This window comes from Fusarium poae (genome assembly GCF_019609905.1).
Source record: "Fusarium poae strain DAOMC 252244 chromosome Unknown contig_7, whole genome shotgun sequence".
NCBI classification, from domain to species: domain Eukaryota; kingdom Fungi; phylum Ascomycota; class Sordariomycetes; order Hypocreales; family Nectriaceae; genus Fusarium; species Fusarium poae.
In genome coordinates, this window is record NW_025408664.1 from 1 (window position 1) to 138,932 (window position 138,932).

General features: G+C 48.3%; 34 protein-coding genes across 34 annotated transcripts; 20 read left to right on the forward strand and 14 right to left on the reverse strand.

Moving 5' to 3' along the window:
- Positions 1–10: 10 nt before the first annotated feature.
- Positions 11–1,228, forward strand: FPOAC1_014063 (uncharacterized protein; the record flags this gene model as incomplete). The annotated part of the gene is made up of 5 exons (XM_044858387.1): positions 11–146; positions 192–476; positions 526–534; positions 582–805; positions 854–1,228. Coding segments are annotated over 5 exons (1,029 nt in total), but the record flags the coding sequence as incomplete, so codon positions are not given.
- A 166-nt stretch (positions 1,229–1,394) lies between these two features.
- Positions 1,395–2,348, reverse strand: FPOAC1_014064 (uncharacterized protein; the record flags this gene model as incomplete). Its single annotated transcript, XM_044858388.1, has 2 exons — positions 1,395–2,117; positions 2,175–2,348. The coding sequence occupies 2 exons, from the start codon at positions 2,346–2,348 to the stop codon at positions 1,395–1,397; spliced, it is 897 nt and encodes a 298-aa protein (XP_044700598.1).
- Positions 2,349–3,331: 983 nt separating this feature from the next.
- FPOAC1_014065 (uncharacterized protein) lies at positions 3,332–4,517 on the reverse strand (the record flags this gene model as incomplete). Its single annotated transcript, XM_044858389.1, has 3 exons — positions 3,332–3,719; positions 3,776–3,979; positions 4,033–4,517. 3 exons carry the CDS (start codon positions 4,515–4,517, stop codon positions 3,332–3,334), a joined length of 1,077 nt encoding a protein of 358 aa, XP_044700599.1.
- Positions 4,518–5,532: 1,015 nt separating this feature from the next.
- FPOAC1_014066 (uncharacterized protein) lies at positions 5,533–8,130 on the reverse strand (the record flags this gene model as incomplete). Its single annotated transcript, XM_044858390.1, has 4 exons — positions 5,533–6,502; positions 7,078–7,842; positions 7,897–7,975; positions 8,031–8,130. 4 exons carry the CDS (start codon positions 8,128–8,130, stop codon positions 5,533–5,535), a joined length of 1,914 nt encoding a protein of 637 aa, XP_044700600.1.
- A 765-nt stretch (positions 8,131–8,895) lies between these two features.
- Positions 8,896–9,329, reverse strand: FPOAC1_014067 (uncharacterized protein; the record flags this gene model as incomplete). Its single annotated transcript, XM_044858391.1, has 2 exons — positions 8,896–9,249; positions 9,300–9,329. The coding sequence occupies 2 exons, from the start codon at positions 9,327–9,329 to the stop codon at positions 8,896–8,898; spliced, it is 384 nt and encodes a 127-aa protein (XP_044700601.1).
- A 383-nt stretch (positions 9,330–9,712) lies between these two features.
- On the forward strand, positions 9,713–10,670 carry FPOAC1_014068 (uncharacterized protein; the record flags this gene model as incomplete). The annotated part of the gene is made up of 2 exons (XM_044858392.1): positions 9,713–9,858; positions 9,920–10,670. The coding sequence occupies 2 exons, from the start codon at positions 9,713–9,715 to the stop codon at positions 10,668–10,670; spliced, it is 897 nt and encodes a 298-aa protein (XP_044700602.1).
- A 6,203-nt stretch (positions 10,671–16,873) lies between these two features.
- FPOAC1_014069 (uncharacterized protein) lies at positions 16,874–18,181 on the reverse strand (the record flags this gene model as incomplete). The annotated part of the gene is made up of 1 exon (XM_044858393.1): positions 16,874–18,181. The coding sequence occupies one exon, from the start codon at positions 18,179–18,181 to the stop codon at positions 16,874–16,876; it is 1,308 nt and encodes a 435-aa protein (XP_044700603.1).
- Positions 18,182–19,783: 1,602 nt separating this feature from the next.
- FPOAC1_014070 (uncharacterized protein) lies at positions 19,784–20,845 on the forward strand (the record flags this gene model as incomplete). Its single annotated transcript, XM_044858394.1, has 3 exons — positions 19,784–20,361; positions 20,417–20,717; positions 20,783–20,845. The coding sequence occupies 3 exons, from the start codon at positions 19,784–19,786 to the stop codon at positions 20,843–20,845; spliced, it is 942 nt and encodes a 313-aa protein (XP_044700604.1).
- A 1,478-nt stretch (positions 20,846–22,323) lies between these two features.
- On the forward strand, positions 22,324–22,889 carry FPOAC1_014071 (uncharacterized protein; the record flags this gene model as incomplete). The annotated part of the gene is made up of 2 exons (XM_044858395.1): positions 22,324–22,422; positions 22,479–22,889. The coding sequence occupies 2 exons, from the start codon at positions 22,324–22,326 to the stop codon at positions 22,887–22,889; spliced, it is 510 nt and encodes a 169-aa protein (XP_044700605.1).
- A 5,751-nt stretch (positions 22,890–28,640) lies between these two features.
- Positions 28,641–28,952, forward strand: FPOAC1_014072 (uncharacterized protein; the record flags this gene model as incomplete). Its single annotated transcript, XM_044858396.1, has 1 exon — positions 28,641–28,952. One exon carries the CDS (start codon positions 28,641–28,643, stop codon positions 28,950–28,952), a length of 312 nt encoding a protein of 103 aa, XP_044700606.1.
- Positions 28,953–31,158: 2,206 nt separating this feature from the next.
- Positions 31,159–32,399, forward strand: FPOAC1_014073 (uncharacterized protein; the record flags this gene model as incomplete). Its single annotated transcript, XM_044858397.1, has 4 exons — positions 31,159–31,233; positions 31,285–31,476; positions 31,531–31,610; positions 31,676–32,399. 4 exons carry the CDS (start codon positions 31,159–31,161, stop codon positions 32,397–32,399), a joined length of 1,071 nt encoding a protein of 356 aa, XP_044700607.1.
- Positions 32,400–37,857: 5,458 nt separating this feature from the next.
- FPOAC1_014074 (uncharacterized protein) lies at positions 37,858–38,334 on the reverse strand (the record flags this gene model as incomplete). Its single annotated transcript, XM_044858398.1, has 2 exons — positions 37,858–38,202; positions 38,296–38,334. 2 exons carry the CDS (start codon positions 38,332–38,334, stop codon positions 37,858–37,860), a joined length of 384 nt encoding a protein of 127 aa, XP_044700608.1.
- Positions 38,335–38,534: 200 nt separating this feature from the next.
- On the forward strand, positions 38,535–41,013 carry FPOAC1_014075 (uncharacterized protein; the record flags this gene model as incomplete). Its single annotated transcript, XM_044858399.1, has 7 exons — positions 38,535–38,701; positions 38,756–38,925; positions 38,979–39,355; positions 39,425–39,505; positions 39,580–40,253; positions 40,315–40,521; positions 40,572–41,013. The coding sequence occupies 7 exons, from the start codon at positions 38,535–38,537 to the stop codon at positions 41,011–41,013; spliced, it is 2,118 nt and encodes a 705-aa protein (XP_044700609.1).
- Positions 41,014–43,990: 2,977 nt separating this feature from the next.
- Positions 43,991–44,218, forward strand: FPOAC1_014076 (uncharacterized protein; the record flags this gene model as incomplete). Its single annotated transcript, XM_044858400.1, has 1 exon — positions 43,991–44,218. One exon carries the CDS (start codon positions 43,991–43,993, stop codon positions 44,216–44,218), a length of 228 nt encoding a protein of 75 aa, XP_044700610.1.
- Positions 44,219–45,786: 1,568 nt separating this feature from the next.
- On the reverse strand, positions 45,787–49,615 carry FPOAC1_014077 (uncharacterized protein; the record flags this gene model as incomplete). Its single annotated transcript, XM_044858401.1, has 4 exons — positions 45,787–45,992; positions 46,471–46,792; positions 47,198–47,621; positions 47,847–49,615. 4 exons carry the CDS (start codon positions 49,613–49,615, stop codon positions 45,787–45,789), a joined length of 2,721 nt encoding a protein of 906 aa, XP_044700611.1.
- Positions 49,616–51,561: 1,946 nt separating this feature from the next.
- FPOAC1_014078 (uncharacterized protein) lies at positions 51,562–58,592 on the reverse strand (the record flags this gene model as incomplete). Its single annotated transcript, XM_044858402.1, has 5 exons — positions 51,562–52,000; positions 52,186–53,324; positions 53,949–54,626; positions 54,677–55,341; positions 55,388–58,592. 5 exons carry the CDS (start codon positions 58,590–58,592, stop codon positions 51,562–51,564), a joined length of 6,126 nt encoding a protein of 2,041 aa, XP_044700612.1.
- A 769-nt stretch (positions 58,593–59,361) lies between these two features.
- Positions 59,362–61,137, reverse strand: FPOAC1_014079 (uncharacterized protein; the record flags this gene model as incomplete). Its single annotated transcript, XM_044858403.1, has 1 exon — positions 59,362–61,137. The coding sequence occupies one exon, from the start codon at positions 61,135–61,137 to the stop codon at positions 59,362–59,364; it is 1,776 nt and encodes a 591-aa protein (XP_044700613.1).
- Positions 61,138–68,446: 7,309 nt separating this feature from the next.
- Positions 68,447–68,746, forward strand: FPOAC1_014080 (uncharacterized protein; the record flags this gene model as incomplete). Its single annotated transcript, XM_044858404.1, has 1 exon — positions 68,447–68,746. The coding sequence occupies one exon, from the start codon at positions 68,447–68,449 to the stop codon at positions 68,744–68,746; it is 300 nt and encodes a 99-aa protein (XP_044700614.1).
- Positions 68,747–70,488: 1,742 nt separating this feature from the next.
- Positions 70,489–72,356, reverse strand: FPOAC1_014081 (uncharacterized protein; the record flags this gene model as incomplete). The annotated part of the gene is made up of 5 exons (XM_044858405.1): positions 70,489–70,718; positions 70,751–71,011; positions 71,088–72,065; positions 72,122–72,181; positions 72,230–72,356. 5 exons carry the CDS (start codon positions 72,354–72,356, stop codon positions 70,489–70,491), a joined length of 1,656 nt encoding a protein of 551 aa, XP_044700615.1.
- Positions 72,357–77,999: 5,643 nt separating this feature from the next.
- Positions 78,000–80,096, forward strand: FPOAC1_014082 (uncharacterized protein; the record flags this gene model as incomplete). Its single annotated transcript, XM_044858406.1, has 4 exons — positions 78,000–78,073; positions 78,123–78,200; positions 78,248–78,864; positions 78,916–80,096. The coding sequence occupies 4 exons, from the start codon at positions 78,000–78,002 to the stop codon at positions 80,094–80,096; spliced, it is 1,950 nt and encodes a 649-aa protein (XP_044700616.1).
- A 5,021-nt stretch (positions 80,097–85,117) lies between these two features.
- On the reverse strand, positions 85,118–85,836 carry FPOAC1_014083 (uncharacterized protein; the record flags this gene model as incomplete). The annotated part of the gene is made up of 2 exons (XM_044858407.1): positions 85,118–85,471; positions 85,528–85,836. The coding sequence occupies 2 exons, from the start codon at positions 85,834–85,836 to the stop codon at positions 85,118–85,120; spliced, it is 663 nt and encodes a 220-aa protein (XP_044700617.1).
- Positions 85,837–87,046: 1,210 nt separating this feature from the next.
- FPOAC1_014084 (uncharacterized protein) lies at positions 87,047–89,031 on the forward strand (the record flags this gene model as incomplete). Its single annotated transcript, XM_044858408.1, has 2 exons — positions 87,047–87,588; positions 87,642–89,031. 2 exons carry the CDS (start codon positions 87,047–87,049, stop codon positions 89,029–89,031), a joined length of 1,932 nt encoding a protein of 643 aa, XP_044700618.1.
- Positions 89,032–89,820: 789 nt separating this feature from the next.
- FPOAC1_014085 (uncharacterized protein) lies at positions 89,821–90,201 on the forward strand (the record flags this gene model as incomplete). Its single annotated transcript, XM_044858409.1, has 1 exon — positions 89,821–90,201. The coding sequence occupies one exon, from the start codon at positions 89,821–89,823 to the stop codon at positions 90,199–90,201; it is 381 nt and encodes a 126-aa protein (XP_044700619.1).
- A 433-nt stretch (positions 90,202–90,634) lies between these two features.
- Positions 90,635–91,249, forward strand: FPOAC1_014086 (uncharacterized protein; the record flags this gene model as incomplete). Its single annotated transcript, XM_044858410.1, has 1 exon — positions 90,635–91,249. The coding sequence occupies one exon, from the start codon at positions 90,635–90,637 to the stop codon at positions 91,247–91,249; it is 615 nt and encodes a 204-aa protein (XP_044700620.1).
- A 2,817-nt stretch (positions 91,250–94,066) lies between these two features.
- FPOAC1_014087 (uncharacterized protein) lies at positions 94,067–95,837 on the reverse strand (the record flags this gene model as incomplete). The annotated part of the gene is made up of 6 exons (XM_044858411.1): positions 94,067–94,582; positions 94,648–94,786; positions 94,867–94,950; positions 95,007–95,132; positions 95,189–95,316; positions 95,370–95,837. The coding sequence occupies 6 exons, from the start codon at positions 95,835–95,837 to the stop codon at positions 94,067–94,069; spliced, it is 1,461 nt and encodes a 486-aa protein (XP_044700621.1).
- Positions 95,838–102,661: 6,824 nt separating this feature from the next.
- On the forward strand, positions 102,662–103,320 carry FPOAC1_014088 (uncharacterized protein; the record flags this gene model as incomplete). Its single annotated transcript, XM_044858412.1, has 2 exons — positions 102,662–102,807; positions 102,855–103,320. The coding sequence occupies 2 exons, from the start codon at positions 102,662–102,664 to the stop codon at positions 103,318–103,320; spliced, it is 612 nt and encodes a 203-aa protein (XP_044700622.1).
- A 12,486-nt stretch (positions 103,321–115,806) lies between these two features.
- On the forward strand, positions 115,807–116,484 carry FPOAC1_014089 (uncharacterized protein; the record flags this gene model as incomplete). Its single annotated transcript, XM_044858413.1, has 2 exons — positions 115,807–116,160; positions 116,374–116,484. 2 exons carry the CDS (start codon positions 115,807–115,809, stop codon positions 116,482–116,484), a joined length of 465 nt encoding a protein of 154 aa, XP_044700623.1.
- A 3,304-nt stretch (positions 116,485–119,788) lies between these two features.
- FPOAC1_014090 (uncharacterized protein) lies at positions 119,789–120,231 on the forward strand (the record flags this gene model as incomplete). The annotated part of the gene is made up of 2 exons (XM_044858414.1): positions 119,789–119,807; positions 119,882–120,231. 2 exons carry the CDS (start codon positions 119,789–119,791, stop codon positions 120,229–120,231), a joined length of 369 nt encoding a protein of 122 aa, XP_044700624.1.
- A 3,315-nt stretch (positions 120,232–123,546) lies between these two features.
- Positions 123,547–124,434, forward strand: FPOAC1_014091 (uncharacterized protein; the record flags this gene model as incomplete). The annotated part of the gene is made up of 1 exon (XM_044858415.1): positions 123,547–124,434. One exon carries the CDS (start codon positions 123,547–123,549, stop codon positions 124,432–124,434), a length of 888 nt encoding a protein of 295 aa, XP_044700625.1.
- Positions 124,435–128,090: 3,656 nt separating this feature from the next.
- Positions 128,091–128,441, forward strand: FPOAC1_014092 (uncharacterized protein; the record flags this gene model as incomplete). Its single annotated transcript, XM_044858416.1, has 1 exon — positions 128,091–128,441. One exon carries the CDS (start codon positions 128,091–128,093, stop codon positions 128,439–128,441), a length of 351 nt encoding a protein of 116 aa, XP_044700626.1.
- A 4,604-nt stretch (positions 128,442–133,045) lies between these two features.
- FPOAC1_014093 (uncharacterized protein) lies at positions 133,046–133,761 on the forward strand (the record flags this gene model as incomplete). The annotated part of the gene is made up of 2 exons (XM_044858417.1): positions 133,046–133,588; positions 133,639–133,761. The coding sequence occupies 2 exons, from the start codon at positions 133,046–133,048 to the stop codon at positions 133,759–133,761; spliced, it is 666 nt and encodes a 221-aa protein (XP_044700627.1).
- A 964-nt stretch (positions 133,762–134,725) lies between these two features.
- FPOAC1_014094 (uncharacterized protein) lies at positions 134,726–134,977 on the reverse strand (the record flags this gene model as incomplete). Its single annotated transcript, XM_044858418.1, has 1 exon — positions 134,726–134,977. One exon carries the CDS (start codon positions 134,975–134,977, stop codon positions 134,726–134,728), a length of 252 nt encoding a protein of 83 aa, XP_044700628.1.
- A 935-nt stretch (positions 134,978–135,912) lies between these two features.
- FPOAC1_014095 (uncharacterized protein) lies at positions 135,913–136,838 on the reverse strand (the record flags this gene model as incomplete). Its single annotated transcript, XM_044858419.1, has 2 exons — positions 135,913–136,268; positions 136,331–136,838. The coding sequence occupies 2 exons, from the start codon at positions 136,836–136,838 to the stop codon at positions 135,913–135,915; spliced, it is 864 nt and encodes a 287-aa protein (XP_044700629.1).
- A 187-nt stretch (positions 136,839–137,025) lies between these two features.
- FPOAC1_014096 (uncharacterized protein) lies at positions 137,026–137,517 on the forward strand (the record flags this gene model as incomplete). The annotated part of the gene is made up of 1 exon (XM_044858420.1): positions 137,026–137,517. The coding sequence occupies one exon, from the start codon at positions 137,026–137,028 to the stop codon at positions 137,515–137,517; it is 492 nt and encodes a 163-aa protein (XP_044700630.1).
- Positions 137,518–138,932: the final 1,415 nt, after the last annotated feature.

A 138,932-nucleotide genomic window follows, 5' to 3' on the forward strand; every position in this document is an offset into this window, starting at 1 on the left:
GGACAAGAAGTACATTCTTCGCGTTATCAACACCTCTGTAGACACAACTTGGATCTTTAGCATTGACAACCACAACTTCACCGTCATGTCGACAGACTTTGTCCCCATCCACCCATATGAAGTAGACCACATCGTCATCGGAATTGGTAAGTGACCCGAACCTGATAAAAAGTCATGAGTCTGACCATCAGGCCAACGTTACCACATTGTTCTTAATGCTACACCCACCAACACTACTATCCTTCCTGCATCACCTGATGGAAATTATTGGATCCGTACAGTAGGCGCGGATAGATGCAAGGGTTTCGAGCCTGGTAATGAGCCTGATGAGCGACAAGGTATACTTCGGTACAACGCCTCCAGTACCTTGGTACCTACGACATTCCGCCCAGCTTACAGCACAGCATGTCGTGACGAGAATTATACCATGCTTCAGCCGATCTTGCCCTGGAATGTTACACCCGTTGAGCTAGACAGTGAGTAAATTTGATTACTGGACATAGTAGCGCGTCTAACATGAAATAGATAAGAAAGGTCATTTTGACATAGGTCTCAAGACATACAAAGACAGACCAGAACAGGGCAATGCTTTTCAGTGGTGGGCGTTTGGAGAGACCCATTGTGGCTTAACTTTTCCAACCCGACTATTCTCAATCTCAACAATGATACATGGGATCCCAACTATGCTGTTGATCTTGTTGTTCCAGATTCCAAGAAGGATGAATGGATCTACATTGCCATCACTGCACCCCCAGCCCCGCTTGTCAACAGACCTGACAGGGTATTTGCACCTGTGGCTCATCCAGTAAGTCAACCCAAGATGATTTGAGAACTGCTGTTGACCATATGCCAGCTTCATCTCCACGGCCATGACTTTGCACTACTTGCACAAGGAACCAACTTTTCAGACCTCGACACAGGAAATGTTAAACTCAAGTGGGACAATCCGCCGCGACGTGATGTAGCACTCATCCCAGCAGGAGGCTATCTTGTTGTCGCGTTCAAGGCTGATAACCCTGGATCGTGGTTGTTCCATTGTCACATCGCATGGCATGCATCAAGTGGTCTGGCCATTCAGATTCTTGAACAGCAGGAAAGGCTCAAGTGGATGATGAATAATGATAGGATGAAGGAAGTGGAGAGAGTTTGCGAGAGGTGGAATGATTGGTTTGGAAATAAGAGTAATCTTTGGAACGCAGAACTCTTTCAAGATGATTCTGGAGTTTAGTTTGTAGGCAGTCCAATGCTAGAATTGAAGTTAGGTTATGTAGGTTGGTAAATATACACTAAAACCATGCTTTGCGTCTCCAGTATCATTCTCGTTTCATCATTCCTCATGACTCTCCAACTAATATCTCCTAAAACTCTCCGTTTTTGCTCATATGCGGCTAATCTTAGATAAGACGGAACCACTTAAAGTCATCGTCGGGTTGAACAGGCACGGTATGTCCAACTCCAGCAGCAGACACAGCAACAAACTTCGTTCCATCGCCGTAGATCATGGTGGTGTAGTTAGGTTGGGGAGTGTTTTGCTGGCTGCTGGTAAGAGAAACGCCATTAAGAGTGGACCACTCCTTGATCTGTTCCTGGAGGTTCTGAATGGTGACTAAGAAGTCGGCGGTACCGTGCCAAGTCTTGAAGCGAGGATAAGAGCCGCTGTAGCCAGGGTACATAGCCTTGACCTGGTTGGCCCACTCCTGTCCTGACTTGACAATCTTTCCGTCAGAGCATTTACGGTCTGAGCTGATGGGGCTGGATCCTGGAGATCCGGCCATGCATCCGGCGGCAACACCCGAGTAGCACGTGGCAGCAGCGAAACGGTCGGGGTATGTTGCGATGAGCACATTGGTCATCATGCATCCGGAGCTGGAACCAGTGACAAAAACTCTGTTGCGGTCGGCCTTGTACGTGTTGATGACATAGTCAACCATGCTGACGAGGACCTGGCTGTCACCCTGACCATCATGCTTGAGGGTCTTGGTGCTGGCGACATCCCAACAGTTAGAGTCCTTGGGCGAAGAAGGGTAGATGAGGATAACTCCGCGCTGGTCGGCAAGAGTTCTGTATCTGTTAGTCTGCTGGAAATAGCCCTGTCCATTTCCACCACAAGGGTGCAACTGAATTTCTTGTTAGCTCGAACGTTATAGCACCCTTACAATATTGTTGCTACGTACGGCGACAACAATTGCTGGGTTGGCAGGGAGGTTGCTCGGGATATAGGCTTGCATGGTCAGACGGGTGTCATAGGTTGGTCCAAAGTTGTTGATAGTCTGGAGCTGAGCCGCAACCAGGCCAGCACCCAGGACGAGCTGAGTCAACAGCTTGCGTGGGGAGAGAAAGTCAAGCATGACGAATACCCTGTTTTTGCTTCTGTTTGTTTGGAAGTGAAGTCGGTGCTTGTCAATCTCTTCTTGGAGTGTGCGATCTCAGCTTTATACTCCATGGCTGCTTTGACTATGGCTTCAAGTGAGGCGAGTTTCAAGTACCGAAATTAAATACCGCGAGATCCGGAGGAAGCATGTCCGCAAAGACCCCGCTTCCATTCTAACTGATAGTTTGATCAATTGTTCCAAGTATAAGTTTTTATTGACCGACAGTCCATAACGTTACATACGGATAAATAAAGTGGTACTGTAATATTATTTTTGTTTCATTTCGAGTAGGCCTAGGTTATAGATATATTACCCCGCAGTCTGGGAATAGTCATTTCATTTACGGATAAATCCAGAAGACGGAAGATCATCCTCCGCAGCCGACAGGATTAGAACAATTGACTTACGCCAGAATCAGTATCTTACCTGCTTTAATTGGCTTAAGTAGCAGACAGGGGAGGTTCTGTATCAAGCTATTGACGATGATATGAGGACTGAGTTTCACGTTTTATGTTGTAATTTTCCTGATATGTCCTCCTGTTGAACTAAAATGGCTGTTTTGAGAAATTGTAAACTGAACCCAGGTCAAGATCAGCCCACCAGGGGATTTTGAGATATACGTCATAACTTACTGACCAACTCGATGATAGTCAAAATCGATACGGTATTCGGATACCCTGTCAAGACTCCACATCATGTTACCAACTCTATGCAATCATGTTTCATTGTTTTGGGCTTCGCATTCACAACCTGTTCAAGACAATCAGTAGCAGCTTGACAGACTACACGCTATTATTATTTGGTGCTTTTGAGGCGTAAGTCCCGAAGTATACATTAAAAATCAACACAATACAGACTACACGCAACTGAACTAATAATCACAAGCGTAATTATTGACAACGTTTCAAGCAAAGTCCATCTATTAGCAATTCAAATGTACTATATATTAAATACTGTCGCTACTTCGTATCGCAGATCGCATCGACGGCCTGGTTAATCCAGTACTGGTTCATCTCACTCTCATTAGCCATTGTACTCCTTGCAAGCTCCTTTAGCTCCTCCATCCTTGTGTAGTCATCCAAACCAATTTCTTCCTTCAAGTACGGGTTGAAACGGATATACTTTGTATCCTTATGTTCCTCCCTCGCATTCAAATGCTTCATATGTCTCGAAAAGTCTTTGCCCTTGGCGTTGGTGTTTGTCGCAAAGTCCATCACCTTTGATGCGACGCCAACAACCTTGATCCATGATGGCTTGGCCTTGCCTGGACTTACATAGCCTGTGCCCAGACTGATAACACATGAGATCGGAGGTGCTGGTTCTGAAGGTTCCACGAGCTCGAAGCGGCTGTACCATAGTTGGTCGATGGGGTTGTTGTTCAGGAGACCGCCATCCCAGAATACAAGGTCAGGGTTGTCCTCAGGAAACTTGACTTCGGGGAAAAGGTAGGTGCGGCAGATGTAGCACGAGCAGCGATGCTGATGGTGAGCTTGTTACCGTGTTTGAGAAGAGCGTTGTTGGCTTTGGATTTGGTATAGATTGTGCTATCTTTATAAGATCGCATCAACATGGACTCGGCTCTGTTTTGAGCAGTGGTGCAGCAGAACCTATTCATGTCAGAAATATCCATAGAGCAATTTCTAGTCAAGTCAGTACTCACATTCGTGCACCTCCGTCATGCTGAAGAGGCGCATTTCCTTTGAGCTTCTTGTCGTTCTCATCTAGACCATACTTCTCGACGACCTCATCGATAGCTTTGCTCATAGACGCGGCATCAAAGCGACTGTCCTGAACCAAGGCTTTGCTGTTGTTGAAGATCCTCGAACCAGGTATCCAGCTAACATCCCTACCCCAGAACTTGGGGCTGAAGATGGTCTTGGCAATTCTGTCATACTCTTTGATAGTATCATCCACGGTCATGCGTAGTCGAAATAGCATGATACCCATGATACCACCAGTGCTTGTGCCGCCAGCAAGTTCGAAGTAATCGGCTGGGCGAGGAATCTCGGCCAGACGTTTCCGTTCTTGGACACGGCTCATGAGCTCTTTGAGGATTACGAGACCCATTATTCCTCGAACACCACCTCCATCGAGAGCGAGGAGGCGTTTGCCATTGGGGTGCCGTGTGAGAGCTTGGTAAACCATTGTAAAATAAATTGATGAGGGATTAATGAATTTCAAGATGAAAACGAAGATGAGTCTTTTCATATATACTTACCGTCCCAAATCCCACTTTCTAATTTCTTATCGATGCGACGTCACGACTGAGACTATCTCGAGACTATTGCGCCCTGCAGTTACTCTTTCCCATTTTAGGAATGCCGTCATGGCGATACCAGGGATGGGACGAGCTGAATTGGTCTTGGCCGGGCTGAATTATGCAAGTAGTGGCTATTTGCGGGTACACCCTTGCAGATCCGTCTTCAATCTAATGGGAAGAGAAACAATTTGCCGTTACAGCTTGAATTGTGCAAGGATGGTAAGACAAGTATATTCGACTTGGTCTCCATCGGCTTCGGGGTGTCCGTGCTACAGGACACGAATTTGAGACAATATCACCTCGTTGGGAATGGTATCTTCAGCCGCCTGGGAAGACTGCAGATAGGCATGTTGCATTCCCATCGTCAGCAAATATGACGATATGTGCAGAGTCAAAGCGCAGAGGGCCTCATATCATAAGCCAATTGATATGTCGGTGTATCAAACACTGTCAGACTGGGCCTTGATACGCAAGCCACTTGCGGTCATCTTTGCTTTTTCAAGTCATAGCGATAAGACAAAACGAGATATGATAGGAATTACGTTGAGGTTACAACATCTTTCGGAAATTTCTCGATGTCATCTAGCATTCAATGGAATCTGACTAGTGTGTTGAGTATGGGCGAAACTCCTCTCATCAATCAGTGTTTTCTATTGCTCAGCCTTCTCCCCATGTAGCCAAATCAATGGCACCATAGACTGCGCAGCTTTGGCGGCCAACTCACGAGCTTCAACTGATAAATCCTCGTTCCTTGATTCATCTTCAAATCTTCGTCGGGCAAATTCCTTCCGTGCAGTTTCCCAACGCGCTCGACCCTTGTATTTCTTCAAAGACCTATTCCAAGGCAAATCATTATCCCTCAAGGTGATAATTCTGTCCACTACTTGTATGTCCCTCTCGTCACGGGTGTCTGGATATCCCCAAAACTTCTTTGCCGGCGACGATAGTCCAAAGAGCCGCACAAGTCACGTCGTAACTCAGCACCTCACTGATAGGCGGCGCGGGGAATGGCCTGTAACCAGGAGAGGGAGTTTGCTCCAGAGCAGCGACACACGAGACTCCAATTCTGGAGAGATCGATTCCATTGGATGTGAGTCGAGCCAGGAGAGCGAAAAGGTTTTCGCATGCTCGTTGTTCTGGCCACAACCAACCAGCTCCACAACCACAAACATCGTTGAAAGTCTCTGACACTGAGATACCCAGAACTAATAAATCAGTCCACAATTTATCAGACTCCCAGATCCAACTTCTTTTCAGCGGAATTGTCATTGGTTCAGGAGGTGGTGGATTGGGACGCGCTTTGAAGGCTTTGACCAGATGAACCAGTTTCATCTGTTGCGCTTCATCAGAAAAGGGAATCCGTTTCGATGCATGAAGGATCGAAAACCATAGTTGCCACAACTGGGCTTCTGTTGATTTTTCTGGGTCAAAGTCTTCTTGAGGTTCTGTGTAATCCTCTTCAGGTCCCCAAAGTTCAAGCGCTTTCTCGGGACTGTGAAAACCTCGTTGTGTCCGAGCGCATGCCTCCTGCTCGAAATATTGTCGACCGAAATCAGCAGTCGAGTAGGCTTCATCTATTGGTCTCGCGATGATGTCTACTGTCTCTGCAATATCCAGCGTTCCATTTAGGTATTTGTCAAGGATCGCCGTGCTGCCAGAGAACCATCCTCTAATCTTGGCCAAATGATCAATCTTGGCTCCAAAATCGAGTTCGTCATTGTCTGCTACTGCTTTAGCAGACTCGTGCTTTTGCAATTCCATTTCTCTCCGCGATTGAGCCAACGCTGCGTATTTTGCCTTGTTTCGTTTTTGTTGCGATGGCCTGTTCTTTGGCATTTTCCGTGATTGAACAGGGTCGGTGTTGGCGAGACTGTAAGCAAGAGATGGGCGTGATCAGCATTAAGTAGGGTAGCTGGGTAGTCATGGAATGTGGAGCGAAGGATGTGGCTGAGCCTCATTATTCCCGGCCTAAGAGTCATTTACCGGTGGGCTGACAACTGTGGCGATGATTCGGAAGGATATGATCAGCAACGAGCTAATAAAACACTGGGCAAAATTGCCAAATTGTCATTCTGCAAATATCAGCGTACTATGCTTCTTGCGTCATGTAGTAAGGATGCATTTTGATGAAGTAGGAGTTACCACAAACGAATCTATTATTCAATACCCTATACAGAAACCACTTGAATATAAGAAATTTGATACCCTGTGTAACCCTGGCCATCCATGTAGCATCTTGAATAACTGTTACCTGCACCATTACCAAGCGCTGTTTGCATGTCCAAAACTGGGCAAAATGGTTGGTATCGAAGTTGCATTGGAGATATCGATATCCTTCCCCTTGGAGGACCTTGCATATTAAGGCTGGGGCACCTCTACCTTGTATCATCACAGCACCATAGGGGTTACCACTTCCGGGAAAGTAAGTAAACGAAGCAGCCAGACAGCGCTGCCTGGCCCATTGAGCGCTTTGACTTCGTTACTTTATGTATGGTATAAATCTGAGAGGCCGCATCGGAGGTGAACTTCATGTAAAAGCTAGTACTGCTGCCTTGGTTGGACTCCAAGGATGATAGGCCTAATCCGCCTGCTAGGGCAGGATCTGTGCTACCAACGGCAACTAATTTTACTGTCTCCAGTGGCGAGGCTGTTTCGGTCTTTGTAGTGGTCTCTGTGACAGTCTTTGTAGCAACAGTAACCTCGTCGATGATGAAATCGAGCGTCTTGGTGACTTCTTCAGTACTGTAGGTCTTGTAGACAGTTGTGGTCTTTACTGTCTGGGTGACCCAGGCGGTGTTAACCGTTGTGCGAACGGTGGTGGCGCGTGGGATCTTGACGCGAACGATATTGGATACGATGGTAACGCGAGGCGCGGTAACCGTCTTGGCAGTGACACCAATACGTGAGCAAGCTGACGAGTATTGAGCAGAGTTGGTGCATAGGTTGTCAAGGTATTCAGGGATGCGAGGTACCGAGCGTTTGCGCTTGATGGTCGGGGCAGGATCAGCGGCCTCAGTTGTGATCGTCGTCGTGGTCTGCTCTGTCACGGTCTTGGTTTGCTCCACAGTTCGCGTGACGACGATGTTATCCGTCACGGTCTGTATGACAGAGTTGACACTGGTGGCGGTGGCGGGCGAGGTGCTCGTAACCGTGATTGACTTGGTAACGGTCGGAGTCTTTCTGGTAATTGTCGACGTTTTGTAAATGGTACTTTACGCATGTCATCAGTGTTTGCAGTAACAAATTTGGGCTTAGCGATCTTACGACTTCTTGGGAGTCACTGTCGTAAGCAGAAATGACTTGCAGTCAATGGTTCGCTGTTTGATGTTGGGCTTCGCAATAGCTACCAAGGGAGAGTTTGTCAGTATATGAGATCAGTTCGACCATGGGAAACATACCAGTATAACAAGCATCTGGAGGACTATTACCCGGGTTCGGGTAAGCTGCGTCGACAGCTACGACAATCATGCCCAAGGTGAGTGTACTAAAGAACTTCATCTTTACAGATCTTTATTCCGTTAGAGAGACGATGGAAAATGCCAACATCAGATTTGGGATCGCGAAAGAAGTTATTTAATAGCATTTAGCTGGAGTCTCCCCTGACATCGTGATTGATGGATGAGCTGACAGTTTCGACACTATTGATGTAATAATTGGGTTTATTGAATTCGCTTCAGGGTCCTCAGCATCTAGAACATCTTCTTGGCCAATCATGAAAGGGTAATGGAGGAATTTCCACTAATGGCGCGCTACTGAACTGACCGCCACAGGGTACTCACGGGCCATACGTACCGCGAAGTCTGGACTCAATAATTGTATTTCGGATAGTTATTCATCAAGCTTGGTGTTCATTCACGGAAAACTTCTGATCAAATTTTTATCTTTCACAGATTGTAGAATTCTGAAGAAAGTCCAGAACTTTTGTAGAATGACCAAGAAGATTTCATGAGTAGAAAACATGTGAGAAGAATAGCTATTCAATTTATCCTAAATACTATCAAAGCTCCGAGTTATGCCTTCGAGTCGGGTTTCCTTTAATCTCAACTAGTATGTCTTGCGTAGCCAACGATCCAACGATGATATTCCTATAAAGGTATATAGAGAGTATATTCAAGAATTTGACCAAGTAGTAGACTCCATCCAAATCTGTCATTTTAACTGTAAGTATTCCGTTCCTTGCATAATTCAAGTTATCTCGACGTTGTTAATCTAAATTCTGAGTGCAAATACCTTCACATCAGGTGACTGCTTCTTCCATATACATCAGCCTAAGAACCATCTGACAGTCCAGTACTGGACGAGCCAGATACCAAAGAAGACGCAAACGGCCAAGAAAGCTAGGATGTAAATGGCAACCATTGTAGCGTCTTCCATATGAACGCGGATCATTCGCGGAATCTGCCATGTGTAGTAGTAGTCTTGCCTGGCTCGGCCACCGGTAGACATGTCTTGATAGGGCTGACGACGTGTAACAAGTTGAACAATGTAATTTCTGAAGGTCATTTCGTCGCCAACAGCGGAACAAGCTCGACGAGTACGGTGATAGACGTCAACGACCAAGAATGCGAGGATAGCAAGTACGAAGATGGCTGCGGACAAGGCAGACATAGCCATTTTCTAACTCTAACATTAGTAGAGGATTTAAAGATGGGGTAATAAAAGCATACCATAAGTCGAGACTGTTGACCAGTAGACATGATGAAATGTCAGGAATAGAAAAATGTCAGTTAAAAATGTGATTAAAAAGAGACAAAGTGAAATGAATAATTATAATTAAATCACAAGATAATTTATATTCTACAAACACAAAGCTTCTAATACTCACATAGGAACGTACTCAAACGGTAGAATCCTCTGATTCGTCAGTAAGAAAAGGGCATTTAGCATCAACCCAATCATCGTCGTTTCAATCTACAACTACATAAAGACTGTGTAACCACTCTTTCACGCGGACTGATAATTATGCCGATACATGCTGATTGGTCTAGTTATATAGGGCTCGCCAGGAATCATCAGGCTCTCGCTGACGTCTGCCGCGCAAAATTTCTAACCATCTTTCTTCTTCATCATCAATGCCACAATGGAACGACATCAACAAAGTCCACGAATTCCAGAATCGGTATGGAAAGTGCACGAGGACACGATACAGCGCGTATACATGACCGAGAAGCAGAACCTTGAAACACTCATGGAGGGTATGGCTGCTATACATAACTTTGACGCATCGTAAGTTAATGACTTATTGCAACCCTTTCATTCAAAAGGTCGCACAAGTAACAATCGAAAGGAAGAAACAGTATCGAGGAATATTCCAAAAGTGGGGATTCAATAAGAACAACTTATTAAACGACATTCCTGGAAATGACCGAAGGAGAGCAGCACAAGCGCTACCGAAACGCCTGGTTCAGGAGCCATTTCTAATTGTAATATGTTGTCAGCCTAGCCCTCCCGAGTTTAGGTGGTCTACCGAAGAAGAGAGACAACTATGGAGAATCAAAGTTGCCACAGATACTATAATCAAAGGTTCTTTCGGGTCTACTTCTTGTAAATGGACCTTAGACAACTTCTCTTTCTTTGCTTCGCCCATCGGATTATCCTTATCATATGAATGGCAATCACTCGAGTCCCTATGTACAGCCATTGCGGATATGTCGGGGTCTGGTGTTCAATCACATGGCAGGGGATCTATTGAACTTCTTCTCCAGCGGACAGAGGGCTTGAAGGAGACATTGAGCCCCGAATACTTTGTAGTTCAACTTGCTTACATATGGAGGATATGCCTCAACCTCACTAAGACACGGCTGCCTTTACCTCGCTATACTATACCCGACTCACAACACCCCATTTCGATTCACCCACTCGCTCCGAGTTTCCTTTACCGGCTGGATCAACAAATGCAAACCAATTTCCGCGAAGGGGATCCTGCACGTCAAGTTATATCTTCTCTCCTCGTCATCTTGCGGATTTCACCTCACAGATTTAAATCAGCTCTGAAACTCGCGTACCGCATGTCCATCAAGGTTTTGAGAATACATTAGGACCCAGTCACACGATGGTGGTCAAGATGTGGTCTCACTATAGCAGAGTCTGCGGACAGACAGTTGAGTTCAAATTCGAGAACGAAGATGATGTTATAACATACATCAATACTTACATAAAGAGCAACCCCGATCTCGACACACCACACACGCTTTGCCATGCGTCAGGACTGATAGAAATGCTGTCTTTGGAGTCCAGCCACCAATTCAAAAACTTCAGCAAGTACTTTGCCATGCCGCCCAAAGAAGAAGACTTAAGTCGACTGGAAGATTTTGCGATATACTTGAGAGAAAAGCTGTGGAGAAATTGCAGGTTCTCGGAGGATTGAAAGATACCCTAGCAGTCGACGTCTTGGTCTATGCAACCAAGCTGCTAGCCTTGAAACTTTACAAACGTTGGAGACCGGATTACAGCATTCGGCTTCTTGATGAAGCCATAGAACTTCTGCAACGCGGGGGCACCTCATACTTTTGTCGAAGGAAAGACTGCACCTCCTGGTTAGTCAAAGGAAATATAAGGATGTGGAACTTGAGAAAGTTCGCCTCTCCGCTATTAGGCATGCATTTCCAATGTCAAGGCGAATTAGATCAAGGGGAGCAGGGGCATAACGAAGGCAGAAAACGCAAGATACTTGAGACAGCAGGATATGGAAGCAAGGAAGGAGATGTATCACTATTTGGTCGAGCTTTGTCGAGAGGTACAACAAATAGACAGTCGGATATAGTGTTACTTTAACAGCAGTTTGACCTTCCGAGAATTTGCCATATAACCTAAGAGTCAAGTTACCTTCTCAGTATGAAGTTAGTTATTATTGTTTTGTTTAAATTAGGGGTCTAAAAGTGGTCTTGTCTTTGTGTTAAAGGAAGGATAAGTGGGTTGTATAGCAGGTCTGTCTAACAGTGCTTTTATATTTGTGTAAGATTAAGGTTGCTCTAAGAGCCCTATTTTTCATAACGAAGCTGTATCTATCGATTTCGCATTAGACTTCGAGGGATATCTATATTAAGTTTTATTTAGATTAAAGTTTATTATTCTAGAGCATCTTGTTTCTTTATAAACTAATAGAAAGTTTAAAAGATATTACTAGAGTATTATCTGTATTCTTTTATTAGCTAACTAGTATTAACTATTATTTATATTTCCTTTTAATAGAATCTTTTCCCTTTCTTATCTTTATTAATACAATAGGCTTAATAGGAGCTAATATTCTATTTTAACCTATTAAAAACCCTTATACCTTATTATATATATTATAAATTAAAACCCCACTAGTAATTATTATATCCTATTTATTATAATCCTAGAAAAGTAAAAGTATCCTTTTTATACTAAATAATCTTAAATATAAGAATAGATTCTAGGGTTAAGTTATATATAGAGTCCCTATTTTTATTATTATTAATATTAACGTACATGATAAGCGGGTGCAACAGACAAGCGAGTGCAACAAAAAATCCCGCAATTTACATCTTCTCAACTTAATCAATTAATTTTCAACCACCAAATATGCCAGACCCAAATATTGAGGCTAGGATTCTTCTTGCACTTCGTGCCCTTCAAAATGACCCAAAATTAAGTCTCCGACGCGCCGCAGGCATCTACCAGGTCCGTTATTGGACTTTATATCGCCGACAGAAGGGTATCCTTTCTACGCGTGATTCTATCCCAAAATCACGCAAACTATCTGATCTAGAAGAACAGATCATAGTTCAGTTCATTCTCGATCTGGATTCGCGAGGGTTTCCCCGCGACTGCGTTGTGTTGAGGAGATGGCTAACCGATTGCTCGCCGACCGCGAGACGCCGCCTGTCGGCAAGCGCTGGGCCTCTAACTTCGTCAAGCGACACAAAGACCTCAAGACGCATTTCCCCGTAAATATGACTACCAGAGAGCCAAATGTGAAGATCCGACCATTATTCGCAACTGGTTTAGGCTCGTAGCAAATGTAATTGCGAAGTATGGCATCCGACCTGATGAAATCTACAACTTTGACGAGACTGGCTTTATGATGGGCGTTATTGCGAGCGGAATGGTCGTCACAGGTGCTGAAAGGCGTGGAAGACCAAAATCAGTGCAGCCTGGAAACCGGGAATGGATTACAGTCATTCAGGCGATCAATGCCGAGGGCCAAGCGATCCCGCCGTTCATCATAGGTGCGGGCCAATATCACCTCGCCCACTGGTACCGAGAAAGCAACCTCCCGGGCGATTGGGCTATTGCGACGAGTCCTAATGGCTGGACAGATAACGAGATAGTCCTCGAGTGGCTAAAGCACTTCGACCGGTGTACTACCAAGCAATCAAAGAATCGCTATCGTCTCCTGATCCTCGACGGACACCAAAGTCACCACTCGGTCGACTTTGAGAGATATTGCAAGGCAAATAAAATCATCACGCTTTGTATACCGCCTCATTCGTCTCATCTGCTGCAGCCTCTTGATGTCGGGTGCTTTGGCCTGCTTAAGAAGGCTTACGGGCGAGAAATCGAGCATTTGATCAGATGCTCCGTAACCCACATTTCCAAAACCGAGTTCTTGCCGGCTTTTTACACCGCCTACCAGGCCACAATGACAGAGAAAATATTAAAGCAGCCTTTAGAGGAGCCGGACTTGCTCCTCTCGACCCAGAAAGTGTAATCTCGAAGCTCGATGTGCAGCTGCGGACTCCAACGCCTGTGGAGGAGGTAGTTAGCCCCTCGACCCCTTGGGTCTCAAAGACCCCAAAGACTATCCTTGAAGCCGACTCTCAGCTTGAATATCTTGAAAAGAGAATCAAAAGGCATAAAAGTAGCTCTCCAGAGTCAATTCTAGAAGCATTGAGGTCTTCTTCCAAGGGAACAAAGATAGTTATGCATAAGGTTGCCTTATTAGAGGCCAGGGTCCAAGATCTTGAACAGGCAAATAAGATACTAAGCCGGCGGCGGAGGGCAAAAAGAACCCGGCTACAGAAAGGAGGGGTGATGACAGTAGAGGAAGGAAGGCAAGTAATTGATCAAACGGATGTTGATGCGCAGGCGGTGGCTGGACCATCGAGAAGTGGTGGTCAAGGAGGGCCTCCGCGAATGAAGGAAAGGCGCTGTGGAGCGTGCGGCAAGACAGGACATAATGCAAGGACCTGTCAGATACTTGTCGCTATGTCTATGGAAGAATATAGCGATTAATTTTACTTAATTAATAGTCTGTTGTGTTTTTATTGCTATTTCTATCTGAGATGTTGTGATGTTGTGTTGCACTCGCTTGTCTGTTGCACCCGCTTATCATGTACGTTATTTTTATTTTATTTTTAAGCTCTCACTGATCAAAGAAGCAGAAAATAGACACGGCGGAGGCGGATGTTGTCCTTCGCAGATTGAGCAACTTTTTTGATGCTCTTCATCTCTGCGTCTGTGCTTTCTGGTTTGTCTATCCACTTTCATGCTTTCATGGATCCATGATGTGTTTCACTTGGATGAATTGCATGCGTGTGACCCCAGTGACCGAGGTCGAACGAAGCGAGGCGCTGAAGAACTGGCGCCAGACCATGTAGATCGTCCAAGCTAGACTGAAGCTAGGCAAGTTACCCGGAATGACAGCACGCGCACCAGCACAGGGGTATTATGGCAGCCAGAATCTGTGTCAACAAAGCAAAACCAAAGCAGCCCAGCTGCCGAACTAAGAATGGCCTTGGCGAAGAGCTACCGAGGCTGTCGCTGGTTCTATGCTAGGCCTGTCAGCGGTCGCTGGTGGCATACCGGTATACTTCGCCAGCCAAGATTCCGCTTCTCGACTCTTGGCAGCTTTGCGGCGCAATGATTAGCCCGCTATTTTTGTGGTGAAGGTAGTTCAGCATAACACGATTCATTACGCTCGGCGGCTTATCTTGGCCGGTAGGGGTAGAGTGGCACAGTATGTAGCCTGTTATAATTGGACAGGTGCTGGGGTGTCGCATGAAAACAGGGGATATTTCAAGATTACGCACCGGAATGGCAGTACCTTCAAGGGGACAGGATTTGGACAAAACACAACATGAATACACCAATGTGCATCAATGGACCGAATACAGGCAGGGTCTGACAGTTATGGGCTTCAGGAAACGGGTCACAATTTGGACGATGCAAGGCAAGGAACAGCATGAGCATGGGCTTGGGGAGACGAGGACGAAAAAGTAGGCAAGGTATGTAAGCATGGATTAGAGACTGGGCTGTCTACCCTCGCATACCCTACAACTATGAAAGCTATCCACTCCGCAACAAGATGTGTTCAGGTACGATCTCTTGAGGTAACAGACGAAGATGTATGCGGCACGCGTTACGAGACAGATGCCTCCCAAAACGGGCTTTATGGATCATTCTGTCTAATGTCCCTCTCCATTGTCCTGCATAAATTCACTGGTGGTAGTCGGGCTGTGCTCGTGCACTTTAGCTTTATAACTTCTACCACAACCTTGGTGTGACCATGCTTCCTGGACGGCTCACATCGGCTCATCCACCATCTCAGTATGTAATGTTGATGTGACGAAGAATTCTGTTAATCTTTAATTTTCCTTCTAATCTCGTTCCCGACAGCATAGACATTGCCGATATATCTACGATGGCATTGCTACATGCCATGGTCCAAGCTTCGCGAACTAGCCGGGCCGCTCCGATGATGGAACATGGCCAATCTTGGAGAAAGAAAGCCATGTCGCAAAGGCCTGACTGTGACTGTAACGGACCGTATAAATGGAATTTTCTGATCGACCCAGAGCGATATGACGAGGATAATGGAGAGGGTAGGGATAGGCTTATTTAGGTAGGTAGGAATTGTTTCAGGCGGTAACAACGTGATTCAAGTGGCTGCGCTCAGCCTGACTAGTGGGTATATCAACCACCATTAGCACATAGTATGTACCAAGGGGTAATGTAATGGAAACTGTAAGCTGGCTCAAGCCCTAGTTACTAATGTAGCATTATGCACAAGCAATCTTGACAATATCAATAGCTCCCGTGAGGGGTGAGTGTAATGATACAACGGAGGTTTGGCCGCGGTATGTAAAAGGGAGCGGAGGGTCGACCTTGATTAAAATCAGAAACCGCTTTCCATATATTGATAATACAGTCTTTCGCAGACCTTCTACAACTATTCTTTTCGTCATTTAAGCTTGCGCCACCAGACATTCGAACGACTCGTGCCATGATGAGTTACCCGCAGTCCTCCAGCCTTCCATTCACTCCGGACATGGAACCTCCATGCCCATGCCAAAGGGATCCGTCGTCCAATATCGATTTGAGAAGTGCAGCGGCGAGCTCCAGCGCTCCTCCTCAATGTATTGATAATGCTTATCAATAGCGATTCTCATTCCAAACCCATGGAGTCACTCAAGACTCTTGCCAGTCCCGGCAGCTTGATACACTCTTAAGATTATACTCGGAATTGAAGATGGAAGTCACAAAGCTAAAGGACGACAACCGCAAGCTCAACCGACGGGTCCGACTTTGCGAGAAGTACAAATATTTTCAAAGCAATCGTAATCGGCCGTGCTTGCACACGAGGAGACTGTCATTGGCTATCAAAAGAGGAGGAGGAGACGTCCAAAGACGGATGGATCACCTCACTTGTCTTCACAAGTTATTCCTTGCACACCTACCATCGAGCATGTTGTGCATGAAAGCGGAATTTACCAGACGGACTCTGAGGATGAGGTCAACTAGGGTTCTTTTGTCATTTCATCGTCAGTCCAATATTATTTGCATCGGAAAACGTCATGAAAAGAAGCATGATCATTTTCGAACAACAAAACCGCGAATTAATTGAAATAAGATGGCTTCTTCCTTTACGAAACGCTCAGTTCTGGTCGATCATCTGGTTTACAATTGACACAAGGGGCCACTACTGCATCGGGTATCATTCGTATTGACTTATGCATATTTAAGTGTAGTTAGAGGACAAGATAGGTAGCTGTCAAGGAAGATAGAGTGAAACTGCGGGCGCACTCCTCGTCCATCATGAGGTTTTACCACGTTAAACTGTAATCGGTTTAATTCAGCATGCCATCCTTACAAATCCCATGGAGATCCTAACCTACACATATTGCAAGGTCCTCTAACAGAAAGCAGGATTCTGTACCTTGACTGCTGTTCTTATGACATGATGATCGAGCTTGACCTATTTAGTACGCCACAGGGAACATTGTAGGAACCACTGGAAAGACCTCAAGCTCAATGGCCAAATACAGGCTTAGTTCTTCTATCCTGGTATGCTTCCGTCTTCTTTGAACTTGGAAAGGTCCAGCTGCTCCACGCCATGCCTATCCAAAGGAAAGCCTTGTTGTTTCAATTCCTGAATCAGCCATAGCATATAGCCAGGGACGTGATCAAGAAAGTACCTTACTGCCCAGCGTCCTGCCAAGGCTGGGCAGTGCAAAGAATGACTGTGTACAAAGTCGAAACAGTGCAGCAGTCCAGGATGGCGACGGAGGCAAAGCCGGATGTTCTCCTCGAAGACTGAAGAACGTAGGACCTTGTTTAAGCGAAGATATACTCCTGTCTGGATCGTCGCACCCCAGCTGTGGAACAGGCCGGCGAGGCGTGTATCTGTGTAATCGATTGACAACACCATCTGAAGGAGAGCGTCTAGGAAATCGCTAAAATTCCTGGCAGGGAGTGATACGGTATTGCCATTCATTTGTCCATCTCGGTAAAGCAATTTCAGAAGTCGCTCCAGCGCAACGACTTGCCGGCTAGTCTGTACTGAAGACACCCGCTCCGTGGCAATCGAAAATGCAAGCTCCAGCATCCCGCCGAGCTCTAATGATTTCAACAAATGCGATGAGGCTGAGTCCAGCATCCAGAGGATAGAAAGGAAGGCGTTGTCACTGCAAAACCTCCGCATCGCAGGTAGTGCATGGGCGCCAAGTTCCAGTAAAGCTGTCATCACCGGCCCTTTCCTGTGACAGACAGCTAACGCCAGTGGAGTACATCCGTATCCAATTTCAGAATTGACATCTAATGCATTCCGCTCCACCATGACTCTTAACAGGTATGTCATGCCTTCTCGTATAGCGGCTTGGAATGCTTCCAAGTCGGGAGGACGCAAGCCTCTCGAAGCACCTCGCCGGACTATGAGCACGGCTGTCAGTTCCTGGTGATTGAGGATGGCTTCCATAAGCGGTGTTCTCCTGGAGAGGTCTATACCCTCTTTGTCGTCGATATCAAGACCATGGTTGATAAGATAGGCGACAATATCGTCCAGCCCTCTCCGTGCTGCTAGATGAAGTGGCGAATAGAGAGTTGCGTCGATGCGGTGAAAGGATAGTGGATGCCATTTTTGAGCATCTTGACATTTTGTAAAGGCAGCTCCACCCTCCTTCGCCGCCTCAAGGATCCTCAGCGCATCGCGCCGGTCTCGGCAGTAGACGATAGAGTAAAAGACGGACGAGGATCTGTGGTTGATCACGTCGTTTCTGTAAAGTATGGGTTTGCAAATGTTGTAGAGCACGCGACACGACCGGGCTAGTGAGGCCTGGGCACCGAGAGAGCATAACTCGGTGATCATGCAAATAAGCTCCGACGGTAATAAGGAAATCATGTCAGATCAGCTACCCCGCGCCTCCTCGTAGCTGACCTACCGAAGATCTGTTTTTCTTCTTCTTCTTCTTCTTCTTCTTCTTTTCTTCTTTTCTTGTTCGGAAATTCTAGAAGCTGCACGTAACTGCTGCGAACTTTGGGAATGGAGACAGCCAACGCATGAAGATATCCATGTCACACCCGAGAACAAAGAGACTGCGATGTAGACAAAGGTTTCAATTACCAAACATTTATTCAAAATAGACACGTACGATTATGGTTGTACGATCAATCCCAGTATAGACCAGAAAACCCCAAACAGGACGTTAATCTTCAAGATTCGCTCGCTACATAGCATGTTTGTCGTCAGAATGTTGATATTCTCGTAACTTTCGAATTGAGCGTCTAAATGCCTTTTCTATCCTTTTGTCCGAATGACATTTAAAATACGTGAACGCAGCGAGGCCTTGGCCAAAATAAGTCTCGGCTGAGTGATTGCTAATGTCAGGTTGTTCAAGTTTTAAAACGTTCTTGTTATGCTAACCAAGCCCTAGCATCAGGAGTGTAGTACAGAGTGGTGCGAGTTCAGCGTCAGTAACTTGTTATTGTAGTTTTATTGAGAGTGCCCCAAAATGGACTAAACGTGGCGCATGCCCCGCGTACTGCCGACGATGGGATGATCCCTGCCCTTCGTACTCACTAACAGCATTTAGATGGGTATCAGTGATCCCAAGTGAATTTGAACTCCATGCATGACCGGAAGAAATGATGCGGATAGTTCGAGCTGGCTCTTATGAAAAGGGAGTAGTTGTAAGTCGATTATACTACGGATCTTTGAAGCCCGGACGCCGAAATAACTGGACTCTGTTATGTCTGATACCTGGCGGGGTCGATTTCGACTCTGGCTGTGTACATGGCATGCGCCACGCTTAGTCCGTTTTGGGGTACTTCCATTAAAACTAGAAACTACTGACGCTGGACCCGCACCACCCTGTATTAATTTAGTTGGATGTCATGTTTGTCATGACAGGCGTTGATAAACCAGAGCCAGAACTTGATGCACTGCCATAAAGTGCTACCTTGCCTGAACGTATAACTAAGCACCAATCAGAAATTCAAATCTACCCCATGTAAAACGGGGCAAGACAAATCAATTGAACAACAAACAACTGATTTCGGACTGTAGGACTACGTACCTAAGTCCCAAAACCGACATCCCATCAATACTGGAGTCCAATCTAAAGTTTTGTACTGCCCGTCCTTGTCTTACACTCCAAGTAAGAGCCTTTAACGGCCCACATAACATGCCGGAATCGATATCGGAGCATTCTAAATTTTGTCGACTCTTTCACCTATCGTAAGTGATCTTTCTTATTCTCATTCAAATTTCAACTGGCGGATGACGTCATCAATGTTTCCTTATTATATGAGTGTGCACCATGCCTGCGTCAGTTCCCTTCTTTAACTAACCTTCATGTCTTAGATCGCGGCTACTACAGTTTTATTACATACACTACCTGCCAGAAAACTCCCCACCACCATTTGACGCCAAGTACCTCATTTCTTCTTCCCGTCCAGTCCGACAACAACGATGACTGAGTCGCAAGCGCTAGATTTGCCAACATTTCTAGGGTTGGAAGAAAGAATAGAAGCCAATCCGTGGCCTAGTGCTTGTCAAGCCTTCAAAACAATCTCGATTTCGTACGATGACTCAGTAGGCGAGGATGCAGAAATAGATAGTGCTCATCTGTCGACGTCGTCTCTCCCGCAGTGCTATAGTCGCTTAGTCGAGTCGAAGAACGCAATTACGCAAGCAGAACACCAGTTGCGTTTGGCCGCTTTCGAACATCGGGTTGATGGGGTCATGCTAGCCATGGAATACAACGAGAAGCTAAACGGTGCTTATGAAAAATACCAGCGAGAATTGAAAGGCGCGGACGCCAAACACACCGACGACTACGACTGTCTTCAATCTGACACAGTCATCGATGAGATAATACAGGAAGGCTTTCTTTCAACGCCGTTTGACGATTATTCAGTCGAGGAAGTGGAATTCTTGAGAGAAAAGCTACCTGCGTCGATTGGTTTGGGCCAATTTTTCCTGAAACTGATTGCGGAATTCGGTTGGGGTGCGATGGTAGTTCCAGGTCTCTTCATTGAGCTGGACGAGTAAGTTACGAGTCGGAATTATACAATATGCCAATACTGACTACATCTTCTAAAGCTTGAAGGAGGATTGGACGGGGGAGCTTGATGAGATCATGGAATTGATCCACTATCATTACGGCACCAAAGCCTGGAGAAAAGAGCTGCTTGATATATCCCCCACGGTCTTTACATTGATAACGCAGGGAATTCCCGAGGGCCAAACGCTGAAGATCCTCACTGTGCCAGATGGGGGTGAGACCGGACTGGCAGACTCGCCGCTGAGCGAATGGTTTCGCTTCATTCCAATCACCAACGGAAGGCCATATAGGGCACCTGAGAGCCGATTCTTGCCACGAGAAGAGAGCATACTGCGACGAGTACCTTGCCCAGCCTCTACAATCCCTGAGTTGGAAGGCCAAAAATACTTCAAGTGTTTTCACAGCAATTTGACGACGGTCTCGCAACGCCTGAGACCCTCACCCCTAACCTACTCTTCTATTCTTAATTGTCGCGTACCCCTGGCCACTACCCATACATATACCTATACGCACACATGGTCTGGTGTGTATTGGTATTCGTCGGGGATGAGGTACCGATCACAACAGAATTGCCTGTGCGGATACAAGAGGTCCATACCCCCGTGTAACGGCTCTATGTTCGTTTATTCGCCAAAACTCCCAGCCTTGCTACTTCAATATGATAGTATTATATATTTTGAAAGCCAACTTATTTACATTTCAACGTTAATAAACAGACTCTGTCTCTGCGTCCGTGCCTGCATGTACAAAAATGCAGTCCTGGAAGTCGTCCTCGGGCTCTGGGAGCAACTTCACGTCAGCCGTCTCCCAGGATTGGCTGTTGTTATGATGCGCAGTCAATGCTGGGTGCACTTGTGTGTAAGAATTCAGTTGTTAATTGTTGTTCTTCTATTCAAGAATCATGAAGGTCTTTTACCCAAAGCCAGAACTGTGGGAACTAGAGCGGTGCGGATGGACCGATCTGGTCGACCAGTGCGAGATGGCGCGGGTGGTGGTGGCTCGGAGCCATCCGGCCCCGGCGATCATTTTCTCTTGAGCCTGCAACCTCTTCCGTCTATAAGCCTCCTCTAACGGCAAAGGTGGGCTTTAATGTTTGTGGTTTTGCTGGACGTAGCTGTAATGGTGGGAGGTTATATAGAAAGTGCCTAACTACAGTAATCCATTCACGATTTCCAGGCTGCACTGATTTTGGCCTTCCTTGCCTTTCTGAACCTGTGACAACCATTCCGGCCATAATGACGCCCATTATAAAGCCAGTCTCATCAAAGTTCCAGATATCATCTGATCCGATAATATAGCTCTATGAAATTCTTATAAGACTTCCAAAAAAGAAAAAACCTGCCTCTGAGATGAAAAGTGGGGTGTTGTTTTGTTCACTTGTCTCTCGCGTTCGCTTATCCTATACGCTAACCTATAACTAACTATTCGATAAATCATTTGTGCTGGGTACTGTGAATCTCTTTTACCCTATACAGTTCCGCAGGTGGTCACCGGCTAGCTCTGATGTCAGTTTTACTAATAACAGCGGCGATTTCGTTACTTGAGAATGGTAGAGGGGACACCATAACGCAACATCCAGAACGCGCCACCGTTGCATTGTAGGAAACGTTGGATGGTTCTGAGCCAAGGGCGGGGACTACTCTCTGAAACTTGAAATCCTATTTTAACTTTGACCAATATAGACGGTGCTACGTACAGCCGGGAAAGGTAAGTTCGGCTATGGCAGCCATTTTAGTCTCTTCAAAACCAAGAAGAGAAAAAAGGGTTTATAGGTCACGATTGATTCACATCGCTGTACGGCGGTAAAAGGAGAAGGAATTTTTAATCAAAAGAAAAAGGCGAGAAGAGGCGATGTATAAGACCAACGACAACCGGCTAAGCAGCAGACGAATTTATAACCAGTTTCAAAAAGTCGTGACATTGGATCAACCCTGATTCTCCTGCCATGGATCAGAATCAAACGCGGGCATCTGGGTTTATCGATACGTTGTGGGAGGAAGACGACTACTTGGAAGACATCATAGACCATCTTGCTTATATGGAGGTAGGGGATCTGCAAAGAGAACCAATCATGATTTCCCTATAATTGACATTGAGCAGGATGTGACTTTGCCAAGCATTCTCATGATCGAAAAGCAAGAACAAATCACGTGGGACCTACGGTCAAATCTCATCGACTTTGTCACCCGATCACATCAGCACTTTCGTCTTCCCTCGCACGTGCTATTTTTATCTATCAATCTCATTGACCGATACTGCTCAAGGAAGCAGGTCTTTGAAGAACACTACTGGTTGCTTGGGAGTGTCGCACTCTTTGTTGCCTCCAAATATGGTGATAAGACTGACCGAGGTAGAAATCTCATACCTCTGTCGGTTCGTGATATAAGGAAGCTGTGTCACGACATCTTTGATGAACATATGATAGCGCAAATGGAAGTCTCAATCTTGTACACTCTAGACTGGGTGATGGGCCACCCGACAACGGACCATTACCTGGACTTTTGCTCGTAGGAGAACCTAGGGGCGGCGAGCTAGCTAGTATGGCAGCATACCTGTCGGAGATCTCGCTTTATCATCCAGAGTTTGCCGGGATCAAGCCTTCTGTTATTGCTACATCATGCTGCATGCTTGCCAAAAGTATTCTTTTCGGAACTGTGTCGATAGGAACAAACACAGAAATCGTGGTCATGGAAACTTTGAATTCCCTTTGGAAACGCCTTCGTCAGCTCCACCAGCTATTTCAGACAAATACTCAACCCAGAGCCAACACTACGTAGCGCAAACTGTGTTTTATCGGCTGGCCGGTTAGGATCGCATGCAATGTGGAACAGATGAGGCGAAGGGAGGTCGCACGAGCCACTGCTTCTAGGAGCCTAGAAGCATTACCATGTCAGCGTCGTATGGATAGACTAGATATTATACCAGTGGTCTGAGCTCTGCCATTAGAGTGATGATTTGCGATTTATACGGTGTTGTTCCGATTGTGCGATTTTCTCAACGTATATAATAAGGCAATTGATATACGGGCATGACACTTTTACTACCCGGGCATGACTCTATCCGGGCATGACTTTTACGCGCTTTAATTGGCCAAACCCCATATTTGTTACTGCACCTTAACCCTTTCTCTAATACCCAGATATGTATTTGTTTTAGTATTGTCATAAACGCCGCCATCTGACCCCTCCGTCTTAGAGATGGCTATGGAACATTGCGAGAAAGTATAAGACGACCGACTACAATCGACAGGCCAAAGCATCCCATATGATCGCAGACGACCTATACAGGGACGAGTTGACCAGTGCCGTACGCGACATTCTTGACTCTAGACTGCATTGGGGAGGATTACCTAAGACACTGGGACAGCTTGGCTGATTACTTGTAGCTAGGTCGAGGTCGCATCTCTCATCTACCCCAAACTTGCACAGGGATCGTTTATGTTATACAATTGATAGTTGTTTGCGACCCAACTCGAAGACTGACTAGCACATAGAGCGACGTAATTCATACTGTTAGCCGCTGACAGAGGCAACTTCCCTCATGGAGTAGGTGTTGACATTCTTCCAACGGCAAGGGGCCAATAAGCGATCCGATTCGTATCAACCTTGCAGCCTAGGACTCCTACCGAGCTAGAATACGCTGCATGTGGAGTAATGAACACAGAAGCTCCCGGAGTCGGTAGAATAGCGTAGACAACTGCAATCCAGGAAACAATAATGTAGGCCACGAGGTTTATCCCATGTCGAGAAGCGGAGGACATGTTGGGAAAGGAGCACAGCATGGTAACGTGGCAAACAAGTTGTCCGGGGAGTCTTGACAATAAATGTACAGTGGGGTGCGGTTTCAGCGTCAGCAGTTTATTATCGTAGTTTTGATGGAAGTGCACCAAAACGGACTAAGCGTGGTGCATGTCATAGGCACTCAACCCTGCCACGTATTAGTCACAACAGAATCTGGATATTTCGGCGTCCAGCCTTCGAAGACCCGTATTATAATGGACTTACAACTGCTCGCTTCTGCATGCTGTTAGTAAGCACAAAGAGCAGGATCATACCAGCGTCGGCAGTGCACTGGGCTTGCGCCACGTTTAGTTCATTTTCGAGCACTCTCAATAGAGCTACAGCAATAAGTTACTGACGCTGGACTCGCACTATCTGGTGGGGATGCATCCAATAGAATGTCTTGTGGGGTCCCAGAGCTCGATGGCAAAGGTGCCGCATAGTTTGCACAGGTGGACGTCTTCGAACGTTCGCACCCAGATTAGACTCAATGATGATGGTGGAGTCCATGACCGTTGCCACGTCCTGATCAACGGACCACGTTCAACCAGCAGTTTTTCTAGTCGGGTCGCGGTCTCGGAATTATCGGCTGCGTGTCTACGCTGTTCGCGCAAAAGAGTCTAACACCACTTTCCGCCAATTCTTTCGCACACAAAAGAGACTCTGTTGGTCGCTCGGAGATACAATGCTGATTACGCGCAGGATAGGGGTGATAAAACAAAAAGGGGTTAACCCCAGAAGACTGTTGAGGCTTATACTTCAACAAGGGGCCATAAGCACTCTACCAGTGATTCTCGTTATTACCATACGATTAGTATCTCCGTTCGAACGGTAGGTTACAGTCCTGGTTGATATTAGACGCCGCTTGCCTAATCCAATAAAGGTCAGATAAGCCTTCGCACACGAACCATACTAGTTAGTGGCTATTGTGGCTTTTACAGTGTGTATGACCGGAAATGCCGGGAATATGTCCAAGTACTTGCCGTAATCTCCACGTCCAGAATAGACCTCAGTCAAAGCGAGATGTTGACTTTCGTTGTCGGCTGATTATCCATATTGACGTCACGAAGAGCCAGATCTTGCGCTCCGATCTGGCCTTTCTTTTGAAAGGCTTGTTCTGGATGCGTCCGCAAGTAATCAGATGATTTCTACCACTTGGGAGCCATAATTGGCCAGTGTTGATGACAGTATGCGATCTTGACAGGCATTACAAAGAGATAGGATCAGCTATCATGGTTCTTGCAGCGCTCCGTGCAACGTCGTAAGCCCGTGCGCCAAAGTTTATCTTGACTTTGTTGAATTAGGCAAGCAGCCTCTAAATTCGACCGGGACTGTATGCTGTCCTCCATGCGAACGTGACAGGTTTTGGGGCCAATACCAACCATTGCCGTTGCCTATGATCGGGGTATGGAAGGAACTTCGACAAGGGGCGATGGTTCGCTATTACCTAGAGAATTGTTCGCCATCAGCTCTGTGTCACCTGATTAATCAAAGCATACTAAAGCCCCGTCAACTGAAGTCCGCAGGCTCAATGCGTGAAAGACTTGGGTCTGATACACCTAGTCTCCAGGGTAGCTGTTAAAGCCAAACCTATGTTTGAGCATCCGCTAGCTGCTCTTCCAAGCTGTCCGCAGTGTAGCTTTCCGGGGTGTGTGGATCGTGGACTTTTGCAGCGTGTTCAAAGTATTTTGGGTTTCGGATCGTGTTAGAGTCATTGCTTGAGACCCTAACGTGACCGAGAAAACCTCTTTGTATGCGCGAGTTGTTGAACATTCCTTGTGTTTGTTCTCACTCCTAAAATGTCTTGTGAACTGTAAGCCTATAGAAGCAGGCAGGGACATCTTACGAAGGGTAAGAGATGCAGAGGGGTTTTAGAGAACATCACAGCTGTAGATGAGGCGTCGCAGAACATTTTCAATTGTGCAAGACAGGTAATAGGCAGATTAAATGTCACTCGTCCCTTCAGCGACGCAAGTGCGTCAACCCATTGATCATCACTGAGGCTAACCAGCGGCAGTGAAGGCGTGTAGATTCCAGCTTTACTCCACGATCGAATGCACTGAGCCATCGCTACTATCTCCCTCCTCAGCCGGCTTCTCAATGGTGCCGTCATACGCCCTGCACTGCTAAACGTCCTCTCGCTCTCCGCAGACGACGATGGGATGGTGAGCATATCAATCGCCATCAGAGACAGCCGCGGGTACCGATTCCTGTTGATTTTCCACCAGTCAATCGGTCTACTCCTGTAGTGGTGACTGTTGACAACATCCTCAGCACAGTACCGAGCATATTCGTCATCGGCAGTCGCTCCCGCTGTCGTGTGTTTCGTCTTCCGGGTGCTCTTGCGGCCACTGGACGCTGCCAAGGACGAACCCTGGGCGCATGGCGGCCCAGCTACACTCTAGCAAGTCTCCGCTCAATGTAATCCATTGAGGCCTCGTCAGACGTAGCGAAGACTTCGCAGTCAACATCGCGTTCCCTGTAACTCTCCCAGATCTCTCTGAGCTTGGCTTCGTACTCTAATCGCCAACTCTTAGCCTTACGAAAAGGCACTCGAGACCACAGTTGATCGAGAAGGCGCCACTTCTTCGCCGGGTTGAAGACAACAGCGCCGACATAAGCAGCGCTAGTCAGACGGTTATAATACTTGTGCAGCTTCTTCCATCCGAGCTTGATAAAGACCTTGAGCAATCTACGGGTTCTGCTATCGAGCCCGTCGTAGATGGAGACTTCGACGTCCTTCTTCTCCTTGCTCACTGGATCCTCAACTTCTTCAAAGATTGTACCTTCGATAGCACCTTCGAGGTGGTCAAGTAGGATCTCGAAGACAGGGAAGTATTCATCGAAACTACCACACGTCAACCTCGCGCCGGGAATACCGTCGCCCTGAAGTTGCTTGGTGGCGATTTCAAAAGGCTTCAGAAGCTTGACAAGTACCTCGATAACCTTCCGGTCGTACGCGCTTAAGCGGTATTGCAGAACTGCCGGTTTCGGTTTGTCACCAAGGCCCTCAGTTTCCCAACGGTTCTGAACGTCATTGAAGAAGGTATTGAGAGCCGAGCGGAGACGAAGTGCCCTCTCCATCATCCGCATGTCCGAGTTCCATCTGGTGGCATTGTTGAAGACCCAGTGTAGTGTTGATTCATGGCCAGATTCCTTGCGTTGAGACTGAAGAAACTGCTCGTACAGCTGTTGACTCGCTCGCAGCTGAATCCCGGTGTTGTGAAGCATTCCTGGGGCGCCGTTCTGGCTGTACTCCCTGAAAGTGGCTCCATTGATCTCCTCCGGAGCTGGGTGGGATGATAGGAGGTCCTCTTCTGGGATACCAACGGCAGTGTTCGCTTCAAAGTCTTCGTCCGTGCCGTCTTCCATCTCTACATCCAGGGCCTCGTCGATAGCTTGATCAACAAGCTCCTCATCGTCATCTTGATCGTCACCATCCGCAGCGATGATTGCCGCGAAGTTCTCCCGCTTCGAACCGTATAGCATTGCCCGCACGCAGAGGTTGAAGATATGCGCAGCGCAGCGAATCCGTCGCTCTTCAGGTGAGAAGCCGTGTTCAAAGGCAAGACTGTCCATGCAGGTGTCATTGTTGGCAGCATTGTCCAGCGTGAAGTAGCCAATCTTGTCCGGGTCGTTGATTTGCCAGAATGCGAGCGTATCAGCGACCTCATCAGCAAGTGAAGCACCATTGTGTCTGCCCGAGAGAGGTCGAAGGCCAAGGAGGATTCGGTGTTGGACAAAGTGGTTATCAATGAATTGAGCGTTGATCCCAAGAAACGAAGTGTACGACTTGGATGTCCAACCGTCGAAGGAGAAATGCATCTGGGATCGAGCGCTGCGCAATACTTCGGTTACCGGCCCAACGGCACCCCTATACTCGGATTCGAGCATGCGAAGCAGTCGGCACAGATCCACTTGAGCTTATTGCCCTGCCGCGAGGTGGAATGGTCCTCAACACGATACCCATATTGCTGCCACCACGCCCTCGTGTCCTGACCGCCAGTATAGCGCTCGAATCCGGGCCATTTGGCCCACTCTTGGCGGCCCCAAAGTGTCCAATCAACCTGAATAAAGTCGGCAGCCGTTCCGCGAGAACGGAGTGATGGTGTCGCTGGTAACGAGATTCCTGGAGAAGACACAGGCGGCGAAGACGAGTACTCGACGCACTCCATTGCGCCTGACCCAATCGATGGGGACGGCTTGAAGAGAATGGTTCGGGCATCGTGACGTTAGGTCGGTCGCGCGAATCGAGCCAGCTTGTAGAGGAGGGTTGGAGTCATCGAGGCTTCGCCGGTGCCCAACTTATTTATACCGCTTCCATGACAGCAAAACTCAGTGAGGCCAGCATAACGCGTATGTACGCGCGTTGTCGACGCGAAAACGAAAAAAAAATCCCAGGTCGCCATCTCCGTTACATTGGCTAAGTCTTGTACGAATGAAAGGGCATCCGCCAGCAATGAGAATAATGACCTCGCGCACCATGTCCGACTACCCACGCGAAGACGCCTCTTGGCTCAATCACTGGTGCTCGACGGTTCTCCAGGTGCTATATACACCTGCGCTAGCAACCAATGAAATCGAAGGTCTTGTCACTCAAGTTCAGTCTGGTATGGTCCCTGGTCATCTGGTTTCAAAGTGCCCCTATTGGCTCATGTCGTCGTGCACAGACCACCGAGGCACACAACTGGAACTTTCCTTCCGCGCTGGCCCGTCTCGTTCCATCCTGGCGTCGCCTCTGAATGGGCTCTTGAGCTCGTTTGAGCTGGCCGGAGCTCGTCGTGTTGCCACGTGAGGTGTAGCGGTGAGGGCGTAGTTTTAATGCTGTAAGTGGTCGCAGCTGCGGGAGGATTATGAAGTCGCTAGTACATCCACCTAGGGGCTGGCTGGGTTTGGCCGCAAGTTCCTGTGACCAAAGCGGGGAATAACTATGTTGGGTCTGGACAGTTAGTCGACCAATACAGGTTGAAGATGCAACAGACATGTGAGACTTCAAGGTCGAAATGGTCTTCTGAGCGTGAGAACACTGACGCCGATAGAAAGCTCTTGAGGGAGATGTCTAAATGGAGCAGTTTTTGTTTGCATTACTTCCAATCTACAGAAAACCAGCATGTGTTTAGATGGATGTTCATGGGGAGTAATTGCAAGACGGGCCTACCCTATACCAATGTGCTAGAAAGATACCAGGGTACTCACGTATTCTTCCACAGCTACGCAAGTCAAGTAACCCCTAAACAGCATTTCATGGCCACGAGGATTCGCTTTTCAACCTCGCCCACGCTTGACATAGTCCTCGTGGAAATTGGGAAATGGTCCCATTCAATAAATTACTTTTGATATTTTAGAAAGTAGTCGTTTGTGGGTTGCGGCCAAGCATGATTACTGCAGTTGCACGATACCTATTCTGACCTGTAAATCTCGGGGTTTAGATGTACCGGTATACACTAACACATCTTAGCACCTACACGGACCCTGGGCCTTCAAGACGACAAATCACGCTCGGTCGCGTCAGGTACCGCCAGGGGCCGGTTGACGGGTTCAAGAAGTGACGCTAAAACGAGCCGCGTCACTCGTTCGACCGAATCGATCGATTTTCGATCGAACGCTTGGGCCCGTTCGATTCGATAGCGAATAAAATGTGCCGTGTTCGATTCGTATGTCGAATGAGAAACACCACATTCGATTCGCATCGAATCGAACGCCAAGAAATTCGATTCGATATTCGTAAGACTTGGCATCGAATGAATCTATCGATTCGATTCCCGTTCGTAAGATGTCCATCCCTGATTCCGATCACTGACTGGTGATGCATCGTGATCAGTAAGGAGTCGATTGGCCATTTCTTCAATAATACGTATTGTTGAATAGTGTCAAAAGGAAGCTCATGGAAGTAGCTTGAAAAGGCTATTGTCATCAAAGATGACAGTTGCCACCTATTGCCACAGGCTTAGCAAGCAGCTTCTAGTTGATTCCACATAGCACAGAAAAGACATATAGAGCTTGCTTTACACCTCAAGTAGCAGCAGCAACAACAATAATTCACCTGAATATCTGACACTTATCGACTCAAGACCTCTTCTAAATCAGACAGCTTCCGCGAATTTGGTATAATATCGCGTCGTGATCGAATGCCACGTCGGCGCCGTTGTAATGTACGGGGATTGACTTCATATATCTTTGCAGCGCGTTGGGCACTTAGTTTTGGGTCATTTTGAAGGGCCTGAAGCGCAAGAAGGATTTTACCCTCTTGATTAGCCTCTGGCATGTTTTTGGGTTGAAAAGTAGTTCATCTGATAGTGATGATGCAAGGTGAGGGATTTACGCGACACTCGCTTATCAAATAGTTACATTACTTTGAAGTTATCTCGGTTGGTGCGCGAAAAGGGGTGGCGCGCGTAAAGTGGATACACGACCCTAGTTGGTAAAATCTAACAATAGTGGCTCACTCGCTTATCATATACGTTATATGACTCTGCATGAACCATCTAAGTATGTCTAGCTCAATTACCACTTTGCCAAGCCGGTTCGATTCCGCAGTCGTCTTAACCTCGGGCTGCCCCTCGCTGCTGAGGCCTTGCTGCCATGTGTTCTGTAGATCGCTAATCTTATTCATTGAGAGTGGGGCTCTGTTGGGTGGCCAGGATGCATAGCGGGGAAGTGTAAACAGTTTAGCATAGACACAGGCCCTCTGAGATCCGTTCTCCCGGGCGTAATGAACACTGCTACTACTTGTCTTTTGTCTCGATTAATCTTCAACATTTCCTTACCCAAAGTTCACTACTTGTCATTGCATCAATCTCATGATTTTTATTTATTCTTTCTAAACCTGGTGCCTTTAACGTCTAACTAATCTTGAGCCCTGCAACGGTCAATAAGCGAATGTCTGAAAAGAATTATGCTGTAGCTTGACAGCGATTTGCCTAATTTCTACATACTACTCGCACTTTGCACTGTTTTGCACGCACGCCTCAAAGGAACACTAATATTTGGCAAGAATAATCATGGCACTCACGGAATTGGTCGTGAACGAACCCACTACCCGTCCTTTCCAGTGTGACTGGCAGTCGTGCACAAAGGTTTGTTGCTCAAGGGTCCGCGTGCCGACCTTTCTTGCTGACCTCTGACAGAGTTTTAATCGAAAATCTGACTTGCAAAGACATTATCGCACACATACTAATGAACGGCCTTACGCTTGCTCTATTCCTGGATGCGGGAAGAGGTTCATTCAGCGAAGCGCGCTGACTGTTCACATTCGGACACATACAGGGGAGAAACCCCATTCATGTCAACACATTGATTGTGACAAACGGTTCTCTGATGTAAGTGCAATTCGTCGAGTGACTGGTAAGAAACTAACTAACTAACTAACGCAGTCTTCGAGTCTTGCACGGCACCGACGTATACACGCTGGCAAGCGTCCATACAAATGTGCCCACGATGGTTGCCCCAAAAGGTGGGTTGTGTCGGTTCCATTAAATGAACCACTTGCTAACGTGGAACTCAGCTTTTGCAGAAAAGCCACCATGGCCAAGTCCCCTCAACTCCCCAGCACTCCTCCATGACCTCGTCGCCTCACGACGTGGTTTCCATGGGCCAATTAGTCCACAACAGCTCGCTCCCTCATGCATCCTCATACGCCGACTTCGAGTCTCCGGTTCATGGTCATCATACGCCACCCCATTATGCTCACAGACATGGAATTCCCACCACTGTCCCTTACGAGTATCACGGACATACAGTGCCCGGTCAACAGGCTCACGATAAAATTGTTCATCGAGCCGCCGCCATATGGCGCCAGGCATACTATGTAACCGAGCAAGAGAACCCTGGCGCTGCTACAATAACAAGCTCCTTGCGTGCTCACTACCACTTATCACAACAAGTGGAACAACCTACTATGGAGATGCTTTATTCCGCCTCAGGAATTCCAACGTGGATCCAGAGCAGTCATAGCACCTTCTCTGCTACTTCAGTTCCGAGCCCCATGGTCCAGGATGGCTTCTATACTCACCAACCGACTACAAAGCCAGCATACCTAACAGCGGAAGCTCAGCTAGCCATGGTTCAGAACCACCAACCCGTTCAGCATCGCATCGCACAGCCTCAGAAACCTTTCGTATCGCAGCCACAACATTTGCTTTCCACGGCCGAACACTACCGTCCACCATCATCGCACCCCAGCAAGAGCAATAGTCTCATAACGATCCTCTGTGACGGTTGGGTTTCCCAAGGGATAAACTAGTCCGTACTAGGTTTATGTTGGTAGGATTGTAGGGTACCTATAACACCATACATGGCTATATGAATATTCACACCGATTTTCTTATATTCATATTATATTCAACTTATCTACCAAAACACATATTCATATAACATATTCATGCATATTCATATAAGGGTTCACGTGATGCCAAGCTAATTACTGCAGTGAAGTGAGAGGAATCTATTGGTGTAGTTATATAGCCCGAAAACTTCTCAAACGCTCCCGTTTGGCCTGTTCGCTATTAGATATCACCCTCTATAGCCTCTGGATCACACGGGAGGCCTATCCCACCCTCAGCTGACGGTCTAATATGTCCCTCTCGCAGCCAGTTGCCGATACACTCAATCTTCTCAATGTTCTCAATCAACAATCGTAACCTATCCCACCTAGCTGTGCGCCTAGCCCCTGAAAAGGTCCGCTCTGGCTCTGCTGATTCTGCTGGTACAGACAAGATATCGATAGCCATGCGGCTAAGCCGTGGATACGCTGTACGAACGTCCTCACTACACCACCATTGAAGGGGCGTAGTATCCTCTGCAAGTGCGATAGGAGCCTCTGAGATAAAGCTATCGAAATCATCCTTGCCCCGTGCTCTCGCCATCGTCTTATTTCGCACCTCTAAGCGCATCTTTGAGAGCATCGTATCCTTCTTTCGCTTTAATAATGCAGGCACAGCCAAAGACTGCTCTGAGAGATGTATCTCGACATCGTGATTGTATTCTTCTTTCCAGAGACAACGGGCGGCGGCAAACGCGCACTCGTGGCATTCCTCGGGCCAACATTCTTCAATATAGCTCTTGCGTTTAGAAGGATCGAGAAGGAGGGCCGCGGCATATACGGGGACATCCTCGGTCATAGTGTAATACTTATCGAGTATGAACCAGCACATATTGATAGAGTGAATTATACGATCATCGCGATTGCTCGGCTGCGAGTAGTGGGCCTAGTTAGCTGATTAGCATGCCGTATACGCTATAGATAGAGCAGGAAGATGTAAAACTTAGCCATATACCTTCCACTTTTCGCAGTGTCCTAGGAGAAGGTCCAGCAGCTCAAGTGACTGTGAGATTGATGCCATAGCGCCTTCAGCTTCCAACGTGGCCTCATAGAAAGGTTGAAGGAACTCTAGCGTTCTTTCTAGCATTTCCCAATCCCTACTGCTAAGAGTATTGCCTTCGAGATCATTATCATGTTCAGCGGTAAACTGGATGATCTGTGGCTTCTTCTTTAACGCAACAGTGATCACTCTATGCCATGAGGACCACCTCGTGATATTATCGATGCCTAGTTGCTTACCTACAGCATCGTACCACTGATCGTTGTGTAGAGCCGAGCTCCGTATATAGACTGCAAGAGCATGAAGCTTTGCTAGCGCTGGAATGCCTTGCCAGCCAGCGAAGCGCTCATCGACGTTGCTGGCTTGCTGATGCGTAGTTGTGGCTCGCTTGCCTCTCGCGTGTGTAAGTTTTCTCGTGGGCTGCTCCTGCCGCTCCTCCTGCCGTTGTTCTTGATGCGTCGTGGTGTCCGAATGTGCCACAATCTCCGCCGGATCCAGCTCATGTAATTGCTGCGAGAACTCCTCAAGCATAGTTGAACCGGGCTCATCGGCAGTAGCTTCTAGAGCCGCTCTAAGAGCCTCTTTTGAGCGAGCGAGAAGGAATGCTTGTAAGGCGAGATTGATAATATGGCCGATGCAGCGGATTCTGCGGCGTTTGTGAGGGTACTCAGCCTATACTATAACTCAGTATAGGCTACAGCTCTATTAGCGGCTAAGAGTAACTTACACCTGATTCCGCCTCCAAAATCTTTGATAGCTCCTCTAAACAGGTTTCGTTTGATGCAGCATTATCGCCTATATAGTAGCCGAGGCTTTGAGCAGTAATGTTGAACTTCCGTAGCGTACCGGCAACCAACTCAGCCTGCGTAGCACCAGAATGGCCGTATTTGCACTCTGGCAGTCCTAGTAATGCTTTCTGAAGCTTGAAGTCCTCATCGACCCACTGAACGCATACAGCGAGTACGCCATGGCGATGTGGCGATGTCCAGAGATCAGAAGATATGTGTATCTTCGACTGTGTTTGAATCCTCTCGGCAAGTTGTGAGCTGTATAACGAGTAGTTCGAGTTGATATAGCCCATAGCCTGCTTTCGATCGTTGATGAGAAGGTCCCCGATGGCTGGATTACATGCCAGAGCCAGATCTCGCAGTTCGGAGTGCTCAACTGCCGAAAAGGGCAGCCTGCGCCTCGCTAGAAGCCCCACAACTGCCTCAATATAGGCTTGCTTATTAAAACAGTTGCGGAGAGCAGCCTGCGAAGGACGAGAGACGATATACGAATCGATAGCGCCAGACAAAACACCCGAGGCAAATGTACTAGGAGTATCATTAGCAGCCTCGCTTGCTCTTATAAGGGCTCGGTGAGCCGTTTCTGCATGGTGTATAGCGTTGCCAGGCACTCGATTTGACCATGGAGGATTCTGACAGTGAAGACAAACGTAAGCACGGTGTCCCTTGGTCTTTCTGCGCTTCGGGCCAAGCTCAGCTTGGAGATGTTTCTTCGGGATAATCTATGTAGAAAAGGCATTGAAATTCCATGAAAGTTTCGATGCAAACGAGCCTATAGAAGCGTTGTTAGTCCCTGAGGCTGATATCTCAGAAGCCTGAGAAGCCATAGATGCTAATAAGCAGTACGTTGCTGCATGGTATGCGACAACTGGAGAGTTTTCTTTAAGATTTAATTAAGAGATTTTCGGGTAGAGAGATTGGTGCTGGCATGAAGTGTATTTGTAGTTTGTCACATCCAACAGACCAAAGGTGATACATTTGGTCAAACTGGAAGGAAAGTCTTCCAGCTGTTCAAACCGGCTGCTCAGACCGGCAAATAGAACAGCTTTGACTCGACCGTCTGGACCGGTTTGGAACTGACTCCAAAATCCTTCTCTAAACAGCTGATCAGCAAGTGCGTTAATGCTGCTTTGTCCTTGACACACTTCTCGTCTAGCATCTGTAATACGATTGTAGATATCCCAGCGCTCATCATATGTCAATCAAATCAACTTCGGGGCCAAAGTTGATTTGATTGACAGCCCTCGAGCTCAAAGTTGATTTGTTTGATTTGATTGATACCCTTTTCAATTCCGTGAGTGGAGACCCTACCCGAAGTCCCTCGTGTACACCAACACTCAGCTACCCACCCAACTACCTAACCTTACTCCGCCCTGCCTGACCCAGTTCTTGAGGCATTGAACATGTTCCAATGTATCTGCGCCCATCGAGAGCCTCTGAGAAGTCAACGTCAGCTTCGCTAGGCTGAATTGTCTCTCACAATCGCTCGCCATCGCTGGAATAGCAAAGACATCCAGGGCAAAGCTGCTCAGTGAAGGAAACGAAGCCCTGTGGTCTCTCCACCATTGGATAGCATCCTGCGTATCCTGTGGCTCGAGACGGAGGTACCTTTCGAGCTCGCCGACACTGCCACCCGTCGCAAACGCTTTCTTTGTCTTGCTATTAATCCACTGAGTGTACTGATCATCCTCTTGACCCATCGTCCTTGGCGCTGCGTCGTACTTCGTTGTTTCCTCGCACAGTCCCTGGTTCGCGTCGTACCAACGGGTGAAGTAATCCTTGATTCCAGCCTTGGCATCACGAACCCAAGCGAGTTGCTTCTCAGACACCCAAGTCGCCTCTAACCAGCTGATCCCGAACCTCGGGTGAAGAATGATTGCTGCCGCAAACAAGGGAGATTCTCCGAGCTTGTCATAATACTCATTCAGCTTCTTCCACCCGTTGTTGATTGATGCCCGAATGTAGGCTCGATGGTCCGCTGGTAATGTGCTCTTTGCGACGTTTCGGACGCTGATCGCTTCTCCGCCGTAGAATAATCAGCCCGAGAATGCGACGGTAAGGCAGATTCTACGAATCTCGGAGGTTGACTCCGCTATGGTAGCGCGTAAACCTCATCCTCCTCAAAGCGGGCAGGGGAGACGGCGAACGCGGCTTGGCCGACCGTTGGACTCTCGGAAATTTGCTGACGCCGTTACAATCCGCTCCGCAGCATCCACTTGAGTTTCTCCCGTCGTCTCCTCCGTAACCTCACTATAGAAGACCTTCCAGTCCTCAAAATGCTCCAACAGATATTCCATTCCTTAGGAAGGTCCCGTGCGACCTAATCCAGCTCTTCCTGCCCTTTGCACCTTTTCGAGCTAACAAATCCTCCTGGACGAAGCGACGGTTCTTCCAGGTAATCCTGGGCAGATTCTCAATGGTCGGGTTGGGAGGTAAAGCTCCAACGGCTGCTTCTTCCAACTGCTTGGCGACCGTTTTAGGCTGAGACAATCGTGAGAAGACGGAAGAAGGAGGTGTAGGACAAGGTGTCAATCTTGTTGGCGGAAAGCCAGCTGGCGACGGGGAGAGTGGCGAGTTCGACAACCACGTGTAGAAGGGATTATTTTGATGGCGCGACATGGTTGGAAAACGCGTTCCACATTGCATACGCGCGCTGGGGTCATGCGTTAGATCACGATAGCAGACACTTAGCTTTGCCGCTAATCACCCCGCTATTTGAGAGTAGACTCCTATCTGCAACTATCTAGTATAGGGTAGTGGCTCGAGAAGATGTGGATTTTCCCTCGAGATTAGACGATCACATGATACATATGTAATATGTCAATTATTTCAACTTTAGAAATGTGTGATTTGATTTGATTGAAAGGAAGAATTTGACGATTTGATTGATTTGATTGGGGTGATTGATTGATTGAGTTGACATATGAATTACTATGCCGCAACTGTCCTCCACCCGGCGATTCGGTGGGACTTCCTTCATAGGGCTTATCGAGAGAGGCCGGGTTGGATCGGAAAAGCTCAGCAACTCATTGACGGCCTCTGGCAGAGTACAAGCAATTGCCGGTCCAATTTGAACGAGGCAACTATGACCAGCTACGTCCAATCAAGAGGGCCAAGGAAGTAGAAGATTCGTTCTCTTCGTACCTGGACAGTTTCAAGTCAACGACCACGGCGCGGTTGGAGGGAAATGAGGGTGACGAGCTCGACCGGTGGCTACAGCTCACCGGTCCTGTTGAGAAAAGACTCTGGCCCATTTTTATATTGGTTTAACAAGAGGTTTGAATACCCACGTCTTACACGGATGGCTATAGACATCCTCTCTGTGCCTCTAATGGCGGCGGAGTGCGAGAGGGTATTCTCTTCCTGTGGGAACATGGTGTCGGCCAAACGCTGCCGGCTGCAGGCGGAAACAGTTGCCGTAACGCAAACCGTGAGGTCCTGGTTAAAGGCGGGTTTGCTGGACGATTATGACGGATTGCTCAAGGATGTGGTGGCAGAAGAATGAGCCTAGACTTAATCGCGCTCACTAGGTATGGCCGGGATGTTTCGTTCATTGAATCATTTCAATCACTATCATTTCATTCCTTGCCCTTCAATGATCATTATCATTGTGGTCCTGCTTAATCAGCAGCCATTTCATTTCATTATCCCCTTCATAGTGATTGATAGTGATTGATGCGCCACTCTGGTCCTGAGAGATATGCTGAACTCCGACCTCCGTTATTTTCTCTTGTACAGCTTCAGAATATGAGGGAAGATAGCTGGCGTTATCTCGAGCTTGACGCTCTTGTCGCTGCTTAGCTTGCCATTTGTCACACGTAGCGAGGTGCTCTTTCGGCCTCCCAACAGAGGTCGCTGCAAACTCCTTCTGGCAGTGACGGCACCTGTATCGCTTGCTTTTCTTGCAGTTAGACCGGCCAAGGTCGATAAACTGTCGCTAAACGAAGGCCGCGTCAGCTTTAATAGGCGGCATCTTTTGACGCTACCCTCATTGAGGAGAGAATGGCAGAGATTTTGTACAGCTCCGTACTTGTAAGATATGGCCCACAAATGACCTCGTTGGGAACATTGTGGGTCGTGCCGTACGTACGCAGTACACGTACGTACAACACGGTTGTATCGTTTGATGTTTGGCGAAGTGGGGCGGCACGGATGAATATTCGGGGCGCGTCTCGGCTGTCGGCCAAACCCCACTAGCCGGGCATGGCTGCTGTTAAAAGCGGCTAAAACCGAGTAGGAATACAACCAACCAACCAACCAACACAGAAAATGACAGAAAGCATTCAGTACCAACCAGTTACAACACGCTCAACAAGAGCGTGTCTGCCGTGTAGGACAAGGAAAGTAAGATGTGATGCATCGCATCGTGGAGTTCCATGTACCAACTGTTGCTTGGATGGGAAAGAATGCCTTGTTGCTGAACGGAAGTCAAGACGGTAAGTGCTCTCAATGTTCCTTATATATTTCAGTTCTAATTTCAGAATCTGTAGCCAAATTCCCTGTCTAGACAGAACGGTTCTGCCTCTTGAAGACAACCAAGGAACATACGCTGCGGTTGAAGCCACGCAGCCACTCGAGACAGCTCAACAACAGCCGAACAATCCCAATACAACACCGGACTCTGGAAGTTTTGAAGGCATAAACATGGATTCATCCAATAGTGTGTATTACAAGCTCCCAGTTTCATGTGGTTTGAAGCTCATTCACCAATAGCATACATCTACAGTAACATTCATAGCGCCTCTCGCGAGTCTATGACCAAAGATACCGAAATACCAAGACCTATTACAGAATCACATATGTGCTATCAAGACTTTCGCGAATATGGGTTTATTAAACTCGGAAATATGGAAACTCTTTCGTCGGAGGACTTGCATTATCTGCAAACGCAGCGCTGCTTTCATCTCCCAAGTAAACTCCTGCTAGATGAACTCATCAGGCGTTACCTATTCTATGTCCATCCCCTGCTCCCTATTCTTGATGATCAGTCGTTCTGGTGTAGCTATTTTCAACCCAGGCAAGAAGGGGGCGTCTGTAAGAGCCAAACTCCACTTCTACTCTTATGGTGCGCTCTCTTTGCTTCCAGTGGTGTAAGTATGCATCTTTCGCTTGGCTGACTGCAATGCCTTGACATCTGACATTTCTTTTTCTTACATCAGTTCCTTTCCCCGGCCTCTGCTGCATCTCTAGGCTATGGCAACGTGCGGAATGCACGAACTGGATTTTACAAGAAAGCCAAGGTGAAATTCTTCCTCCACTCTTCTCTTTCTGCAACCACAAGCACGGACAGCTAATGGTTTCGAATCCTTAATAGATATTATTCGATATTGGATCAGAATCCTCACCGGTAATACTGGGGCAGAGTGCTCTTCTTCTTTCTTTCCAAACATATTCGCCCAGAATTAAAGTCGCCAAAATCGACAGCCCTAGTATAAGATCCAACACGATCTGGCTCAGGACTGCAATTCGACATGCCCAGCAAGCGAATGTGGAAACAATATGTTGTTCTCCGTTAGTTTCCACTATTGCGTCTCGTAAGGCAGACTCGATCACCCTGATCAGACTATGGTGGTGCTGCATTCTCCTTGATAGAATAATAGCTCTAGGACAGAGGCGGGATCTTCTAATACCCAAACAGTACCCGTTACCGAGTCATACTTGGTTCGAGGACGATGTGCCTTGGTCGAAAGCACAAATGACGGAAATTAAACAACATTTTACGGTTCGCCTTATGCATGCACTCAAGCTTTGCATGGTTGCGACGGATATTCTCCTACTGGAATCGTGTCCCCAACAGCTTAAGACCAAGCCGCTACAACAACTCAAAGAGGCTATGGTGATACTCGAAGAGAGTGGTAATTCACTCAAACAGTGGCATGACGTAGCTATGCTCGATATTCCAGGATTAGATGATAGCCAAAATACTCTCACGAGCTTCCAGCACCCGCCACTGGCGGCATTCACGAGGGTGATAAGGATAAGCTACAGGTATAATCGTTTCACTTACGCTACTTTCATGTTCTTCGAGTGACTAATATCTAGCCCGAAGTGCTGCAAGGCTGTGCGCTGGCCATCAGGAACTCCTTTTACGTATAAGTATTTCAGCTACTATTTCAGCTACTGGAGATGAGACCTTGTCTGCTTATTCGGATCTGTCTGGAGCAGCCCACGGAATTCAGAGTGCCATTCTAGACATCTCGAATTGCATCATCGAGTTTATGCAGCTGGGTCTTGTGCCTTACCTCTACATTGGCATGTGAGTAACTTTTGCTAAAACGATGGATAACGCTTCGCTGACTCAATCAGCGCTGCATTTGCAGCACTGCCGTATTTGATGCAAGTACTAGACTTGAAAATCACCCGTCGATCCTGTCCCGAAGTCGAGTTGACGGATCAATACCATCGTCTCTGCATACTCACTAGAGCTGTGAAAGAATACCAAGCTCGCTACAACGGCCTGGACCATTTCGGCGGAACTATACAGTTTATCAGCACGAATTTCCAACTCATCACTCGATATTTACCAGAGAATGTGAGAATCACTAGTTGGCAGGATGTTTTGATGCATGACCCTTGTTGCTACATGAGACTTGCATTGGCTCTTGAACACTGCTCGAGGACAGCAACGATTCCTACTGTTGAACAATTAGCTGAGGATTTAGAAGGATCTTTGACCATACCTCCACCTCAAAATCTTGATTCGAAGCAGGGTGACAGTCCGGACGACTTCATGTCGCTGTCGAGCTAGTATAGGGGTAACGTACATGATAAGCGGGTGCAACAGACAAGCGAGTGCAACAAAAATCCCGCAATTTACATCTTCTCAACTTAATCAATTAATTTTCAACTACCAAATATGTCAGACCCAAATATTGAGGCTAGGATTCTTCTTGCACTTCGTGCCCTTCAAAATGACCCAAAATTAAGTCTCCGACGCGCCGCAGGCATCTACCAGGTCCGTTATTAGACTTTATACAAGGTTCCGATCAACTACACCAACTACACTTTTCGACCCAGAGTAACGTACATGATAAGCGGGTGCAACAGACAAGCGAGTGCAACACAACATCACAACATCTCAGATAGAAATAGCAATAAAAACACAACAGACTATTAATTAAGTAAAATTAATCGCTATATTCTTCCATAGACATAGCGACAAGTATCTGACAGGTCCTTGCATTATGTCCTGTCTTGCCGCACGCTCCACAGCGCCTTTCCTTCATTCGCGGAGGCCCTCCTTGACCACCACTTCTCGATGGTCCAGCCACCGCCTGCGCATCAACATCCGTTTGATCAATTACTTGCCTTCCTTCCTCTACTGTCATCACCCCTCCTTTCTGTAGCCGGGTTCTTTTTGCCCTCCGCCGCCGGCTTAGTATCTTATTTGCCTGTTCAAGATCTTGGACCCTGGCCTCTAATAAGGCAACCTTATGCATAACTATCTTTGTTCCCTTGGAAGAAGACCTCAATGCTTCTAGAATTGACTCTGGAGAGCTACTTTTATGCCTTTTGATTCTCTTTTCAAGATATTCAAGCTGAGAGTCGGCTTCAAGGATAGTCTTTGGGGTCTTTGAGACCCAAGGGGTCGAGGGGCTAACTACCTCCTCCACAGGCGTTGGAGTCCGCAGCTGCACATCGAGCTTCGAGATTACACTTTCTGGGTCGAGAGGAGCAAGTCCGGCTCCTCTAAAGGCTGCTTTAATATTTTTCTCTGTCATTGTGGCCTGGTAGGCGGTGTAAAAAGCCGGCAAGAACTCGGTTTTGGAAATGTGGGTTACGGAGCATCTGATCAAATGCTCGATTTCTCGCCCGTAAGCCTTCTTAAGCAGGCCAAAGCACCCGACATCAAGAGGCTGCAGCAGATGAGACGAATGAGGCGGTATACAAAGCGTGATGATTTTATTTGCCTTGCAATATCTCTCAAAGTCGACCGAGTGGTGACTTTGGTGTCCGTCGAGGATCAGGAGACGATAGCGATTCTTTGATTGCTTGGTAGTACACCGGTCGAAGTGCTTTAGCCACTCGAGGACTATCTCGTTATCTGTCCAGCCATTAGGACTCGTCGCAATAGCCCAATCGCCCGGGAGGTTGCTTTCTCGGTACCAGTGGGCGAGGTGATATTGGCCCGCACCTATGATGAACGGCGGGATCGCTTGGCCCTCGGCATTGATCGCCTGAATGACTGTAATCCATTCCCGGTTTCCAGGCTGCACTGATTTTGGTCTTCCACGCCTTTCAGCACCTGTGACGACCATTCCGCTCGCAATAACGCCCATCATAAAGCCAGTCTCGTCAAAGTTGTAGATTTCATCAGGTCGGATGCCATACTTCGCAATTACATTTGCTACGAGCCTAAACCAGTTGCGAATAATGGTCGGATCTTCACATTTGGCTCTCTGGTAGTCATATTTACGGGGGAAATGCGTCTTGAGGTCTTTGTGTCGCTTGACGAAGTTAGAGGCCCAGCGCTTGCCGACAGGCGGCGTCTCGCGGTCGGCGAGCAATCGGTTAGCCATCTCCTCAACACAACGCAGTCGCGGGGAAACCCTCGCGAATCCAGATCGAGAATGAACTGAACTATGATCTGTTCTTCTAGATCAGATAGTTTGCGTGATTTTGGGATAGAATCACGCGTAGAAAGGATACCCTTCTGTCGGCGATATAAAGTCCAATAACGGACCTGGTAGATGCCTGCGGCGCGTCGGAGACTTAATTTTGGGTCATTTTGAAGGGCACGAAGTGCAAGAAGAATCCTAGCCTCAATATTTGGGTCTGGCATATTTGGTGGTTGAAAATTAATTGATTAAGTTGAGAAGATGTAAATTGCGGGATTTTTGTTGCACTCGCTTGTCTGTTGCACCCGCTTATCATGTACGTTATTATTATTATAATCTTAATTAAATTACTAATTAAATCTTAAATATAGCTCCTTAAGCTATATTTTATTAATAAAGCCTAATTTACCTATAATGCCTATTTATAGTAATAGAACTTATTATACTTAAAGTGTCACAGCTCGAAGTCAGACCAACCTACCCTAGAGCCACAAGTGGATCAGATCACGTGGCGATAGCGTTATCGCCGTAACCTTAGTTAGACCGCCAGTCAGATCCTGAACGTAGCTCCTTGAGCTACGTCTTGTTAATAGAGCCTGACCTGCCTGCAGTGCCTATCCGTAGCAATAGAACCTATTACGCCCGAAGCGTTCCCTGTCCACCCGTACCGCCGGACTCAGCCCGTGACATACTATATATTTTAAAATAACTTCTTTTGCGGCTTTTTTATACTGCCTCCTCTCTATTTTCTCTTTTTTTCTTTTCTTTTCTTCTCTTTCTTACCTTTTTATATTATTTCTATCTTTTTAACAATTACAATACTTTATTACTACTTTAATATCTTTTTAACAATTATAATACTTTATTACTACTTTAATATCTTTTATTTTTATTTATATCCTTTTTATATCTTTATAACTGTATGGAAATATACTATAATATACCTTTTTTCCTTTTTTAATAACTATATAATTATATTTATTTATAATCTTATATAAATCCTGCTTTATTTATCCTTTTAAATCCTTTTATATTTATATTTAACTATAATTATTTCATCTTTATTATTATATATATAAAATCTTAAATACATAACCTATTTATTTCCTATATATAAATACTACTATTACTAATAAATATAAACTGCTTACCTTCTCTTTAACCCTTATGTATATCTTTCCCCCTAACCCTGATACACATCCCTCCCCTAACCATGATACACATCCCTCCCCTAACCATGATACACATCCCTCCCCTAACCATGAAACACATCCCTCCCCTAACCATGACACTCATCCCTCCCCTAACCATGACACTCATCTTTACAAATACTCATCCTACCGCTATAATCTCATCCTCGCCGCCCACCTCTTCTCTATCCTTGTAACCGCTTGACACAACCGACTCGCCTCTATCCCTCCTCCTGCTTGTCCTCCCCACTCGACCAACTCCCCTAACCATGCAAACAACCTGCCGTACATGATATAATCCCACTCTGTTCCCTCCTCTATATCCCCCATCATCGTCGTAATCTCCCTCCTCCACCATGCCTCCTCCCGTGCACTCTGCCCTACCATGATCCTAAAAATCAATCCTCCACCGTACTGACACGCTCTCCCTTCTGCTCGGCGGAATAATCGCCCGTCGTCGCTTGCTGCCACCCATCTGTCACAAAACGCCTGCGGTATCCCGCAACCGAAACATGCCGAAAACGCCGCAAACCGCTTCTTTCCCATCATCTCTTCCTCCACTTGCCTTGCGCCTTGCTCTATCTTCCTCCACACCTCCTCCTCTCGATACGGGCATGCCTCCATCTCGTGCTCGTCCTCCTCTACTCCCAACACCTTGCATGCGGCGCAATGCCCTGCCCACTCTGCCAATATATCCTCCAACTCGGCCACCTCTCGGGCCTCTTCCATCACCTGCACTTTCCTTTCTGTCTCTGCCTGCCGTATGAACTGACGACTGCGCTGATAATCCTGCTCTTCTTCTTCTTGTCCTCCTCCTTCTTCTTCTTCTCTCCCTCCTCCTCCTTCTTCTTCTCTCCCTCCTCCTCCTCCTCCTCCTTCCTCTTCCTGCTCTACCATATCGTCTGCCCTCTCTTCTGCTGCAAACCGCAATTCAACCCCTGCATCGTCTACATCTCTTGCTCGCTGCTGTTCCCAACACACATCGCACATCTCCTCATCCTCTTCGCATCCGAACCGGTCGATATTGCCGTCCATCTCTCGATCCAACACTTCTCGTCGACATCGGTTCCCGTCTACAAACTCAATCACATCCTTATCCCAATCCCACTCCTGCCGCTGCTGCCACCCGTAACCCTCTTGCTTGTCCCTCTTCTCCCTCTGTTGTTCCAACCACGACTGCCTGATGCAAACCACCGACTCGCTCTTCTGCCCATCCCGGCCCCCTCGTCCGCTCTCTTGCACAAAATCAACCATCTGCCGCGGCATCCCTGCATGCACCACCAACCGCACGTTCGGGTCGTCGACCCCCAACCCTAATGCGTTTGTCGCTGCCATCCATCCGCTTTCGCCTCCCCGGCTACTCATCCACTCTGCCACCCGCCTTGCCTTCTCGGCTGCGTCCCCGCCCCTCGCCAATACCCTACACATCCTAATGCGTCTGCAATCATCTGCACTCGCTTGATTGTCCCCCCGTATACGATCACCTTGCCCTCGGTATGCTCTGCCGTCCATTCTTTCACCAACTTGCATATCCGTTCAATCATCACCTGATCATCTTCCTCGCTCTCCTCCTCCTGTTCCTGTTCCTGTTCTGTCTCTTGAACACTAAACTCTGCCTCGCTCTCTCTGCTGATCATAACAATACCATTTGAATTCGCCCTGCTCCTCTTGATAACACCATCTAAATTCGCCCTGATCCTCTTCCGGCCTGAATTCGCCTGCCTCCTTTGAATCCGGCCGGATCGGTATGCTGCTATGTCCTCTCTCGTGTCGTCAATCACCTCTACCCTGTACGCGATATTCTTCCGCCCTGTCGCTTCGCGAAACATCCTTACCCTCTCCGGCACGAACCGCATAACCCTGAACAACGCCATCTCGTCCTTCGGCTTCAACGTTGCCGTCAAACAAATCACGGGTACGCCGAAATCCTGCAATGTCTCCCCTATCCGCATCATCATCGGTCGGAACCCCTTGCTGCACTGCAAAACCGTGTGGCACTCATCCACCACGACCCGGTCCAACCTTTGCTGCCCGTGCATCCGCTCGACAAACGTTCTGAATCCCTTGCTGACGGCTGACTCGGGCGTCACAAACACCAACGATGCCGCTCTCTGTATCACCCCTCGACTTCTCCATACGTATGCCTCGATCCCCAACTTGGAACAACGCACCGCCATGTCGTCCTGCAACGCTACCAACGGCGTCACCACTACCGTCACCCCATCCGGTGTGCAATATGCTGGCAACATGAACGTCAAACTCTTGCCGCCACCCGTCGGTGCGATCTGCACGATGGGCCACTCGCCTCGCGCCACGGCCCGGATGACCGATTCCTGCTGCCCCTGAACGCTGCCGTCGCCCCCATCATCTGCTTCAACTGCCCTTGCATGTCCACTCTGTGCAACCGGCCGAACCTGTTGCGCCTCGTCATCTCCCGCTCTTCGTCGAACGGGTAACGGGGACGCTTCGTGCCCAACTGCTCTACACGGTCCTCGGCCCCAAACCCGAAAAACCGATGCCACTGCATGCTTACCTTGCGGAACCCGTCCCGCCTGTTCATCGTGCTTAAATCTCCCTGCCCGAACAACCGGGCGTATATCAACCCGGCTATGTGTGAACCGTGCCCGGCCTGCAAATCGTGGATGCTGTCCACCAAACTATCCTCACCACCGTCATCGTCGTCATCGCCACCGCCGCCTGCGTCGATCTCGCCGAACGCCTTGTTTAAATACCGGTTGCTGATGGCGATGGCCATATGCCTCCACATGCTGATGTTGATCTGTTTACCGGAAAACATGTTGCTGTATCGTTGCATTGCCCTTCTTGCCCGGTCGTTCCCCCATTTGGCCTCGCGGAACCACTGCATGAATACGGCCTCTTCTTCCCTCTCCTCTAACAACCCCAAACTCTCCTGGCCTACTGCTTTTCCTTTTCTATCTTCCCTCTTGCATGCTTTTTCTCCTCCTCCTCCTCCTCCTCCTCCTCTTCCCCCTCTTCCCCCTCTTCCCCCTCTTCCTCCTTTTCCTTCGCCATCCATCTCCTTCCCTCCCTCCTTGCTGACAATCTCGTCGGCCCATAAAAATGCACTCCGGCGCCTCTTCTCCTGCTGCTGCTTCATGCCAACCTGGACTGTGTGCCAAAACGGCAAAACGATCCACATGTACCACACCAACAACTCACCTACCTCGCGTGGCAAATACCGGTGGATGACCTTGACCTTGCCTGACTGCCGGAATCCCTTGTGGTACATCGTGACGAAACAAACCATGCCGTCGTGGATGAATATGTTGCGCACTCCGCCGTTCATCGTGTTCCACATCCGTATCCCCAAAATCTCGGTGGACCGTGCCGGCTGGCCTCCCAACATGTGCATCGCGACGAACAACTGTGACCTGAATTCCTCTATCAAACGGCTGTACCGTCGGATTGCCTCTTCTCGGTACGGGCACGCCTCATTGTGCGGCTTGGCGATCCATGCCTCCATCTTGGCCTTGCTTGCTGCAACTTGCTTTTGCACCCACCTGTCGCCCTTGATGACCCAACTCTGGTTGGCTTCATCCTGTAAAAATGAATGCTCCAACGCGCTTTCGCCATGCCTATCCTCGATCCTGGACCACGGAATGGCGGGCAATATGTTCTGCGGCGGTGGCCATATTGTATTATCGCTGCTGTTACCGTTATTGCTGTTGTTGTTGCTGCTGTCATTGTTATTGGCGCTGTCATTGTCATCCTCATCCTCATGATCGTTCCTGTTGCTGCCGTCATTCCTCCTCTTCTCTCTCCCCTTCACCTCCCTTTTCCTAATGGCGCCGCCGGTTGCCAATTGCACTAACGTCTGCCGTGCATCCCCGATGAATGCATGCAACATGTCGGATATCTCGCTCATCTTGATCTTGACCCTGTTGCATGAAATCGGATCGCCATGCCACTCGATCATCTCGGAACCGGGCATCGAATACCGAATGTGCATGCCGTATGTTCGCGTGTTGATGATCCAATTCATCGGCGACGGCTCGATATCCTCTCCCTCGGGGATGCGGATCATGAACCGCCGCACCTTGCGTCGCACGATCCTGAATAATCCCTCGGCCTCCTCCTCGGCCTGACGGATGGTTGCGTATTGGGCCAACTGGTCAATCTGTGCTTGACGCTCCAACATGGACTGGTACAACACTAAATACCTCGCCACTTTGATGACGGCTGGATAAATTGACGTGTAATTCTCCACGGGCTTCCATCCGCCGCCCTCGTCTAACCCCATAACGGCCAACGCGCTGATGACGATGCTCTCGTAATGGTTGCCGCTCTTCAATGGATGGTCGAAAAACTGCACCATGGCGTCCAAGCAACTCCGCTGCAAACGATCGGCTGTGTACCGACCTGCCCTGTCGGCTCCCGTGACGACCTGCCTGATGCCGTTGTCGAATGCTTTCCACAACTCTTCTTGCTGTATTGTCATCTTATACGGCGGACGTGGGTCGGATGGGCCATAACGGCGGCTGACCGCATCATCATCATACGCGGACCTATTGCTGTTACTGTCGGTATCGGTATCGCTGTCGCTGTCGCTGCTGCTGCTGCTGCTTCCGCCGTTACTGAATCTCTCATTGTCGTAACCATCTTCTGCATCCCATTCGTCGTATCGCTTCCAAATGCACAACAACTGCTTCCACCATGACTTGTATCGCACCCATGCATCGGGTTCCATCAATCCCTGGAACGGCTTTGTCGTCGTCATATGCGCTTCTTTACGTGCAATCTCAAACAACTCGGCCGTGCCTGGGTAACACTGGCGGGCCGTCGCCTGATACGCGGCATCCATGACGCTTTCCAACACTTCCCACATCCTCTGCAACACCGGCTCGTCATCGCTGATCGGCTCCAACAATGTCCTCAACCGGTCGATGCGGATACCCTCCAAATGGCGGGGCCAACCGCATCGACCCAACCACTGATGGGCCTCATTCTTGTCGTCTATATCCTGGACGCGACGGCCGCTGGCTTCATCCTCAAACGCCTTCCTGCCTTCCTCCTGGACCATGTTGAAAAACGCGACGTTGGCCTCGTGATCGGCATCACCCTCACCGTCGGTGGCCTCCTCCTGTGTCGCTCTTTCATCGTTGCGGCCAACCTCAAACCAACGCTTGCCGTGCCCCCAATTGCATACCTGCTGGCATTGTACGTGGTCTCTCCACGGCACGGCCAACATTGCATCTTGTTCGTCGGGCACGGCTTGCTGCTGTCCGCCTCTCTTGCGACGGCTGACCCAACCGTGCTCGGTCCGGCCATGCTTCTGCATCTGCTGTTTATCCCGTACTACGTATTGGCAATGGCTGCATCCTAATCCATCGTCTCGTGGGGCTTGGATGTACGGGTTGATCTGGATGGTTGGCGGCGGCAATATCCAATTCTTCAAATCGTCCTGATTCTTGGCTATACCTGGAATGGCTGCCACCTTTTGCGCAATGCGCTTCGTTTCCTGTCGGGTCTTTGTGCTGTGCTTAACTTTTATATGATGTACAATCTCGCTGGCCACAAACCCAATGCGGCATTGTGTACAAAATGCAAACGGGTATTCGGGCAAATAAATAAACGGCTCCATGACGGTTATAAATGTATGCTGAATAACCGGATATGAATCGCACGGTATTTTATCTGGGTGTAAATTTGGCTGGATTGATATCCTGTTATTGATGCTGTATGTATCTTGTTGACAAATTGCTTTTGTGGTTGCTACGGTTGCAAACCTTAATTGTTATATACGATCATCCGGCTTACTGTATTCTTCTCTCATATATCTTTTGGTTCAACATCTTTTGGTGCAATATCCTTTGCTTGAACATCCTTTGGTCAAATATCTTTTGGTCGAATATCGTTTACTGTAATATCTTTATCTATTTAAACTTGAAATCTTTCTTCTTTTCCCTTCTTCTTATCTTCTCCTTTTCCATCTCTCTACTTGACAATAAACAACTAAACCCATTGTCTATCCTCTACACTTCACATTGGGTACTTTACTTTTCTGTCGTAAACTGTACTCTGCTGACCCTTATCTATGGCATGCCTGCTGTTACTGCTATTATGGCTGCCACCTATGGCCATAATGCTGTATCTCTTTACCTCTCTCTGCATCTGTCCTTTATGTCTATATCGCTGGATGTCAAATACGGTCTCCCTCTTGGCCCTACTTCTTTCTTTATTACCTTTCACTTTACATTGAACGGATGGGTACAATGCCTATTCTCTTCTATATGCTATATCTTGTGGCTAATCTATTACTTATATTTTAAATATGGGCTTGCCACTATCTTACTCTTGATAACACTATATAAATCGGGCTGGATTGTAAATGTAAATATGGCCGGATCAATATGCTGTTATCGTATTGAACTGACTTTAACCCTAACTTGACGTACCAAATTCATACTTAACCCTGACTGATTAAATCTGCATATAATCCTGCTTTTGTTGACTGGCAATGGGGCCATCTTGGATCTTCTGAATGTATATCGCCGCACGGGCCACATATTCTGACCAATTATATTGCGATGATCAACTACATCGAACAAATAACTGCAAAACTTATAATCGACTACATTCCTGCAATTCTTCTTCAAATTGAAAAAACGAACTTGCAAACTCCTATGAATGGCGATATCTATCTACTGGCACTACCCTCCTCGATTTTAACTGCTGGGAACCCAATCATGTTGCCCCCCGGCCTTCAAATGTGGGGCGCCGATTTTGTATGTAAAAAGAAGCCATGTAGCGGGGCAACACCGCTGCAATTTGACGTTAGCTCCGCGTTCGTGCTACCGCACCCCTGCCGGGAGCTAAAAACACGGGTTCACCTGCCTACCCTATATCTCTACTCTTTACTCTATAATTATTTTAATACCTTGTACCCCACTCTTTATTTTAACCTCTTTTCACTACCCTACATCCCCACTGTTTTACTACTCTTTACTCTTATATATTATTTTTCCTTTACTTTATATATATTTTATATTATTTCTCCTTTATTACTTACTATTCTTCTACTTCTGTTACCCCTCTAATTGTCTTGTCTACTTATTCTTATATATTAAATACTCTATACTTGTATTAACTTCTTCTCTTACAACTTAACATATATACAACCCGACACATCCGATTCGTCTGCATCCCTCCCCACTCAACCAAACCCCCTAACCACTTATATATACTATCCGTCGTGAACCCATCACCAATATCAACCCCGTCCGCTTTCATCATGCCTAATATCTCATCCGCCCACTCCTCACCCATTTGAATCCTCAACCCGACATATATCCGAACCAATAACCCTATATACTGACATTCTCTCCCATATATCTTCTTAAACCGTCGTCCATCATCATCTGCTACCTCCCATACCCGACATATCCTCTGCGGCAAACCACAACCAAAACAACCTGAAAAATCCTCAAACCTTTTCCCTTTAAACATCTGCTTTTCAACTTCCTCAACACCTTCCACAAATAATTCCCATGCTTCCGACCCTTTCATCGGACATGCATCTAATGCATGCTAAACCTCGTCCTCGCTCCCTCCCACTTTGCATACAATGCAACGCCCGCTCCAATCGTCTAACTCCGCCTCGAAATCTGCCGCGTCCTCTGCTTCCTTCATTACCCGTGCTACCTGCTCCATCTCTGCCCACTGAATTGACCTTTTGCTCCTCTCATAATCTGCCTCAACTGCTGCTGCTGCCCTCGCCAACTCCTCTTCCTCTTCACTCTGTATGCTGACCCATGATGTACCTCTCCTTGATACTTGTGCTTCCATCCGCAATGCACGCTCCCTACACACATCGCAACGCTCTTCTTCACCTACTTCACACCCTACCCGTCCCATAAACCCATCCATCTCGCGGTCTAAAACCTCACGCCGGCACTCCTTGCCTTCTACAAACTCCACAACGTCTTCCTCCCACTCATACGCCTGCTTGCTGACCGCACCCTCCTCACTGACACCATTGTCCCCGCCTCGATCTCTCTCCTCTCTCCTCTTTGTCCAAATCTCCTGCTGTTCTTTCATCCATGAACTCTGCACTACGACAACGGACTCGCTCCTCTTTCCATCCCGCCCCCTCGACCGCTTTCCTGGACAAAATCTCGTAATCTGCGCGGCATTCCCGCATGAACTACTAACCTGACGTCCGGCACATCAACCCCTAATCCCAATGCGTTTGTCGCGACGATCCAACCGGACTTTCCCCCAACACTTGTTCTCCACTCCTCCATCCATCTTGCTTTATCCTCCGCACTTCCCGCCTTGTTCCAATACCCAACACAATCTAATGATGCTGCGATCTTCTTCACCCTCTCGATTGTGCCTCCATATATAACCACTTTTCCCTCATTGTGATTTACTTCTGTCCACGTCTTTACAACTTCACAAACACGCTCTATAACCTCATCCTCCTCTTCACCTTTGTTGTTCTTTGCTGCTGATCCATTCTGCTTCCATCGTCTTGCCCCTTCCTGCGCCGATCGCTGACCACCACTGCGGCGGCCTACTCCTTCCCCCTCCCTATCCTCAATGATCTCCACCCGGTACTCAATATTCCGCCGTGTCGTTCGTTCTCGGAATAAACGCACGCGTTCGGCTTCAAACCCTAACTGTGCATATAACAACCGCTCTTCTGTCCTCTTCAATGTCGCCGTTAAACAAATGACCTGTAACCCGAACTCCTGTAATGCTGACCCCAACTGCCCAATCCGCGGCCGGAATGTTTTCGTCCACTCCAATGCCGTGTGACACTCATCCACCATGACCCGGTCTAACTTTTCCTGCCCATGCATTCTCTCCACGAATGATCGGAACCCTTTCGTCACGGCCGATTCCGGCGTCACGAACACCAATGATGCACCCCGTTGCACTCCCCGGCTCTTCCACACATATCCGTCAATCCCCATCTTTCTGCACCGCTCCTCCATGTCGTTCTCTAATGCCACTAACGGCGTCACCACAATTGTCATGCCGTCCGGCGTGCAAAACGCCGGCAACATGAATGTCAAACTCTTGCCACCTCCGGTCGGCGTTATCTGCACAATCGGCCCATCCCCGCGCACCACGGTTCGGATTACGGCCTCCTGCAACCCTCGAAACTCGGCTGACTCGCCCATCATCTGCTTTAACTGCCCTCTCATATCGGCCCTATGCAATCGCTCGAACCGCCGCCTCCGTATCTCTTCTCGCTCTATTTCAAACTCTATCTGACCTCGCTTCAATCCCATCCCGCCACTGCGCTCTACGCGGTCTTCGGCCCTAAACCCAAAAAACGCATGCTATCTCATGCTGACTTTTTGAAACTCATCCCTCCCCCTGACCATCACATACATCCCTCCCCTAACCATTACATATATCCCTCCCCTGACCATCACATACATCCCTCCCCTAACCATTACATATATCCCTCCCCTGACCATCACATACATCCCTCCCCTAACCATCACCCCCTCTAAACATTTACCCCTAACTATTCTCCCTGCCTATCTCTCCTTTATCCTCATCACTACTTAATATAACCCGCTTGCCTGTATCCTCCCTCCTGCTTGTCCTCCTTACATAACCAACTTCCCAAACTATGTAAATAACATGCTGTATATTATGTAATCCTAATCTAATCTCCCTTTCTTTCCCTATACTCTATTCCTATTTGCTTTTTTCTGCACTGCCTGTATAATTCTATGAAATCCCTGACATAACCTATTTGTCTCTAAATGCCCCCATTGAACTTTCTCCCCTAACCATTTCATTAATCCCTTCTCATATACTACCTTATCCTCTGACTCTTGCCACTCATAATCTCGTGCTGCATCTAACTCCCCGACCACTGCATCTGCTATGTCGGGATGCATCCGACCGACGGCTGCCCATACACATACCAATACGCCTGCATATTGACATACCCCATCCTTCTTTAACTTGAATCTTCCTTGATCGTTGTCCAACGGCTCCCAATGTGTGCAAATCGCTTGCGGCATGCCACACCAAAAACAACCGGAATGATCCGCCATGACCCCTTTTGTAAACATGCTTTTCTGCCACTTCTCTTCCGCTCGCGCCATGTCATCCCACCATCTCTTGTCCCATAACGGGCACTCATCTCTCCTGTGTAATTGATCTTCCTCTATAACGCCTGTTGCCATGAAACAACCTATGCACCGGCCGACCATATGTCCCAACTCTTGCTCGAATGTCTCCACCTCCTGATGGATGCGTATCTCGTCTTGCCTCGCCTTGAATTGCTCGTATCGTATGCTCCGCCCGGCCTGCTCAAATCGTGCCTGGATCTCTCCTTCTGTTACCTGTCCTCCATATTGATCTGCCATTTCCATGCCTTTCCCACTACCTGTGTCCTCGTTCTCAACCCACGATATATCCGCTTCAAACATCAACTGATCTCTCTGTCGCCGGCATATATCGCATATCTCTTCCACCTTGTCGTCGCAACCCGCGCGATCCAATCGACCATCCATCATCTGATCCAATACCACACGGCGACACCACTTTCCGCTGATAAGCCTCTCTACCGCCGCCTCTTTCGGCGGCCAACTGCTGCTTATCGTCGCCCGTGCTCGCTCGACCTTCTTTTGTCGGCCTTATCCTCTCGTTCTCTTCCCTTTGGCCGGCATACCACGACAATTGCTTCACTCGGCTCACCGTCTCTTCCCGCCCGTCCGCTCTCTTGCACGTAATCCCGTAATCGACTCGGCATGCCGGCGTGTATGACCAACCGAACGTCTGGCACGTCTATGCCTAACCCCAACGCATTTGTCGCCACAATTAAATGCCCACCTTCGATCCACATTCGTAATCGTTGCTCCTTACCGACTGCTGTATCTACTTTTGAATGATATACATCGCACTCCAACCTTTCCCCCAACCGCTCAACCCGTTCGATCGCGCTTGCATATACGATAACTCGGCCGTTACTGTGTTGATATAACCAATCTCGTACCGTCTTGACAACCTGCCTGTCTTCTGCATCCTCTTCCGGCCCGACTTCCTGATTTTTATACCCCCCTCCCCCCTGCTGTTGACGTCGTTTCGGCTGTGGCGGTGTCGCCTGCGCTTCGACTACCCTATACCGAATATTCGGCCGCGATGTTGGCGATCGGAATATCTTCACACGGCTTGCCGGCAACTTGACGACCTCGCAAAACCTCTCTACCTCGCCGGGCGGTAATGTGGCCGTTAAAAAAACCTTTTGCACACCCCATTCGTTCAAAACCTGACCCAACTCCATCATCTGCGGTCGAAATCGGGCGGTGCTGTCCAACATTGTGTGGCACTCATCCACTACAACTCGTGTGGCACTCATCCACTACAACTCGGTCTAATGCACACCGTGCTTGTAATCGGTTTACGAAATCGCCAAACTCCTTCGTCACCGCTGACTCGGGCGTCACGAATATAATTGGGGCAATCTGGTGTCCCTCGCGGCTCTTCCAACTATATGTCCCGATTTTGCTCTTATCACAACGACCGTGTAAATCATCCCGTAATGAAATCAACGGCACGATCACGATTGTCGTCCCGCCGTTGTCGTTGGCACAATATGCTGGTAATAAAAACGACATACTCTTGCCCTCACCTGTGCCTGCGATCTGGATAATCGGACTCTCGCCCCGTATGATCGCCCGGATCACCGTCTCCTGCTGACCACGGAACGCCGCCGACGGCCCCATCATCTGCCGTAACTGACCGGCAATATCGACCTGCTGCAATCGTCTGAACCGCTGCATCCGATTATACTCACGCTCCGTGTCATACGGGGCTCGTTTTCGCCGGGTTGCGGCCGACGCCCCACTCTCCTCGCTGTCCTGGAACTCGAACAAACGGTGCCACTGCCTGCTGACGGCTCGGAACTTGTCCCGCATCGATGCCGTGCTGAACAATCCCTGCTGCAACTCGCGTGCGTATACCATGCCCGCCACGTGCGTTGCGTGCCCGGCTTGCAAATCCACCGGGTTGTCATCCAAATCGTCATCTTCATCCTCCCCATCCAATGTCGACTCTTTAAATGCACCGTTCAAATACCGACGGGCTATGGCGATCGCAATCTGCCTCCATGAACTGATACCTAACGTCACGCCTAATAATCGCCTGCTGTGCCGTTGGATGATTCGACGGACCCGGTCTGATGTCCACTTCCGCTCCTGCACCCAGCTCTGGAACCCAATATCATCGGCGTTCGCGGGGTTATCGGGGTCATGCGGGTTCTCTGTACTACCTCCGCTGTTATCATCGTCTTCTTCATGCATGCCGCCGCCATTCTGACTGTGCCTCTCCAATGCCGCTCGTCTTGCCTCCCTCTCCTCTACGATACTGCCTTCTGCCTTGCGTACCACTTCATCCGGCCACATGAACGGGCTGCGGATACCGGCATCTTTGACGATACCCTGAACCTGCTGCCAAAATGGCAAAACCAACCATAAATACCACACCAATAACTCTCCCACGGCATGCGGTAAATACCGGTGAATCACCTTGGCCTGACCCGTCAACCGGAATCCCTTGTGATATAACGTGACCACGCACATCATGCCGTTGTGCGCCAATATGTTCCTGACCCCTCCATTCATGGTGTTCTGGTGCCGGATGCCCGACATCTCGGGTATCCGTGCTGGCTGGCTCATCATGTACATCAACATGAACATTCGTTCCATGAACCCGTTGAATGTCTGGCCATATGACTGTACCGCCCGGGCCTGGAATGGCTTTCCGTCCCTTCTGCCGTTGTCGATCCACACCTTGCGTCGTGCCTGGCCCTGCCCGTCCGGTTGTGTATCGGTGATCTGGTTCATCACCCAATTCTTACCTCTCTTTACCCACTCGCGGTTCCGTTCATCGGTCAAAAATGAATACCCCATCCGGTCCTCACTGTGATCGTCCTCCACCTCCTTCCACGGGATTCGCGGTAACTGGTCCACGTCTTCCACCATCGTCAACGTCGCTAAATGCTCCCTCGCCTCCCTCGTCAATGCATGCAACATCTCGGTCAACGCGGCCATCCGGAACCGTGTCTTTCTATACGTGATATGGTCGCCATCCCAATCCACGGTTCCGCCTGCTGGCGTGTTGAACCGAATATACATGCCGTACGTGCGTGCCTCGTATATCCAATCCATCGGCGTCGGCTCGGCGTATGTCTCCTTCGATGTCACCGTCATGAACCTCTGCACCTTCTCACGCACGATCCGGAACATGCTGGTCGCCTCCTCCTCGGCCTCTTCCTCACCTAAACCCTTCTCCTGCTGTAATCGGGCCACCTCTTCCTTCCTCTCCCGATACGACTGATACACGACCATGGCCCGCGCTACTTTGATCACGGCTGAATACATGGGCGTGTAATCCATCACATCCATCCATCCACCGTCTTTGCGGATGCCCAGCACGGCCAACCCACTGATAATACCACTGCGGTATTCACCTGCCGTTAACCTGTGATCCAACAATGCCATAACGACCTGCAGCGTCAACTCGTCCACGCGCTCCTCATCTAATGGATTGGCTTCGGGGTCTTCAACATACTCCTCTATTAACTCCGTCAACTCGTCCATCGTATCCCCCTGTCGTTTCGTTAATCGGAACCCGGGCCTCTCGTTGTCCTCCATGGTCTCGGCACGGTATACATAACATATCAACTTGACCCAAACTGCTGTGTACCGTGCCCACGTGTCTTCTTCGACTCGGTTGTCGAATGGCCGCCGCGGCTTCTTGTCTACCTCCTTCCGTTGTACTTCGAATAATGCCTGGCTGCCGACCGTGCTGGGCGTGGCTGTAATCCGTGCCTGCAACATGACCCGCATGATACTGTCCTGGATCAACTGTAAAACATGCTCTTCTTCGCCGACCGGGTCTGTCAACTGTCTCATGGCTTCCGGATCTAAACCCTGCAAATGGTCGGCCCATCCTACACGCTCTAACCACGCGTTCGCATCTGTCTTTGCGTCGGCGGCTTTGATGCACTCTCTATCCTCTCGCTCGAACTGCTCTTGCTTCTGCTCCATGGCACGCACCGCCCGCTCCATCATGGCGGCCTCATCGGCCGTCTGGGTGGCCGGCGCCCCAAACCCGACCTCGAACCAACTACTGGCCGGCCCGTTGCTGAAAAACCGCTGGCTTTGGACGCCGGTGCGCCATGGGACCAGCTGGGCCTGTATCCTCCGCGTTTGCTGACTTCCGCCTCTCCCGCGCGGGTTACTCCAACCGTGTTCCTTACGGTAATGCTCCTGCATGCCTCGCGGGGTGTCAACCACGGTCCAACACCCTTCCTCGCCACAACCTAAGTTATCGGGGACCGGCGGGTGGATATATGGGATCGGGTCGGTCGTCGGCGGTGGCGTTGGCCACGTTAACAACCCTCTTCTGTCATCAATCATGCCGGGCAAATCCCTGACTTGCTGGGTAATCTCTCTTCTGACTGCTGCTTTGATGCTCTTATGGTGCTTCTTTAAATGCGATTCAACCTCCTTGGTGACATATGCATAACGGCATACTGTACAAATCACAAATGGGTACTCGGTTAATTTAATAAATGGTAACATTGTGGCTGGATGTCTTTGGTTTTTATCTGATATGGATGGCTGGTTGTTTTTCTAACTATTTACTTATCCTCCTTGGACCCCTGTTAAACTTACCTCTGCTGTTGCTATGATACAAAACCTTAATTGTTGTCTGCCTCTTTACCCTTGCCTTGACCTCATGGATGACTAATGGCTACTGCTGAACCTTGGCTGTGTCTGATGACTAATGTGGCCTGCTGGATCCCGGTCTGTTAACTTCAATTGATCAATTGACTCAAACTTCAAACCAGTCGCAATGCCGCAAAAATGATTTTCGAAGGCTGGCAAGCCATATATAAGCTTCCCTCAAAGTAATAAATCGATGCATCTACTTGAAATGCATTTTACTGATAAAAACTTATGGGTGACCTGAATCCGTTGGGGTGCAATGGATTCAGGTCGTCATTTCATTAGCGTCTTTTTTTTTTAATATGGGAAAGCCATTGGATTCAGAGCTGTATCCGCCATGCAGCTGGGATAGTAACCCTTTTAACCCTAACCTGATTTATATTAAACCCTACCCTAAACCCAATCCTTATATGTCTCCCAAATAATAGCTTCCCATAATGCATGTGCATTTGTCCCCTTCATCCCGTGAAACCGCCTTTCTACCCCTAGCCAGCAATAAAATCCCTTCTTATCCTCCATATCAACCCCAAACTCAGCCTTAACTATGTTTCTGACTCGCCAGCTCCTCAAGCCCATCAACACCACCGGCAGTAGCTTATCCTTATACGCACACTTGCCCTCTTCATTCCCGCGTTTCCTCACACCAGTCTAGTGGCAGCTTGCATATAAAGCAGCATGATAGCTCTTTGAACCTGCTTGCCCTGCGTGCCGTATCGTACCCTTCCTCTGACACCGTCTCACACCACTGCCCGGCCTTCTTATGCCGCGGCTCATCTGGGACCTCCCCTAGCTCCAGTCCCTTCTGATGACGTCGGACGTGACACACCGGACACTCCTCTGCGACATCATCTAACCATCGGAAAAGCGTTCTAACCCGTGTACCCTCTTCCTTACTGAATGCCTTCCAAATCCTCCCACCCTTCCTTATCTTGTCGCTCTCTCCTTCACTCTCTTCTTTACTCTCTTCTCCATTTATACTCCCCCCCTCACTGCCTCCCTCACTCTCTTCCTCACTCTCTCCATCACTTTCCCCTTCAATCACCTCCTCCTCGGCCCTACCTGCACCCTTACTACTGTCATCATCCCGTCGAAGCAGCTCACACCGATCACAAAGCGTAGCCCCATCTACATCCTCACACGTTTCGCCGGCTGCCCCGTCCATAAACGCCGATATCACGGCCCTTCGACATCCCGGCGTCAACACGAATGCCTCCATCTGTGCTTGATTGACATCATCCACAAAGCTCCGATGCTGATCCTCTCGTTGCGGCCGTCCATCGTGTATAATGACGGACCGCACCACCTCGCCTGCCCGACGCCCTCCTCGGCCAATCTGCTGCACAAAGTCGACGAGCCCGTACGGCTTCTCCATGTGAACCACGGCCACGATCCCCTCGATGTCGATGCCTGTCCCTAACCCGGTTGTTGCAGCGATCCATCGGCTTGCGTTACGGCCCTCTGCCCATGTCGTCCGCGCCTCGTGACGGTCCTGTTCGCTTATGCCGCTGTGATGAAACCCGCACCCGATCTCGTCAGCGATCGCCTCGCATTGACTCTTCGATCGGCAGTATATGACCCCCTTCTGACAGCCCGTCATCTCTTGATCCAGCTGCTCGATCACCTCAACCGTGCGATTCTCAACAGCTCCACGCCCGGGCTCGACCTGCTGAACCTCGTACCGGCAGTTCAGCTTGACCGTCCGATCCCGCACTATGATTGCCGACTTTGCCAGCATCTCGCCGCGGAACCAGTCCTCTAGCACAACGGGCAGCGTTGCTGTGAGCAGCACCAATGGGCAGCCAAACCGGCGTAACCCTACGAGCTCGCCAAGCTTAGCACGGTAGCCGATATCCATGATCACAGTGTGACATTCGTCTACGAATATCCGCTGCAGCAGCCCTGTGCATGACAGCCCATCAACGTACCCGCAAAACTCGGCACTTGACACAACATCGGCGCTGACGACGATTAACCGTGCTGCCCTCGGCATGCCCTCTCGTCCCGAACTCATCGATGATCTGTATCGGATGCAGTCCACCCCCATATCTGTTGCTCTTGTAACCAAGTCGTCCATTAGTGCAACAAACGGCACGACCACAATGCTTGTCCCTGTATTCTCCATTACGGCCGGCAGCATGAATAGTATGCTCTTGCCGGCCCCTGTCGGTAGTACACTGATTGCCGTCTGATCTGCTTTGAGTGCCATGATCGATCGCATGCTCTCGGCTTGCTTATCGGATCGCCAAGTCGCCTTCGGTCCAAGTAGCTTTCGCAGCCCATCCGTCATCTCGTCCTCTAGTTTCTTCTTTTTCTTCTCACTTATCTTCCTCTTCTGAGCCAGTGCCTCCTCTTGCTCTTGAGTAGTCTTCTTGCTTCGCTTGCTGCTCCTTATAGTCATTTGGGCCAGACTGTTAGTTGATTGCTGCTGCTGCTGCTGCTGCTGCTGCTTGCTATCAGTCTTCTGACTCTGACTGCCCTGCTTGCGTTTCGGTGCCTTCTTCCCTTTCCTTCTTCTGCACTCTCTAAGAACTGATGCCACAGCTTGCTGATCTCCTTGAACGTCACAATCATCTCCGGCTGCAGCTTACCCGGGAATCCGATATGTACGGCATAGTGCTGCCTTGCAATCCGTGTTCCGTGTGTCGGCTGCAGATCCCATACGATATTCCAGCTTCCTCCACAGAGATGGAAACATTACATTTGCACGTTCTCGGCGAAGAGCGCGATGAGCCGCTTCCTGTACGGCCACCGACGCAACAACGTCAGCTTGATATGCCAGACATTCAGAGGACGCCGATCAATGAGTTCAACCAGTCACAGGCACTCCTGTCCCTAGCCTTTCCAACACTATTTCCTCGCGGTCAAGCCGATTTCGTTGAGCCAAGGTTACGGCCTATCAAGTATGCGGACTACATACAGCATGCCCTTCGATGGCACGATGGCAGATTTGCCCGTCATCCCACTTTCCGGTTTGTGGTTTTCAACACGCTGATGCGAGCACAGGCACGGGCGAAAAGCAGCTATTTCGTCAAGCAATACCAACAAAGGCAGGGCCTAACAACGCGAGATGATCTACTCGAAGCTTTCCAGAACCCCGAATCTGCAGAAGCTCAGCAGTTGCTCAATTCCATCAACCGCCAGGCAGCACAACTTCGCGGGACACGCCCCTATTGGTACCGAAAGCGTCGAGAACTTGAGTCTTACGCCTACAACCTCGACTGTCCTGGTGCTTTTATTACATTCAGTCCAGCAGACCTACACTGGAGAAGCCTATATCAACATTTGCCCCAGTTTCAAGACTGGCAGGAGCTGCCCGAGCAACAGCGAATGGGCATGTCTAGCAAACTTCTCAGGGACAACCCACATATTGCAGCCTGGCACTTCTACAGGCGGTTTGGCTTATTCAGAGATATCGTTCTCAAGCAGAAATTCAACGTCACTGATTATTGGAACAGGTACGAATGGCAGGGTCGTGGGAGTAGCCACTGCCATGGCCTATTCTGGATGGACGGTGCGCCCGGTGTCGACCTGGAAAACGAGGATGCACGTAAGGAGTTCGCCCGTATCTGGAGATTCCACGTCACAGCTTTCAATCCTGAGCCAGCTCGAGTGCTACAGCAGGGAGAAGGTAACCCGTTGGCTGTAAATCCCTTACAGCATCCCCTGACGTTTCAATGGCTCTCACAGGTTCTGAACCGCTGCCAACGCCACCATTGCAGTGAGGCATACTGCCTACGAAAGAAGAAGGGTTCAGAAGAGATTTCTTGCCGCTTCTTCTTCCCGCGAGACACAAGAGATACGGCTGAGGTTGTTCGACGACAAGGACAATCCTACTTCTCCTTCGAGGCGGCCAGGAATGACAGCCTTATGAACCACTATAACCGGTGCCTGAGTCTTGGCTGGTTAGCCAACATTGATATCTCCCCCTGTACCAGCCTCCAAGCTGTGATTAATTATGCAGCCAAGTATTGCAGTAAGATGGAGAAGCGGACTGACAGTTATGCCGGCCTGGGGCGGCAAATCTTGCCCTATGTCTCCCACCAGAATCCACTTCTATCTTTTGCCTCGCGTCTGATGAACAAGTTGCTTGGTGAGAGAGACTTTTCGGGACAGGAGATCTGCCATATCTTGCTCAACTGCGAGCTGCAGGAGGGTACCCGTGTTATAAGAGCCGTCGATTGCCGTCCCTACGAGCAACAGGGACGGTCGCTTCGCCTCCAAGGTGACCATAACGACGGTGAGGTCGTTGGAATATATGAGAAGTATCTTTCTCGCCTTCGCCTTCATGAAGAACTCACTTATTTCGACTTTCTAGCCAACTGGAATACAAGCAAGAGGGATGGGAGAAAGTGGACACGCTGGAGTCGTCAAGCCAAGCCTCGCGTGCTATACCTACTACTTCCCGCGGTACAAGTTCAATCCCCGACATCACCAATACGATGATTTTTGTCGTGTGAAGCTAATGCTGGCTCATTCACATCGCGATCCCAGCGAACTACGCAAGATCGACGGCATTAAGTATGACTCGTATGCGTCTGCCGCTGAAGTCTGTTATGCGAAGCACCAGCACCCTGATGACTATTATGGCACACCTGACGCTGAAGAACGTCGACCAGATCCGGACGAGTTCGAGGAAGAATTTCACGAGCCTGAACTTCTAGAGGAGGACTGGCTTGAACTTGCCCGCCAGCTTCCCGACTGCCCACCAAGCCAAGAGGCAATAGATCTTCTGGGTCGACGGATATTGATATCCAATACGACTGGGCGCCCCATGTCGGCCGCTACGCTGACCCAGGAATCGTTCAAGGCGATTATTGGCGCCACTTCATTGAGCAGCATTGTCTCTATATGGATGTTGAAGACCTGCCTTTAGACGTCCGTGATACGCTCAACCCGGAGCAGCGTGTAGTATACGATACCTTTATTGGGCACTTCCAAAGCGGCAGTGAGGAGCAGATTCTACTCCATGTTGACGGTGGTGGTGGGACAGGCAAGTCCTACATGATCAAAGTCCTGTCTTCGCATCTTCAGAGGCTTGCAGGTAACCGGCCCAGTCCAATCTGGAGAGTTGCACCCACCGGAGTTGCAAGCAACCAGATCATGGGGACAACATTACACTCTCTCCTCCGGCTACCCGTGGATAGGGCTTTTACAGGGCTATCCCCGGCAGATGCTAATGCTGTCCAGAATAAGCTACGCGACGTCAGGTATCTTGTGATTGATGAGAAAAGCATGCTGGGTCTGCGTCAGCTTTCGTGGATCGACAAACGCCTTCGCCAAGTCTTTCCTGGCAGAGCAACCGAATTCTTTGGCGGCATGAGCATCATCCTCGTTGGTGACTTCTTCCAGCTCCCGCCGGTTGCGAACAAGCCTCTCTACTTTGATGGGCCACTCAAGGATCTGCATGAGGTCTCTGGCCAGACAGCATATAGGGCATTCAACCACACCGTCTTCTTGAAGAAGGTCCAGCGGCAGCAGGGCGATGACCAGGCCGGCTTTCGTCTCGCGCTTTCAGAGGTACGTGGTCTCAAGTTATCCATCGAATCATGGAAACTCCTGAGCCAGCGTGTGCGGGTCAAGCTAAGCCAGCGCGAGGTAGATACGTTTGACGCTGCTCTTCGTATCTATAGTAAGAAGGCTCGTGTTGACGAGTACAACTACGAGCACCTCATCCGCTTGAAGCACCCAGCAATCAAAGCCATGGCGAAGAACATTGGTAATGGTGCTGACAAGGCAACATCGGAACAAGCTGGTAACCTGGCTGGCCAGTTTCCGGTATGTATTGGTGCTCGTCTCATGCTAACCCAGAATATCTGGCAACCAGCAGGCCTAGTCAATGGCGCCCGAGGAACAGTATATGACATCGGTTGGGCCTCTGGTGCTGATGCACATCGTGACCCGCCATGTGCCATCATGATGGTGATGGATAAGTATGCCGGGCCGTCATATTTAACCACAGACGACGGGCGCGAGGTAGTACCCATACTCCCAGTAAAGCGAGACTTCTTTCTGGGGACATCCGCGTGTACACGAAAGCAGTTCCCCCTTATGGTATCATATGCCATTACGGTTCATAAGTCACAGAGCATCACAGTGGACAAGATGGTGACGGATCTGTCTGAACGGGACTTCCAGACAGGGCTCAGCTATGTTGCAGTCTCCAGGGTCAAGATGTTAGACGGGTTAATGATCGATGCCCCATTTGAACGGGCATCTCTCCACTATGAGAAGCTACCTGATGGCAAGTATAGTTCTATAATGTTATTCACGCTTGAGGCTCTATAAGTCCTAACAGATTAGCAGGTGTTTTGATGAAAGTCCGGGACCAGGACCGGCGCAAGCAACAGCAACTTGACCGGCCACTATTCCAACCTGTTTTTTCTTGATGACGTCGCTATAGTACACAGAGAGTTCGAAAAAATGTCACGCATAGAGATACATCCTTCGGACTGTATTACACCCTCCCCACCGCTGGTGAGGGTGTCAGCATATTTTACAGGTAGCGACCATATAATATCAGTATAAATAAAGGCCCAATAAACATTACTCTATTTAGCCCAATAAAGCCATGGTACCTCGCATTAGCTAGATATTATAATAACTAAATCGTGTTATCCTTTGTCAGTACGTCTGTCCTACATTTTGAGTGGCTGATACCAAAGACCAATGGTATTGCGTTTAACTGAACGGTCGACCCATCCAACCAATAGAATATCGAATGAATGAACGTACAGACCCCACTCTGCCCAACCCTGCCGATAAACTGACCAGGACCCTAGGGTTGGGAGTAAAGTCGCATCTTGTCTAAAAATAACAAGTCTGGAGACAGTGTTGCGAATAATATAAACAATACGTATATTGGCAATATGGAAGCCTCGCAATATTATTGTATTGCCAAGTGGTGCATATTGTATTAGGCCATATGACATTGGCCTATAGGTATTGTATTGTATTGCCAAGAACCCAATATATTGCCAGTATGACAATACATCCCATATATTGCACGTGATCTGGGTTATTCTACTGCGGCAGCTAAAGTACATCACCTTGAAGCTCTCGTATCCCAAACCATGACTTCAGGCACTCCAGAGCTTCAACTACATCACTACCAAGCCGATTTCGACGATCTGTAATGGTTATCTTGGCCCCGGAGAAGAGCCGCTCCGGCTCCGCAGACATTGCGGGAATTGACAGTATGTCCACCGCCATTTTACTCAAGTTTGGGTAGTTTTTCTGCTGTGTCTCCTCTAGCCACCATGCAAGGGCGCTTGTGAACCCGTAAACCCGTTCAGAGTTGCAATATCGTTCATATTCATCCGTGACGAGCGACGGCTGCAGGTGCTTGTTCCTCCAGTTCAAGAACTCGTTCGTGGTCGTCGATGGGACCTCGCAGAGAGGAAGAGGTGATTCCACGGGTTTATAGTCATTCCACAGCGTCTCCATCAACTTCTTTGACGACTCAACCCACTCCTTTTTCCAGTTCTCCTGTATGTAGTGCCATTTATGCGAAGGGTGGAGCACGATAGCGGCAACGTGGGCAGGCGATTCATCAGTGAGCCGGTAGTACTTGTCCAACTTGGCCCAGCCAGAGTTATACATGGGCGCCATTATCGGATCGTCAATATATGCCTCCTTCCCTGCTTCGAATTGTGCCAAAACGAAATCCATAGCCAAGAGGACGTTATCGAGTGTTGCAAACGATGACTCGAGAGCCTTGGTCGTCATCTTCAGCTTCTCTAAGAAAGACTTGATTTTCTCCAAGATGATCCAGTCCTCTGAAGAGAGCTCGTCTCCAGCGCAATCTAATTCCATCCATTTGTTGAAATAGCCGCCGTCAATCGCATCTCTGAGGTTCAGGGCCACTCGCAGCATGTTATACCACGAACTCCATCTTGTGTCGTTGTCCCGTGCGAGCTTACGGTTATGGCTAATAGTAAGAAACTTTTGGCTGCGCTGGACACTTCGTTGGATGAAAACGACGAAGTTGTGAATCTTGCCAAGAGGCCCCTTTTTCCGCCACGCTTCAATATGTTTTAGTGTCACATTATGCACACCAGGATCGTCGAGTTCGAGCTTCTCATTATCGGTGACGAAGAGGAAGGCTTTGGCGGCGAGGTTGATGATATGGCCTTGGCAGCGGAGTCGGTGCACTTTGGGATCGTATTGGATATCATATCGGCGTAGGAGGCCTGTGGGATGTTAGGGCCGCCAGTCAGGAGAAATAGTGAGTTGTACTGACCAAGCGAAAGGGATCTCATCATGGTGTCGTTATTGCCAGCGTTGTCCATCACGAAATATCCAAGCTTGGAAGCAAAGCCCCATTCGTCAACCACCTTCAAAACGGCCACAGCGAGATGAGAACCGTCGTGCTCACTGTCGATGTCTTTCAACGCCAAAACATGGTGTTCCAGCTGACCGTCTTCCGTCACATAGTGTGCGACTACGCCTAAAATGGCCAAAGAATTGGGAGAAGTCCAAAGGTCGCAGCTGATGTGAATTCTTGACTTTGCCGGCTGTATGCGCTGCTTGACCCTCTCTTTCTGGCATCCATATTGGCGCATAATCCATGTCTTGACGGTATCATGCGTATCCGGAAGCCAAGTCTCGATATCGTTATTGATGTAGGCCAAGAGTGCTCGGAACTCTGGGCATTCCACGAGCCGAAATGGGAGAGAGCAGGCCGTGATAAACCTCACGTATAATGCCTCGAGCTGGTCAGGTTCGATCGAGTCTCCGGATTGATCGTTGAGTCGACGGCGTTTTCGGGGATTTTCTTCTGCCGCAACACGAGCTTGTTCGATAATAGTTCGTATAGTTGTAACTTTCGCTGTTCGCGGGGCTCCTTTTGGCAGGCCGTGACCGTCAGGAGGAGGGTCCATGAGATGTTTTGCAGGAGCTGCAGTACCCCCTGAAGAGGCATAGGTTTTGTCGCAATGTTTACAGCGCCACTCTTCCTTTCCGGTCCTCTGATTGTAGTATCTCGTCTCTACCTCCTCGTCTGGCATATGAGAGAAGACCCATGATGTTCTGGGCTTGGTAGAGGAGGTTGTGGAGACGGTGCGAGGTTGAGATGACAGGCACTTGGACTTTTGGCTTACGTCCAGATCATCCGATTGCTGGCTGGAAAACTCCAGAAGGTCGCCAGAAATTGACGACCCTCTTCGTTGTGACCATTGCGCAAAAGAGAGGCGTTGTTGAGGCATGGCAGTTAGATTTGTAAAGTTGAGTTCGACGAGTGATTTTGAAAAAAAAAAAAAGAAATGAGGGGAGCAGAGGCGAAGATGGCCCAACCCAACATGGTCTGCACTCCCTCACGCGTTTCTTTCATGCGTGATCGTGTGTTAGGTCTAATTGTCAACAAAGAAGTGCGTGGAAGTGAACGATGGCCAATAAAATGCCAGCTATCCCTGCTTCTTATATAGGGTAAGGCCGAGTTCTGCAGCTTTCACGGGGCTAATTCACCCAAGAATTAACAGCCCAATATAGATAATATATTGCCAATATGGACATCCTCATATTATATTGTCACAATATCGTAGACTTCATATCATATTATCACAATACCAGAAAAGGCATATTATATGGTATGTATTGCAATATACTACTTTACTGCCATATTATTCGCAACACTGCCAACAGACACCGATATTCGGGACCCCATCGCATATTGGCAGGATGACCGAGTTCAATATCCCCGCCTCTCTCGAATGGCTCTTGATTTCCTCACGATCCAGCCGATGTCAGCCGAGTGCGAGAGGCTCTTTTCTGCCGCAGGTCGATTGGTGACTCCCCTGCGCAGCCGCCTTGAAGTCGACATAATCGGGATGTGTCTAGTGCTGCGTTCGTGGATACAAGCCAAGATAATCGACGACCTGGATCCTCTGTTCGTTCCCACGCAAATCAAGGTCGAGAGCAGCGCCAGAAGCGAGGCGGGCGCAAGAGAGTCAATGGCGTCATTTCTCGGCCGAGCGAGAGAGCTGGCAGAAGAGGAGAAAGGGTGGGAATAGTTGGTGGGGCATGTTGCGAATATCTCGTCAATTAGGCCAACTGGGACGGGACAAGAGCACGAACGAGGTCGAGTGCGACTTGGGTAAAATGACTGTTTACGAGGAGAGAAAGAGATTCCTAATGAGAACTCTGACTTAAGCTATTTGCACAATATTCATAAAGTGAGAATATTCATAAAGTATGAAAGTCACATGATCGCTCTCTCACACTAACTCAACGTCAATCAACTCAACGAGAGGTCGGCGATTACTAAGCCAATTCACTCAATATAGGTCGTCCGTTGAGTTGGTTGAGTTGTTTGGGTCTCTGGTTAGCATGCCAGAGACATAGCAGCGGCCTTGGCGATGGGAAGCAAGTATCGACAGCATTCATACATGCTAGGCAGCGATCAGTCAAGATGACTGAGGGATGCCTAATCCTGTGGTTTTCGCACAACGATCGGAATCGATCTAACGCCCAAAAATTCCCCACTCAGGAAAGCGAACGCGACACAGAACGAACGTTGACAAGAGTCGACACCGATCAAGTCCAAAAGTGGCATGCCGTATTTGTTGGTTTTATATGTACAGTCTAAGATTAAGACATCCGGATATGCCTGTAGGTATGCCACTGACTCGGGATGCGCAAATAGAACAGCTTTGACTCGACCGTCTGGACCGGTTTGAAATTGACTCCAAAATCCTTCTCTAAACAGCTGATCAGCAAGTGCGTTAATGCTGCTTTGTCCTTGGCACACTTCTCGTCTAGCATCTGCAATACGATTGTAGATGTCATGTTGTGTTGCTATCGTGTCGGTGTTCTGCCGCATGTACGTTCTAATTTCTTTAGGGGCTATCCCAGCGTTGGCAAGGCCAGTCAGTTGAGACAGGTGCTCCTTGGACATTGTTCGAAGTACTGGGTGGGCAGTGGTATCTTGGCTTGGTTCATGGTTATGTAGTGAGAATCGGCTGTCAGAACGGTGCCGCAGAGTCCAGGTACTTCTATCTTTATTCTCTTTCGCCAGTATAGAGAACTCGCAGCCTGTTATTCGAGTTGTTGTCTTGCGTTGACGTTCTCTCGAAACGATCGGATGGTTACGGCGACGATCACACATGTACGTGATTGTCCTCCTGCCGGTTTTCTCCTTAGTTGACCTTCCAGTTATGAACGCGTAGCCCCTGGTCGCCGCCCAGGCGTTAATTGCCTCGAATAACGCCTCCCGTGACTCATACTCGCCTTCGGGAGGGAGACAATCGTCAGGAAACGGTGTTGGACTTTGAGATTGGTTGATGGTCATAGCCAAGCAGTCGTCGTAAGCCCATAGTCTCGACACGATTAGCAACGAGTGCAATAAAACGCGACATTCGAAACGGCGCGAAAGAGACCGATAGCGGAGTGAGCTATACCAGATATGGCAATTGGGACGGGACCCGTCCAATTTTAGAAGGACGGGTACCCGTCCGCCTATTGACCGCCGCTTATACTGGACCTGAATCTTGCTCTTGCCTTCTTTGTATTGATTTCCTATGTTTTCCTTAAGCTTAAAATTGCTATACTATTGGGAATCTAGTAGTTAACTACCTGATTAGATGTTGATAGAAGAGTGTATTAAAATCTGATCTTATTTATAATTTTGCTGCATTTCTTTGTCCTTGATCTGCTTCTGTGCTGCCTGCCTGTCTGCATAGCCAATTTCATCCTGACGATGACCCGGATGGGACTGCTTATATATATATATATACCGATATATACCGGGAGTTGTCTATAGTTTCGAAAGAGAGGTCAGCACGTCTAGCGGGCTCTTAAGCATCTGAAGACCCTTCATGAATGATTCCCAAGACTTATCGGAGGTGATAGGGGCTGTTATGTAATCGTCTACCTCAGATGGAGTAACAGACTCTGATCTGATCTGGGCGAGGACAGCGCTATATGAGCTGCAAGACCGAGATGGCGCCCGTGCCTGGACCAAGGGCTCAAGTGCGGGTAGGGGATCTAAGTCTTCACACAGACAGATCCTCTCATACAGCGTGAGCACCCCGAAGAGATGCCCGACTTCTCAGCCGCCTCGTAAGCCATACGATTCCCAATGGCCTCTGCTAGTAATCTGCACCGAGGCAGAATGTAGCGATCGAAGGCAGGACCGCGATGATTGTCGTAGCCTCCGACTCTTTCAAGTCGCGATTTCATGTCTCTAATTAGATCTTCTTCGCGTTGTGCTAAGCGAGATGATCTATTCATTGCCTGTGGAAGGACCAAACTCCCCGCCAATACTTCTGGCATGAAGCCTACATAGCAAGCTGTTAGTTATCACATTATAGAGTTTCAAATTGATCAACAATGTTAAGATGCGAATGAACGTACGGATGCATAGAACCAACGTATCGCCTTCGGAGACGGTGTTCCCTTGGAATGTAAGGTCCAGCTCGCTTATCTGGTTGAACGCAAAGAAGCCTTGCCATCCACACCTCTCGGCGAGTGGCCTTAAGACTTGAGAGGCCTTGACCACCGTCGCCTTGAAAATGGTAGCCAGTGCATGCTGTGTAGGGTCAGTCAGATCTGGGCACATGTCTATAGTCCAGCGAGCGAACGCATTCAAGACTTTTTCATGCACCCATCCCTCAACAATTGGAACTTGCTGAGTGCTGAAGTCCATGATCCGTTTCCGCCCCTTACCGCCGTCGACCGATGCTATAGTCCTCCTCTCGCTGTAGACAGCTGCGATGCGTGTCCCGACTTTGATAGCCGAGATACCCAGAATAGAAAAGGACACTGTTCCCACAGGCACGCGCCGGATATGACGCAGGAACTCGATGCGGCCATTCTCTGGCTTAGAGCTAGAGCCGAGCAGTGCGGTCGAAGGTAGGGAAACGTGATTGAAAGAGGTCAAAGAATGATCCAATGGCTTTGTGCCCGGCCTTGTAGGAAGCATAAGGGATGTGACGCCAGGTCGCATACCCATTGCGTCGCTCAACAACACTAGAAATGGCTTCACACCGCGGTCCTCCTCATCTACCATAAGGCGAGCAAATACTACAGCCACACGGGGCATCTCGCAGTAAGGCGTATTTGGGGGCATTGCCTTTGCAGCCCCGGCATGGGGAGTATGCAGATCGTACGAGCCATCTGGAAGTAGTGTTGCTGTTGTTTCAAGGTTCCGAGCATCCAGGCCATGGGCGACCTCAGTTAGCATAAACCCCCCACAGACCTCAAATCTCAAGAGTCTGTCCAATAGGGGCTGTAGATCGGGGCGATGTGGAATGAACGAGCATAACGTTCCGATGCAAAGATTGATGTGTATCATCGCGATGATGTACGCAGTCATATCGCGAGCAGCAATCACTTCGTTGCCAGTTTTAGCAACTATACAAACGTTTACGAAAAGTGATCGAACTCACAATCGAAATGGAAATCCCAATATTTCGGGGTCAGGTTCATGATATCATCTTGTGACAGGCCTTGAACGTCAGCTTTTGGATCTCTCCCAATACGTGTGGTTGGCATACCACTTTGGACACAAATTGACTGTGCCCTTTTGTAGTGTATGGCGATATCATGGTTAGAGGCAGGCGGCACGATGTCGTTCCGGCTATTCCAGATGTCTTGATTCAGAATATCTTCAGACTGAGACATGACGAAAGCCTGATCTCCTGTGTGATCGAGTGGTATTCGGTTCTAGTACAGATAACGAAGGGCTTCCCGACAACAAAGAAAGCTGTCAGATATGAAGGTGTATCGTGTGTATTGCTTTATGCTTTCACAATCGAAGGACTATTGAGATCTTATATACTCGACTGGCTCCTCCTAGGACTTTAAACTTTAATCATATTGTTGAGGGCGAACCCTCCAACATTCAACAAAACTTGAATCCTAAACCTTACTAAGGGGGGGTTCAATCTCACCCCCCCCCTAACCCTCGTACCTCAGGTAGGGGGGGTTGCTGAGAAGCAAAGTGTGCTTTGGTTGGTAAATTACTGAGGGATACTTTGATTTTAGTGTATTTTTGGTGTAAACATAAGTAGATTCGGTGATCACATATCGACTGTTTATCTGAATTGCAAAGAGCCCACTTTTCTCTACGACTCAATTGTTATCTGCAAGGGTTGAAAATATAGCCGCTTCCGGTGAGGCTGGTTCATCCCTTCATACCTAAGACAATGGCCACATGCAGCCGAATGTCTCATTGTGAGAATTGATAATCTCCTGATGGCTTTATTCTCGAGGGTCATCAGCTGGCTCTTCCATCGAGGTTAGGCTGTGATGGACCGATACGGTGATCTCTAAATGACTAAAGCAGCACAATTCACCAATGGAAATAGACGCTAGGGGTGGGCCCGTGGAATCCAAGCCTTAGCGTTGTGTTCATCACGCACATGGACAGGTCACGTCTGGTGCTGCAATCGATGTGATATGAGAGGCGCAGCGGAGTTCTTTGACAAGATACCCAGTAGCTGGGGTGCTGATAGGAATGGAATATCTGTTGGAGCATTTTAAGGACTGGAATGTCTTCTATCCCATTGAGTGTAAGTGGACCGTAGTACATACACCCTCATGCTAAAAGTATGTTACCTGGCTATCGATCAGTGATCAGTATTAACAAGCTAAATCTGGTCACCTATTGGTTTAACTGATAAGTTAACTTACCTATACCCCTCTTAATAGTGCCTGCTATATATGACACGGCATATCATTGTCATCCTACAAAGGCTATTTTTCAGCTTACGTTATGTATACGATGTTGACGGGAGCCAATAGGTTCACGGGTAACCCGTGATTCTATTCATTTCACGGGTCCCGTAAAAATGACTAAGCACAGTGCGCCTAGTCCTGATTTCAACCTACGAGTCGATGAAAACACACTGTCTTGCTTTTTAACGCCGTCGCGTCAGGACGCGAAGGCTGGGCCACAGTGCGCTCACCGAAGAACGACATTCAGCGGTGATCCTCAAACAATGGGAACGATCTTATTGAGGCTCAGGTACTTAAAGAAGTAGGGAGCGACCCCATGAGAAATGGAAGGAGGGGCGTCAAAGAGATCTGGAAAAGGATAGAGGAAGACAGCGAGACTCAGCAGGCTCGTCATTCTGCCGAAGGGCAGAGTGAGGGATGTATTGTAGTACAATTGTAACATGCATTCGGCTTTAATTGTCTAATTCCACTTGTTGTGGCGTGCAGGAAGGGGGTAGACGCACTGTGCTTAGTCATTTTTACGGGACCCCGCCTGACAGAACCTTCACGTAGCTCCTCGAGCTACGTCTTGTCAATAGAGCCTGACCTGCCTGCAGTGCCTATCCATAGCAATAGATCCCGTTCCGCCTAAAGCGTTCCCCGTTCACCTGTATTCCCGAGACCAGCCTGTGACATCACGTAACCCCAAGCTGACGCTAGCTAACCCCAAGTGTGGGGTTGGGGTTATTTTTAACCAATTAGCTACTCGATCGAACCTCAGACGATCCAGCCTAAAAGTTTAAGCGAAAATCTCCATTTTGGTGGCCGATTTATGATGAATCGCCTGTGAATAGTACCTAGATAGGCTGACCTATCGTAGAGTAGTCTCGATCCTTGATAAGTGGCTTGCGAAATGAACGAATGAGAGGAAGTATAAAACGAAGAGAACCTTGCCAGGTCCATGGATAGCCAATACGATGCATTATAAAATCGAGAGAACCCTGTCATGTCCCTACAAATGATACAATATGTGTCACGGGCGGGTCTCGGTAGTACAGGTGAACGGGGAACGCTTCTGGTGGGATCGGTTCTATTGCTACGGATAGGCACTGCAGGCAGGTCAGGCTCTATTGACAAGACGTAGCTCAAGGAGCTACCGTTCAGGATCTATCTAGTCGGCGAACTAAAGTCTCAGCGATAACGTATCGCCACGTGATCTAATCCACTTGTAGCTCTAGGGTAGGCAGGTCCGGTCATCAAACACGCTAAAAGGAACAACTTTGGGTCCTAAAGAGATGATGGGCTGGTGTGGCGATTGTAACCGCCACTATAGTGCTGATCTTTTCTACTTTGAGGGGCATTTTTCCTAACTAAAAGGGACGTCTCGTGCTTTTCTGAGTCAACATCAGCGTTGAAGCATGCATGGCGTAAGCTGAGAAACAACCCTTGTAGGATGACAATGATATGTCATATATCGGTATTTAGGCTTGTGGCAGATCAGATGAGTGTAGGGTGCAGAAAATCGTGTCAATCGATTAAGGTGGCGATCAACTCAATCTGGGGTGTTGATTGAGTTGAAGTAGGGGTGGCACGGTGTGTTTTTATGGGACATGCACGCTCGCACGGTTCACTGGTTAATCTTTTGTCCACCAGATGACATTACTCGACTATTTTCCATTCCCTGTATGGCTACGGCGGTAGGGAGTCTAAGCCAACATTCCGCTTCGAAGCAAGTGCTTCTGGCATTCAATCGCTGCCACTGTGTCCGAACTGAGCTGGTTCTGTTCATCCGCGGTGACCTTGTTTGTCTGTGAGAAGACGCGCTCACACTCAGCGCTCATTGCTGGGCAACTGAACAACTCAAACGCCATCTTCGCCAGGATAGGATAGTCAGATGCATGGCGAACCCACCACTCCAGAGGATCCTCAACATCCAGATCAGCCTTATTAGTCCTTGCCATGAACTCATCTAGCTCAGACGTCAATTTTACGTAGCTGACGTCGCGGTGACAGCCAGCCTCTGACGACGTTTACGAGCTTGCTGAAGTGGATCAAGAGTCATACTGTTGTCCAACAACAGCCTCCTCCTCCGGCTCCTCCGGCTCCTCCTCCTGTCGTGCTCTGTCCATTAGATCCGCTTCCGCAGCTGCTGCCTCGTATTGTGCGAATACCTCCTGTACCACTCTCCTTGCACCACTGACCCATTGCCTATTGTAACTCCATTCAAGCTCGAAATAAGTAAACTTGTTGGCCGGATGCAGGGCAACTACACACCGGTATACAGGGGTGGCATCAGTAAGGCCAAAATATTCCTCAAGCTTGATACGAGCAGCATCAATGGCATGGGAATAGTATGTTGACGCTACGTCAGGGTGATCATCTGCAAACTTCCCAGCATCTTAGAACTTCTTGAAAAGCACATCTAGTGACTCGATAATCTCGTGCAGTGAGCCATGTGATCCTTCCGAGCCAGCCCTGTTCGCCCGACCTTCCATGCGTTTTGTTAGATCCTTGAAAGGTTTGAGGATATTGAGGAAGTGGTCGAGATCGACCCAATCCTGCGCAGTCAGGATATCTTGTGAGATATCGTATCCTTCGGCGCCGATGTGGCGATAATTGAGAAAGAATAGATCAATGGCGTGGCGGAGCTTCAGGGCTCGTTCAATCATGAAATACACAGAGATCCAGCGGATGCCTAGAAGAGCTGTCTGCAGCTTGTGGCGCTCATCTAGGAAGTGAGCGACAACGGCAAGATAGTTTGTCCCTTCTTCAGATGTCCATGCATCCATCGAGATATGGACCTTGCCTTTGGCGGAATGGAGCTTTTCCCTTAGCCAAACGCGTCTTCCGCTATCGCCAAGCCACTTCTCTTTGACCCAGCTGCTAAGAGTATACGGGCTTCTGGGAAGGATCTTGTCGATATCCTCCAGATGATTGATAAAGATTTACTTAAAGCGGAAGGTATTATGGACAACAACGTAGAGGGGTTAGATGATTCGGCTGACTGGCAGAGCTCCAACCCAGATTCGGTTTAGCTAATAATATAAATGACGTCATTTCTTTGTTTCCATATGGGTTGCATTCCATATTCCATAAGGCACTGTATGGAGTATGGAGTATGGATAGAAAGCCTGTTGTAGAGGACCAGCCTGTATGACATGGTGAGATTGAGTCAAGGCTATACAAATATATGACGGACGTCATATTAATAATGAAATAACGTTATTGATTAACTACTAGTAAAACGTTAAATTGAGGGAAATTGAATTCCAGTTAGTTTTACTTGCTACAGTATTGAGCACTTGAATCTGTTGAACGGATCGCGTGCGCCTTGATGTCCTTAATTGTATGTGTATTGTCGTACGTTTTTTCCCCCGCCTTCCTTGGAGAGAGGTCTGCTTATTATGCTTTCCTGAATGGGTCTAGGGTCGCCGACAGCTGACCGATAGGTCACACGATACCCCGTGCGGCCATCCTACTGTTCAACAGAATCAGAGGTTTGAGGCCAGAATGGCACAAGACGAGGACCGTGAAAAGCCTACTAAGTTACCAGTATTACCTAAAAAGGAAGGGGGAAATTTGTATGGTACATATTTGTACGTACAGCGGCTAAAATACAGTACGTACGTACGTACGTGTACAAGAAATTGCATCACTACACGAGAATACCTCTTACGGCGGGCTAGATTAGCTACAGTAAGTATACCTACAATATAGACATCTACTCTCTTATAACGCAGGAAGTAGAGTATTAGCCTGGGCTGATTCGTATTCTAATGTTCTAACTCCTGCAATAACATGACCGACAAGAAAACTCATACAGACATTGAAGGACAATTAACGGATCTCCCTCGCATTTGGCCTAGCTTTTTGGAATGCTGCGCTAGACCCTACGTGAGTTAGCGGTGATACGCTTCTGAAAATGGATGGATCTTGACCACAAAACTCATGATTGGCTGAGTAACGACCCCACATATCCAAAAACGGCCACATCTTGACCACAAAATTCTGATTGGCTGCAAAGCTTGAGACCGACGACGAGGTCAGCAACTTCCAAGACGGATATACCAACAACAAGCTAGAAAGTCTCATAAGAATATAAATAAGTTAAGTCTAAAGGCTATAATGTATGTATTTATATAGTGATAAGTTTTATACTACATTTAGTGTCCAGTCTGAGGGGGCTAATCAATGATGTTAGCTAACCCCAAGTGTGGGATTGGGGTTACTTTCAGCCAATGAATGACTCGGCTTCGACCAAAGCGATTTGGACCAAATTTCAGCTCCCCACAACCCCATTTTGGTGGCCGATTTGACTTCCTAATTGAGCCCAGTGCCATAACGTGACACACTTCAAGGCACATGGCATGGTAGGCCGTCACATGTGACGTCTGTGACGCCCTGCCCTATCTAGCGTGTTAGTGCTCTTGTTAAATACCATTGCTCCGTCATCTCGACCAGATGGCCAAATTTGATATCTTCACTGAAAGCCCTTTATCTCTTCATGATAATTAATGGCCCCTTCTTGAGTTTTGCTTCTTCAATTCGCCAATATCTCACAACCCCGTCTTGGAACCTTCCGCGCACCATCAAGAATCTTGAACGATTATGGTAGCAACAACAAGTCCCGTCTTAGTGGACCAACGCCAGCATTTTATAAACTATCCAAAACCGACACAAGGGTCAGTCACAAACTAGTAACTCTATTGAGTGAGATCTAACATTTAGAAGACCGGATACCCCGTTACAGCCTAGAAAGCTTGACAACCCAGTTGTGAGGGGCCGTCTATTGGCCTTTGTTGCTTTGAGGTGAGTTTAACTTACATACATCCCTGGACTTAACTGACCCGATCAAGCATCAATTTTATCCGGTTCATTCGGGAAATCGTCTGGCACAATGCAGGTTTTGGTTCTCTACGGAATATTCGTGAATCGTTGGAGTTGTACGAGGCGCGATATGATCCAACAGTGGTGCCCATATCAAACACTCCAACTCAGCTGGATGAAGAGAGCCAGGGGCCAACAGAAACACCACCAACTCCTGTCATAGAATCACTACTAGTTGACACGCCATATTATTCAGTGGCTGATTACAGAGATATGTATCTGTCGAGCTTAACAACTCCAACAGATGTCGCGAATACATTGCTGCGTCTCATTCGTCGAGACATCAGCCCTCCAGGAAAGCATTCAGCCGCCTGGATCAGCACAAGAGTCGATCTCGTTTTGCAAGCTGCCAAGGAATCAACCATTCGGTACCGTGAGGGTAGACCTCTCAGTCCTCTGGATGGTGTACCCGCAGCTATCAAGGATGATTTTGATATGGACGGGTATGATATGACAATGGGTTCGAAGACCAACTATGCCGGCAAAACAGTCAGCACTGGGTCAATTACAAATTGGAATGTAAGAAAGCTGCAGGAGGCAGGTGTTATCGTTCTGGGGAAACTCAATTTGCACGAATTTGGAATGGGTAAGTTGGAGATCTGGTTATCTGGATGCGTACGCTAACGTGATGTAAAAGATACAACCGGAAACAACCCCAATCACGGCACACCACTTAATCCGTTCAATCCAACCTACTACACCGGAGGTAGCTCATCTGGCTCAGGATACGCAGTTGGAGCAGGTCTTATTCCCATTGCTCTTGGTGGAGATGCAGGCGGAAGTATTCGCATCCCGGCATCTTACTGCTCCGTATTCGGTCTGAAACCAACTCACGGGCGTCTCTCATCATTCCCAACACCGAATCCAGCTCCAACCTGCTGTGTGCAGGGACCTATAGCAGCAGACATGTATTCTCTAACAGCAGTCTATAATGTCATTTCGGATCCCCACCCAACCTCAACTTTTCCACACCTATACAAGGAGCCCTCAAGACCACGGACAAAGCTGCTTGGTATTTACGAACCTTGGTTCGACCTTGCAGCTCCCGGCGTAAAGAGTGTAACAAAAGCCATGATCAGAAAGCTCTGCACGGAATATGGCTACACAATCGTCCCTATTAGCATTCCTTTCACGGAAGAAGGACAAATCGCCCACGCTATGACCGTTTTAGCCGACGCAGCCTCCCTCCTCCCCAAACCCGCCAACATAACTCCCGCAAATAAACTTCTCCTCGCTATCGGCCGTACAATCCCAGCAGGCGATTATGTCCTCGCCCAAAAGCTCCGCAACCTCTTGATGCAACATCTCTCCCACCTATGGCAAACCTACCCAGGAATGATAATAATAACCCCCACAACAGCCTGCCCTGGCGCTCCGATCCGCGGCGGAGCCAGTGAACTAAAGCGCGGTCTGAATGACGGAAACCTCACGATAGAGAGTATGACGTATGTCTGGCTGGCCAATTTATGCGGCATGCCTTCTCTATCCGTTCCCGCTGGGTTTGTGATACCTGAGGGACAGGAGAGGGCGGGTGAAGAAGCGGATAAAGAGACGGTTGGAAAAATACCAGTTGGGTTGATGGCGACGGGGGAGTGGTGTAGCGAAAAGGCGCTTTTGGAATTTGGTGTTGAAGCCGAGGCCGTAGGCGTTGGAAAGAGATGTAAACCGCCGATTTGGGAGGATGTGTTGTTACAGGCGAGGGTTGGTCCTATTGAGCAGGACTCGGAGGAGAAGGGACATGACATGGCGAGTTCCCAAGAATGGCTCTGGATTTGGAGTTTTGGAATATCTCCTTTTTTCAAAAGGAAAAACGCTTAAACAGTCAGAATCAAGGGTGTGCTCAACTCAACGTATTTCAATATGTTGAATGGATTGACGATCAACGTCAACTCAACGTCAATCAACATCGAATACGGATTACATAAACATCAATCCATTTTGGGTTATCATTGATTGAATGGATTGAAGGTGGTGGATTTAGGGTAGCTGGTAATAGGACTCGTGATTCCTGAAGAGGTTTTGGCATCTTGAATAGCTTTACCCGTTGGCTCGAGCCGGGGGGGGGGGGGGCCAACTAAGTAAGCTTAGTTGGCCACAAAATCGCGTGACACCAACACAATCGCGTGACACCTCCGCACGGCCGGCTGTCTGACTTTGGCGGCTTCTTGCACCAAAAACAAAAACACATGAAAAGCTAGACATAAATCAGTGAAAATAACGAAAATTTGTCCAACCTTCAATATGACCTCACAAGTAAATCTCCTCGCCGGTCAGGCCGTTGTTCGGTCACGCGTTCGCCACCGAAGGGGCCTGATTAGTAGCGCTACAGGAGCTCTGCAGCAGCCTCTCTCGGTTCGTGAAGCTGCAAAGAGATATCGCGGCTCTAATCGCGGGAGCATCTCACGTGTGATTAAGCGGCTAGAAGCTGCAAATACTCTTGATGCTTCGGAATTGGTAGATGGAATCGTAGGGCGGCCACGACTTTTGACGGATGAAGAAGAAGAAGCTATCGTGAGCTTCGTTATATGGATGGATAGGTCAGGATTGCCTGCCGCAAAGTATGAGATTGAAGATGCAGCAAATACCTTGCGCCGCCGCAGAGATCCTGAAGCAGAGCCTCTGAGCAAGATGTGGTACAGCCGCTTCCAAGATAATCATCCTGAGCTTCAGAAATCGATACTGAAGGCAAGGGAAGTTTCTCGTGCCGAATATGAAGCCGCAGGCATAGAAGAGACCAAAGAGTGGTTTCAAAGACTTCGCGAAGTCATTGCTAACTATAATATCGGTCCTTCTGAGTGTTGGAATGCTGATCAGGCCGGTATTAGAGTAGGGATACTGCGAGAACGAGTGGAATGCCTTGTTGTACGTACGAAAAAAGAAGTCGGCTGCAGACAGTGTTGGATAGCCACGCTATGAAACTGAAACTGGGGGGAGTTTCAGTTTCATGACACCGGACGTCAGTATAGTTTCAGTTTCATATGAACTGGTTTCAGTTTCATATGAAGCAATATCCAGTTGCAGTCCAATTTTTTTGACAAGCTCGGCATCGATATGCACCTTATCTCCAAGTACCGTACCCCAAAGATGTTTGGCATTGTCTGCCTACCTACACTACCAATTCCCTAGGCTCGCCATCACTTTCTGCCCCCTTACTTATCTCTATATCTTCTTGGAGTATCCTTACAGCCGCGTCGATATCCTCCGCTTCTCTAAACACCCCTGCAAGGAGCGGCCTGCTCTTTCACTTTGTGTGACGGGTGAAGATTCCCAAGGGATAAACTAGTCCGTACTGGTTTATGTTGGCAGAGTCGTAGGGCGTTGTCACTGAGCAGTTGCGAAGTGTCACGTCTCCTAATAGTGAATAGAGCGGGTAAGGCGTATTCAGGTAAGGAAGTTTTATTGATAGCTGGTAGGCCATCGTACTATCTAGCGCTAAGCGAATGTATATATACTACTGGTGTTGTGGTGGGAGCGACGCGGTCCTGGAGCGCCGTCGGTCCTGCAAGTGTCGGTCCTTTATTGAGGCGTCGTCTAGGCGCACAGGACCTGTGTGCTCGGGGCACAGACCCCTGACTAAGCATTCATCATTTATGGGATGTTGGGGGAGCGATTTTCAGGGGCTAAGCATCTTTATCTTGATCTCTGTATCATTTTATTAATTAACTTAAATGGATCAATTTCCGGATGACTGCTTACCTCCTGAGCATACATATGCATCTCGAGATGATCTATTCCAAGCGATCAATCGCTGGGCAGCACCACGAGGCTATGCTTTTGTTACCGGAAGGTCCAACAAAGGCAAGTCTGGGAGACTTACAGTTTACTTCACTTGCGATCGTGCCCGTCGGCCTCCAAGCGACTCAAGAAGCCGTATTCGAGCAACCTGCACTCGAAGCACCCTCTGCCCCTTCTCTATCACCGCAAAGGAGTTACCCGATGCATCTGGCTGGGTTGTACGACATCGATCGGATAGTCAATATGCTACACATAACCACACGCCAAGCACCCATCCCACTGCTCATCCTGTTCTTCGAAGGCTCTCGAAGGACGATAAATCAACAATCAGCAATCTTACAAAGGCTGGAATCAGCTCAAAAGAGATTAGAACCTATATTCGACAACATTCAAATTCCATTGCAACTCAGAAGGATATCTCCAACAGCATTGCAGAAGCTCGACGATCATCTCGTTTTGGCCAGAACACAATGCATGCTCTTATTAACCAGCTAGATCAAGAAGGCTTTTGGAATCGTATGCAGGTAGATAGCGTAGGACGGGTTACAGCAGTTTTATTTGCTCATCCTGAATCACTTACCTATCTGCAAGCATATCCTGACCTTCTTCTTCTAGACTGCACATATAAGACGAATCGGTATGGCATGCCGCTTCTCGACATTATCGGCGTTGATGCCTGTCAACGATCATTCTGCATTGCTTTTGCATTCCTCAGCGGCGAAGAGGAACTAGACTACCAATAGGCTCTCGAACGACTGAAGTCTTTATATGAGGTCTGCAATACAAGCTTTCCATCTGTCATTATTACGGACTGTGCTTTAGCTTGTATAAATGCAGTTGCTATCTGCTTTCCATCTGCAGTCCTTCTATTATGCCTTTGGCATGCTAATAAGGCAGTCCTTGCTTATTGTCGGCCGGCCTTTATTCAACACCGAACAGATCCAAAGACAATCGAGGCAGAGCTTCTTAGCTGGCAAGAGTTCTATAACCAGTGGCATTTAATCATTCAATCAGCTGATCAGGTAACCTTTGATCAGCGGGTTCAGCAGCTTGAGCAGCGATATCTACCCGCCTACGCCAATGAGATTGGATATTTGCATGCAACGTGGCTAAACCCTCACAAGGAGAAGCTTGTAAAAGCTTGGGTTGATCAGCATCTTCACTTTGGTACTGTCGTTACTTCTCGTGTGGAAGGTATTCATAGTCTACTTAAAAGCTATCTAAATACATCGACACTAGATCTATTTGAGGCTTGGGGTGCTATTACACGAGCTGTTACCAATCAGGTCCATCAGCTACAGTCAAATCAAGCCCAACAGCAACTTCGACAACCAATTGAGCTTCGTATAGCTCTGTATAGTGCTGTTCAAGGTTGGGTATCTTTTGAGGCGTTGAGGAAGGTTGAAGAGCAACGAAAGCGGCTTTTGGATAAAAAACCCCCTCTGCCTCGCTGTACTGGTATTTTTATGCGTACACTGGGATTGCCTTGCGCTCACCTACTTCAGACCTTACAAGAACAAGGCCAAGTTCTTCTTCTTGAGCATTTCCACAAGCATTGGCATCTGAAGCGCCCAGGGCAGCAACAGTTACTTCTGGAGCCTCGCACTCGCATAGATGCAAGGGCTACTATATCAAATCTGCCACAGTCAAGTACAAAAGACTACCAAGCTCCTTTGAAGCCGCTGCGACTACAGGAAAGGTAAGGGCAAAGGCCCCGCCAAAATGCAGCAAATGCCATGAAGTCGGTCACCAAATGAATTCGAAGGCATGTCCCTTGCGGCATCAAGAGCTCTTGGAAAAGGTAGCAGCAGAGGCAAAGGCACTGGCAGAAACAGAAGCATCGGCAATGACAGCGGCACCGGCAGTCCTCGCCTCTCAGCCGGAGACTATGACTGGGACCTTGCAAGACTCGCCCGGTGGCGCCTCTCAGCGGCCGGAATCTCCTGTTCATGAGCAACCCCCTTCGCTTGGCCGGCCATCGCCATCACCACCGAGGTACGATTCTCCACAGGAAATATATGAAAGATATGTTGCCGCAAGAAGCGCGTGGTACGCAGTGCAGCCAGCTGGCAGCATCAAGACGAACCAACAATATCGCAGGGCGATGGGGCTCCCCACTCAGGTATGACAAACAGAGCTACGAGTGGTGCCTGGACTACAAACAGATGTCCAAGCGCTGTATCACGTCAACAGGATCAAGAGAATGGACGAAAGAGGAGATGATGGCGTATTTGGATTGGAGTAAGGCGGAGGATGAGCGGATTGAAGCCCAGGTCGCCGAGGAGATGGGAGACAATCCTTTGGCCAATAGAAGAAGAGGCGTCAAAGAAATTTGGGAGAGAATAGAAGCAGACAGTAGGGAACAAGAAGCTTTGCACTTAGCTAGTGGGCGCACAGAAGATTGTATCATTGTTGGAAGTCATGGGTGTTAGACGGTCACTCGGTAGCAAAGCTATTGAACATTCTCCGGCTGTCATAGCTGTGTATAATTTGGTTAGCCCTTCCCGTCCCTATTTCAATAATCACAGTCAATTTCTAATTCAACGGGAAATGCTTAGTCAGGGGGCTGTGCCCCTAGCCTGCTGACAGGGGGGGTCTGTGCCCCGAGCACACAGGTCCTGTGCGCCTAGACGACGCCATGCTCTGACCGCCGTCTGCGGTAATCCTCTTTCTGATGCGTACTTTCATTGTGCTGCTTCCAAGCTGAATCAGCAATGATTTAGAGTTCGATACTCTAGGGGCACGAAGGTCGACTAGTGCACTTGGACAGAACAGGAGTGCTTCGCCAGTTTCCAGACCAACGATATGAGAGAATAGATCTTCATCTTTGATGTTCAGGTGTGGGAAAGAACCTAGGCTGTCATTTTCTTTCTCGGCGTTTGTGTTGTTTACCATTTCTTGATCACGGATTTTCATATTAGCCTCAGAAACTAAGTAAACACCAGCCAAATGTCGCTTTAAAGTGGCGAACCAGGCAGCGCTGCCCACAATTCAAGTTCAAGTAACTTTAAGGCCAAATGCAGCAATATGATTGGAGAACTTGATCAAGTTCAATTCAATTATCTCAAGTTATCCAATTAAAAATCCGGATTCTTGCATTAAAGTTACTTGAACTTGAATTGTGGGCAGCGCTGGAACCAGGTCGGTGATGTGAAGCGATGGACAATGACAGTGGAGCATAAATCGAGGAGCCTGGGCGATACAGTGGGCTCCTGAGTAGAAATAATAACTCTGGTGCCTAAATGGCGCTTTAGACGGATGACCGAAAGCAGGGACTCTGTCAGTGTCTGGCTCTCGGAACTGTCATTCATGTATTTGTGGGCTTCATCCAAAGCAACGACGCGTCCGATAGTATGTTCTCGTTCCAGAAATAAACTGAGACAAATGTTAACGAGCGAACAAGCCGTCTCAACCGTGACACGAGGACATGAGAGATCGACAATCGTGAGTTCTCCAGCCTATGATTTAGGTAAGTGTTAGTGAAATACCAATTCACGATATAAAAGTGACTCACAAGCAAGTCCCATTTTATACCTTGAGTAGAGGTGCTCCCCTTTTCCTTCGATCTAGAAGCAGAACCATTCGCGCAAGTTTGTTCTGCGACCATGAAGCTTTCCAATGTCTCCAGACGTTGTTGCAATGGCAGTAGCTGCCCTTCTGTCAAGGGTTCTGTGCTAATAGCCGTCTTAAAAGCTTTGTAGTTGAAGGCCGAGTTGGTTTGCTGCTGTGCAATACGCATATCACGTAGGATGCGACTGACAACGTGAAGATACAGTGGCATTCCTCCGCCCTTAATCGAGCTGATAGCCATCAAATCCAGCATTCTTCGTGTGTTCAGGTCCGATTGGCTAATCCGCAACTCCTTTACTATCACTTTGGGGAGATGCCGATAGATACGCTTCATGGGTCAGCCACAAGACTTTTGCTAGTACGAAGTAAGGTAGTCACCTTTATATGAAGAATATTGGAAGGGGCATATAGTACTCTGACCTTCACGTTCTGATTACTGGCTATGTGTCAGATATTAAGGTGAATCGTGTGTATTGCTTGATCCTCTCGCAATCGAAGGACTACTGAGACCTTATATCTTCGGCTGGTTCCTTCTAGGACTTAAGTCCTAGAAAGTCCTAGATGAAAGTCCTAGATGAAAGTCCTAGATGAAAGTCCTAGATGGAAGTCCTACGATCTAAGTTTAGGACTTCAAACTTTAATCCTAAACCTTAATCCTAAAGCTGAGGGTGAACCCTCCAACATTCAACAAATTCCAGTTCTAAGTTGTGCCAGCACGCTGGCCAAGACACAAGACAATACAGATAAATGACCAGCAATCGGGTTCAACACTTAGTTGTCCCCGCCCCACGGGCCTCGAGCCAACGGGTAATTATTAGATCTTTTTCATGGGGTCGGTCTCTACGGGGGGGTTGGTCTTCCCCTTGTTGGAAAAACCTGAGGATCCCCCTTCCATTCAGGGCTTAGACTGTTATTAGTCAGAAAGTCCTAGATTTAGAGTTCAAAGTCGTAGATGGAATCATCTGGAGATATAAACTCGATAATGAACAATCAAGCTCAATAAAATATATTTTCACCCAGCACTACTGCGCAATATAACAACACCCCTGAGTCAACTTAAGTTAGTATGGAGTCCGAGCGCTGTTTTCACATTGAAGCAGACCTGAAACTAACAGCCCGCGAGCAAATTACCCCAATGGGATTAGATGTCCGTGCAATGGGCTAAGATCACCTAAGGTTTTATTAACATATCCATAAATACGAGAAAACCCCTGTTGTAGGCTTGGTTATTACCTCTGCCGTAGAAACATCCCAATATAATAGGGTAAAGGTAATAACAGCCGAAATAATAATCGACCGAACTTAATACTAAGTACGACACTAGAAAAGTATATGTCTATATAGAAGCAAAGTCTGGAATGGTTAATCTATTGCTATGGATTATATATAAATGTAAGAAAATCCATATGGAAGAACTGTGTATCTTTAACCCTTGATTTCCTTCTGTACTATTACATCCCGGAATGCGTTCCTTCTTCTCGGTGTGCGCGTCGTTGGCGCTTGTGCATTATGCTGCCACTCTCGACCTTACCAACTCTGTCCTGTCCCCTTTTTACGATAGCATTAGCTCTCTTCTGGAAGGTGACGGGCTTTCCGAAGCCACTTTAGGAGTGATTGGTGGCGTTCTTGGCCAAGACCAAGAGTTTGACTACTTAGTATCAGGAGGCGGTACTGCAGGAAATGCCGTGGGCACACGTCTAGCTCAGGCTGGTTACAAAGTCGCTATCATCGAAGCTGGTGGTTTCTACGAAATCAGTAAGCCATTGTTAAGCACTGCCCCGGGAGGCGATATCATTGGCACTGGATTCAATACATTAGATTCTATCCCAACTGTTGATTGGGTTTTCGAGACAGAACCCCAGGCTGGTGCGAATAACAGAAAGTTCCATTATGCTCGTGGGAAATGTCTTGGTGGCTCGTCAGCCTTGAATTTCATGATCTACCATCGAGGATCAACTGGCACGTACGATCGATGGGCAGATCTTGTGGGTGACGATAGCTATAGGTACGCTACCTGCCTGGACAGTTCTGACGCAGTACTAATCTCGTTTACTACAGACTGGAGAACTTCCAAGCGTACTTCAAGAACAGCACGACGTTCACTCCTCCCAACACAAGAAAGCGACCAGCAAACGCAACCATCGGCACGAAGTACATTGCCGAGGACTTCAAGGCCATACCAGAGGGCGGCCCTGTGCAGGTCAGCTACAGCTTCTGGGTTTCAGCTTGGGCAACTTGGTTAGAGAAAGGACTGAAGGCTGTCGGCCTGAAGAGCATTGCCGGCTTCAATAGCGGCGAATTGCTCGGCTATCATTATACGCAGACTACAATCAACCCAAAGACAGCGACGAGAAGTTCATCCAACGAATATATATACAAGGCAAAGTCCGAGGGCCTGGATAACCTCAAGGTTTTTACCAGAACACAAGCTACCAAGGTGCTCTTTGACGATGATAAGAAGGCCATCGGACTTGAAGTCAGCTTCATGGATGTCAAATACACTCTCAAGGCCAAGAAAGAAGTTGTTCTTAGTGCTGGTGCTTTCCAGTCGCCACAGCTCTTGATGGTTTCCGGCATTGGCCCCAAAGAGACTCTCAATAAATTCGACATCAAACCTGTGTCCATCCTCGAGGGCGTCGGTCAAAACATGTGGGATCACATCTTTTTCGGACCTTCATATCAAGTCAGCTTCGAAACCCTGAATGCGGTACTGCGATCTCCTCTTTCTCTTGTCAAAGCAGTCACCCAATATGCTCTCACTAAGAGCGGCCCGTTAACCTCCAACATCATCGAATTCATTGGCTGGGAGAAACTGCCCAAGAAATACCGTACCAAGTTCTCGCCTGAAACGGAAAAGGCTCTTGCTCAGTTTCCTGATGATTGGCCTGAAGTTGAGTATCTGGGGGCGAATGGATTTCTTGGAAATTTCGAATGGCCCATTATCCAGCAGCCTTTAGACGGAAAGCAATATGCAACCATGCTCGGTGCAATGGTAGCTCCTGTCTCCCGAGGAAATGTCACCATCTCATCAACATCAGGCTTAGATAAGCCTGTCATCAACCCTAACTGGTTAACAGCTAAAGCCGATCAAGAAGCCGCAATCGCGTGGTTTAGAAGAATGAGAGACGTCTGGGAAACAAAGGAGTTGAAGTCAATTGCGATTGGTTCCGAATACTGGCCTGGAAAGGAGGTACAGACAGACGAAGAGGTCCTAGACATGGTTCGAGATTCTCTCATGACTGTGTGGCATGCTGCTTGTACCTGTAAAATGGGTAAAAAGGGAGACGAAACAGCTGTTGTGGATAATCTCGCCCGTGTGTTTGGTGTCGAAGGATTGAGAGTAGTTGATGCAAGTTCCATGGCATTGCTGCCTCCTGGTCATCCGCAAAGCACTATCTATGCTTTTGCGGAGAAGATTGCAGACGATATTATTAAACAGCGAAAGTAGGCTTAAATTCGGCACTGAATAAAACACTTTACTCTTCTATCGCTACATTACTAACTAATTTTCTGAGTCCGTTATGAAGTTCTTTTGTGATGTGGATACCAGTTCGTTATACGTTATGCAATATCTAAGAAACCCGACTTAATACTGAGTTCGATTTTAGCGTGTAAAAATATATAATAATCGGTGCTAAAACCTCCGTATTGGTTATGTAGTGTCACAGCCTGAGTCTGAGCCCGAATCTGAACCTGATCCTCGGGGCGCTATAGCTATATATACCTATGAGAATGCAGTGTAAGGTCAGGGACCATACATCCTAGTCTTTTGCCGTATAGGTGACTGTTGCATAGCCCCCCAAAATCACCGCTAATGTGCTAAATTGGGTTAGCGGTATAGTCACTTGGCCCCGCAGTACATTGCACTCTGTACCTCAGCTTAAATTTCTTACATTCTGGGCGCCGCATGGAAGATGCTGTCATAGCAGCGAGTTCGCACCGAACCAACAGACTGCGCGTCAGTTCCACCAAAGCAAGATGCGGTCTCGTGGTACTGCACATGTGGTACCGCATGCATGTATGGACAGCCAAGAGTAAATGACCGCTTGATTTTCTAATGTAAAGGAGCGATGAGAGATGACCTTTCATACCCATGCTTAGTCTGCTAATCGTCTAAACAGTAATTTGCTCGTGGTTTAGAGTTCATTCCAACCGTGAAGCCATCCATTCACGATGGTCGTGATCCTTGTCCTTGAGATGCGGTAGTCGGATTCGAAACCGACACCGCCGAGTTTTCATGTTCCCGAATGAGGTCGAGATCCGGAAAAGGATGTTTCGGCGGAAAAAGGGGCAATTCCTTGTGCCGGGACCAAACTATCAGTGGTGCATTGACGGTCACGACAAGCTGAAGGCATACGGATTCGAGATATACGCCGCAATCGACGCCTACTCACGCAATATCATCTGGTTCTATGCTGGCCACTCCGCTACAACGGCTTTGAGTGTCCTGAAACAGTACTTAACCGCGTGTGACGCCTATGGCTTCCGGTCATGGTATCTGCAGGCAGACAAAGGCAGCGAAACCCCGCTTATCGCAGCAGCCCATTGGAACTTTGCTTTGGCCGCAGATGGGCGGGTAGAGTGGAATGGGCAAGTCTTCCAGAAGGGAAGCGCCTGAAGGATTCCTACAAGGCGGCGTCGAGCACGAAGAATGTCAAGAATCAGGGCTCCTAATAGTCCAGACCGTTTGGACTATTAGTCCAGACTACAGATCAAGGCAGGGAATACGGACGCCCGGTGTGGATGCTAAGTACGCTAGGTTGTTGGCATGGCGTTACAAAACCATGGTTGTTGCTGTGCCAACCGTTTGTTTTTGGATATTCCTGATCAATTTACTGGTGCGATCCAGATCAATAAGGCTCGTTTCAAGGGATGCACCATCCTAGTCATTGATCCATGAACGCCAGTCGTGGATTGATCATTGATCTTGGATTGCAGTCTGGACTATTAGGAGCCCTTGTCGTGACCTGGCCGGAGCTCCTCCACAATTGGAGGGATAATTCACTCTATCGATATGTGCTGGTTCATACTCGATAAGTATTAGGTACACTATGACCGAGGATGTCCCCGTATATGCCGCGGCCCTCCTTCTCGATCCTTCTAAACGCAAGAGCTATATTGAAGAATGTTGGCCCGAGGAATGGCACGAGGGCGCGTTTGCCGCAGCCCGTAGTCTCTGGAAGGAAGAATACAATCACGATGCCGAGATACATCTCTCAGAGCAGTCTTTGGCTGTGCCTGCATTATTAAAGCGAAAGAAGGATACGATGCTCTCAAAGATGCGCTTAGAGGTGCGAAATAAGACGATGGCGAGAGCACGGGGCAAGGATGATTTCGATAGCTTTGTCTCAGAGGCTCCTATCACACTTGCAGAGGATACTACGCCCCTTCAATGGCGGTGTAGTGAGGACGTTAGTACAGCGTATCCACGGCTTAGCCGCATGGCTATCGATATCTTGTCTGTACCAGCAAAATCAGCAGAGCCAGAGCGGACCTTTTCAGGGGCTAGGCGCACAGCTAGATGGGATAGGATACGATTGCTGATTGAGAGCATTGAGAAGATTGAGTGTATCGGCAAATGGCTGCGAGAGGGACATATTAGACCGTCAGCTGAGGGCGGGATACGCCTCACGTGTGATCCAGAGGCTATAGAGTGTGATATCTAATAGCGAACAGGCCAAACGGGAGCGTTTGAGAAGTTTTCGGGCTATATAACTACACCAATAGATTCCTCTCACTTCACTGCGGTAATTAGCTTGGCATTACGTGAACCCTTATATGAATATGCATGAATATGTTCTATGAATATGTGTCTTGGTAGATAAGTTGAATATAATATGAATATAAGAAAATCGGTGTGAATATTCATATAGCCATGTATGAGATGACAACAAGAACTGGTATGCAAGAGCAATTGGTTCATTAATGTATGCAATGCTGGGAACAAGACCAGATATTGCATATGTAGTCTCTTTACTGAGTCGTTATCTTAAGAATCCAACAGAAGAACACATCACAGGAGTGAAACGTGTCCTGAGATATCTCAAAGGAACTGAGGACTATGTCCTGATGTTTGAAGGACAACTGAAGAATCTCTCAGGGTACTGTGATACAGACTGGGGAGCAGACCCAGAGACAAGAAGATCAACTATGGGATACGTCTTTCATCTTGGAAGTGGTGCAATCAGCTAGTGTTCAAAACGACAAAACACCGTTGCATTACCTACCAACGTGTGAAGCCGAACTTCTGGCACAAACACATGCCGCAAAAGAAGCTATGTGGTTACGAAAAAATACTACAAGATTTAATTGTTAAATCGGAAGAACAACCAGATCTAACTGCAACAATAATTTTTGGAGACAACCAAGGAACTATTGCACTCAAAAATAACCCACAACACCATGGAAGAACGGAACACACATGGCCATCAGGGATCACTACTGCAGGGAACTCACAGAGGCTGGAGACGTCAAGTTTACATACGTACCGACACACCAGCAAATTGCTGACGGACTGGCAAAAGGACTATCTAACCTGAAGTTTGAGGAGTTTAGACAAGCCTCGGGAGTGGTGATTGACCCGGGAATGTGACTATGGAACCAGTGGGAGCAGACTGGCAAATTGACTGCTTGGACAACACAGGAGAAAGCTTTTCCCAAGATATCTTTCACCCATGAAGGTGTTTTTACTCTCATTTGGGGTTTTCAGTCCTATGTTGGAACTTACTGAGATTGAAGATAGAACATACACGAGCTAGATGACTTTGGATCGAGTGGGAGTGTTGAAGTTGAAGATTGAACATGAAGGATGGTACATGGATAGTCCGATCCGTCTGTCATATAGCTTAGACGTACGTTTCTTGTCAGTAGTTAGTCTTTTCTAATCTACACATCAATCAATCTCATCATTCACATCACAACAGGAATCCACTAGGTACTGACTTCTCGATACCTTCAGACCATTTTCCCCGATGAATCGTTAGTTCAATCCCAACCAAATTATAAACGAGGCTGGGTCTTCTGGAAACCTCACGAGAAGTTCATGAAGGAATTAGTTAACATTACAATACACGGGAAGCCCAAGTTATCTATTATGGTATGGGGAGCGATCTAGAGAGGAGGAAAATCTGATATCGTTATTATGATCCGTGACCAGACCGCCGAAAAGAAGGGATATACTTCTAAGAGTTATCAATAGGCATTATCAGAGGGTTTACTTCCTATATACGATAGATCGACGAATTTCCAGCAGGATAACGCCCGTATTCATACACCGGAGTCAACAACAAAGTGGCTACTTTCTCATGCAATTAGATAGATTGACAAGCCTACACACTCCCCTGATCTCAACCCAATTGAGCATATTTAGAATCAATTAAAGCTTAATATCTGGAACATGTTCTCTTATTTAGATCTCTTGAAAAAACAACGAGGTCGATAGGGCAAAGTTGGTGGAATGCATTAAGTTGGCGTGGGCAGCAATAACAATTGATCAGATTAACGTGCCAATTGATCCCCTGCCCCGACGACTGCTCACTACAACTCCTCACTACAACTGGAAACACGAGTAATTAACAACAGTTCGCTATTTTCCGATGCTTCTAGGACGTCACAGTGTTTTTTATTTGAGTCGGTCAAAGGGGCAATAAGATTCCCAGCAGAAATAGGCTATAAAATAGAGTGTAATAAACAACGCCAAGTTCAGCAGGACAAGGCACCTGAGCAAGGTCCTTGTGCTGGTGCAGGCTCAAAGCAAAACCCCCATGCTTGGCCACGGAAAAAAATTACCGGATCTACGCCACGAACTGACAATTCTAGGCTGTTGGAAAGAATCTTTAATAGCGGCAAAATTTTACCATTTAAACTTACAGGCGATCACCCACACCGGCCTGATCAATGCTTTAATATTATGGCGGAGACACCATGGCGCTAAAGCTACAGGGATATTCAGGCGGGACCATCCGCTATTCAAGCCAGAATTTAGTGGACGGTGTTCTGTAAACCAGCACGGGTCAGCTGTTGTGGCTTTCCTAAGCATCGCGAGAAGGCATGGCAGTTGACAATCCCAAGATGGACGTACAGCCGATGCGTTCGCATTGTCACTCCATTTCTATATGCTACGAACTCATCGGAATTGAATATTCATTGTTCAAGAATTGACAGTACGTCGTGGTTGCATAAATAGATACATAGAAAGCCTTCCCAGTAAAAGTGAAGAGTAATAAGGAATCACTTGCAATCATCAAACTCCACTAAATCCGTGACATCCTTTAGCCATGTCCATTCTACCATTTCTATCGACCGGCAGGGATTCCATTTCCAGCTTTGAGGGTATCATTCGAGTCAAGTGAGCATTGTCGGTCTCTGACAAACTTGGGCCACGTGTTGGTTAGCACAAGGTACTTGATGTGGCCCTCCGAGTCGTCAAAGATGGTCGCGTCAAAGCCTTCGGGGATGTCGCCCCAGAAGAGAGCCTTGTCGCTCTAGCTTCCAGAGTCGTTGGCGGATTCTGTAGACATTATAACAGTCTCGGAACCGTTTAATGAAGCGCCAGAAGACTTGGCTTTGTTCGCTGTTGTGGTCATCTGGAATGTCTCAAATGGCAGAGCTGGGTCGACGGTGCCCTTGTCGCCGAAAAGGGTACGAGCAGAGTTCTCAAACACTGTCTCGAGCTTGCACTGCTGTTGGAAGGAGATGTTGATCTGGAACTCGGCGTCGCGCGGGCTGATGAAGTTGGTGTAAATGCGTAGAGCACTGTTGAAGCGTTCACGGACGAGTTCTTGGACAGCAGGCCCTTTGATGTTCTCGGGGTCGCGGACCGAGGGCGGTAGTGAAGACTTCCACTCGGTGACAGCTCTCAAGAAGGCAATGTTCTCGCCAGAAAAGTCGCGAAGGGCAGAGAATTGCTGAAGAGGTTCGGGGTTTCGCTCAAGGACATACTCGAGAGCCTCCATGGTGAGAATACTCTCACCTGAAGTACTGCTCTTGCCTGAGCCGCCCTTGGACCAAGAGGTGAGAGCTGAAGCAGCGACGGTCGTGGATCCTGTGGCAACAGATTGGGCACCATGAGTGACAGCCTTTTGTTAAGCTGCCACTGGGCAATGGAGTCAAGAGTCTCTTGTCGTAGGGTTTGGTGCTGGAGGACTTCCCAGCAGGGCCAGAAGATTGTGAAGATCTCAATGGCCATGATGGAGGTGGCAAGCCTACACGAAGTAGATGTCAGTTTGAGTTGTCCTTATGGAGGAGATGTTAAACGGGGCTGGGGTAGGTGGCTTGGACTTACCATTGGGGAGGAATCCAGTAGGCGTTAATAGGTTCCATAGCTGGGACATACAAGCTGACGAGCCACATAGGAGTGGCATGAAGGCTATGTCTTGGTTAGAGTGGAGTTTAGATTAATTACTTTTGTCAAGGGTGACTCACTTGGCAATACAACAAGCAATGGTCTGAGTCCTCCATCCCTGTGTGTCATTGATCCCACGAGACTGCCAGAGGATGTAAGGAGCGACGATCCATGCCCAGACAAATTGCCAGAATACAGAAGGCCACCTAGTAGTAGAGGTTCAGTATATTGGAGGCCATTTAATGAAGGAGAGTATGCTTACCATTCCCAACCTTTGCCCATCTGAGACTTTTCGTACTCCTTAGAACCCGGATGGACTTCAGTACCTGCAACACCCCAGCTGGGATGGAACTTCTTGGAGATGCACCACATGATGATTGTGAGGATGAACTGTCCATGTTAATTTGGTACACAAGGTGTCGCGAATAGAGGTGAATGCATACCTGTACAATCATGCCCAACCCAATTGTCACGAGAATCTTCTTGGTGTAACCCAGGGCCTGAAATTTTCCAAGCCAAGAGTCCCGTCTCGCACGAGGCCTGCTATAGGTATTCTCATCCGAAGCGAATAGCTCCTTCTGGTGCTTGGCGACGTGCAAAAAGCGGCTATTCGAGGCGTGAAACAAGGCGATACCGATAGGGAAATAAATACTCATGATCCAGTACTCGCCCCCGGGAGTGAATAGTGGGAAGTAGACATAACCAGTCTGAACGGCGCCCCAGTAGATGTGGAGCATTATTATGGCGACAAAGGTAAGTGGAAGGTCGCGAATTCGAAGCATGGGCATGTCGCGATGGCGCCAAAGGAAGGCCATGCCGCTGACAACGATGAAGGTCCAGATGAAGGTCCAGACAATCCAGAAGATGCCCAGCCCATCGAGGTTGGGCTCTGGCATAGAGGAGTAAGCCATTGTTGAAGCGACGATAAAAAAGAAACAGCGGTAGGGATCGATGTGTGTTCGACACTAGAGAGAAAGGGAAGTATAATATAGTCAAGTATAGTTTTTTATCTTGTAAGGAACATGGTTGGAAGAAATGCACGATGCCGGGCAGCGCACACAATATTCAAGGTCGGGGTTCGGCACTTAGGTAAGCTTGGGGAGGGGAGACTGATCACTAGGTAGTGCTAGCGGCAGTCTTTTACGGATCAGTCGATCTTCCTCTCTCTGCCTGTCCGATCATTGTTGATCTTGGCCCTACTAAGATAGGGCTACTCTCTGATCCTGGACGTAAGGAACCTTGCAAGTCCCCATTGGTCGACTCATAGTTCGGAATTAATTGTTCACCAGACGGTGCACAGATGAGGAACGTGCTCTTTACTGTACACTAACAGGAGGTAGTCCTTGGTTCATCAGAATTGAACTGAACGTGAATGGATTAACAGGTAGTCAGGTAATTGAAATGGACCCTGGCGAACAGATGGGTTCCTTTGTTTGTAAATTGCAGATCGACGGTTCTCGTCATTTGATCTGTCATTATGCATGTCTTGTCATCGGCCACATTTTGTGTCTCTCTACCCTTCTGTGACTGTAGCCATGACGAAGAATGATTGGGGGCTCTATCTAGTCTTTTGATGGGCAGCCACCGAGGCTAGTAAACTTTCTTTTAAATCGGTCGTAAAGTAAGAGACAAAAAGGCTTGTGTTTGTGTGCGTTATGCTCCCTCAGCCGGAAAGATCTTGTCTTGAGCTGTCACAAACAAACGTCTCCCAGGTCAAGCAAGATTAGGTCAGTATTTGACGTGGTGTGGTTGATGGCTGGTGATAATTGACAGTAGAAGACACCGCTCTCTGTTATCAATCTTCCTTACTTCAGAAGATGACTCTCCGTCTCCCTTGCACGATCCAGAGTGACAGAGACTGAAGAGAGGCAACGTGAGTGAGGCCTACTACGATGCATGTTTTACTGGACTAGGCGCTGTATCCACTGTGATTAAATACAGTAGCTTGGGACTGGGCTAGTCACCGTTGGTTCCTGGCCTGCAGGCGTCGGGTTCACCTGGATAAGGTTATGAGCTGATGTTTGGTTATGGGCAGAGACTGTAACATGACTTAATCTGTTTAACTTTCTGATCGATGTAATTGTCCAGAAAAAAGCAATAACAACTGCGAAATCTATCGGGGGTTACATTTTATCATCCCCGTATGCATCTCCTCGGAAACGCGATAGACGAACAGCTGAAGTGGATCAAGGGGTTACATTGGACAGTTATAGTGGAAGGCCCAGTATATATGAGCCACTGTAACTTCCAGCCAGCCTCTGTCACTATCACTATGTTCCATGATCCGCTCTAACATGTCTCAAATCTGTTACTGTCATTATTAGAACAGGTGTTCATCTCCTTTCTTTTTTTTCTTCCTTTTCCCCCTCACTCAAGATACCCACTTCATGTCTGACAGTAGCTGCCAACGTGGTCCGCACCTAGAGTCTTGTCTAGCAAAGAAAGACCCCAGTCTGGCTGGATTGTGGCAGATTTTATTACGATCACCCACTCTCGATAGCCTACCAACACGCCAGTGCAGATTAAAAGACCCAGTCTAAAACAACTACGCGCTAAAGGAGAAGATGATCAACACAAGTCTTGTCGTCATAGCCCTATTTGAAGCAGTCATCTGTTGTACCGGCGTCAAACCCTCCATCATCGTGTCCGTCCGTCTTCTCATTTGCTGCCCAATGCTCTTTTGACATAACGGCTATTCTATGCTACAGTAGAGTCAGAGCGCACAGTCATTAGTCAGGTCCTCACTGTTTGACTCAAACATGGTGATACGTGGAAACGTATTCATGGCAGCACAAAACTCGTTTTGTTGTGCTATCCCAATGCTTGAATGCATTGTGCCTCTCTACACTACAATGCCCCTTCTCCCCTCTGCCCCTGCAGCCGAATTTTTGCCTACGGCGGTGCACCTGGTGCTTTGGTAGCACCTTGTGGGCTCTCCAGGAGATTACCGTGGAGAGAGATCGGCATTGCAACATCAAATAACTCACGGGTTTTTTTCCGCTCCATGCGTCTCGAAAACAGAGGGGGGAACACGTACGCCATTGGAGGAAATATCTATTTGTGCCTGAAGCTGGAACTGAAGCAACAGGTACTGCAAACTTTCAGGGTCACATAATGTTGGTCGTGCTTAGACATGCCACCAGTGGGCAAACGACGTACAAACAAGCCAGGGATACAAGTCGATCAGGATTCAGCGTTGCAAATCCTCTGAAATTCATGCAAATTCGCATCCAATAACTCGTCAACCCCACTGGTTGACATGATGTATGTATCTATGTATGTCACTTCCGACACAATCTTGCTGAGTCGGCGATACAACCCTCATCCTTGTGCTGTCACAGCCCAAGACTGGACAGCTTACCCTATAGTCGTATAGGGTGGATCCGTAGCACGTGGCGATACGTTATCGCCAGAGATATAGCTCCCCGCCTGACAGAACCTTCACGTAGCTCCTCGAGCTACGTCTTGTCAATAGAGCCTGACCTGCCTGCAGTGCCTATCTCAATAGAACCGATTCCGCCAGAAGCGTTCCCCGTTCACCTCCTGTATTCCCGAGACCAGCCCGTGACATGTGCCAGCTGTTATGGGGGAGGGTAACAAGAGGAAAGGATCAGCAGTGCTGTTGAATGTTGGAGGGTTCACCCTCAGCTTTAGGATTAAGGTTTAGGATTAAAGTTTGAAATCCTAAACTTAGATCATAGGACTTTCATCTAGGACTTTCATCTAGGACTTTCATCTAGGACTTTCATCTAGGACTTTCATCTAGGACTTTCATCTAGGACTTTCATCTAGGACTTTCATCTAGGACTTTCTAGGACTCAAGTCCTAGAAGGAACCAGCCGAAGATATAAGGTCTCAATAGTCCTTCGATTTCGAGAGGATGAAGGAATACACACGATTCACCTTAATATCTGACAAGTGCAGAGCCGAAATATGTCGGAGACACTACAAAGCCAATGCCGGTACTGGCAGTTTTGTTTTTTGTTACTACTTACGGAATCAGTTTCTCGGGAAGAACAATTCCGTGTAATATACAGCGATAGTATCGTATATTTCACAATCAACATTTTCTGGTGTGATAAACCAGGCTTCAGCCGCTGAAGATGGGACGCTGGACACTTGGAGAAGTTGGCCTTCAAGCAGGCCTGTCGCAGGGACAAGCGAGGCTGGGAGATGGTGTGAATTTAGGACAATAAGGAGTCATTCGGGCCAATCTGTGGCTGGCTAAAAGGCAACTTCGCATAAATGCGCTGTCTAGCATAGTTCGATGAGCTGAATAGATGTAATAACAGGCATTAAGCCCCGGGCCAGTTGGAAATCACCAAGAGCTTAAAGGACCCCCTGCCTGACTTGCTATGGACCCAACCATCCGTTATCAATCAGCAGCTCACTCAAAGCTTTATAAGCCTTTCACGCCATTTTAACATCACAAGGCGCTGCTGACCATCTAGGTCATGCAAGCGGTCGAGTGTTTTATAAGTAGAGCGTCGACCCTTGGATGACCGGCTGGCTTCAGTGTCACACAGCAATATGAGAACTCTAGTGCGCACACGATTGTCTGGTTGAATGACTTCTTATTCCCCTCCCCTCATCCTTATATTGACCAGGCCTGTTGCCAGTTATCGCAGGGGGTTAGGTGTTATGAAGGCACTGCTAGTAAATAAATACAATACAGGCGATTCGCACAAACACGACGATTAGTGCCTGGGACCGGTAGAAGATACCCTAACTTCAGGACTTACGCGGCAGTAGTGAAAATATACGGCTGACTATACGACAATACTTGTCCCAACGGGTTTTAAAGGAGAAATACCCACACCCACGCCGCCCTGACCTGGTTCGATATCGTCCCCTCGTTGAGATTCGGCGTTTAATATTAATTCTCGCGTTCCTTTGTCTTCCTTACACGTCATTAACCATATGGTGAGGGTTTTTATAAAGATGATGAGACACTGCCAAGATGCTGGCAGGTAGGTTTTCTTTCCCGTCGCTTCCAGTACCAGTAATAGGAGAGAAAAGAAGAGGCTTAAGAAGCCGATCATAGGCCAGATGTAGGCCACCCGCATATAGAGTCTCACGACTGTAGCAGTAGGGCTCCGTTCGCCGTCCTGTTGCAGATACTGAGCGAGGAAGAACTGTACAGTGACGAAAAGAAGTTAAGGTGCGAGCAGGTTGCAACCGAGAACACAATCTGGACCTCACGGCTGGCCAAAACCCAAGTGCCAACGGCCAATATGGCGATTTGACAAAAGAGTAGAACCCAAAAGACGATAATACCCAAGGATGTGATGACCCGCCATCGGAAGAGGACAATATAAAAATTGTTATTAAGCTTGTTTCGAAGCGGGTAGATCAGATAGATTATCTGTCGGTATATAAGCGGATGAACAGCAACAGCAAAGGGGGGTAGTATATACCTCATAACTCAATGCGGACAATAGCGCTGCGATCCTTCCGAAGCAAGTGACCGCGTATATATCGTTTCTGAGCCCTGTAGCGAGGCCACCTATAATTCCAAATATGTAGATGCACGAATTCGAAGCCCAATACACATTTCTATGAGCAGACCTCTGGACTCTAAGAGGCCGGCTAGCATGAGAGAGACAGAAGAATAGGAGTGAAAGCAAGAGCGAAAAGATCGTATTCGTCACTGTGGAGGTCTCGCTCATCACTTTGACTCAAGAGTTCCACCCACAGGCGCACAAACACTCGATGAATCATGTATGCCAAGGTAGGTTAAAGTTTGACCTGGGAAAAAGTCTGATGCCACACGAGTTAAGTGTTGTTCTAGCGCCGATAAAGTCTTTCTCGGCTCAGGGGCTTTTCTCCACCTGTCTCTTTGTCTTGGAAAGCTGAAGCTACTCGCTGGTTAATAATAAGCCGTTGGTTGTTGGCTCCGATGGTTATTATAGTATCTAAAAATAACAAATAGCAAACGGAAATAACTGCTTAGGGTGGTCTATCTAGACCCAGTCAAGTTCTTGCTTGGGTCAGGCCAAGGCGCTATTTGTGCTGATGAAATGTTTACATTAATTCAGTCTTGAGTTTTGCTTGAGATCCACTATGAGGGGAAGGGATGTCTCCACAAGCTTCACTTTTTTTTCTTTCCTTTTCCCCGCTGTAGCTAGGTAATACTCTTTTTGTTCCTTGAGACACGACTAGTGAAGATCTGATCTGCAGACTGTGGGTACATGCGCATACTGATAGACCGACTCCGAGGATCTGGACATCTATTTACGAATGATTGTCGATTGAATTATCACATTCCAGGCGTAGACGGTTTGATAATAAGAATCCGTGTCACTCGCAGACAGTTTCTGTTTCAGGATATATGCTTCACTGTGATTGGTCAATGAAAGTTATTCTGAATGTTTGCTCATCACTCTGATTGACACGGCCGGGATTGGCCGATCTTCCAGGGTTAAGGCGGGAGCAGACTTTCCCAATCGAGTCTTGGTTGGGCTTACGAGCCCACGTGTTAACTAGATTAAACTTTTGGAATAAACTGCCGTTTAACCGGACTCTCGGGCGGGCGAGGGGAAGTCTATGGACAGCCAACGAATCAGCCGAGCGTTACAAGTGGCTTCTCTGCAATATCTTAGTGAGGGTTATAGCGGGTACTAAACCTCGTAACCCTTGTGGTCCGAAACACTTAGTATAGTTAGTCTCGCGATCAGACGTGCACTGACTGGATTCTAAAGCTGAAAGTGTTCAAGTGTCATGGTGTCACGTCGAGTGTCCCTGCAGATGATATCATTATATATCTGGGGACGACCGCCCCCTTGGGAAGGTTAAGAGGAAGGTGTGTCTCCTGCATGTATCGTAAACAAGCCTTCTGTCCCCGTCTGGCTTGACTTGTCGTTTTTGTCACATTACAATGATGCTGTTTCGCAGTCTTTTGGCCTGCCTTGTGGCAACATTGCCTTTGGCTTTGGCTCGGGACTATGCCCTTTCTGCATTGTCAACACTGCCGGAATGTGCTGTAAGCGCTCATTTTTCTTGTCTTGGGAATCGCTAACATCCAAGCTAAAATGCATGATTAACTCAATCGAAGCCTCAATTTGTGAACTCGGGGATACAAAATGTACATGCACGAATGCTGCGCTTCAAGCAGAAGTTGAAAAGTGTGTCTTGTCATCTTGTACAGTCTCGGAATCTATGAGTATGTCCAGAAGTCAATGTATAATACATCTACTCACATCATCTAGGTACCAAGAACACCACCTTAACAGCATGCAGCGCGCCTGTTCGAAACCGCAGAAACCAATTCGTTTCCTTGAATGCTGTAATGGGGATCTTTTCAGGCCTCTTTGTGCTCCAACGATTCCTAACGAAGCTCTTCATTAATCTCCCTCTTGGCCTCGATGATCTATTTATTGTCTTGGTTATGTGTGCTGCTGTCCCGTCTAATATCATCAACGCATACGGTCTGGCTCCTAATGGCATAGGCCGCGATATCTGGACTATAACACCCCAGCAAGTCACTAACTTTGGCCGGTATTTTTATATCATGGCTATCCTATATTTTTCCCTACAGACCTTCCTCAAGCTGTCTATGATTTTCTTTTTATTGCGGATCTTCCCCACAAAAGGCGTTCGAAAAAGTCTCTGGGCCACGGTCATATTTACATCGATTTTTGGCCTGGTTTACGTCTTTATCACTATCTTCCAGTGCAGGCCTATCAGCTATTTCTGGACAAAGTGGGATCACACACATACTGGAACCTGTATTCATATGAACACTATCACATGGTCTAGCGCATCTATCAACATTGCGCTTGACATTTGGATCTTGGCTATTCCTCTTTCACAATTGAAGAAGATGAATTTGGATTCGAGGAAGAAAATTGGCGTAGGTATTATGTTTAGCATTGGCATTATGTAAGTGTTCCTCGTATCTGTTTTATTTATCACTAACCTTTCCCAAGCGTCACCATAATGAGCATCCTTCGGCTTACCGCCACCATCCGAGCGGGCACAGGGATGGGCTCAAATAACCCGACATGGGAATACCTTGCTGTTACCAAATGGTCTACTATCGAATGCAGCGTCGGAATTATGTGCGCCTGCATGCCCTCTCTCCGTATGCTTCTCGTCCAAATCTTCCCCAAGGTGTTTGGCACATCTCGGCGCGGCTACCAAGCCTATGATAAGTATGGCAGCAACAAGCCTACTAATGGAGGTACGAATGCAAGCCGATCCCGTTTGCGAGCACAATTTGGTACAACTTCTCATGTCGACAAAACACCTCCATCAAGTATCGACCCTGTTGGTATTACTTGCAACCGCACATATGAGGTGGAATATGGCCAAACGGATGAGATGCATCTTGTGCCTATGAGGGATATAGACATGGGCTGGCATGGTGAAAGGTCTCAAACGTCTCAGGCATGATTTAAAACTTTGGTTTAATTCGAATATTGTTCGCACGAACCGTGATAGTTTTTAATAATGAGAATCGATATCACACCAAATGTGAAAACAGGCTGGCGGTCCATTCCATTTCCATCCACGCAGCCTCTTGTAGAATGGATGGGCGTCCATGTAGGCCCACCGTGGATGGAATGGATGGAAATGGACGCTAAGAGTGGGCCCGTGGAATGGATGGACGTGGAAATGGAAATGCGTGGACGCTATAAAGGGACAATACACGTGATCCTCCCACCTGTTGCCTCCCGGGCCTCTGCAAAGCTCATTTCAGCTAACACATCAGTCCCTGGCACCTTTATATCCTCAAGGAGCTTCTCAGTGCTCTTCATATAGCCTCCGCAATGCCATGACCTCACCGTCTGTGTCATCCCGATCGTACTAGCGTCCAGCCTGGCACGATCGTCACGAACCATTCGACCACACGTTGAGAAGAGCCTCTCAACATCGGCAGACATAGGAAGGACGGAGAGCACATCGAGAGCCATCTGTGACAGGCGATTAAGAGGCGATTCATCATGAATCGCTCACCAAAATGGAGATTTTCGCTTAAACTTTTAGGCTGGATCGTCTGAGGCTCGATCGAGTAGCTAATTGGTTAAAAATAACCCCAACCCCACACTTGGGGTTAGCTAGCGTCAGCTTGGGGTTACGTGACGCGACTGTAACATTTACATTCTACGACAACTGTAACATTTACGACCCCCAGGTTTAACTGTCCGTGGCTGATCTGTAATCCATCTACACTGCATTTTTAACCCTATCTTAGCATCCAGGCAGAAATGCCAGCGATTCTAATTGCAAACACATAGTTAAGAAAAAGGGCACTAATGAAAGTATAGCGATTCCATTTAACATAAACGGAATCGCTGCACCCCTAAAGCTTCAGTCGATAAAATGCATTTCAAGTGGATGCATTAATTCATTATACTGAGGGAAGCTTATGTCTGGCTTGCCGGCCTGCGAAAGTCAATTTTGTGGCATTGCGACCGGTTCAAAGTTCAATTCAATTCATCGATTGAAGTTGAATCGAGACCAGGATTTGGCCCGCCAGGTTAGTCATCAGCCCCTGTAGAGCGGCGGCCAATACATGATGGGCACCTAGGTGCCCAAATAACCTTGGGCATCCCCCCTAGGGCACGCAATATTATTGGCTCAAAATTCCCCACACTTTGACAAAGCACTAAAGCCTCAGCCGGCCTTCATGACTCGTACGGCAGGTACAACAGCACTAACACCTGAGATTGTGTTAAGACATTTGCTTCATCGACTCAACTACAACACCGTCATTGATACCTGGAGATGATATTGCATTGGAATTAAACGTATATGGACCAAAGAATATAGTCACTTCCTATCTAATAATCAAGTCGTTTTGCGCGCTGGATTGACATGTGTGCTGTGCTCTTACTCCTCACAGGGCGGTCTTTGGATCAGTTTTCATGCTGTCGACTCTGCAACGCTCCGTGGACCTATAGAATCGTGTTCACCGCAAAATAATGTGTTCAAGACTTTAATCACCCATTAACCCACAGTTAGGCTACAGCTGTATCTTTGAGCTCATCCCCCGCCTATCTGTCCCGCAACAGCTCTCCAAAGTAGCCCTAACCGTCCTGTTGTAGGCTATGTATTGGTGCCACGCTTAGTCAGGCGGCGCACCTGGGTGCGCAACTTTATTTGGGCACCTAGGTGCCCATGTATTGGCCGCCGTATGGTTTGGTTTGACCCCCCATACCAGACCATACCAGACCATTCCGATCACTGGTGTAATGCGACAACTCATGGATGCTCACCCACCAAGCTACTTCTCAAATCTCATCTTGACGATCGCCGGCCTGGAATAGTAATGGATTTCGATGTACTGCGGCATATTGTTTTTCATCATTCAATACTTGATTCGTCATCCTCACCATGTGGTTTCGTCAATGAGGTTTTGCGTCTTCTTACGTTTGAGGCCCTTGACATGACCCATACATGCTGCACTTTCGAAGCTATTGACGAGGTCGTCAGGGATTTAATCACTACAGCAAGCCAAGAGCCTGCCGCGATATTCAGTTGCAGGACGGAAAAGGTTCAACAAATTCGTTCATGCGCCGAGGAAGTATTGAGCGCACGTTTACTCGAAGACTTGATGTCAGAGTTCACGCCACAGTTGATGAAACAACCCCCATGCCCTATCCCAGCTGCATGGCGGATACAGCTCTGAATCCAATGGCTTTCCCATATTAAAAAAAAAGACGCTAATGAAATGACGACCTGAATCCATTGCACCCCAACGGATTCAGGTCACCCATAAGTTTTTATCAGTAAAATGCATTTCAAGTAGATGCATCGATTTATTACTTTGAGGGAAGCTTATATATGGCTTGCCAGCCTTCGAAAATCATTTTGCGGCATTGCGACTGGTTTGAAGTTTGAGTCAATTGATCAATTGAAGTTAACAGACCGGGATCCAGCAGGCCACATTAGTCATCAGACACAGCCAAGGTTCAGCAGTAGCCATTAGTCATCCATGAGGTCAAGGCAAGGGTAAAGAGGCAGACAACAATTAAGGTTTTGTATCATAGCAACAGCAGAGGTAAGTTTAACAGGGGTCCAAGGAGGATAAGTAAATAGTTAGAAAAACAACCAGCCATCCATATCAGATAAAAACCAAAGACATCCAGCCACAATGTTACCATTTATTAAATTAACCGAGTACCCATTTGTGATTTGTACAGTATGCCGTTATGCATATGTCACCAAGGAGGTTGAATCGCATTTAAAGAAGCACCATAAGAGCATCAAAGCAGCAGTCAGAAGAGAGATTACCCAGCAAGTCAGGGATTTGCCCGGCATGATTGATGACAGAAGAGGGTTGTTAACGTGGCCAACGCCACCGCCGACGACCGACCCGATCCCATATATCCACCCGCCGGTCCCCGATAACTTAGGTTGTGGCGAGGAAGGGTGTTGGACCGTGGTTGACACCCCGCGAGGCATGCAGGAGCATTACCGTAAGGAACACGGTTGGAGTAACCCGCGCGGGAGAGGCGGAAGTCAGCAAACGCGGAGGATACAGGCCCAGCTGGTCCCATGGCGCACCGGCGTCCAAAGCCAGCGGTTTTTCAGCAACGGGCCGGCCAGTAGTTGGTTCGAGGTCGGGTTTGGGGCGCCGGCCACCCAGACGGCCGATGAGGCCGCCATGATGGAGCGGGCGGTGCGTGCCATGGAGCAGAAGCAAGAGCAGTTCGAGCGAGAGGATAGAGAGTGCATCAAAGCCGCCGACGCAAAGACAGATGCGAACGCGTGGTTAGAGCGTGTAGGATGGGCCGACCATTTGCAGGGTTTAGATCCGGAAGCCATGAGACAGTTGACAGACCCGGTCGGCGAAGAAGAGCATGTTTTACAGTTGATCCAGGACAGTATCATGCGGGTCATGTTGCAGGCACGGATTACAGCCACGCCCAGCACGGTCGGCAGCCAGGCATTATTCGAAGTACAACGGAAGGAGGTAGACAAGAAGCCGCGGCGGCCATTCGACAACCGAGTCGAAGAAGACACATGGGCACGGTACACAGCAGTTTGGGTCAAGTTGATATGTTATGTATACCGTGCCGAGACCATGGAGGACAACGAGAGGCCCGGGTTCCGATTAACGAAACGACAGGGGGATACGATGGACGAGTTGACGGAGTTAATAGAGGAGTATGTTGAAGACCCCGAAGCCAATCCATTAGATGAGGAGCGCGTGGACGAGTTGACGCTGCAGGTCGTTATGGCATTGTTGGATCACAGGTTAACGGCAGGTGAATACCGCAGTGGTATTATCAGTGGGTTGGCCGTGCTGGGCATCCGCAAAGACGGTGGATGGATGGATGTGATGGATTACACGCCCATGTATTCAGCCGTGATCAAAGTAGCGCGGGCCATGGTCGTGTATCAGTCGTATCGGGAGAGGAAGGAAGAGGTGGCCCGATTACAGCAGGAGAAGGGTTTAGGTGAGGAAGAGGCCGAGGAGGAGGCGACCAGCATGTTCCGGATCGTGCGTGAGAAGGTGCAGAGGTTCATGACGGTGACATCGAAGGAGACATACGCCGAGCCGACGCCGATGGATTGGATATACGAGGCACGCACGTACGGCATGTATATTCGGTTCAACACGCCAGCAGGCGGAACCGTGGATTGGGATGGCGACCATATCACGTATAGAAAGACACGGTTCCGGATGGCCGCGTTGACCGAGATGTTGCATGCATTGACGAGGGAGGCGAGGGAGCATTTAGCGACGTTGACGATGGTGGAAGACGTGGACCAGTTACCGCGAATCCCGTGGAAGGAGGTGGAGGACGATCACAGTGAGGACCGGATGGGGTATTCATTTTTGACCGATGAACGGAACCGCGAGTGGGTAAAGAGAGGTAAGAATTGGGTGATGAACCAGATCACCGATACACAACCGGACGGGCAGGGCCAGGCACGACGCAAGGTGTGGATCGACAACGGCAGAAGGGACGGAAAGCCATTCCAGGCCCGGGCGGTACAGTCATATGGCCAGACATTCAACGGGTTCATGGAACGAATGTTCATGTTGATGTACATGATGAGCCAGCCAGCACGGATACCCGAGATGTCGGGCATCCGGCACCAGAACACCATGAATGGAGGGGTCAGGAACATATTGGCGCACAACGGCATGATGTGCGTGGTCACGTTATATCACAAGGGATTCCGGTTGACGGGTCAGGCCAAGGTGATTCACCGGTATTTACCGCATGCCGTGGGAGAGTTATTGGTGTGGTATTTATGGTTGGTTTTGCCATTTTGGCAGCAGGTTCAGGGTATCGTCAAAGATGCCGGTATCCGCAGCCCGTTCATGTGGCCGGATGAAGTGGTACGCAAGGCAGAAGGCAGTATCGTAGAGGAGAGGGAGGCAAGACGAGCGGCATTGGAGAGGCACAGTCAGAATGGCGGCGGCATGCATGAAGAAGACGATGATAACAGCGGAGGTAGTACAGAGAACCCGCATGACCCCGATAACCCCGCGAACGCCGATGATATTGGGTTCCAGAGCTGGGTGCAGGAGCGGAAGTGGACATCAGACCGGGTCCGTCGAATCATCCAACGGCACAGCAGGCGATTATTAGGCGTGACGTTAGGTATCAGTTCATGGAGGCAGATTGCGATCGCCATAGCCCGTCGGTATTTGAACGGTGCATTTAAAGAGTCGACATTGGATGGGGAGGATGAAGATGACGATTTGGATGACAACCCGGTGGATTTGCAAGCCGGGCACGCAACGCACGTGGCGGGCATGGTATACGCACGCGAGTTGCAGCAGGGATTGTTCAGCACGGCATCGATGCGGGACAAGTTCCGAGCCGTCAGCAGGCAGTGGCACCGTTTGTTCGAGTTCCAGGACAGCGAGGAGAGTGGGGCGTCGGCCGCAACCCGGCGAAAACGAGCCCCGTATGACACGGAGCGTGAGTATAATCGGATGCAGCGGTTCAGACGATTGCAGCAGGTCGATATTGCCGGTCAGTTACGGCAGATGATGGGGCCGTCGGCGGCGTTCCGTGGTCAGCAGGAGACGGTGATCCGGGCGATCATACGGGGCGAGAGTCCGATTATCCAGATCGCAGGCACAGGTGAGGGCAAGAGTATGTCGTTTTTATTACCAGCATATTGTGCCAACGACAACGGCGGGACGACAATCGTGATCGTGCCGTTGATTTCATTACGGGATGATTTACACGGTCGTTGTGATAAGAGCAAAATCGGGACATATAGTTGGAAGAGCCGCGAGGGACACCAGATTGCCCCAATTATATTCGTGACGCCCGAGTCAGCGGTGACGAAGGAGTTTGGCGATTTCGTAAACCGATTACAAGCACGGTGTGCATTAGACCGAGTTGTAGTGGATGAGTGCCACACGAGTTGTAGTGGATGAGTGCCACACAATGTTGGACAGCACCGCCCGATTTCGACCGCAGATGATGGAGTTGGGTCAGGTTTTGAACGAATGGGGTGTGCAAAAGGTTTTTTTAACGGCCACATTACCGCCCGGCGAGGTAGAGAGGTTTTGCGAGGTCGTCAAGTTGCCGGCAAGCCGTGTGAAGATATTCCGATCGCCAACATCGCGGCCGAATATTCGGGTATAGGGTAGTCGAAGCGCAGGCGACACCGCCACCCAGGGTTCAAATCCATACCACGAAATCCACATATGGATCCATAATGTGGATCCATATCCATTCCATTCCATTCCACGTAGGCTTCAGCATTTCCATATCCACGCCACGGAATCCCTTCCACATGTTCCACATGTGGAAATTGTGGCAAGGAATGGAAATTTAGGTGGGGTTTGAAAATACCTGGATTTCCTTATGAAATAGCGCATACCCTAAGTACTTTCCATCGGCAATAACAACGCAACAGCAACAATTTTCCACTCCGTTTTACCCGTACACAAAGTTCAAACAAGTCTATTCTAGGACGGTTTACTATTACTCACGCCCTTACTATCCCAAATCGAAATGGCCACCCTTCATCCTACCAAGTCAACCACACCCGTTCCAGAACGTACAGAAGAAGACAATCAACGACTCTTCCAGCTCTACAAAGGCTGGACCTTGACGGAGAGAGACGGCCAAGTGCGTCAATGGGTATATCAGTTCGGCTACGATATCCAGCATGCCCAAAAGGGGGAACGCCGATGGGTGTGTTGCCTTTGCATCAAGCAAAAGCGGCCGAGGCCAAAGAGTTATGCCATCAAAGGGTTGCAGAACGCTGAGGGTCACCTGTACACGGACCACAATGGCATCATGGATCCGACAGGCAAGAGGCAAAAGCCTGCGAAGGCATCCGAGAAAGCACATCAGTCCATTGCAACAATCCTACAGTTGAACCCGAAGGAGCCGAAGGAACAAGATTTGATCAATACCTTGATCAAACGTTTCGACAAAACTGTATTCCAGCAGAAACTTGTCAACTGGATTGTCAATTCTAACCAATCCTTCTCGATCGTCAACGATCAAGATCTTCGAGACATCTTCAACTACCTCAATCCATCTGTTGAGATCACAAAAGCTAACATTACTGACGTGACCGTGCGTGCCATCGCAGAACGAGAATTTACCAACAATATGGAAAGAGTGAAGGATGCTTTGCGAAAGAGTCCGGGACAGATCCATATCCAGTACGATGGCTGGAAGTCTGGTAACCGACACGCCTTATACGGCATCACATGTGTGTTTCGGGATTCAAACAATCGGCCGCAGAAGTGCGTTCTCGGACTGCCTGAGCTTACGGAGCGGCACACAGGCGAGAATATCGCCGGGCAAATTATCGAGATCATTCGGGAGTACGAGATCAGCGATAAACTCGGATATTTTACACTGGATAATGCCGGTAACAATAAAACCTCGATGGGGGAGATTGGATTAGAATTTGGTTTCGACTGGGCGAAGCGATGGGTTCGCTGCGTTGGCCACGTTGTCAACATAGTAGTGAAACAGATGCTGTATGGCAAGAACCCGGATGCTTTCGAGAAAGAGGTCTTCGAAGGACTTCACACGGCAGCGAAGGAGCATGAAGTCTGGAGGAGGCGAGGCTCTGTTGGAAAATGGCATAACTTTGCTGTTGTAGGTGGCTGAGTCACCTGCTTTATTTGTTATACTCACGAAGACCTAGGAGGTGAGCAGATCGGACACGTGGACCGATATGCTCAAGAAGGTACAAGCTGTCGAGAGCCAACTCTCTGATGATGCTCAGCTCAAGAAACACCGTCCAGTTGGAGTTGTGGTCGACAATGCTACCCGGTGGCTTTCTCAATTCTCGATGATTGAGCGCGCTCTCGCCTTGAGGCCATTTTATAATTCTTTTGTCCAGAGAGCATCAAACGAGTGGGAGAAGGTCAACTTGACGAGAGCTGGCCACATCAAAAAGGGCTCCAAGCTGCCCTTCTTCCTGAAGGAAGAGAATCGCATGACAGCTGATGATTGGCATGTGCTCGGGACTCTTTACGACATTTTGCTTGACTTCCAGCTGGTTGTGAGAGGCCTTGAGGGTGATGGACAGGGAAAACACCAGAGAAAGGTCGAAGAAAACGAGATCGACCCTCCACTGTCTGGTAAGCCTTAGACTTCTCAAAAGCGGCCTGATTCCTATTTTAACAGCTGACTTGTACAGGAACAAGCTGGGATCTTATTCACGCGTACGAATTTCTTCTCGAAACCCTCGAATCCGGGAAAAGAGCAGTCGCCAATTTTCCGGACGGCCATCATCTCGCTGTCAACATCAACCTGGGCTGGCTCAAATTGAACGAATACTACGAGCATCTGAACGACAGCCCCCCTGATCTATGGCGCCGCAGTTCTTCATCCTGCCTACCGGTGGGCACTGTTTGACGATTTGTGGGGAGACGACGACGAAAGACAGTTGTGGATTACCAAGGCGAAGGAGATGGTCCAGGATCTCTGGGAGAGAGAGTATAGGGACCTGGAGGTTGATGACCCAGAGATTGAGTTGCCTGCCAATAAGCGGCTGAAGACCTCAAGAAACAAGTTCACAGCGTGGCGCACAAAGAAGCGAGGACTGACGGCTGGAGGGATTTCTGTTACCGAGTCGCCAATTCAATCCCCAGCTCAATCCCCTAGGTCCTCGGTTGGCGGTCTGGATCTTGATGAATACGAGCAGTGGCAGCGTGATATCGAGGATGCTGATGCTTCTGTCACAGATCCCTACGAATACTGGCACATAAGGCGGCTCAAATACCCCCGGTTGTCTAGAATGGCCTTGGATCTGCTTACTGTGCCACCAATGTCAGCCGAGTGTGAGAGGCTATTCTCGACCACTGGCCGCATGGTTACCAAGAGCCGCAATAGGCTAGATGCCAGTACAATTGGGCTTTGTCAGACACTACGGAGTTGGTTGCGTGCCGGTTTGATCGGGTCGCTAGATAGGATTCTAATGGACGAGTGACAAAAACGTCGACGACCAAGACCTGGATGCGGCCCACTAATTACCATTGTTGGACAAAGTAGGTTTCATTCCACAAATTCCACAATATGGATTCATTTCCATAATGGATCCATTTCCACCCATTCCACATCGAAGTTATTAGTCAGCATCCATATCCACGCCATATTCACAAATGTGTCGTGGAGTGTCGTGGATTTGAACCCTGGGACCGGCTCAGGTCCCTGTATGAACTCTGCCATACAAGGCTTCCATCGGTTATCCTAACAGACCGCGATAAGGCTTGTATGAACGCCGCAGAAATCTGCTTTCCATCCTCAACTTCACTCTTGTGCCTATGGCATGCGAATAAGGCAGTCCTCCGTTATTGCCAGCCGACATTCGTGCGCCACCAACAAGGATCAGAGGCCTACCAGCAAGGTCTGGCCGATTGGAATGAGTTTTTCAATCACTGGCATTCGATCATGAAGTCACCGGATGAAAAGGCATTTAATCAGCGCGTGCAAGAGCTTGAAAGGCGCTACTTACCACAATACATTAAAGAGGTTAACTATATCAAGGCCAATTGGCTCGATCCGTACAAGGAAAGGGTAGTGAGGGCTTGGGTTGATCAACATCCTCATTTTGGTAATGTAGTCACCTCGCGGGTTGAGGGTATCCATGGGCTCCTTAAGAGCCACCTCAAGAAATCCACGCTAGATCTCTTCGAGGCTTGGAGGGCTATGAAGCATGCGCTTCTCAATCAATTAGCCGAACTGCAATCCAACCAAGCCAGCCAGCAAATGAGAATACCAATCGAGCTCTCTGGATCACTATACAGTGCCATACGTGACTGGGTATCTGAATCTCACGAGGCTTTACGCAAGGTGGAAGAACAGCGGAAGCTGCTCCTAAAAGAACACCTGCCCATTTGCACCGGTGCATTCTCCAGATCTCACGGCCTCCCTTGCGCCCATACTCTCAAGGCTCTACAAGAACAAAATCAGCCCCTTCGCCTGGAGCATTTTCACACACATTGGCACCTCAATCGCCATGGTGTTCACCGGTTACTACTGGAGCCTCGGCATCGACCCGATCGGATAGCCACCGGTTCGAGTACTAGTAGAACACAATCAAGCACCCAGAGAGAGCCAAGTGCATTCGAGGCAGTTTAGGCAACAGCACGGCCAAAGGCACAACCTAAATGCAGCAGATGCCACCAGATAGGTCATACAATGACTTCAAAGACATGCCCTCAACGATATGAGGAGCTTTTGAAGCCACCAGCACCGTCGGCGCAGGCAAGACCATTGTCGACGACATCTTCATCAGCATCATCCTTGCACGCAGGAGAAGCTCCAAGACCAACGTCTTCAGGATCATCAGAGCAGGCAGAGTCAGTAATAGATAGTGCCAGTTGCATTATCGTCAGTCTCGACGGCGCGGACAATATGGTGCCGGCAGCATCATCAGCAGCACCACCGGCACAGACAAGGATAATGCCGACATCAAGGTATGATGATCCTCGGGCTATCTATCAGAGATATGTTGCTGCTCGAGATGCTTGGTACAAGGTGCAGCCTCGTGGCAGTATTAAAACTAACCAGCAGTATCGGAGGGCGCTAGGTCTACCTCTGCGGTACGACAAATCTAGCTATCAATGGTGTCTCGATTGGAAGCAGATGGGTAAGCGCTGCGATACTCCAAACGGCTCCAGAGATTGGACTAAAGAGGAGATGATGGCCTATCTAGATTGGAGTAAAGCGGAAGATGACCGTGTCGAGGCTTAAGTAGCTGCGGAGATAGAACGCAGCCCTTTTTCCAGTAGAAGAGGTATGCATAATATCTGGGAGGCGGCAGCAGTAGATAGTGAGGCCCAGCACGTTATCCATTCCGGTAGATAATTAAGAATTCATAACCGTTTAGGATTATAGTATTCTAAAAAGTAAAAACTGCATCAGAATGCGGAATTTCGACAGTGGAGTTTGGGCCAAATTGAGGGCTGACATAATCCGCACGCCTACGCGTGCAGAAGTGGAGAGGCGCCTAGGCGTGTCCCTATGGGGCCCCCACAAGGAGGGCGGCTAATAGGCGGACGGGTACCCGTCCTTCTAAAATTGGACGGGTCCCGCCCCAGTTTCCATATATGGTATAGTTTTTCTCCGCTATCGGACCGCCAGCATCGTCACCCTTACACTTGCAAGATCCAGTTCCAGATTCAACATTCAACGCGGCTGAGATACGATGATCCACGAGCAATCCACCAGGGATACGTCACGTCAAGAGATGACCTTGGTTCCCAGGCGTTTTAGGGGTAGGGTTAGCCTTAGGTTGTGGCGTTAAAAGGATAGGTTATAAGGTAGGGCAATAGAGTAAAAATATATAGCTTTAGAGGTTTGTATAAAGTAAGTGGAAGCAGAAGTTTTTAACCCGAGGGGTACAAACCAAGAGGTCATATTATATTCAGAAAAGGTAGCCTATGATTTTCAACCCTGGGGTACAAATCGACGTCTACCAAGTCAAGTCTCTGAGCAAACGCATTATATTGTTTATATATATAATGTCTTTGTACCCCGGGGTACAAAAACGGAAGCTGCCAATCTGCAATCAAGGTGACTTACATAATCTTTCCCATCATATACCGTGACATCTCAGGATACGTCGTACAATGCGACTACGAGACTGCAGCAGAACGCTTCCTCCCAAGGGACACAGTGGGCTTCGCTTCTCCGCATGGCCATCAAGGATCATGGACATATGATATGATGAAAACGGGCTGTATATATGGCAGCATTACTATTGGCGATCATCCATATCATCACCAAGGTCGGCGTCCTCTGTGAGGAGACAATCGGAACAGCAAGAGTCGGTGCTGTTCAATGCTCTTGTTGGGCAGGTGGGGGAAGCGGACTTATTTATAAATTTCGGGATGACAAGGTATTGAGGTTGAACATGATGGAAGGTACATAGATAGTCCGATCCGTCAGTCACGTACATATAGCTAGGAAGGACATGTCCAGTCTGAAGTTAGATCTTCAACCTAACATCAATCAATCTCATCACCTACTTTAAAAGGTTGTTGAGTTATTACCTAAAGACAGCGCAGCCCTCAAATCAAATCAAATCAAATCAAACAAATTGCCAAACAAATCAATCAAATATGCCAAAATTTTATTTCAATCAAACAAATACGAGATCCTCGATTTGAAATAACATTTGATAGATTTGATACACAACATGCCATCTAGCCTCCATGCTGCCAAACCGTCGACCGCGCTTTCACAGCTTACCCGGAACCTGGCTGGTGAGCAACCCCAGCCAATCAAAGTCATCCATCAAGCCCTCCATTAGTGAGCTACCCCAATACCACTGTCAAGCTGGTGGGGGAGAAAGTAGCTCCTTAACTTTTACATCCCGCCCTAGCCACATCAAGTCGCGTCAGTGCTAGTTTGTTTACCTTTCAACGCGTACCATTCCTCCCACGAGTCGACGCCTAACCCGATGGAATTCGACGACATCATGCTCCCTTCGCCTCCACCCTCTGCCTTTTCTTTTCTCCAACCACCAAGGAATTTGGCGAGTCAATTCGAGCTGACGACGCAGTCGGCATTGCCAGACCACCCTACAGTTGCAGATCTTCCGCGAGCAGTGTGGAGGAACAAACGATATGTTTTGGAAGAGTCCTTGTCCCGGAAGGGCTCAAAGGGTCGGAAGAGCTGGATCAAGCGCCATGGACTTTTTCTTGTTGAGATTGACACTAACGACAGTCCGCTGAGTCCTTACTGGGCCTGTCGCCTGTGCGACGCGAAGGGTCAGCCTGAGTTCTTCGCCGCTGCTGCTACGAGTTCGGCAGCGGACCATCTCCGCAAGAATGTGAATGTGAATGTGAATGTGAATGTGAATGTGAATGTGAATGTGAATGTGAATGTGAATGTGAATGTGAATGTGAATGTGAATGTGAATGTGAATGTGAATGTGAATGTGAATGTGAATGTGAATGTGAATGTGAATGTGAATGTGAATGTGAATGTGATGTTGCGAGCTTGAGTACTATTGGCCAACGCCAGGTCTCACAGGATTTTCGAGAGCAGTCAAGCAGCCGATCCAGATCTGTCAACCGATGAATCTGAACGGCCTAAGCGACGACGCTTGCAGTACAGTACTGTGCCGCGCGCCAGAGTCAAGACGATCCGATAATTGAGCCTGGGACTTCTGATTAACACCAACGTTCCTTTTTCCTTCTTCAGCGATACATTCTTTCAGCAGCTCGCTCAGTGTCCAACAACCAAGTAAAGCAAAATTTGGACCCTTTTTTTACTTGGTTGACAGAACCCCTGCTTGACTTGGTTTACTCGGCAACAGCGGCTTGATTTACTTGGTTGGTTGGCATTACTCGACTATTTTTCATGCCCTGTATAGCTACGGTGGTAGATCTAGGCTAATATTCCGCTTCGAAGCAAGTGCTTCTGGCATTCAATCGCTGCTACCGTGTCCGAACTGAGCCGGTTCCGTTCATCCGTAATGACCTTCTTTGTCTGTGAGAAGACGCGCTCATATTCAGCGCTCATTGCTGGGCAACTGAACAAGTCAAACGCCATCTTCGACAGGATAGGATAGTCAGATGCATGGCGAACCCACCACTCCAGAGGATCCTCAACATCCAGATCAGCCTTGTTAGTCCTCGCCATAAACTCATCCAGCTCAGACGTCAACTTTACCCGCTTCTTTCCTCGTGTAGCTGACATCGCAGTGACAGCAAGCCTCTGCCGACGCTTACGAGCTTGCTGAAGTGGATCAAGAGCGATACTGTTGTCAGCAATTGCTTCCTCCTCCAGCTCCTCCGGCTCCTCCTCTTGTCCTACTCCGTCCATTCGGTCCGCTTCCGCAGCTGCTGCCTCGTATTGTGCAAAAACCTCCTGTACCACTCTCTTTGCGCCGCTGATCCATTGCCTGTTGTGACTCCATTCAAGCTCGAAATAGGTAAATTTGTTAGCCGGATGTAGGCCAACTGCACACCGGTATGCAGGGGTGGCATCAGTGAGGCCAAAATATTCCTCAAGCTTGATACGAGCGGCATCAATAGCATGGGAATAGTATGTTGACACCACGTCAGGGTGATCATCTGCGAACTTCCCAGCCTCTTGGAGCTTCTTGAAGAGCACATCCAGCGACTCGAGAGTCTCGTGAAGTGAGCCATGTGATCCTTCCGAGCCAGATTTGTTAGCCCGGCCCTCCATGCGTTTTGTTAGATCCTTGAAAGGTTTGAGGATATTGAGGAAGTGATCGAGATCAACCCAATCCTGCGGAGTTAGGATATCTTGTGAGATATCGTATCCTTCGGCGACGATGCGGCGATAGTTGAGAAAGAAGAGATCAATGGCGTGGCGGAGTTTCAGAGCTCTCTCAATCATGGAATATACAGAGTTCCAGCGGATACCACCATCGACCAGGACCCTGGTGTAGAGGTGTTCGATACTGCCTTCGTCATAAGCCCGCAGGATGTACTGTTTCAGCCGCTCCCGTCTCTGGTCGCTTCTGTTGATCCACACGCAGAAGTTATGGAGCTTGCCAATACAGCTTTGCTTCCTCCATATCTCAAACCGCTCGTCATCGGATGCAGCGCGCAGCTGTTTCTCCAGCTTGCTAACGCCCTTGCCAAAGAGAAGAGCTTTGACGATGATGTTCAGCATATGGCCGACGCACCGAAGGCGGCTTTCGCGGTTGATTGTCGGGTACTGCTCTGCTAGCTCTTGGATGCATACATCGTTGCTTGCAGCGTTGTCCATCATGAAGAAGCCAATGATTGGCGAGACGTCGTAAAGTCGATGACGGTCGACAACACTTTGGCAATGTTCTCACCGGAATGAGGACCCTTTAGAGGTGGGAGGTCTAGAAGAGCTGTTTGTAACTTGTGGCGCTCATCCAGGAAGTGAGCGACAACGGCAAGATAGTTTGTCCCTTCTTCAGATGTCCATGCATCCATCGATACATGGACCTTGCTTTTGGCGGATTGCAGCTTTGTCCTTAGCCAAACGCGTCTCCCACCATCGCCAAGCCACTTCTCTTTGACCCAACTGCCAAGAGTAAATGGGCTTCTGGGAAGGATCTTATCGATATCCTCCAGATAATTGATAAACATCTCATTCGTCCGCTGATGAGTCGCCTGACGAAATGTGAGGCCAAGGTCAATCACCCAGTCAGTAAAATCGTCCTTGAATTTCAGGTCGTTGAACACCGCGCGCCGGCTTCCGAGGTATGGCGTAAGGCTTGCTGTCCTCTTGGCTATGCTGAAAGGATCGGCTCCTATGGCTTTGTAACCGAATTCTTCCAGTCTGTGCTGCTGTTTAAGGTGATAATTGATGCTGGTCGTGCTCTCACTGGCAAAAAGCGCAGCATCATGATGGCCGCTACTATGGCAATACTTGCAGAGCCAGAACTTATTGTTCCCATCTGTGGTAAGCTGTGCGCCGTGCCTGTAGATTGCTGAAGGCTGGGATTTGGAGTTGATGGCGCGCTTGTGGGGCTGGCGGTATCGAATAGATGGTACTGGCTTCCTGTTGTAGCGGATTTTGTCCCAGTCGATAGGGAAAGGGCACTGAGAGGCGTCCGGCGCACCTCTTTCGTCAGAAAGCCTTGAAGGGGAGGGCTTATCGTTAGGCACATGGGTTTGAGTTGAGGCGGAGCTAGGAGTGCTCGGCTGGGCGGGGCCGAGCGACTCAGAAGGGGTCCTAGGAGGAGTGGTTTTTTCGAGCCTTCCATGAGGCTTAAAGAATGGGCGCGAAGACATATTTGGTTTGTTCTTCAAGTTATTGGACCAAATCGGCAGCCTTGGCTCTGTGGAAAGGTTGGAGAAAGAAAAGGAGATCCTCACTCATTTCATTTAAAGACTGGGCCAATCAGGGTGCGCTGTCTTCCTAGCCTGCCCTATTAAGGTTAGACTTTGTTGGCCACTTTCCCAATCCGGTAACTTAGTCGAGTAACTTCAAGTTAACTCGAGTAAGCCAAAAAGGCTTGCTTGTGGTTGGTCGGAGGGGGTCTTACTTGTGGTTGGTTGTTACGTAATCAACCAACCACAACCAAGCAAATCAAATAACTTGGTTATTGGACACGGGGCCCCAGGGACACGCCTAGGCGCCTCTCCACTTCTGCACGCGTAGGCGTGCGGATTATGTTAGCCCCCAATTTGGCACAACTCTACAACTGCATTTCGAGTTTTGAGGCTGGCGGGTTTTAGAATCCCGAGATTCAGAACGGCAATGAATTCCTAATTATTAAGCTGAATATAATTCCCGCTGCTCTTTTCTATCATTCTTAGCCGCCTTCCAGATGTTGCGTATGCCTCTTCTGCTAGAAAAGGATTGCTTTCTATCTCTGCCGCTACCTGAGCCTCCACCCGATTATCTTCTGCTTTACTCTAATCTAGGTACGCTATAATCTCTTTCTTACTCTAATTTAAGACACCACTGGTAGCTTGCTTTGTTATACCGCAAAGGTAGACCTAATGCCCTCCGATACTGCTGGTTAGTTTTGACGCTCCCATGAGGCTGCGCCTTATACTAATCATCTCGAGTAGCAATATATCTCCGATAGATAGCTTGTGGGTCATCATATCTTAGTGTCGGCGCCACTGATGCTGTTGAAGATGATGCTATTGGCGACGTCCCTCCCTGTGTCGATGGTTTTGCTGATGACACTGCCGATGATGCTGCTGTCTCTATACTAACGATAATGCAGCTAGTGTTATCCCTGCCAGACCCAGCGTGTCCGGATAATCCTGATGACGGGTTTTTCAGTGGTTTCCCTTCCTGTAAAGATGATATAGATGTAGATACTGCTGCTGCTGGTCGTGCTTCCCCGGATAATGCTGGCGAGAGTGCCACTGGCATTGCTTCTTCTACCTGTGCTGACGATGATGATAAATATAAAATCCCCTTGTACCGTTGAGGGCATGCCTTTGACGTTATCTTGTGTCCTAATTTGTGGCATCTACTGCATGTAGGTCGTGCTTTTGGCTGCGCTGCTGCCTGGACTGCCTCAAATGCACTTGGCTCTCTCTGAGTGCTCGATTGCGATTTACTTGTGGTAGAATTGGCAGCTATTCGATCAGATCGGTGTCGAGGCTCCAATAGCACCTGATGAATACTATGACGAATTAAATGCTAATACGAGTGAAAATGCTCTAAGCGAAGGGTTTGGCCTTGCTCTTGTAGAGCCTTGAGAGTATGGGCGCAAGGGAGGCCGTGGGATTGAGAGAACGTACCGGTATAACTAGGCAAGTCTTCTTTCATAAGCCGCTTCCGCTGTTCTTTAACTTTGCGTAAAGCCTCGTGAGATATCCAGCTACGTATGGCACTATATAGTGATCCAGAGAGCTCAATTGGTATTCGCATTTGCTGCCTGACTTGGTTGGATTGCAGCTCAGATAATTGATTAAGAAGCGCATGTTTTATAGCTCTCCACGCCTTAAAGAGATCTAGCGTAGATTTCTTGAGGTGGCTCTTAAGGAGCCTATGGATACCCTTAACCCGTAAGGTGACCATATTGCTAAAGTGAGGGTGCTGGTTGACCTAGGCCTTAATGAGCTTTTTTTTGTACGGATTGAGCCAGTTGGACTTGATGTAGCTAACCTCTTTGAGATATTGAGGCAGATAGCGCTTTTCAAGCTCTTGTATGCGCTGGTCAAATGCATGTTCATCTGATGACCTTATAATTGAATGCCAGTGGTTGAAAAAGTCATTCCAATCGCTTAGACCTTGCTGATAGGCCTTAGACCCTTGCTTAAGGTGTATGAATGTTAGCTGGCAATAGCGGAGGACCGCCTTATTTGCATGCCATAGGCATAGCAGAGAGATCGAAGACGAAAAGCAGCTCTCTACAGCGTTTATATAGGCCTTATTACGGTCAGTTAGAATAATAGATGGAAACCTTGTGTTGCAGAGTTTATATAGGGACCTGAGCCGGTCTAAGGCCCATATGAAGTCCTGCTTAGCCTCGCTATTAAGGAATGCGAAGGCGATACAGAAGGATTGCTGACAGGCATTAATATTAATCATATTAAGCAGCGGCATTCCGTATTTGTTCGTTTTGTATGTGCAGTCTAAGAAAAGTAGATCTGGGTAAGCCTTCAAGTATGCCAATGACTCCGGATGGGCGAACAACACTGCCGTGATTCGGTTATCTGAGTTAAGCTGCATCCGGTTCCAGAACTCTTCCTTGTCTAGCTGGTTAGCAAAAGTATGTATAGTGCTCTGGCCCTTATAGAGCTCTCGTTTGCTATCTGCAATATGGTTGTAGATATCTTGCTGGGTTGTAATGGTATTTGAGTTCTGGCGAATATAAGTCCTGATATCTTTTGGCGCTGTACCAGCGTTCGTAAGGCGGCTGATTGTTGACCTGTCTATATCTGAGAGCTGCCGATGGACTGGGTGCGCCGATTTGTGCCAACTTGGTTTATGGTTGTGTGAAGAAAATTGTGGACCCGGACGATGCCTTAAAGACCAAGTCGTCTTATCTAGGGATTCCTTTGCGATGATAGAGAACCGGCAGTTGGTTCCTTGCGTAGTAGTCTTGCGCTGGCGGTCCCTTGAGGCGCTTGGTGGCCGACACTATCGATCATATGCGTATGTGATAATCTGCCTGCCGCTGGTTGATTGCGACGATCTCCCAGTTATGAATGCGTATCCTCTTGGTGCTGCCCATTTATTGATAGCTGTGAGTAGAGCCTCTTGCGAGTTGTATGTGCCCTCTGGCGGAAGCACATTATTAGAAAATGCCGTCTGCGCTATAACGGTAACCCCTGAAAACTACAGTTGTGGTTAGCAGTGGCAGCAATAGCCGCAGCCCCTGAGAAATGCAGTTGTGGAGTTGTGCCAAATTGGGGGCTGACATAATCCGCACGCCTACGCGTGCAGAAGTGGAGAGGCGCCTAGGCGTGTCCCTATGGGGCCCCATTGGACACACTGGAAAAGGGAGTAGGTTGAAGAAGACTTCGTCTACTTATCTCTCTTTCCCGGAAGCTTGCTTGCACTTACGTGGGCGATACACAGCGCCGCTGTGGAAGTTAAACAATAGTAAGATTGGTGACGGGGTTAGGCCTTTTTATGGATCGTTCGCTGTTGAAGTTGTACACACCATGTCTTGATCTCACGATTAAAGTATACTACCCTTCCTCGTATATATCCATGTTGCCTGGCATATCTGCATGGATATGCCATGCAGGGGATCCCGCTAACCCAACAAACGCATGGGCACCGGACTCAACCAAAAGGCCAGGCAATGAATACTAATCTCATGACCATGTAGTCACAAGAAATTAATTCTGGCTTATGCATGAGTCTTACTACTCTCTTTCTTTACAGGCTTAATAGAATGTTGTGTTTGCGACGTCTGCTATGTGTTGTAAAACTGCGGTTCATCAAGGTTGACCATGACTGACCAACTGCCAGCGGTGTGATTGAACCATCTCTTTTCTTTCCTTTTATTCGTTTACACCTAAATACCTACTAACCTAATAGTATCTGTGAATAGAATGTCTTTCACCCCCCGTATGGCACCCCTCCCCCTTACGTACCGGTCGGTATGTTGAAATGAGCATATTATATTGATTAAAGAAGAAGAAAGGCTAACACTTTGCATCTTTCAGACAAGGCCAAAACTCCGACTTTGAGCATCATTTGACCCTTGAAAATGCAAAGATTAGCCACATTCACCTCAAATAATAAAATAACCAGAAGATTAAGCTGTCTAATGGATTAACTTTAGTTGTAAGGTATGCAAGATTGTCTTGGATGCTGATATGGCACCGGGTCTCATTGCTTCTAGCTGGCCACGTTCAGCTCTTTCGTTGTTGGTTACGCATGGAGCATTCCAACGGGAGCTAGGGTCGGGCAGCGATTCACGGGAGCTAGGGTCGGGCAGCGATTCATAGTGCGCATGGTCCGCCATCTTTAGGCAGACCACAACCTGGTGAGGAAGGGGGTCAGGCAGCGATTCACGAGTGAATCCTATTTTCCTATGGTAAGACCGGGCTGAAGTACATTCCGCCCCCGCCCCCGCCCCCACCCCTGTGTCTCGTAAGTGCAAGCGAGCTTCCAGGAAAGAGAGATAAGTGGACTCGCCACCTGGCTCTGCCGTGGATAATATGAAGGAGGATGGAGCACTCTTTTTGTGCGTGCCAGCCATCTTGCACTGCAGCTTTTCTTCTACTCCCTTTTCTTCCTCAGTTCTCACCTCTCTCGCCTCATCTCTACCCCGACTACCATGTCGGACGCTGCCCAACCTCATCCTGCTGCTGTAGCAAAGGTTTTGCCTTCTGGAATCACCTCCGACTTAGTCAATGGAGATGGGACATCTTCCTCTCATGCTCAAGACCAACGGCGTCCCTCCGTTTCTCGCAGCTCCCCCGGTTACCGTGTGAAGGGGCCACCAGAACTCATGTTGGAACAGTTACGGGATCTTCTTCATCTAGTTTGGTACCCCTATCGCCGTCAACGCCTCGTTCGAAAGCCTACGCCACGCAAAGCCGTTCATTTCGAGCCACACGACCAAGAACAGCATTTCTTCCCAACTGATCCACCAGTTACTGTGAAGTCTGAGCCACAGCTTATGAGAGGAGTCCATGAGGGCTCTGCTCGCAAGCCCCCGAGCCCAATAGCTTCACTCCATATTATACGATCTCCACCAACCCGGTGGGAAGTTATCTGTTCAACTACAGTCTCCAAGATCACCGAGAAGACGACCGTGAAGCTGGAGAGACTATGGGTATCCGCTGACGAAAGTTCCTTCTTGGGGTCTGTCGCAGTAGCCAATCTCACGGAAGAGAAATCAGTCACTTGCAGGTTTACGTTTGATCGTTGGGAAACAATTTCTGAAGTTCGTGCCCATTACGCAGGTAGCTTGCCAGTTACAAGTCACCAAGCTGAGCTTGACCGGTTCTTGTTCACGCTGAAGCTCCCAAATGTAGCCCTGGTTCGTCCTGGAATCAATACTTTCCACTGCTGCATCAGATACATCGTCAATGGCCAAGAGTTCTGGGACAATAATAATGGCCTCGATTATCAAGTTAGCTTCAGAAGGAAGGAACCATCCAAGGATATGAAAACAATCCCTTATGGGGCATCCACACTACAGAGTGATGTCTTAGTATAGGTAGTTCCGAGTGTTCAATAGAGGAAGTGATATAAATGTGACAGAAAGAGTATTTATGTGTAAGATGCCTAACCAATGACATATTTCGGCCGAAGGCTGACTCTACATTAATTCATAAGTTTTCCCGAGTAATGAGGGTTTGGTGCAGACAGGGATAAATAAGTTTCTCGGAATCTGATTGATCCAGGTTTTGTATGGCCAGCCGCGAAAGAACGCGCAACTGGCTGATGGAACCAAAGGAGTGGGGCCAATCGGTGCTAGCCCCTGAAAGGCTCACGCGGAGTGCCAGCAGCTTGCGTCCATTTGGAATTGTTTGTTTACTCAGTACTGTGCAAGTACCACGCGTTCAATACATCTCCCCAATTCGACAGGTCTCGATATGGCCTCGTTGATTGAGTAATGGATATCGGTCTCAACCCCGAAGAGTTCTCCACTGATTTACTCTTCGTTGTTTGTACTCGTTGTGGGGAGCAGCGCTGCCCTCAAATCAAACAAATCAAATCCGGGGTCATATTTGAGATATTTGATAACTCTCAAGACTGGATTTGTTGTTTGAAATATTTATTCAAATATTTCAAATATTCCAAATCTGACTCTCTATGCTTCCATGCTAACATCTCTAATCTCCCATTGGACCTCGTCCCCCCCACCTATTGTCGCACCTAGCTTCACCGCACCATGTCTGACCCAGTTCTTAAGGCATTGTAACTTCTCCAGCGTTTCCGTCGTCATCGAAAGCCTCTGCGTCGTCAGCGTTAACTTGGCTAGGCTGAACGACCTCTCGCAATCAGTCGCCATCGCCGGTATTGCGAGTATATCGAGAGCCAATTGGCTGATCATCGGGAATTGTCCCTGATGAGCCATGCACCACTCAATTGGGTCCTCGGTCTCTTGCGGCTCTAGCCGTAGATACCGCTCAAGCTCACTTCCCATCACCATGGTCTTCGCCGTCCTGCTTTTGATCCATTGCTTGAATATGCTAGCTTCCGTTGTCTTCCTTAGTACGCTTAAGGATGTTGATGTGTCTATGATCATCTTCTGCCGCTCATCCACCGGCCGGTTGCAGCGGTACCAACGGTCCAAGTAGTCAGACAGTCCAATCTTGGCATCCCTCACCCACACAAGCTGCTCTTCCGATGCCCAGTTCACCTCTAGATAGTTCATGCCAAGTGACGGGTGGAGGATGATGGATGCGGCGAACAACGGTGAGCCTCCAAGCTTGGTGTAGTACTCGTCTAGTTTCTGCCAGGCAGTCATGATGGACAGTCTTAAATAGTGTCGGTGATCCTTTCCCATGTCATCGATTCCTAATGATCCTGATGGCTTGCCTGATCCATCATCGCATTGTCTCGAGCCGCGATCTGACAAGGGGCCTTGCCTGGACTTTCGCGGATGGATATCCGTCTCGCAATCCCTAAATCGAGCAGGAAGCTGCCGGTTACGGTCTGGTCGCCCTCGAGCCAGCTCGGCCTGCGAGTTGGTGTCCTGTCCCCCTGCCTCGTCTGGAACGGCATGATGGAACAGCTTCCGATCCTCTAGGTGCTCCAGCAAGTACTCCATACCCGCCATCACTTCCCAGAGCCGTCCGTTACCTCCTTCGCTTCCCCAGCCCTGCGTTCTCATAGTCTATAGATAGAATAGCTCAAGAATAAGTTTGATTTCTGCCAACAGTCTCCAGTCATCTCCCTTCAGCATGTCGGCCTCCGGTAGCTATTTATCCACTTCTGAATGGACCAGGAACGCTCTGATGTCTCCCTGCTTGACGAGCGCTCGAGAGATCATGAGGTATGTGGAGTTCCATCTCGTATCGTTATTCATTACGACCTCTAGCTCCGCCGTTGACTCACTCGCCAAGAGGTATTCTTGTGCTTCGTCGTTCTCGCACAACTTGCCCGAGCGTCACCGCAAGACTTTCTCCGCTATGACACCCGAGCTGGCGACGGAGTGCCAATAGGCGCGACTGGTGCTTGCCCTGGCGGTCAAGAAAATGAGCTGTGGCTGCCATAACAGCATGCCGATTAGGCGATGTCCACAGGTCGAACCCCAGATGGATTTTAGTAAGGGCATCTGAGAGCTCCTGCTTAATCTCATCCTTTTTAGACTTGTACGTGTCATCCAGCAAACGGCCCATCGATTGCCGGCTCCATGGTATCTGGTCAGATAGGTGAGGGTCGAGCTGCCAAGCGAGCTGCTGAAAGAATGTATCGTCGTCAGCTCGAATTGACTCGCCAAATTCCTTGGTGGTCGGAGAAAAGAAAAGGCAGAGGGTGGAGGCGAAGGGAGCATGATGTCGTCGGATTCCATCGGGTTAGGCGTCGACTCGTGGGAGGAATGGTACGCGTTGAAAGGTAAACAAACTAGCACTGACGCGACTTGATGTGGCTAGGGCGGGATGTAAAAGTTAAGGAGCTACTTTCTCCCCCACCAGCTTGACAGTGGTATTGGGGTAGCTCACTAATGGAGGGCTTGATGGATGACTTTGATTGGCTGGGGTTGCTCACCAGCCAGGTTCCGGTAAGCTGTGAAAGCGCGGTCGACGGTTTGGCAGCATGGAGGCTAGATGGCATGTTGTGTATCAAATCTATCAAATGTTATTTCAAATCGAGGATCTCGTATTTGTTTGATTGAAATAAAATTTTGGCATATTTGATTGATTTGTTTGGCAATTTGTTTGATTGGATTTGATTTGGGGGCTGCGCTGGTTGCCAGTGCTAAAGAAGGTTTGCCTTGATGAAGGAGACCGCCGAGCGGAGGTGAAGGAGATGATGATGAAACTTGAGGATGTGGTTAGGATGTACTCACGCTGGGCATTTCAAAATCAGATTAGCAAATTCAGGATCCTCGGAAAATGACGAGGCATTAAGGCGAACCACTGTCAATGAGGCCTACCAGTGATTGCCTTGTCGGGTTGCACATTCTTTTAAGGGTCGAGATTGACCCTCCCTTGCAGAAATTGCGTACACCTTAGCTACTAAAACAGTATGTCGGTGTAGTGACGAATGTTCAATTCTTTTTGGCTGCGTCAATGAAATACAGCACGATCACGTTCTGTTAGTTTCCCCAACGACACGAAACCCGTGCACTTCTGCCTCATAAGGCAAGGTGACGTCTCAGGACCCACTTGGCGTCAGATGCGCAGCTAGTACGGAGGTCGATCCACAAAGTTTTGTCCTCGCTTAAAACCTTAAACTCACCCCTACTCGTGACAGGGGTCCCTAGGAAGGTCAGAAAAGGCAAGAAATGCGGTGAGGAAGCAGGGATGCTTAAGATTAGAGTGGACTAAAAGCGGGGATACGTGGATAGTTTAGCGTAGCTATAGGCCCTATGAGATCCGTTCTCCCGGGCGTAATGAACACTACTACTAAGATTAGGTAGCGATCAACGTTTGCTGAACTATGAGGCGTAGAAGATCACCAGCCAAGTTTCCCAACAAATGTACTATGTAACCTCCCTTCACTGAAATGGTTTGTGGCAATGTCCCTGCTAAACCCTGGCACGCTCAACTGGACAAGGTATCTCCTTGACTGCGCGGGGGCTACCATCGCGTACCGGACCCACCTTCCTTACGTAATGACGAGGGTACAAGCGGGGTACGGAAAGGTCTCTGAGAAAGGAATTACTGCCAAAACACTATAGAAATCATTTTGAAGAGACCTATGACTTCTCAATCAATTCCCGGCGAGGCGCTTAACGCTTCTGATCCAAGTAGCTATACCACAGAGAAAAACAGCCGCCGTGAGCAGCCTAACGATGTTACGTGCCGACCGGTCTTCAACCCGGCCACAAGGTGCGGCGCCTACTTCCTCCCTATGGAGATGCCCTCTCGCGAGCTTTTCCAGATTTTCCTACCCTATTCCTTAGTTAAAACATGGGTTCAATACACCAATCGCTGGGTTGAAAGCTTGCTCCAAGACCGCCATTTATGGACCCCAGGCACGAATCTCGCTGTAGATGAGCGTATGACCCCAGGGTTCAAATCCACGACACCACATCTGGGCTCAGTGTAGTGGAAACAGGGGTTGCACGTGGCGCCAAAGATCCGTGCACGAATGCACGGATCGCTATGTGATCCTAAATCCACCAGAAGTGCTAGTGTAGTGTCGTGGATTTGAACCCTGGTTGGGTTGGAACGCTATTTCTATCTGTTCAGTAATGACCTATCTAAGAGTTTGTTACAGTGGCACCCTTGTCATTTCCAACATGACTTACAGTAGACTGAAGAACAGTTCTAGCCAGTTAACGACGGCGTTTGACAAAGCAGTGGTGACACGGATGCTAGTAAAAGCGCGGTTGCGCCAGAACGAATTGGGTATCAAGGCCGGCTTCCCCTTTTGAACCTGGAAATGCATCCACACTGCAAACAGAGGCACGCAAAAGCGAGATGATGTCCACTTCCACAAGCAAGAGTTGTTGAATACTGGTGAACATGAGAACGGCTAATCGGATGACCGCAAGGGTCGGAACCACTACATCCACTCCACTTTGGGGCCAAGTAGAGTGGATGTACGATTTTAGGCAATTACAAAGTGGATGTAGCACATATTCGACCGGAGTGGAATGGATGTACACACGTGGATTTATAAGTGGATTTATAGTGGATCTTCGAGGCTCTTTACAACCTAGTCGGTGCCTATTCAGCCTCACTTTCAGACGTTGACACTAATTCTTCAATCTGTTGCTGCTGTGATGAATCGTCAACCTCGCTGGCGCTGTTCTCACCCTCCAATAGCCATTTTGACTCAGCAAGCGCCAGCTCGTCCTCGCTTAGAGTCACGCAGCCGGCATCCAGCTTGCTGTCAAGGTGTGACTTAAGCAATGGATCCAGGTCCTTGATAAGGCCAGCACGGTACCAAGAGCGTAAAACTTGACAAATGGCGATAATCTCAGCATCTAGGTTCGTACGCAGCCCCGAGACCAGGCTGGCGATCAATTCAATTCAATCACACATCTGGTGGACAAAGATCAACCAGTGAACCGTGCGAGCGTGCACGTCCCACGAAAAGCACCGTGCCACCCCTGCTTCAACTCAATCGACATCCCAGATTGAATTGATCGCCACCCTGCCCGAGACCATCTTGCCAGCGGCTGAAAATAACCTCTCACATTCGGCTGACATTGGCTGGATCGTCAGGAAGTCCAAGGCCATCCTGGATAACCGAGGATATCTGCTTTGCTTAGTTATCCAGTAACCAATTGGATCACGAACGTCGCCGTCGCTGGCCTCACGATCCGTCTGCCACGCTTGGTACTCGTCACCAACAATAATTGCTGCGTATGCTGGTTTTGAGTTCGGCAGACGACTGTTCTTCTCGAAGGGGTTGAAAAACCGAGGTCTTTTTGCCGGTGGCTCGTCGTCGCCTCTGCTGCTGTTGGTTCTAACCTCGAGATGAGCGTAATCGGACAGCCAGACGTCGGCAACCGTCTCTTTTGCCTTTTCAATCCAACTAGGCTTATGAGCCCACGTTTCATCAAACCAGTCCCAACGATAAGCTGGATGGAGCGCCATAGCCGTATAGTAGATGGGCGTCTCGTCCAACCGCTGATAATATTCATCCAGCTTATCCCGAGCAAGGTTGATTCCGATGCGGAAGTGCTCTGGATCAGGAAAGTCAGCAGCAAGCTGCTTATATTCTTCCAGTGTGTTAAGCAGCAATTCATAGCCAAGCACTACGTCCCAGATATTGCCGTAGGAGCCAGTCCAGCCTTGCTTACGCCTGCGGATGTGTCCATCACCCTCAAGCGTCTTTACCGCGGTCTCAAAACAGTCAGAATAGCCTCCAAATGGTAAAGAACCTCCCAGTCTTTGTCTGTTAGCTGATTCTCGTCTCGGAGGATGCGTGGTTTTTTCGCCAACTTGGCTTGCGTTACTTGGCCAGTATTTTTAGACCGATTTTCGTCCTCCCATTGCGCCTTATACTTGATCAGTAGGAGTTCGATAGAGGTTTTCAACCGTAGAGCCCTGCGGATCATGTAGAGTTGTGACAGCCAACGCGTGTCGTTATCGATAATTAGCTTGAGTGGTTTCTTCGATCGGAGTTTAAGGGTGGCGGCGCGATTAATTTCGTCCTGTTAGATACACCAAATTAGTATGAGACGAATAGGATTTAGTAAGACCGCTTACCCTCTGGACCTCCTTGAATAAGTAAATTAGCCGATGGCTAATACGCACATCAACTACGATATTGTGTAACTTGCCAACTGGTCCTTTTTGCGCCATTGAGCGTATTCAGTATCAGACAACGCTTCTGCACCTGATAATTGCTGCTCGAACGCGTTAGCGTTTTGCCAAACAAGAGCGCCTTGGCTGACAAGTTAATTGTGTGGCCAATACAGCGTCCTCGGCGTAGTCGGCCATCGAACCCAAGTTCAGCACCAATGACCTCCATTGCAGTATCGTTGTTTTCAGCATTGTCGAGCGTGAAATAGCCAATCTTCTCTGGACTCACGCCAAGAGTGTGTAGGACGTCGAGAACCTCCCCACCGATCGTTGAGCCGAAGTGACGATGAGCCTCCGGAACCCCAATCATGATTTTGCATGGCCGATTCTTCTCATCTCTGAAGAAACAAGTAATACCGTACAGGGCAAGCTTATTTCGAGACGTCCAGCCATCAAATGAGATATGAAGCGCTCCAGGGAGTTCCTCAGCACCTCGATAACCGTCTGCTTGTGGCGGTTATACTCTTGAATGATCTTATATCGGACAGCCCTGGCACTCAAGTTGGCGTGTTGGATCGAAACGGAGGGACTCAAATAGTCGAAAATTTCTCGGAGGATGGGGTTCTCGGCGAAGGAAAATGACTGGTTGCTACTGACGATTAACTCGACTAGCATACGCTGAAAGTGTTGCTTATCAAAGCGTGAGATGAAGCTATTCGCGATATTCTGTTCCGTAGGCTTGTTGACGTCCAGTTTCAAAACAGAGGCAATAGTCGGCTGGCTCGATTTCAGTGCGCCTTCGGATTTGAGCTGTGCTGTGCTCTTTTCTCTCCCTCTGGTGCTGGTGTTTTGTGCTCACGCCATAGATGATTTGCCGCGTTCTGGAGACCTGAAGAGGTAAAAGTCGCGATAATGGGACGATTTCCGAGGATACAGTCCTTGCAAGCCCATTTGCGTAAGCCATGACGTTGAATATCGTAGCCAAAGTCCCACAGCCAAGAGCTAGTATCACGAGCGCGTTCTGACCAATTCCAGCCTCTGAAATGGCGAAAAGACGGTCCTCGAGCTGCTGCTGTTGGCCTGGTTGGCCTGGTTTGGCTGACATCGTCAAATTTTATTTTTTTGGCAAAAACAAAGCAGGAAACCTGTAGAAAACGTGCTCAATAGGGGTAGTTTCTCGTATAATGGATTAGCTGTAGGGGTGATTGACCTCGGCTAACTTGGGTCCAGGTACCTCGATTTAATAAACTTATCGAGAAGTCTTACTACTACGACGTCTCCTTCAAAATGGCCCTGACACTCATCAAGATCCGTTTGATGAAGGATCTAGAGTCACTGCAGGGCTCTTTGCAGAAGAAACCCAACGCTACGGATGAAGAGAGATATGATTATTTGCAGGAGGCAATGGGCGACATTCTTCTACAGCGGCCGGATATCGTGCGAAAGACGACTACAAGGACTTGATTGCGGAGCTGAAACGCCAGGTGCTGCAGTTGTACAAAATGGTCAAGGCATCGAGAACCCGAACCTGTATGCTTATGATGTGCCAAGCGCTTATTCTTTCGGGTCGCGCGAGGAGGCAGTGCTTATCTTTCGCAACTCGTGTTATTCTTGGTTGGAGACGGAGCCGGCGATACGGTATATCAGGGGGGTTATTAATGATGATAGGTAAGAAATATGCCGTGACGAAATTAGAGAACTCCGTGCCCAGCCCAAAGATAACAGAATCGCATCTCAAATGACTTCATCTGAATGCCGAGAAAACTCCTTATTCTAGAATAGTCGTTGAAGTGTCGGGCCGAGGTTTGTCGACACGGAATCGCACCTAAAACACGGGGCTGGGCATTTTATGGGGTGCGCTTTGACTTTACGTCCGGCGAGCCTGATACAGACGATCCGGAACAAAACACCATAGACAGCTATGATCGACAACGTTTCCGGTTAGCGACATTATTTTCGGCTAGACATTTCCGATGCTGTGGAAACGCAAATCAGTTGAAACGCCACGCTCAAACTTTAAACCCGGCTGGACAGAAGCTAAAGCCAATAGTAGGCCAGGCAGAAGCTAAAGTCAGTAGTAAGGGAAAACGTGGAGTCATCACGGCAGTGAGACGAGATGATGTACCGAGAAGGATCGACCATGTGTGATCGGATGAGTGTGCCGAAGAAGTGGGTTAGAGAGGGATTGAGACTACCGTACAAACTCACGGAATTGGGTAGCGCGCGCCACTTTAAGCTAACTCAAAGAGGCATTATGTACTGCAGCTCTTCCCCGCCGATATTGAATCGGCCTGCTGTAAACCTCGGCAAAGTTGTTTGAGATGGTGGATGATAGCTTTGGCCACGGTGATGGTGGTCTATAAGTATCAGGGCTGCCAAGCCTTCGGTTCCAATCCGACCCAACACTCATCATTCATTACCTACGCTTGACAATACTAAAGCCAAGTATCAGCTATGCTTTCACAATTCATTACCTTCCTCGCCCTTACCGGCTGCGTAGCCGCCGCTCCTAACCTAAGAGCCGCAAAGTGTATATCTTACACCATCATCAATACCCGCGGCACCGGCGAACTCCAAGGTCCCTCCGCTGGCTTCCGCACCATGAACTCCCAGATCACATCCCAACTCCCCGGCGGCAAGATCTACAACACTGTGTACCCCGCCGGTTGGGACCAAAACTCTGCACAGGGAACGCAGGACATCATCCGCGAGGTGAAGAGCGTCTTGGCGTCTAACCCTAGTGAATGTTTCATCTTGGAGGGTTACTCCCAGGGCGCTGCGGCGACCGTGAACGCGTTGTCGCAGCTGACGGGGAATGCTGGGGATGCTGTTAAGGGGGTGTTTCTGATTGGTGACCCGTTGCATAAGAGCGGGTTGGCGTGTAATGTTGATAACAATGGTGGTACGACGACTCAGAATGTCAATGGGCTTGAGGCTTTTGGGGGTGGAGGTATTCCACAGAACTGGGTCTCTCGCACGCTTGATGTTTGTATCTTTGTAAGTTCTTATCAAGCTGGGTTTTGGATGGTATTGACTAATGTGAATAGGGCGATGGAGTCTGTGATACGACACATGGGTATGGCATCAATGCTCAGCATCTTGAGTATCCCAATGATCCAGAGACTCAGAAGCTCGGAACAACTTTTGTTGTCAAGAAGTTGACTGGGTAAGGGACTCGATTTGGAAGGGAATGTTTATTTGTGTATCTAGTGTCGGGAATGGCGATGTACATAGTGTTTTGAGTTGTTCAGAAGTTGAGTGGGTTGTGTCGCGTACCCACTTTCCGCGCACCCCCACCGTCTGCGCACTCCCTGCGACCGTAATTTCCCAACCCCTTTTCTGTAAATATCATCACAACACCATTAAATAATATCAGAAAGAAATCCAAATTTTTAATATGAGTACTTCTGATGACGCTCGACATTGTGGTCAGGAAGAAATCCGTGAAAGAATCAATAGTGGCGAGTCAATTCGCAGTTGCGCAAAATTTTACAGGAAACGCGAGTCCACGCTCCGTGGTCAATTGAAAGGCGCGTCACAACCTGAGTCTGAGCCCGAATCTGAACCTGATCCTGGGGGCGCTATAGCTATATATATGAGAATGCAGTGTAAGGTCAGGGACCTTACATCCTAGTCTTTTGCCGTATAGCGCAGCAGGGGTCTATTGGTCAATAACTTACGCAATTGTTTCACGGCAATGATTAACATGTAAGCTCAACTGTTTAGGTCAAACGCATTTGATACATTTACCTAGTTGCAAAATTGTGACGGTTGGGGTTCCCAAGGGATAAACTAGTCCGTACTAGGTTTATGTTGGCAGATGCGTAGGGCGTTGTGATACTGAGCGTTGCGAAGTGTCACGTCTCTTAATACTGAATAAAGCGGGTAAGGCGTATTCAGGTAAAGATGTTTTATTGATAGCTGGTGAGCTAAGTTATATCTAGTGCTAAAGGAATGTATATATACTTGATGGTATGCAAGTCGTATGGCGTGCGTTCGACTTCTACAGGGTAGGTAACTACTTATTGGTGCGAAAAATGGGGATGTCCACCTTACGTGCGTGACGACTTGTTGGGTCGTAACAAAAAATCTTCTTATCTTACACTGAGAACACTCCGTCTCCTGCGACTTGTTTCACTCCTCCTCTTGCTTAGGGTTAACAACATCGGCAATCTCCTTGATTGCCTCGCTCAGGACCGCATTTTCAATCTGCAGCACTAAGATCTCTTCCTTCAGAGTCTTGATCTCAGCGTCCTTCTTCGCAAGTTCAGCTTCATAATCTTTCTTCTGACGCAATGCCTCTTGTGTCTTCCTGGAGAGTTGTTCTTCCAGGTCTTTAGCCTCCTTGAGGTGGGTTTGGTGGGAGGGTCGACGAGATGATGACATGTTTATTTAGTTGTCGAATTGCTTAGGTGCTGGTGTCTGGAAATGATACTGCATCCCTTGGGGTATTTATACACATAACTGATTGACCCCGCAGAGCATTCATATAGCGATGTTGGGGCTCGGGATGACCGGCCGTTCAGAGAACAGAATTTTCAGAGAACGGCACGGAAGTGATACCGGGATTAAAACAGAATTTTCGTAGGTCGTTGAGACCAGTCCCATATTTTTTACTACTTTGTGGCATGAGTTATGAGAGAGTTTGAAACAATCATCTGATTGACACAAGGAAGTCTTGGCTCAGAAAAAACCCAAACAGAAAAGCGCGGATCCACTATAAAGCCTTGGCACAGGGCAAAATCGAAAGCGGAATGGTGCAGTCCCGCTTAAAATGTCTTGGCTCAGAAATATTCAAGAAAGGAATAGCTTGGCTACCCGTATCGTATCGGCTTGCGAAGAGGCGATAGTAATGTAACGGAGCCATAAATGATACATTGATTCATCGATTCATCACTTTATTAATTGAAGCGACCAGCTCAACAACAACCGATTCTGCAATAGTGCACAGACCCCGCCCACGGACTTCCAGGCGAACAGCGCGTTGAAGCTTCCCAGCAAGGTTTGGACAACGTCCATATCTTTCCATTGTCCATGGAGAAGGCCTTCATTTCGAAGGGCATTATACAGATGTGCAGGGTACGTGATCGAGCCCCAGGAGTTCATGATGGCAATGCCAAGATTATACATCTTAGATCGAAAGTGGTATAGCACAAGCCCGCAGAGTATTGGGAGTGAACAAGTACGCGGTGTCTTCCAGATTCCATGGCTAGGCTTCCAGCTCCTTGCGAGACTCTTTATTTGGCAAGGAAGACTGGATCTAGAGCCAACCATTGTAAGGAATTCTTAAACACGCGGAGAGCGCGCTCATTTGAAGCAGGTCAGTTTTTAATTCTCAAGTTCTCATGAAACTCGATATGGCTACTCAGCTCGCAAGCCATCGCAATCGTGTGTTTGAGCAGACTGTCTAATGCACTGGATGCGTGATCTCTGATGATGTGATGAACGTCCAAGAGGATTTGGTCGGCGTAGACAAGGTGGAAAGGTACGTTTCCAGTGGCATCCAACTCTCGGATTCCTCGAATGAAGTTGTCTTCAACTGGGTAGTTAGGAACAAGACGAGCGAGCGTGGCGGCCTCGGTGAAGAACTCGGATAGGATGATCTGATCCTCTTTGAATTCGGCTCGACCTTTCTTGGACGTTCGATCACTCTGGGGATCGTACGTTCCAAAAATGCCTTCCTTGTAGATTGGTGAATCATTTGGAGGTAAAACCTAGCCAGGCCATCAAGCAACAGACTGGCATTCAGGTAGGTTTTGTCCGCGACCTCATAAATATTTTCATTTTTACCGGCTGGGCCCCATGAAAGAATATCATCCTGTGAAAATCTATCTCGTCTACGACAGATAAAAGAAAACTTCCCCAGCATAGTACTGGTACCACCATGATCTTTAAAAATTGAGAGGACTTGCTCAATAAGATTGCGTGCCAGATCGATCCCAGTATTCGTGGCAACAGCATCGTTGGCGAGATCGAAACATCCATCTCGGTAATTGGACCAAATCCATCCGATGTAGGACCTAATCTGGTTGAGATCGTTCACCATGATTGTGTACGCTACCAAAGCATCTTCATCTCCCTGTGCGTTCTTGGGACGCTCGATATCAGGGACATCTAGAAACTCTGGGGACGATTCGAAAATTTTGAGACTGCTGAAGCCAGTGATCAGAATGGTCTGGTATGAGTTGGTATTGGTATGGTAAATACCGCCAAGACTTGGTATGGTTTGAAGAAATCTCAATACCATGGTATTACCGGTATACCAAGTCATACCAGTAAGGCTAAAATGGGCTAAAAATAGGCTGAGTTGGTGGCGCTAGGCGGTTGGGTTAAGGACCAAACTGGCTAGCGCCTCAAGGTCAAGAATTTTCTCGGCTTAAAATTACAATCCTACAACACGTAGTTGACCTATTTACGGTATTGAGGTATCACATATGGAATATCCAGTTCCAACCTCGCCGTCCTCTCCGGCTACGAGCTCAACGCCATTATCCTTCAAGACTCCTACACCGTCGCCTGCTCCCACACTACTTGTCTCGACGCCATCACCTGCTCCCCTTCAGTATCCCGAGCCTCCAGACGAATTTGTACAAGACAACATCACGTACTTGAATCGCGAAAAGACCACAAAGAAAGCAGCCCGTCTGGGCTCATCATATGTATGGAAGTATGGTCTTCGCTACATCCGAGACAGTGATAAGAAAGAAGTGTATTACTGCCACGAGTGTGCAGCCGGAAAGCATAAGCAAGAGCTATTTATTATCAATGGCAGAATCGATTCCCTGAAGATACTGACCTTCCACCAGCGTACTATGCAGCTCAGATACTCGACCCATATCGAAAGTGGGCATGGTTCAGGCAAGAATGGGTACTCCAAGCCGGAAAAGAAAAACAAATGTAGTTTGATAACGCACAATCTGCGGTGAAGCAGCTCTGGGAGACAGGGTATAACAGACTTGCGTATTTTGATATGCTAAAGTGATATCACACTGTGCTAAAGTGCTAAAGTGATATATATCACCGTGAATATATATCACACTTTTTCAGCTAAATGTGATATCACGATAGCTAAAATGCTATCGGCCGTGTGGCATGCTTATCCGATAAGATTAGATAATCTTATCTACTTTTGTTGGATCTACTCTAATTAGCTTTTGCAACACCCCTATTGGCTTGTGTCATCGTGCACAGACCATCGAGGCGCACAACGCGACATTTCCAGGTTGAGGATACACGAGACATGTGAGACTCCAAGGTCGAAATGGTCTTCTGACCGTGAGAACATTGGCACGGATAGAAAGCTCCTGACGGGAGATATCTAAACGGGCCAGTTTTGTTTGCATTACTTCCAATCTACGGAAAATCAGCATGTTTTGAAGTTCATCGTGGAAGTTTTTACAAGACGGGCCTACCCTATATCTCAGTGCTTGAAAGATACCAGAGTGCTCACGTATTCCCCACACTTGCGCAAGTACCCTCTAAACAATATTAGTCGCATTTCATGGTCACAAAGATTCGCTTTTCAACCTCCCCACGCTGGACATAGTCCTTATGGGAATTGGGAAATGGTCTCATTCAATAAATTATCGTTGAAATTTAGAAAGCAGTCGTTTATGGGCTGCGGGGAAATATGATTGCTGCAGTTGCACGATACTTATCCTGACGTGTAAGCTCTTAATATGAAATATGTAGTTAAAGGGGTTATAAGAATACTAAATGTTCTAACGTGGTTGATAAGCGAGTAGGTCAGCGCACTGTATACCTAAAAATAGCCTACCCTATAAGACCTAGCTCCTTTAAATAAAATAGCTCAAACGAACTCTCTCCTGTAAAAATTTTTCCTTGCCACCCGCTGTTAGCGTTCTGCTAGGGCAGAAAATTACAGGCCAAAATGGCAACAAAAGCAGCTGTGGGACTAGCGGGACCCTAACAGCCGCCTGAAGAAAGGGATTCAGAGAGTTGACGTTTCTTCGTGACATGTGTCTTCAACGACACTGAGCTTCGCGAGCTCTTGACACCGCCTCCGGGCACTATTTCATTTGTCTTATCTGCGACTTCTTCCCACCTCGTCATTTCGGGGCCAATGACCCCCCGGACGAAAATATACATAACATAATATAACATGATAGACCAATCAGAACATGTTCCGATCATCTCAGCGAACTTCATGCTAAGACGGTTTGTAATCTGTGTTGTGCGAAACCCTGACGTACAGAACTAAATGGATGGGAGCTGCGACAATGCGGCAGTGGCAATTCGGCCAGCGAGGATTAGAGAACAGCACTGAGTTCGTGTCTTCTATTTACAGTTGAGGCTCGTGGCTAAGAGCTTAAATCAGCAG